This window comes from Pseudochaenichthys georgianus, chromosome 13 (assembly GCF_902827115.2).
Source record: "Pseudochaenichthys georgianus chromosome 13, fPseGeo1.2, whole genome shotgun sequence".
Taxonomy (NCBI): Eukaryota; Metazoa; Chordata; class Actinopteri; order Perciformes; family Channichthyidae; genus Pseudochaenichthys; species Pseudochaenichthys georgianus.
Window position 1 is genome coordinate 35,241,351 of NC_047515.1, and position 144,179 is coordinate 35,385,529.

Consider the following 144,179-nt stretch of genomic DNA (forward strand, 5'->3'; position numbering starts at 1 on the left):
TATGTTAGGTTAATTAGTAGGTCTGAGTAATTGCCGGAATAAATTAACAGGCCTCCCGACTCCAACAAACCCATTGGTCGATTTTGGTGATTGACACCTCTTTTTAACCGTTAGAGCCAATAGAATCGAGGGGGGTTCCAACCAGGGGTGCCCAACCTTTTTTGAACCGAGAGCTACTTTTAAAGTTGCCAGTCTGCCGAGATCTACCAGTCCAAATAAAGAGGCGTAGCCATTACTGACAGCCTACTACCAGGTAAATACACACTTCTACTTGTATAAAACTGACCTTTGTACGATTAATACTTCATAAAATACTGCAGATCCTTTATCTTACCCCTTTCTAATCTACATACATACAAGTATTTAACTGAAGCTACACAACAGTGTTGTTGATACAGAGTTTGAGTTTATTCACACGTCGCATACTACAGTGGGTAATGTTTTCAAGAAACATTGAACAGTGCTGCCACATATGACACAGGAAAAAAAGAAAATACTCTGAACCCTTTCTTTGCCATTATATAAAAATAGTGTTGCTACAAAAGTATAAATTAGGCTTACTAATAAGAAAACTCAGATCTGAAGCTACACAGGAATCTGCTGCCAAAGTGTAATCAAAAAGACAAAATTAATAGAATCAAACCCTTTTTTGTGTTGCATTTTAGTAGAGTATAAAAATAAATGCCTTTAAAATAGGATGCAAGCAGCACTAGTTTCTTAACCTGAATTGATAATAGACTAGGGCTGCACGATATTGAAAAAAACTGACATTGGGGTATTTTGTTCCCCTGCGATATATATATCGTTTTTTTTAACCTGTTAAGCCCCAAGGTCCCGGCGGGTACTTTACTTTTTTTTCACTACACTGTGTCTCAGGGGATCTTAATATTTAAGAACATATTAATGTGTTATACCAGATTAACAGAAATAATCTCAGCTAACTGACGATACAAACCATTTTTACCAAAACAAAACACAAGTCTCATAAGAAGCATCTAAATGACCCCTGAGTGAAAAATGCTAACGGACTTTGGCACAGAACTCAAGATAAAAGTACCCTTATTACTTATCGTAGCTGCACATACAAGATATCCGATTAAAGCTGAGGTTCCACAGATTATTTAGGTATATAGTATCATCACTGAGTCATCCGAACTCGCGACAGGGGAAGCAAACACAGACATCACAACACGTACCTTTTACGGAGCTTCTAGGGAGATCGTCTCACCGTAGCTGTCAATCTGATCAAAAGTCTTGTTCAATGGCATTAAAACGAGAAGAAACGCGGCTGAATCGGTTAATCCATAGGTTTTTAACGTCTCTGTATAAAGAAATTATTTCATTTATAATCCATAATTCCATTTGTATGTAAAAATCGCAGAGCAAAAGTTAGCTGCTAATGGTACACTGTAAAACTTAATAAGTTGTGGTAACTTAGAAAAAGTATGCAAACTCGTTGCCTCACAATAAGTAAGTTAACTTAACTTAGAATGGTGAGTATGAACAACTTGTGTATTCTAAGTGTGCTTCAATTAATTTTGAGAAGTACAGCTGACACAAACCTTTTACGTTATGTCAACTTATGTAAACTAAGTTATGTCAACTTATGTAAACTAAGTTATGTCAACTTAAAAGGCATGCTTTGCATTGACCTATTTTTTTTTATTTGTGTGAACTCAATGAATAAATTAACCCCTACTTAAACAAACTAATTCCTGCTAACTAAGATAATTGTACTACAACAAATCTCTAAACACGTTGTGTAAACTCAAACAATCTCCAAAAATAATGCATTAAAAACACAAATTGATTCAATTGCAATATAACGTTTATTTTCAAGTGCCAACAAACAGTGCTTTTTAAGTACTCAAAACCCATATCTTAATAAAAACAGCAGTGCACAACACACCAATTGTAAAAATAAAAAATATATAATGACCACTATGAAGAAGAGTACATTGTACTTTGCTCTCAACAATTGACAGAGTTATAACAGTTTCCCCAGAGTAACACACTTTTGTCATAACATTTAACGGTGCAACTTTTTTAAGTGCCAAGTTCTATCTGATAGCTGAGGACTATCTTGACTAAGGGCTTTTCTCAAAGTTAATAGTTTGGTGAGAGAGCTTTGGTTACCAGTCCAAGCATCACTGTTTGAACGAACCTCAGAGTATTTGCCATGCATTTTGGGTGATCTAAATGCAAAGCATATATCAGGCCAAATAACAGGCCTGTGGAAAGTTTTTGATCTCTTCCATGACAATACCTCCCTCAAGCACAATGTCAGTGGAGATGGGCTCGAGTTGCATTGTGCTCGGACCCTCCTGAGGACTGTCTTCGCTGAGAACAGCACACCAACAGTGACGGATGATAGGGCCTCATCTCTCGTTGTATCCTGCAAAGAAAAACACGTTATTTAGACTATCATCGCTACCTATTAGACTCGGTCTTCCGATGAAAGCATTCATGTTGCATTTGCATTAAAGTCTGTACACACTGCGTTGTAACATTATATCCAAAAAGGTTCTGTAAATGTGGTGTGAGGAAACTAATGCTATGGATGCAAATACAGCTAGGAACGTACATTTATTTTACACCTCTAATCTAGACTCCTGGTCATGGAATTTAGTGTACAGTATTTTGAAGACACCAAATTAAATCTTTTGGTTGCAAGTTTGTGTACATAGGGGATATGACTTTTCAATAAATGCAATCCAAACAGTTTTTTTGTGTTCAAGTACTTACAAAGCATGTCTTGAAGAAATCCTTGGAGTCGTCGCCAAGAACAATCGGAATGCCTTTGAGGACAACAGAGCGCTGTTCAGTCGCGTCCGGTGTCTAATGATAGAGATAAAGAAGATAAAGGTTAAATGACAAACTCACAAGATGAAACATTTTGGCCTTTTCCATCTTTTTGCGGGGTTGTTTTAATTATTTTAGAAGGCTTTTGAAGTAGAACCATATCGTCATCAATGTATCTGACAAAAGGTTGCTACGTTATATTACTTACCGACCAGTTGATGCTCTGAAGTTTCTGTCCCACCGATCCTTTTTTTGACTTGAACAGTTGGACGTGGGGTGTGCTGGTCCAGAGCCTCAAAGAAGTCTGCCTCGAGGTTCCGACTGGTAATCCGATTAAATTTGGCAAATACCTGAAAAAGTAGAGAAGGCGGTGGGGTAGGAGATGGAAAATCAGCACATTAGGAAGACATTAGTTTAAATCATAACAATTGTGCAAGCAGGCAACCACTATGGCTTAGATAGAAAGGCAGGGTACACGTCTAGCCCACAACAATATAATAATGTATGCTGAGATTTCAGGCCTCTATAATTAATATAATTGTTTTGATTTATTGCTGCAACGTTTTGTTTACTAATTGATTAGTCAATCAAAAAATTAGAACAATAATATTTGCCAAATGTTATGATAATGAAAAATGACCAGAACTTACAGGTCCACTCCATCGAAGGTTTTCGATCTGCTTGGCAAATCTGAAAATCAAGAACGACAAACCAATAAAAACAATCAAACATCACGTATACAGCAATTTAGAAACTACAGTGTTGTATTTACCTGATTCAGAATGCAAAACTTGTATTATGAAATAAGTGAAAGTGAGAAGAGGACTAAATTGCATCGATGCTATTGTTGTGATCAAATTCTAGTGATGTTAAAGGGCCCATGTCATGGCCATTTCCACAGATCATAATTCCATTGTTGAGGTATACTAAAATAGATTTATATTGTGCAATGTTCCAAAATCACATCTCACAGCATCTCTGTATACTACGTGTATTCACTGAATTTCACTCTGTCCTAAACGCCTTGTTGGAGCTCCCCCCCCTCCCTGTGAGCCCAGTGTGCTCTGATTGGTCGGGACGTTGAGAAGCTCCCAGCTGCAGTCTGAGCTGCAGTGTGCGCTCCGTGGCGGTTAGTGCTGCGTACCTGGACTCACATTCAGGTTCAGGTCCGGACTCAAGTCCAGAGGTTCAGGTTCAGGTCCGGACTTATAAGTCCGGACCTGAACCCATGGCTTGTGTCAAGTTGTGTGAGTAACTAAAGTGAACTTATTGTGAGCTAATTATCAATTGAAAATTAACTCATAATCAACTCAAATTCAAACTCATCAGGTTTATTGCGCTCCCTTCCAACTTGTGTCTACATTTCTCTACAAAGTACAAATGTGCCACTTAGTCTACAAATGACTTATGACAGCAACTACAGTGAACTACTACAAAGTTCAAACATTTATTTCATTTACCAAACTAAAGTAACCAAACAGTCCCTGAGCTGACTGAGCCTAAATCCCTAAAACGTTGCTGAAAGGTAGAGTGTAGAGTAGACTATACGCATCACACTGTTACACACCTAATATACAGTATAGGCTACATTCTAGTGACTGTACAGTCAGAGTGTACTGTACTGTCTGTGCACCATGTATTTTCTACAACTCTACAATACATACTGTTAGAAATTAAAATCAATGTTGATATGGCGTAATTTTGAATTAAAAACACTAATTTAAATCACTTTTATTCTGAAAAAACCGAAAATTCACACTATTAACTTAAAACTTTTATTCTGAAAATTCTTCACTTCCGGTTAGCATTAGCATGTGGCGAAATTCTACGTTTTCAAACCGTAAATCGAAGGTGAAATGACATGTGATGTTGTACACTGAGCACACTGGGATTAGCACTCATTTATTGACGCTGAATAACGTTTATCAGGGAATGTTTAAATAACCACAGACACCAGAATATACGTAAGTGCTAGTTTTTTTGCGAGTCCAAGTACCGGTTCCTGACGTTCCGGTTTTAACCGGACTTGAACCGAAACTTTTTACAAGTCCAGTACCGGTTCGGCGTACCGGTACGCAGCACTAGTGGCGGTGTGGTTTTCTGATTGGCGATACACACCTAAACACAGCCAAACTCATCCTGAGCACACACAAACACTCACAGCCGAAGTAAAAACAATAAGTGTGGCTTGATATTGAGTAAGAAAAAGGTTGATAAACGCTGTGAGATTCCAACTCGTCTGTCAGCGCTCACAGAGCTCTATGCACGTCAAGGCTCTGGGTGGGGCAACTGGGTGTTCACACGTCATAACGACCAGGAAGAAAAAATTGGAAAATTAGAAATCTCCAACGAGGCGTTTTGGGGAGGTATTTTCTGTGTTAGAGCTTTACTCGCTACAGGGTGTACTTTAAGGGTTTGTGACTCTGCAGACAGTTTACATGCAGAAAAACCTTCATAACACAAGGGGACGGGTAAGAACCGGAAAAGCATGACATGGGCCTTTAACATAAAGCTCTTACGCAGCTGCTTATAGAACAAATACAAACGATCAGAGAGGAATTGTGTAGTGTGTAAAAATACCTTTTACTGCTGTGATCATGGAATGTGTGGAGTTGCCATCATCTGTTAAAGCCTGAATGGGGAAGAATAAAACATTTGAAAGCAGATATTTCTAACAAAAACATAGACATTTAATCGATTATAGCAAAGATTGCAAACATGACAAATCATCACCACATTTTTTTAATATGGCATAGCCTTTAAATCACAAAGACCTGGATATTACAACCATCAAATCCATATTATTCAACTGAGAATGCCAGCCAACATCTTCACTATTATAACAGATTATGGTTACATTGAATGTAAACACTATACTCTTTTTAAATGTAGACTAATATCAGTTAGCTTTTAAACTATGCTAATTTAAATCAAGTTTCACCAAATGCACTTTAAACATATGCAGGAGTGAAACAACCATTTCAGTTGGTATCTCCATATGATTATTGTAAAATAAACTATTAAAAGGTAATAGACTACTATTACTGTGTAATACATGATTCAACTGTCACACATTGTTTGGGATTTTTTGTTTTTGTTTACAATTTCAGGATATATTTGAAAATTGAAATCCATTAATCTGATGCACTTTGAGAGCAACATAAATAGGATATAAATAGTTTGTGCTCATGTAACAATTGTGTGCATATGTAAACAATTAAAATAGAAAGAAACTGATTGTAAAATTATCAACAGTGACTTCAGACGGCAAGAATGTTACATCTACACCTCACGTTGGAACCTGACGACCCCCGCCACTCCCCGTTGCAGCGAATTGTAACGCCCACAGACATAGCCAAAAGAGCGAGTCGCGGTGATGCCCGGTATATGGCCAAGCCAGCTTCGCGGAGCTTGAGGTTGCACCCGCAGTCTCCACCCAGGCACGGCCGCCTGTAGCGGGAGGGTCTCTCCGCCAGCGCCGCAGTGACGGCTTGCAGCACCGCGGAGCTGGCGGAGGGACCCGCAGTCTGCACCCAGGAACGGCCGCCCCTAGTGGGAGAGTCCCTCCTCAAGCTCCCGATCCCGCACCGCAACCCACTTGGAGTATATACTGATTGGCGCTCACACGTTGTGAAGTGTAACTTTATACTTTGTTGTAGGCTAATATATATAAAACAGAACACAGCCACAAGTCACGGCATTAGGCTAAAACACTGACATTAATAATGAAGTTACTCACGTGCTAGTCTTTGTTCAATGCTTTCTAAACAGAACCTCAACTCATACAAAAACGTTTATGCAGATAAATCAAGTCAGCCCTTGTCTATCTCCGTATATTAAATGTTGACACTCTTAAGACTATCTCCTGGGCCAAGCTGCGACACGATTTCGCCACATTATGTCTGCAATAGTTAAGATAGCATTAGCTAACATTAGCTAACGTTAGCTAATGTTATCTTAACTAGCAAGCATATAAACCTTGAGATTAAATACAACAAGACAGCAAAACGGTTGGGATGTTAATATGTACTCACCAAAGCAGTGTGCAAAGCACAAGATTCACTGTAGTGCGACAATGACCATAGCGGCTAGCCATTGAGGAAACGTCCATCTGCTGCAGGGCATGTTCGGAAATGTTCCAGAAAGTTCCAGAACGTAACTTTGAGCGCCAAGTGGTCAAGGAGTGATCTGCGCATGTCATAATGTTCCCCATTTCCACTAACTTAGTTTTTCTAAATTAGCTGACATCAATTACATTGAGTTAGTTAGGTGTTTCGACCCCGCATTACAGCTTAATTATTTAAACTGAGTGTTGTTAACAAGTTAATAAAACATAAGTAAGGCTTACTTATTCATTCTTATTTAACACGATGTTAGGTTTTACAGTGTAGCCACCAGAGTGGCTGCTGCTTCCGGTCTTGGCTATGCAGCAGTCTAATGGCGCGTTTCCACTGCAGTGGGTAGCTCGCTTTAAGCGTGCCGAGCTGTGTGGGGCCCGTTTTTGGTTGCGTTTCCACTTGGCCTAGTTTTGGCCCGGGGCTACTTTTTCACCTTTTTTCTGGACCGACTAAATCGTGGTTCTCGGGCAGGAACAACCAGGCTGAGTCGGGCTGAGTATGCTAAACTAGAGAGAGAATCGCTGGCAAGGGGGCTACAACTACAACAAGATGAACATATTTGACCGTGATTTAATTGTAATACACGTTTCAAAATGATGCCGAAGTTACAACATACTGATACCGGTTAGTAAAAACCATGAATTAATGCTTTGACAAGTCTGCAGACAGACGGCAGGCAAAAAAACCCTTTTTAAAATGCGTGTTTTCTAAATGGAGCTTGGCTAAGCTAACGTTATATATGCTCCGACCGTCCACACTCACAACAACGGCCTATCCAGACATAAATAAACCAGCGACTGTATTCGCCATGACACAGGCAGTCTGTGGTTTGTACTTGTTTAACTTTTGTCTAGTTTCTGAACAGATATGAAGAGCTGTGAGCTCTGAGGGATAACAGCTAACGGCTGTGTTGTTTTTCTGGGGCTCTCAGTGAAGACGACGTCACGGCTCCGCCTACACTGCGTTACTATAGTAACTACCCCAGTTCCTAAACTGTAATGGAAGCGCAGCATTAAAGTGAGCCGGGCCTAATAAGGCCTAACCAAACCGAGCGAGGTCTGCAGTGGAAACGCGCCATAATACACACATTACCAAATAAGAAGTGAGAGTGACGCGTAGCCAAACCGGAAGCTGCATACACTCTGGTGGCTACCATTAGCAGCTAACTTTTGTGCTACGATTTTTAGATAAAAATGGAATTATGGATTATAAACAATTTATTCAAAGCCACAGATACATTATTAACCTATGGATCAACCGATTCAGCCGCGTTTTTTCTCGTTTTAATGCCATTGAACACGTCTTTTGATCAGATTGACAGCTACGGTGAGACAATCTCCCGTAAAAGCTCTGTAAAAGGTACGTGTTGTGATGTCTGTGTTTGCTTCCCCTGTGGCGAGATCGGATCGCTTAGATACTATACTTAAATAATCTGTGGAGCCTCAGCTTTAATCGGATATATTGTATGTGCAGTTTCGATAAGTAATAAGGGTATCTTTATTTTGAATTCTGTGCTAAAGTGCGTTAGCATTTTTTTTTAAAAATGAATAAAACCGCACGTCCCTGCGGTGTGAATATCGCGCATGCGCATATCGCGGTTATCGCCATGACACGGTATATCGTTCAGCCCTATAATAGCCTATAATCAATTTAAACAGAACAGATCTTAATGTTTGAATTCTACCATTTTGCGCAATAATCATAATGAATAAGTTCAAACAAACTAAAACTTACAGCTGATTAATAACGATATCTAACTTGAGTTTTTATTATATCAAAAACCTGTTGAAATGCTACTGGTATTTGTACTGTCCCCCAAAAGCGTGTCGGCAGCCTCCAGGAATGCTTCTTTCACAACTTTGCCGTCTTTGAAAGACTTCATGTGTTTCGCAAGAACGTGACTGACACGATAAGATGCTATGGTAGCAGCCTTGCTCTTGTTGTTGGGCCGGGTGAAAATGGACTGCTGTGCATTTAGCTGTCCTTTCAGGTCCCTCCCCTTTTGGGAGCGTAGGGCAGAATTAAGAGGGAATTCCGTCGCGTAGTGTTTGTGCACTGTTTTGAAATGCCGCTCCTAAATTACCCTTCTTCGACAAAGCCACGCTCACATTGCAGATGAGACAGATGGACTTTGAATTGGAATATATACAAAAATAATCATCCTCCCACTCGGAGTGAAAATGATATGTTTTGGGCTTTTTTGCTTCTGCCATAATTGCGGTGTACGGACTGTCACTGGTTGACACGGACAACTTCAGCAAAATAGTGCCCAGTTCCTACCAGCCACGCCCCGACACATGGGGTCACGCCGGCCAATCACAAAGCTTTGATGCGTTCAAGTGCATTATTCTGGCACAGGAAGATTATGTTATATAGGATATTAACGATAAAACAGAATATTGTTGTTCTATTTTTAGATACATCTCCCGATCGACTGGGAATCTCCCCGGTCGATCGCGATCGACTGGTTGGGCACCCCTGATCTAAATATTACCATTGAAGATTGAGAGTGATGCGCATGCAGTTTGCCCAAACCAAAATCTATGTTACACTCTATAGAAAACTACGTTTATTGCCATACATATGATGATGGATTAACCTCTGGATTAACCTTCAGCAGCGTTTTTCTCGTTTTAATGCCATTGAACACAACTTTTGATCAGAACAACAGCTAAGGTAAGACGTTTTTAGCCGTTTTGGCTCCGTAAAGCACATTTCTTTGTTGTTGTTTCTTGTCGTTTGGCCATGAGTTCTGATCGCTCAGTGATGATACTTATATGTCTGGAATCTGTGTAATCTCAGTTTGCTAATCGATATCTTTTTGGTGCAGATCCGATAAGTAATAAGGGTATTTTACCTTGAGTTCTGTGCTAAGTGCGTTAGAATTTTTTCGCTCAGGGCTAATTCAGAGCCTTTGTTATTGCCCTTTTGTTTTGTTTAGCTAAAAACGGTTAATAATGTCTGATAGCTGAGTTTCTTCCCGTTAAGTGGGTATGACACATTCATAGTTTGTTAAATATTAAGAAGCCCTCAGACGCTGTTTCTTGCAAGATGTTGCGTTTTGCACCCGCCCGCGGGGCCGTGGGGTTTAACTAGAATACATATTGACTTATTGGTGACTGTGACTTTCAATTTGAATATTAAAAGTGGGAGACACTTTATAATGTCTGCTCATTATTTAGGTTTTTGACTGGGCTTTTCATTGAAAGAGCTCCAATAAAATAGCTGCTGCCCAAAAAAGCCGACCGACAAAGCAACTAAGAAGACCAAAAGAAGAGACCAAAAGAAGGCGCATACAGTAAGAGATTTATTATGCTTACAATTTTTAAGTTGACAGAAACTCCAAATGTATGATAATATACTTTAGCTATGTGTCTAATAATAGATTTCAAACATTAACCTAAACGTGATAATATGTCAGTGTTTTTCACAACGTGTTTCTTCTGCCCCCAATTTGCCATAACATTTTAATTTCAGGTCTAATTTAGTTTCATTAAAATCAATGATATGTTTATAATAATGTAAGGGCACTTGGAGAACACATATAACCCCCCAAGCCGATTCCAACATTTAAAAAGTATTCTTAAATAGTATTGTAATGTGTTGTTTCTTGGCCCATGCAACAACTTTTTCAGTTTCAGGAAAATCAAGCCAGTGTTTTTCCAATGGTTGCTGAAAAACAGATCAACAAACAAACAAACACCCCAAGCCTAGAACAAAACCTCCTTGGCAGAGGTAATAACAGAGATTATAATAAATATATAAAGTTATTGTCTGGATTCGGTTCTTAACAAGTGGTGACTGTGATTGTTATCATTGTTTCAATTTGGTTTTAATTCTGGATCAGAATCAGAAATCTTTTATGAGTCCCACAGACGGGACTTGTACAGAGTTACAGGATAACCGTATCATTAGTAGAACAGTAAAAAACCATTCCATCACAGATACAGGGTTGTCTGAAGATTAAGATAAGAGTACATAGCATTCAACATAAAAATATGAGACAGATTCTCTTCTCCATTGTATCTTTTTTTAATCTTTCTTATTTCTGTACTTATCTCTTTACAGTGAAGGTGATCTCTTGACCCTAAAGCCGATTGTCAGAAACTGATATATACTTGAGTGATCCAATTGACGAAGGGAGAAACTACCATTGTTTGCAATCTTCGGGAACATCTAGCGCTCAAGGTGCTGATCCCTCAAACATGTTTTTCATGTGCTAATCAGCTTAGTGATTATAAAAGCACTGAATGGTTTAGGCCCAAAATAAAAGTCTGACCTCCTGCTAAATTATGAACCATCCAGATCTCTCAGGTCTTCAGCGACTGGTCCGCTTTCTGTCCCCAGAGTCAGAACTAAACATGGTAAAGCAGCGTTCAGTTATTATGCTCCAAATATCTGGTACAAACTCCCAGGAACCTGCAGGTCCGCTGCAACTCTGACTACTTTTAAATCCAGGATGAAGACTTTTCTTTTTTCGCTGCTTTTTATTGAACTATTCACATCTTAAACTGTATCCATGTATTTTTTCTTTTAATGTTTCTTTTATTAGCTTTTCTTTTTAATGACATTTTTCTTAATGTCTTTCATTTTTTGTAAAGCACTTTGAATTGCCTTGTGTTGAAAGGTGCTATATAGATAAACTTGCCTTGCCTTGCCTAGTGAAATTGCAAAAGTAAACATCTATTAACAGTCTCAGTTTATAACAAAAGTTGCAGCAGGCAGTAAAAACAGGTAGTGAACAGTAGGGTCTTTAATGTGTTCATATGTGGACAAATTGTTCCTGTTTGTACATTAATGCAGTGTATAATCGCTTCAATAATGCAATTTCTACCATTAAAACGGACCGATTCACCTTCACAGATTTGTATTGACAAATACAATTATTATATGTTACCTGTCATAAAATGTCATTAAATATTAGCTTGTTGTGTCATTATTAGTTGCTGGCAGTAATTTTCTCAGATTGCATTGCTGTCAATCAATGGCAGCCTCCACAGCTCTTAAGTTGCTAAACCTGCCCAGCAATCAGTGGAGCTATTTGGTGTGGTGGCTATTCGCAAACCTTTTGTGTGATATAAAAGAGATTACAATGACGGGGGTTGATTAACCAAACAGACAATTCATCTCTCGAATAAAAAAGTTTGATACAAAAGGCTTGTCTTCCTTTTACAATAGCATGTAATTACAAAAATAACCCAGAAGCCTGTTCTTGTTGTGTGTCAACAGTTATGTGTTGTGGCTGTCAATAGAATACACATTCTGCAGCATGTAAGGTAATACTGCAGCCACTTCTGTCACTTTCTTCTGGGAACAATAGAGTTGAAAAATGACTCCCATCACAATTCACAACTTTTGCCTCTCAGCTTTCAGAACATCTAGGATTCACAAACTGATTCAGCTCCTGCACAACCCTGAGGAGCAATCTGATTAGATATGGAGCATCTTCTTTTTGCATCTCTGCAGATTTGCTGTCTCACAGCATAACCTATTTACGGCCACTACAATTCATCACCATACAGCTCTGTGGTTCGGGGGGACGGTGGGAAATGTTTGTTGCTTGGAGGAAGACCATTGTGCCGCACTAGGCTGTGAAGCGCTGATTTTTGATTAATAAAGACAACACTGTGCCTGGGATGTGTTGCACGTGTTTTTATGATCATTCTCAGAGACGGGGAAAAAAACATGATTAAATGAATGTGAGTAGGCTCTTTTCTAACATGGGCACATACAGTAATCTAGGAACAATATGCAGTGTTGTACCCTCCTCCGGCTTTACAGCTTACATCTTTACTACTAAACAACAAGAAAAAATTATGTTATCCCAAAAACTTACCAATAAAGGTGGGTATGCCTATAGTAAATACAAACATAGTCTTTCATGCAGAGTATACAGAACATAATGGTTTTGCATTTAGATTGTAAACATTCCCTTTTTCTTGGAATGAGTGCAATTGTGAGAAAAAAGCTTACTTTCAAATATATCATAAAATAGGAACAACCAAAAGAAAATCCAGAGCAAAGCTCAGACTGGGAGTGTGGCGGATAAAGGTCAGCTTGGCCCTTGGTGCCAGGCGTATGTGGGGTAAACATCTTATTAGGAGCGGGGGAAGGATATGCGTGTGTGTTCTGGGGCGGAGGGATGCTTGATGTCTCTGTGGGCGTAAACATCACCTGGATGAACCCAGTACAACGGGACGTGACAGTATAAAACCCACAGGTGGTGGTGAACACGCATTATAGGAGGACACACCTTTACTGTCTCAATCAATTGTTAAGTAGAAACACACAGACGGAGACGGGGGAAGGTGGAGCTGTTTTTTGCTATTCAACAACCTTTGGATGTGCTGCAAACTACTTTCACTTCAAACTGAAGAGGTGAGTTTGAACTAGAGAAATGTGCTTTCAGGGTAAGATATTTGATTGTTTATGGTGATAGTGTGATGTCTTGTGTGAGAAGTTCAGTCGTAGTTCATTTGATTGTAAATCGGATAGCTACTGCGAATGTTTTTTAAATAAATAAAGGGAAATATTTTTCTACAACTTTTTCTTTTTTACTTAAGCTGTAATGCACTGACAAAAGAAAGCATTTAGTACAAATAAGGCGTTAAAGCTCATTAGTGATGTATTTCAAATAATCTCTTTTAAATCAAAAGTAGGCCAAATGTTCAATTATGTAACATATCCTGCACATAATTGTGGGTATTATTATATTAGAATGAGCCTTAAACATTTTTCAGAATTATAATGAAAATAATTAGGTAGTTTAAAAAAGGTAAGTCTAATATTGATTATCTTTTACATACTTTCTTGTCTGTTTTAATTTTTTTATTTAACTTTTGTATATTACAGTGGGAAATAAGTTCAACATTAAATGGGTCTGCAGTAAATAGATAGTAAAACAATATACAGGGTAAATCCAGATCTACAAAAGTTATAAGAGTCTCAAAGCTTTTAATCTAAGAGACATTTATTTGAATGCCGCAATGACTGCATTTAAGGCACATTCAAGAAGACTGCATCAAGTAAAGCTACAACAAAGTCTAGTACAACTAAAACAAAAATAACATAATGAACACAACATAATGCAACACATTTAAGTCTATAAATGCAGATGTTACATTAGGTCGACAGGCTAGAGTTGTCATGAGAGTAAAGTAGAGTGAGTTGTGTTTCCAGTATATTCTGTGGATGCTTTTCAAGAGTCCATTTCCATTCTTCGCCCAGTTGTTTTCCAATGCAAAGCAGTCGTTTCAAGTACATTGTCAAACATACAATTAAAATACTAAATAGCTGAAATGATTTAAGCATTTATCCGGTCACGGTATGAGAACATGCTGACCTAATGATTAGGTGTGTAATGACTAAGTGTGCTTCCAAAAGATTAAAGCTTGCAAACGAGCTACACTGAATAATCGTCAGGTTATTTTTTTTGGCAAAATGACTGGATGCGAGCTTTAAGGGTTGAAAACAAAACCATAAACTCACAGCACTGTTCGTGTTGTACTTCTTCACACTCACTAACAAGCACACCATGATCCAAATGGGCAGTTTGCTTGGCTTGGCAAGAACAGAGGCCATACTTGTTTGGAAACCTCTGTAAAGCCAATACTGCCAGTTACCATCCATCAAGCGCCAGAGTTATGAGAGCTTGAATAAATCAATGACTGTTATGTCTGTGAGCAGCTGGGCTCCTAAATTATTTTAATGCCACGTTTATTTTTTGCAGCATTACATTCTAGCAAACAAAGCAGATCCTTGTGTTGAGACACTTGCATGCGACCAACATCTTTTGGGTTTATTCGAGGCACTTATGTGTTACACTTCATTGGAAAGTTGTGTTTCCCATTAGCTTCAGGTCTTTACTTCAGTGCTGCCTCCACCCAGGATTATAGCCTTTCAGTTAGGATTAAAGCTGCAGTGGGACAGAGCGGCTTGGAAGCATGTGAGACTGCAAATACGCAGGGAGAGTCAGCAAAGTAACCAGTGGAGGGGAGTGACACATTTAGAGCAGGAAAACTATAGGTTACTTACGTAACCCCAGTTCTCAGAGTAACATGAAGTGAGATGTCTCACTATGGGATGCGCCTCAACGCGTATGCAAACAGAAGCATCAATCTCATTACGCCAATCCTGATTGGCTGGTGATCTTGACGTCTACGTCAGGGAATCCACCCACCCTTTAAGTAGCTTGCGCTACGACGCAGCGTCATTCAAAATAAGCACCTCTTCTCGCTTCGCCTTAGCAAGAAGGGCCGTCTGGTGAGACATCTCACTTCATGGTACTCTGAGCACTGGGGTTACGTAAGTAACCTATAGTTCTCATTCATAACACTCCGTTCGATGTCTCACTATGGGATATTGAAACTCCCGTATTGCTAGACATGCTTATCTCGAAAATCACCAAAACAATCAGAATTTAACAGGTAGAACTCTGTCTCAACACGGGGCCCAGCACTGCTCGGGCCACACTTGGAGAAGAGACATCTAGCCTGTAAAAGCGGACAAAAAAGAGCGGTGAGGACCAGCTCGCTGCTGCACAAATGTCCTGGATGGAAACACCCTTGAACAAAGCCCAGGATGTAGCCAGTCCACGAGTAGAATGAGCACGCAGGCCCGTTGGTGCCTGCAAACCCTGACTCGTATAAGCCAGGGCAATCGCTTCCAACATCCAGTGGGAGAGCCGTTGCCTGGTAACGGGCTTGCCCTTATGAGGGTTAGCCCAGGATACAAAGAGTTGGTCATTACAACAAAACTCTTTTGACCTGTCCATATAGGTGCGTAAAGCACGAACTGGACACAGCAAATTCCTCAGAGGAACACAGCGGCGGAGGAAATGCCTCAATGTTAATGGGGGTACATGAGCCAACCACCTTAGGTACAAAGGCAGGGTTGGGCTTCAGCAACACTCTTGTTTGTCCCGGGGCGAACTGAGTGCATGAATGTCACTGACTCGCTTGGCAGATGCCAGAGCCAGTAACAGCACTGTCTTCAGTGACAGGTGTTTCATGTCAGCTCCTTCCAGGGGTTCAAATGGAGGTCGAGTGAGCCCATCTAAAACCACTGCCAAGTCCCATAAGGGCACCAGTGACCTGCGAGCCCCTTTCATAAAACGGCAGACCAAGGGATGTTGGCTAGCCGTCTTTCCCTCAAAGCCCACATGGCATGCAGCAATAGCAGCCAGGTACACTTTGATTGTAGAGAAAGCTCTGTGTTTATTAATCAGGTCCTGTAGAAATGATAGAATCACCCCGACAGGACATTGAAAAGAGATGTGTCCTTTTTGAAGGCACCACACCCTCCACTTATGCCCCTTTCACACCAGCGCTTTTTCAGCTCCGGCTCGGAAAGCGCCGGGTTTTCCTGTTCACACCGCAGCGGCGCCGGCTCTTAGCTCCGGAATCGGGTTCACTTCCAGCTCCAAAAAATTGTCGGTCTAGAGGCAAGAGCTTCGGAGCTAAGAGGTGGCGTCGCTTACGTCTCTCTTACGTCGAGGTGTGCAGGAAACTAAACCCACCTCCCATGGGTCGACTGTTATGCCTGCCTACAAGCAGTAGTGCTTATAAACACACTTTATAAAGTCAGGCAACACTAACCAGGCTTCGTGTGATTCTGTTTATTTGTACCTTACTTTGACCGTCCGTTCACTGTTATCGATCATTGTGGAGAGAGGCAGACGTGTTGTTTTGTATTATTGCAGCTATCGGATGCAAGTAGTCAGTTTAGCTTCGGTTGCTATGCTAACATCACCCGTTTTATACCAGAGAAACTTTCATCACAGCGTTGTGATAACAAACAGTGTCAATTCAGACTGACACACATTCACTTAGGCTAAGGGGAACTGGGGATATGCATCAGCTGCTTGTGTGAGTCGGACAGTGAATACTTTAGAGCGGCCACTGCAGTGTGAGCTAACCGGGAGCTAACGGGAGAATAAACTCCTGTGGAAGAGCAGCACTGCAGCGGTCGGTAAATGCTGCAGAAACACATTAATAAACAATGAACCACGGCACTCTGGAGTATAAGGTTGGAGAAGTCGTTATTTATTCTGGCTTCGTGTGATTAAAAGCAACACGATCATCGACCCGACGCAGTTCCCCATTGTTGTTGTTGTGAGCGCCGTAATGGCTGCGGTTGGGGAGCAAATCAGCGATGTAAACGGTGACGTCATGACGCAGCAGGGGCAGCTCTGGGGCGCCAGTGGGCCATGTAAACAGAGCGGGAGCTGAAAAGGGAAACTGGAGCTGAATCAGAAAAGCTCCCGCTCGGAGCTAGAAAGCGAAAAGCGCTGGTGTGAAAGCCGCATTACAGTCATAGAGGGACCTGGTGGAGGAAGCTCTTATACTCTGAATAGTGTTTATCACCTTCTGAGGGAGTCCCACTGTATTCAGATTGTACCACTCACGGGCCAGGCCCATAGTGCCAAGCGCTCTGGGTGTGGGTGAAAGATCGTCCCCCCCGCCTGAGACAGTATGTCCCTGCGTAGTGGGAGCTGCCACGGCTGCCCGCACAGCAGCTGATATATCTCCGCCAGCCAGTACATTGCAGGCCAGTGTGGAGCTATTAGGATCAGTGTGTGGTGTTGTTCTCTCACTCTGGCCAGAGTTGGGGGTATCAGAGCCAGGGGTGGGAACGCGTACAGAAGGACCGGAGGCCATTCGTGCACGAGCGCGTCTACGCCTAACAGTGCGTTTAAATCGCGCATTGAAAAGAACAGCTGACATTGAGCGTTTTCTTTTGATGCGAACAGATCCACCGCGGCCCGAGAAAGCGTTTCAGAAAGCGTTTCAGGGTGAGGAACACCGCTAAAAGCTCCAGATAATTTATGTGTGACCGTAGGAGGTCTCTGCTCCAGAGACCCCTCACAGGTCGACCTTCGTATACCCCCTAGCCCGTCAGACATGCGTCTGTGGTGACCGCCTTCCGCGATAGGACAGCACCCATAGGCACGCCCCGTACTAGAAAAGTCGGGTACAGCCAGTCAGAAGTGCCATTACGCATTTCATAGTGACGGGGTCCAGTCTGAGGGCAGCTACCCAGCGCTGAAACTCCCTCATGTGTAAGCGTCCCAGTCGTACCACCAGGATGGCTTACGCCATGAGCCCCAGCAACCGCAGACATGATCTGAAGAGAACATATTTGCGTGGTTGGAAATGAGCGAGGCAAGCCCTGAAGGCTTTCACTCTCTCTGCTGACAGTCGGGCTGTAAAGGGCACCGAATTCAGGCGTAGGCCCAGGAAGAGTACAGTCTGGGCTGGGGACAACATGCTCTTTTCTGTGTTTATTACGAAACCCAGGTCGAGCAGGTGTTTTACGAGGACATTCGTCTGCGTAATAGCCTCTTGCTCCGACTGCGCGAGAAGGAGCCAATCGTCCAGATAAGTTGCCAGGCGAATACCCTGTTGTCTTAACTGTTGTTGTCGCGGCTTCCGTACACCGTACAAACACTCGTGGGCTGAGAGACAGACCGAAGGGAAGTACTCTGTACTCGTAACAGACACCCTGAAAGGCGAACCTCAGATATTTCCTGTGTGGAAATACGCGTCTTTCAGGTCGACTGATATGAACCAATCGTTTTGGCACACGAGACGCAACAGAGATGTGTGAGTGAGCATTCTGAATTTGTATCTTTTGAGATATTTGTTCAGAGCCCTCAAATCTAGTATAGGCCGAATCCCGTTCCCTCCCCGTTTGGGGACGAGGAAATACTTGGAATAAAAGCCGCTCTGACTCTGTTCGGAGTGTATTATAGTTATAGCCTTCTTGTCTAGTAGCAAGAGGATCTCTTGCTCTAGAATATGGGCCGACTCTCCCCGGGCTTGCGAATGCAGAATGCCCGAAAAGTGAGGGGGGGTGACAGCGAATTGGAGTCTGTAACCCTGTGTTATTGGTTTGAAAACCCAAGCAGAATCTGTGAGCATCCTCCACTTTTCGCTTCTCAAAGCGAGTGGAGATGTCACATATCTGCCGTCTGCCCTCTGTGTCTTTATTTGTTGTGTTATGGGGCCCTCTAGTGTCTGAACACGGTGGTACCCCAGGTTGACAACCCCGGTCGACACTGCGCATGCGCGTGGCGGTGATGCCTTCACAGCCCCGTCCATCGTCCGCCTTCTGAGAGAGGTAGCAGCCACTCTTAGAAGGGGGGGAGACGTCAGACTGTTTATTGTTTTTATTGTCTTTCTTTTCCTTTTTATTGACCGCCCTTGGCTTTAAGCCTGGAAACGACAGTGGAAAATGATTTATTAAAAGACAATAGTGATGACATGTGTTTGTGTGACTTAAACGAGCAGCGGAGCTTGCTGTCGTTGATGTTAAGTCCATTTCCCTCATGGCGCGAACTTCAGGATGACGTTCTGACATCACTCGAGGCGGCGGGAAGATGGGGGCATGGTTGCACCCCGAAAACACATGAGCATCTAACACTGGAACGTGTTCTGGAGCTGGAGAACAGGGAACTTCCAGCTCCTTTATCGAGGAGAGGAGAGGAGGCTGTCAGGCCGCCCTCTTCTTCTTCCTCGTCTGGTGGCTGAAAGTCTGGGCCGGCTGTGCCTGAGCGGCTGCTGCCGGAACCGGAGACTTTCTTGGCCAGCTCGTCCTCGCCTCGTGTCTTCTTCGAAGCTAGAGCGGAGCCAAATATGCCCTCAGGAACAATAGGCATGTCCAAGACGTCCTCTTTTTCCCGGTCTGGAAGATTCGTCAGGGTAAGCCACCTGGCTCTCTCCTGTACCACCATTATCCCCAGTGCTTTGCCCGTGGCTTGGACTGCACAGCGCTGCACACGGAGGCAAATGTCCGTGATCGCTGCGATTTCGTCCCACACGGCAGGCTCAGGTTTGATCGTCATGTCCTCGCAGAGCTCCGCCTGGTAGGCGGTCAGCAGCGAAGAGACGTTGAGCGTCCTGGCAGACAAAGCTGCGGCTTTATAGGCTCGTTCGGTCATTGCTGACTGGAAGCGGTCTGCCTTTGCCGGTAGCGTGGGGTTCCTGCTCGGTGCCGAAGCCAGCCGCGATTGGAGGTGGGCTGCCACCAGCGGTTCCATGGGCGGCATGCGGAACAGGCCGAGCTTCTCCATGTCGACACAGTCCAAAGAGGAGGCACCCTGGATTGGGGCCTTTCTGCTGAAAGGGCGGTCTCTCCAGGAGACCGACACCTCGTCCAGCATCTCTGGAGAGACTGGGAGAAGCTGCCTCTTCATCCTCGCTGCTTGGGGCAAGTTCTTCCCCTCATAGCGAGATCTGGAGGTCTCCTTGGCCACTTCAGGCCAGGGGATGTCCAGCCTGGACGCAGCGCGTTGGCACACGGTCTGCAAGTCCATAATGAGGCAGGGCAAAGCTGGTGTGCTTTTGCCCGGGGGAGCGGACATCGCCTCCGGCTTGGCAGCCTGGGCAAATGAAAGCGAAGATGTCATCTTCGTGCTCATCCGAGTCGGATAAGAGGAGCTCAGAGGCATCCTCTTCATCCTCCTCCATATAATCCAGCTGTAGGACATCCTCCGCGGGTGGAACCACGGTGAGGTCCAGTTGGGAGCCCCAGCTTGACACAGCGCGGGGCTCCGCTCTCGCGGCTCTTGCCGCCACCGGGCCCCAGCCTGACACGGCGCGGGGCTCCGATTCCGCGGCTACCGCCGTTGTTGAGCCCCAGCCTGACACAGCGCGGGGCTCAATCTCCGCGGCGGTCGCCACCATGTCCCGATTGCCGGCCGGCAAATCAACGGACATGAAGGGGTCCCGTCCCGACAGGCTAGCTTGGCGCGCTAGCCGTCAGCTGATGGTGAAGCAGGCACAATGCCTGCACGAACCGGGGGTATCAATAGCTTCCTGGGCGTGTTCCAGCCCAAGGTAGGACGAGCAGACCTGGTGTGAGTCCGTGCCCGAGATCCTAAACCCGCAGCCGCAGAGCCGAGCCTCCGACTCCTCTGGTGTGAGGGAGAGAAAGGTCCATCCTCATTTGCCGGGGTGTCGGTGCGGAGGGACAAGCTAGTAACAGGTATGTTACCGAAAAATATCCAACCTTATCGTTATTTCCGAAAGGAAAAAACTACGGGGTAGAGTTATCTTTAAAAAATATTAACTGGTGTGTTAATATCTTTCTTATCTCTGTCTCCTCGGGTGTGAGGGAGAGAAGAGTCCATCCCCGCTCGCCGTGGTGTCGGTGCGGAGGGATAAACTAGCAACAGGTATGTTACTGTTTGAAGAAAAAAATCAAACCTTACCGTTATTTCGAAAGAAAAAACGGCGGGGCAGATTACAATATTAACTGGTGTGTTAATATTTGTTCAATTCTTCTGCAAAGCAAAAAAAGTAACCGGCAAGCGCCCGTCGACCGAATCTTAGCTTGGGTTCAATCTGTGGACCGTTAAGCTAGCCCGGCTACTGATATTCGAGATGTGCTCCGAAGCGAGAAGAGGTGTTTGAATGACGCTGCGACGTAGCGCAAGCTACTTAAAGGGTGGGTGGATTCCCTGACGTAGACGTCAAGATCACCAGCCAATCAGGATTGGCGTAATGAGATTGATGCTTCTGTTTGCATACGCGTTGAGGCGCATCCCATAGTGAGACATCGAACGGAGTGTTATGAATGAGAACAGGACAGATACTGACATTATATGTATTATTCTCTCTGTACTCATGTACTGATGTACTTAAATTACTAATCTTGAAACTTGAAATACCCCAAGTTTTAATACTAAACCAATGTTCACATCAGCTGACTTAACTTGTTTGATTCCTTGTTTGATTCCTTTGTTGCTACCATAATTTTAACCTGCAAGTTTGCGAATGACCTGTATTGTACAATGTTATTAGGACATTTTGTCATTGTTCGCACAATGTTTTTGGGTTCCAGGTGTCTATTGTTATAGATTTCACATGTACTGAATAGTACATTTTTGTATTTTCATAACTGTTCAAGTGACAACTTGATGAAAGGTGCTCTACTTTGTACTCATTTGCTGTTTTCTGTTGTTTTTTAGGTCGTGGGCTTGTGAAAAATGTTCGGATCTCTGAACAAATATATCAATGGCTGCTTGGCGAGGCGAAAAATCCACAGGAACAGACTAGTGACCAAAGACGGTCGCTGCAACATTGAATATGGAAACATCAAGTACAGCAACCACTTATCCTTAATGGCTGACTTCTGGACCACCTTTGTTGAGATCAGGTGGCGTTTTGTCCTCCTGATTTTCATCGCCTCGTTCACCCTCAGCTGGTTCCTTTTCGGCCTGCTGTGGTACTGGATAGCCCGCAGTAATGGAGATCTACCGTGGCAAAACCCCAAACTAGACCACCCTCCATGTATTGAAAATATTTTAGGACTGACCACAGCGTTCCTCTACTCCCTAGAAACCCAGACAACCATTGGGTATGGAGGCCGATCGCTCACCCATAACTGCCCAGGTGCTGTGGCCCTTCTTATCATCCAGTCCCTCCTTGGAGCCATTATTAACTGCTTCATGTGTGGACTGATCCTGTCCAAAATCTCTTTACCCAAAAAGCGAGCAAAGACCATCTCATTCAGTGACATGGCCGTCATCAGCATCAAAAATGGTTCTCTTTGCCTGTCAATGAGAGTGGCCAACCTGCGCAAGACCCTAATGATTGGAAGCCAGATCTACGGCAAGCTGCTGAGGACAACAAACTCACCTGACGGGGAGACAATCATCATGGACCAGGTGAACATCGACTTCATAGTGGACGCCGGGAAGGACAACCTCTTCTTTGTGTGTCCCCTCATGCTCTACCACATGATTGACAAGAGCAGCCCATTCTTCGAGATGGCGGTGGACACGCTCCATAAACAAGATTTTGAGCTAGTAGTCTTCCTAGACGGCACAGCAGAGTCCACAAGCTCTGCCTGCCAAGTTCGGACCTCGTTTATTCCTCAGGAGATCATGTGGGGCTACAAATTCCTACCTATCATCTCCAGAAACAAGGAGGGCAAGTACAGAGTAGATTTCTCCAACTTTTCCAAGGTGGTGCCAGTGGCCACCGCACACTGTGCCTACTGTTACCACAACATCAAGGGTCATCATCACCACTCCAGAGATGGACATGACAACCAGGGCTTTGATGTGATCAATATCGATGATCCCCCCAGTGTCACTAAGATGTGAGACGCATTGCAATGAACAGTAGAAACTGTTAACCTCCCATTAACCTGCTTATTTGTTATTCTATTGTGTTAAACATAGATTAGAAAGCCGTCTGTGGGTCAGATGCAGAACACTTATTGTGAACTATTGGTATTTAAAAACCACATCTGTCACTGTCTGATGGCAAAAAAACCTGTCCTCGAAAGTGAGATCAGGCCATGGAAGATTGTGAAGCTACAATTCAACAACAGAAACAGAGAGTTCCCAAATACTCTCCTCGGGGATTATACATTGTGTGCATTTAATTTAAATGAAGATGATTGGTTCGTATTTACCTCTGGCTGCAGAACAGGTTTACTGAGTATAAAGAGGCTGAATAACTATGCAAATGTTTTGCACTGTGAATAAATCCTTCAATTACTTGAAGGACCAACATTGAAGGCCATGCTTTTGACGTGGGGGAAGAAAATATATGGTGGTTCTTTTAATAATGCATGCAGCCTGCTGTACACAGAGACACTTGGACTTGAACCATTAGAGTATGTTTAACTATTCAGACACCGAGGCACTAGTAAAGGGCCGGGCTCAGGGGCCACTCCTTTCAAACAGTGGGGTGATTTACTTGTGCTTTTCTACTTGAGTGAACACATTGCTAGAGAAAATCGCTGTCCGGAAACACTTAAAATATGCCTGCATGCAGCACTGACTTTAGTACGAAAATCAATTGTCTATGTTCTTGTTAAGTTTTTTTGTTTTATCTCAGGGGAAGTAAAGGCTATTTTTTTATAAAAAACGTTTGTGTTGTTGTATTAATTATTCTCTAGATAACTGAGCCTGAATGTCATATTAGGACTGTGATCAAAAAGGTGAAAGTGGCGTAATGACAGGTGCCAACCCCTATCGAGGCTTTTCATCTGTAAACAAAGCGAAGTTGTGACAGCAAACAGGGATCCAAACACAAACGAGTGGAAGTGTTTGGGAGACAAGAGCTTGCTGCCCATTATTTTGCCTGCAGGTCATGAACACGAAACCATATCTCTCCATTTAGAGAAATTACAGCACATGGTGTACGCAAGAATGAATTGAGATTTAGAAGCTTTTGTTGAATGCTAAGGTCTCACTAAAACCGCTCTAATGAACTGCGTGTGATGTGTGTGTGTCTGCACCCGGGGATGTTGCTGTAGCAAGTGACAGTATAATAAGTAGGACTCAGTAAAAGATTGTGAATATTATTGGCAATCATATGAAGAGACACAGCAGCTTAAAGATGATGCCTCATAGACAGATTTTTTATAAAAGCAAGTCTACAACAGTCTCTTGGCGGATGTTCTCTGGGTATGTGATTCATATGTTGTCTACATGGTTCACGGAAACTAACATATCATTTGGCAAGGCTGTAGCTGTCATCAAAGATACACACAGGTTGTTACATTCCCAATACATGATTTGAATCTGTGCTCAGAGTTACTTTGATAATGCAAAGAGAAAACACTCAGGAGAATTGACGTGCAGCGGCCTAAAGTGCTTTTACTGTACACCTACAATGTCCTCGTTTGCTTGTGGCCTTGAATGATCTGCTGATACAAACGAAGATAGGTGTAAACATGGTTTGTCACTGCTTTTGCGATGACAAAATGTAACTTGTAATTATCATGGCAAAAATATTGCGAAAAGAAAGGGAAAAGAAAGTTTGGGGCTCTCTGCTGGAACTGCTACCCCCGCGACCCGACCACGGATAAGCGGGAGAAGATGGATGGATGGAAAAAGGAAGCCTGTAATAATGCTGCATTATCCTTCCTATTTCTTGTCTAACAACCGGAAATGATTTATTTGAATTACATTTAAATACAACATTTAGCGCTAGTTTATTAATTTCTCCGAGCTAAAATTATCATAGCATATTATCATCATTACTACTTGTTGATTGGGGTGGACATTTTTATTTTAATATTTTAAACAATGTTAATCTAATTCAACAGCACTACAAATTCTACCCTACAATCATTACTAAGCTAAATCAAGAACAACAGTTACAAAAAGCTGAACGTTATAACCTTCATGAAGATATGCATTATTACAGTGCTGTTGTATTATACTGCATTAGGTGTACCTACTGTAATAAACCTGCAACATTTCAAACTTGTACCTTTTCATGGTTAGTTTGTGCATACGTACATTTGATTACATTTCAATCAGATAACAAGCCTGCAGGGATGATAAAGATAAAGTTGCATAACTACAAACTGTGATGGTCACTTTTTCTTTCCTAAAAACACAACTGAATCCAGTCTACAATTGTTATTTGTTCATTGTTATAAGCCGTTTTCTTTCTGCAGGTGTAAATAGTACATGTTCAGCTTCATAAAAAAGCACTGAAATGATGCAAAGACGCATATGTAAAGAAATATAAGGAGGCGAAGAAAGGCACTTTGAAAATATGTAATTAGTTGCTTTACTCACCAAATATTATATCATCATGTGAAGCCCAGGAAATGGAAGATAACTTGAGAGGTAAAAACATTTATTTTGTCACATTTCCCTATACAAAAGCCCTTTTTCAAAAGCTATTACTTCATACATTGCAGGAATGACAATAATAATAATACATTGGTTAATTGTAAAAATTATACACATTTATATATATATATATATTTATATATATTTGTTATCCAAAATACATTGCATATACGAAGTAGCACAGTTCCCTTTTCATTGATGATGCTTGTGAAACATGGAGGTTAAGGGTACATCAGAACCATTTCTTTATGCTACAAATTACAATTTCCCTTTTTTTTTTTTAAAGCTATAAACTTTCAGAAACTGGGTGTGGATAGTAACACTATTTGTATTGTTTTGCATAAAAATACCTGAATTAGTTAAATGAAAAGCTATTAATTCCAGGGCTATTTGGCTTAAGAAGTGATTCAAAATGGTGCATCCATCATAATCACGTAGAATAGAGAAGTTCCAGGCTGATTATGATTCAAGCAGGCATTTGTGGTTTTGGGAATACACGAAAATATCTTGTGCACATAAAGATACTTATGTTACAACCACATTTCAGAAATAATAACAGTAACAAGAAAACAAAAATGATACAATGTATTGCCCAAATGTACAGATATAAAACGTTTAACATGCTGAACAAACTACTTAGCAGAAATGGACTTAAAAGGTTTGCATTTTTGACCGAGGTCAACTCGTATTAATTCTCTTGACTTTTTATACTGTGTCACATATGAAAATAACTCTGCATAATTTATACAGTAAGTTGCTTTAATGCCTAGTTGACTGATGCTTATAAAATAATAAAAAATAGGTCTGACAAACGCACAGCGTTTGCGAATCTGAGGATTTCTTTGTTTCATCTCGTCATACTTTTTGGTTTTTGTTCTTAAACTACTCAGTCCCAAGTAATTTATGTTCAAGTGTCCATATTCAGTAACTCTGAAGGAATACTTTGGCTATTAACAGCTTTGAACACCTGAAGATGGATATGTATTTAGACATGATACTTTTACATGATGATGAAATCCTGACTTGAGATTCATGTGCATTTTGCTGGGCTTCAGATCAGTGAGAAACTAACATTCAAACACACATGCTGCTCTCAAACTAGGATCCAGCCCTGGTAAAATGCAACCTAAACTGTCTGCTAACATTACATAACGCTAGGCCACTCCTCTGAGCTGACATATGGAGGAAGGAGACACTGTGGCAGCCGTTATTGACAGAGTGCACTTCAAAATCAAAAATTGTCAGATCTCTGGTGAGACACGGATATAGATCATTATGAAACGTACTATTCATTAAAAGATTGAATGTTGTATTGTGTATAATGAATATATAGTATAAAACAGCAGTTAAGGCACTGTGAGGATAAAGTCTCTTATTATGCCATGTACTAAAGCTGGATTCACCGTAAGACACTTGGGATAAAAAAAACATACAGACTTGTTGTTTAGACAACATCTCCAAAAAAAGGCACTTTCATGTTTTGGATACAGAAATGTACAGCAAACATGGTGTTTAAAATTAAGGACTTTTTCATTAGACAGAATGAAAACATCTGACAAATTTTGATTTTGCTACAGGCGATCCCTTTCACGTGTGTTTCACAAACCAGAAAACATTCACATTAATACTGACATGGTCGAGCAACAGAACATCTGGAAATGGCATGGCTGAAGGGTTAACAGCATGGCAAACATTTAAAAGCCTAGTGTGTGGCCCCCTGAAAACATCTGACCTGGGTTGAATTATTGTTGCAAATTACTTCAATTAAATCTTGACTCAGCTTCCGCAGCACACTCGAGTCAACTGCACTCGTCGCCCATTTTGAACTCTGCACACAACACACAGAAAGATTTTAAAGTAAGTGAGTTCACCCAGGTCAGCAAAACATACAGCGCTTCCTTCTCTGGCGTTTAACTCTTCTCTAGCCTTCCAGTTTGGAGGATAAATAAATTTGTGAATGGCATATTCCAGTTGCCAAATTTCATTCAGTGCTGAGAAAAGTCCATCTCTTTGAGAGCTCCTCCTTGTCCAGCGAATTCCAGAAGACTCTCCACACACACATAAAACGATACAGATGGACAGGCGAGCAGACGGAGACAGTGGAAACAGAAGATGTGGTGGGAACAAGAAACCCCAACAAGGCCGTAGACAGGCAGAAAAGGCAGATGCTTAAAGCGTAACGTGCATAATGTACTGAGGAGGATGTAGATTGAGACCCATAAATAAAAGGCCCATGTCTGGTGCTGTAGCTTGGCGAGGAGGGAGACAGGCTCGAGTTGTTCTCCTGTCCTGCTTTGGCTCTGGGGAGGTTTTTTTAAAAGGTAAAAGCTTTAGGAAAGAGAAAGAAACTTCGACGCACATCCAAAAAGCATAAACAAACAGTTGCTAGTCCGGTAAGGGTAAGTAGTATTCCATTTTGGACCATAGCATCCAGTTGTTTATATTTTCTTACAAATATAAAAAAAAAAAAACTCTCCATCAATTTTCATCATCCTTCATTTAGGAGCATCACTTCTTCAGAGGACAGACGCCTCGATCAAGTCAGTCTTCATTGGTTCTGCGTCATTTGGGAGTGCAGGTCAGCAATTGTGGACTTTATTTTGAAAGGATTGGATGGTCAGAGTGGAAGGTTTAATAATAACTACCCAGGTGGGATGGCACGTGGGTGTTGGGGTGGCGGGGAACGTTTGGGTTGGGGTATATGCCCGCAGTGGGCGAGCTCCAGTAGGGAGCGGTGGGTCCAAAGAAATTGGAGGAGGTGACGGGCATGGATTGAGGGTGTGGCGATACAAAGTTGACCTTCTGCTGGTGGGCGTGGTAGGAAGGCACATAGGCTAGGTCCGAGGGGTACTTGTACATGGAGGATTCGGTGGGGTGCGGCTGCAGCGCCTGAGCAATGCCGTGGAAGTCGAACTTGTAGGCGTAGCGCTTGCCGTGCACTTTGGTCATGATATTTTTGTCGTAGTAGTAGCGCAGCGCACGGCTCAGCTTGTCGTAGTTCATGTTGGGCTTGCTCTTGCGCTCACCCCAGCGCCGCGCCACCTCATCAGGGTCCGTCATCTTGAACTCGCCATTGGTTCCCTCCCAGGTGATACAACCGGCGTTGGCGCTGTCAGACAGGAGCTCCAGGAGGAACTGCCACAGCTGGATCTGACCTGAACCTGATGGTGGACACACACAAACGGTGATCAAAGATGCAACACCATAGATGAGCATCATTATAAACCGGAACAACTCATTATCTAGCCTGCATCGAGGGATATACTGAGTTGGAGAAACGTCCATGATAACTGCCTATTCAGATGTATAGTAAAGACTTACCAGGGTTGGCTAGGCGACTACTGGTGGGGCCCAGAATCTGGTAAGGATCTGTGGACAAAAGGAGAGCGTGTTGGTCTACACACTGATTACTGTGGTGACACACAGTAATGAGGAGACTGAAGATACCATAAACACGTAACTGAGCAACAACTGATGACAACATGTAATGATGATAATTCAAAGGAGTGAGTTTGAAACATAACGTTGAGATTGTTAGGGTTACCTGGCTGAGGTCTGGGCTGCTCAGTGGACTTGGTCACATTCTGAGGAACCACGGGTGAACCTGCAGACAAAAGAAAAGCAATCAGTGGAAGACAACGGGGAGACGGAAAGTGAGAGGGAAGGAAGGGTGGTTACAGATACAGGCTACATATCTGAGGCCAAAATAAATAAGTGTACGGAAGCTGTAATCTTCCCACACGTCTCTGTGGATGTTGGAACTGCCTCTATGATACAGACAGGTCTTTGAACCTGAACATATGATAATGTTCATCATATTATGTGAGCCTACTTTCTAATCTGCATTGTACAGCACCTTGTAACTGAGTTTTTGCATTGGCCCTTTATAAAGAAAGTATCTTTACATTCTTACTACTACTCGTCGTCTAGATAAAAACACATAATGACTTTTGTGCCCTCACCTTTGACACTGTGCATGTTGTTTGACCAGCCTGTCCGCCGTACAGCATCATATGAAGGGTCTGACAAAGAGAGGAACGAAAGGAAGGCAAAGTTTGAGTATATTTAAAGAAAAAACATTTATTTCAAAGAGGCTAAGAAATTGTGTATTTACAATATGTAAATGTTGCTGTGTGGTTGGACTCCATCTCACTGTGTGCTAGCCTATTACAAGACTGCAACTTGGGGAAATTGGGAATGCAGTGCCAAATGGCATCCATAAATCTATCAAAACATCGTTCTCGATGCCCTTCACAGGATACCTGGACATGGCAATGTGGTTTTGTTGTATTAGATGACACAATCTTAACGGAGAACAGTTGGTTGAGCAGCTTGCAACACTCTGACCACAAATAAAGGGACTGATGCAAATGATCGTACAACAGAGACACACAGATAGACACTACTTGCACATGATACCCACTCTCACCCCTCTCCCCACAGGAGCAGCTTTTATGAAACCTTGACATTGGGCCAAACTGGCCCAGTTAGCATGAGTTCTAACTTCTGTATGTCTGCACTTCTGAGTGTTAAGCTGGACAGTATCCAGTAACAATCAATTACTCTGACACAAGCAGACAAAACGGTATTCTTCCCATGGCATTGTCTCAAAACACCTTGGTACACTCATAGTGCACCTGGGCAGCACCCTTGATGGTGTTTTTATGGCTGTGGGCTAAAACAGTTCTATCAGTTTCCAGAATACATGGAAATATGATGCGTTTTGTAGCTAGATGGGCTTTGCACTGTGTTTTATGCCACATGCTATTCACAGTTTTATCATGACCTGCAAATCTTTTTGTCAGCAGTTTCTCCCAGAGGGCAGAGACAATGTAATGGGGATGTTGCAGGGATACAAAAAGGTGTTAGAAAGCCAAGCGGCAATCCGTTTCCCATCAGTGTATGTAACCATGTTGAGAAGCTGGCTAATTGACAATGAGTTGGTTGTTCGACTCAATCCTGCTATAGCAACACCTAATTATCAATTGCTAATAACTACTCAGTGTAAAACCAGTGTGGATATCGAGCATTTCATGGCTGATAAATATCACCAGGTGTTTCTGTCTAGCATTGAAAAAGCGTGGCTTCCAGCATTGTTCTTTTACAAAACATGCACGATTAATTATCAACCAGAAGAGATCATTCCAGTATTTTTTTTTACAATTTCAAAGTGAGTGAGTGTGTTGAACCTTAATGCATGATCTGTGTGTATTTGTGTGAGTAGGTGTTTGTTTTCCAGACATGAATATGTATGTGTTTTTTAATTATTCTCAAAAGTGTTCCAACTAGTGCGTTCAACTCCCAGGCATGCTGATGAGCTACCACTAATCAAAAACTCTGAATTACTGTACCTGTATTTGTCTTAACTTTATAGATCTTATGTTTGTTATATTATCTGAACATTCCATCAATTTGGAAAGCAAAACACACTTCCAAAATGATGGACTGGAAAAACCGAGGGGCTTGTAGCTATTATGTCTCAAGAACAAATGAACATCTTCGCCACAACAACACAATAGAGCTGTGTTTGCTGTAATGACCAATATGACTTGATGCAACCACACCAGAGCAACAGCGTGTATCATCAGATTCCACCTCAACCCTCTCTAAACACTGTGCAACACTGCCCTCCGGTGGTTCTGGACATTATTGGTATTTCTAAAATAAACAATACATAATAAGATACATCAATTCAATCTCCTTATTCTTACTTAAGCACAACTGGTTTTAAGATTACAGTCTCTCTGCTATCATAAACGCATAGCTCGCCTGATATTCTGCTCCTTAAGTGTTTCATATGATATCCTCTGCTGCATAGGGACCGCTTCATCATCCCACTCATTTCAAAATGTTAAACTTTTAACTCTTTGGGGTTTCAGAAAATGCCTCACTCTTGTTTGGAGACCACAAGAGGGGTTCTAATCTCTGTGACTAAGAAAGAAGATATTCAAAATCAAGTTAAAAGTGACCGTACAATGTATGAGGTAAAGTTGAAGGATATGAGCTTGCAACGAAGCCAAAGAAACATGAATACATTATAATATGATCACAAGGAGAGTGTAATAGAGTGGAAGACAAAAAGAGGGAGAAGAGGGACGAATAGCAAGCGGGCTGCCGTGGCTCAGCGGCGCTGTCAGGTTCAATCTGGTGTGGGCCGGCAGGATAGCCAAGGAGCAGTGACTGGGGGAGAGTCCTGGGAGACTTGCGTTTCCTGCCTGCCTCGCCTGCAGACAACCTCTCTTTGTTTTACTGGCCCTTTTTTCCCCTCTACTCACCGCCAGCCTCCCCCCATTCCCCCTCCCCCCTCCATCCTACTCTTCACCACCCTGAAAAAAACACAACGGGGCTACCTCCATACGTGCAGAGAGGGGTTACAAACAGCAGGAGAGGACATGGTGGGGGAGAAGCGGGGAGATGGATGAAGAAGAGATGAGAGAGAAGGAGAACGAGTCACAGAAAGAGAGTGTTGAGAAGCAGACAGATGAGGATGGAGACAGAGAGCTTGAAAAAGGCTTGAACGGAACCAAGAGAAAAGAGAGAAAGAGTGAGAAAATGTCAGACGAAACACAACTGTGGAATTTGAAAAGAAAACAGTGGCGGCAAACCCGGCTACTGGGCTGGAAGGGATGTCCAGTACCACATTATCTTAATTGTGTTGTTGAAAACCAAATAAGTTAAACCTACAAAACTATTTTCAAGCAAGACCAGAAACAATTCAAGGGTTTTAACAACTCAATCAATCTGTTTCAGGGTTTAATGGAGTGAATGAAGGGTAGGGAAGTGGAAGACGGAAGCAGATTGTACAAAGCCCAAGAGGTCAGGGGTACTCGGGGCAAAAAAGCCACGCAGACACAGACCCAAATGTGCACACAGAGCCTCCTCTTGCCATCCCCCACCCCTTTCTCCTTCATTTTTCCAGGCCTCGCTCTGACAGCGACTTGAGCCAGTTTCCACTCTGGTCTGGGGTGTGGTGCATGCTCCTGGGAGACTTCGGCTGCAGGACCAGTTAGTCAAAACAAGGCCCGAGCGCTAGACAGAGGGCGAGAGAGGGAGAGAGAAAGACGGCGGGAGACAAGAGAAGGAGATAAAGGAGAACTGAGCAAAGAGGGTGAGACGGACTGAGATATAGAAGACGGGTAGATTGTCTAGTGGTAGACTGCTTTCAACCTGGAGTCTGAGCCAGGGAGAGGAACCCAGGCGGGGCACTCTTTTTTTTTAATACCAATAATACAGGTGCAGTAAAAGCCATCTGTACGAGGAAGAAGTCATAAGAGGAAGGAATGATGGCAGAGGACAGGCGTTCGGTTGGTGCATCAGAACAGAGAAGCATCAACGTCAAAAGATGCCACACTGCAGCACACAACCTATTCTCTAAGTTAGGGGCAACATTTTAAGTATTGTTTTCATATTAAAAAGAAAACTGCATTTTATTTTAATTTAAAGCCCAGGAAAGCTAATTAAAAGTCATAAGAGAAGAACAGCTTGTACACATAATGTCCCTCTCCAAGTTGGCTTGGCAGCAGAATAAATGCACTCACAGAGGTGAATCATCATCTTTCCTATGTCAGTGAGAAGCAGCGGAGAATGTGAGTGGCCTTGCTGCAAATGATACAATTCATACATTTCAAAGCAGCGACAAAACCAGAAGCTCGAACATGAAAACGGTACAAAGACTCTGGGAAAAATCTGTTTCATAACAGCCAGACAATACCACAAACAACACAGATACACACTGAAACACATGCTGTAACACATAGTGATACACACAGAAACCCACCACCCACACAGACAACAACTTATTCATATAGTGCTTGAAAACTTAAGGTACACACTGAGAGCCACACACACGCACACGCACGCACACACACACACACACACACACACACACACACACACACACACACACACACACACACACACACACACACACACACACACACACACACACACACACACACACACACACACACACACACCACACACACACACACACACACACACACACACACACACACACACACACACACACACACACACACACACACCCTTTCATAGCTGCTGCATTCCGTGTTTTATATGCTCTCTTTTATTCATAACATTGCATTTTACACCACAGTCTGGAGCAGATTAAGGATTGTCTCCTGCAGCATGCTCGTGCTTACTCTACCCCAAAGAGCCGCTGTGGTATTTGACTGTTCTCGAAAAGGCAATATGAACTGGAACATCTGGCAAAGCTGATCTGAGAACATTTTGATAAAGGCTTCCCTTGTAGGAAGGTTTCTTTTATTGTTGAGTCACCAACTCCAAACTCCAATTTTGATGTATTTCCTGACAGTAATGTTGCGTGAAAGTAACATTAATGTGGTTATGAAGTTGCAGAATGTCCGTATGAAACCAAATACGTCAAAACAAATGATAAATGTTTGAATTGGACGGTTAAATAATAATAATCTGATAAAATACTTCCAAATTCTTGAAAAGTCACCCTGTTTGAAACGTTCCTCTGTGAGAAACAGTTTGGTGTCCACGATCACGGGACACGACTGGAGCCAAAGTCAGGGTTTCAGAAGCCACCTCTTGTGAAAGGGAAATGCTGTTGAAGGGAGGGACCCTGTATTCCTGCCAGTCCAAATACCTGGCGCTGAGAACCAGGAAGACCGGGGTCAGGGGGTGACTGAGCAGAATCTTATCGGGCCTGCCCATTGGACTATTGGTACTGAAGCCGGGCGAGAACAAGCCTGCTAACGCTCACCACCGGGGCAGATAGAGAGCGGCAGAGGGAATTCTCGGACACTTATCAGACGTAGTGTTTCCTCTCCTGCTGCCTTGATAGGCCCCTCATCCTGCCAGCGAGCCTATCGCTGTTATTGCAGTCCTGTCTCCCGTCTCTAGTGGTGACACCATATAGTCGATGTAAAGGACGTGTAGATTTTCTTTATTTTCTTTTTTTTTTACAGATACGCTCTGTACCCTTCGTCTAGCTGGTAAGGTGTCAGCACAAAATAATGTTTGTAGAGTGAAAAGGTATCCAGAGGAAGGAGACAATCATTCAGCGCGGCTGTGGGCGTTGTTCTGAGAAACTCAGCTTGGCTTGTGAAAGAATGATTTTACTGGTGCTAAATTACCTACACTGCCATAGCTCTCATTTGACTGCTGGGAAAAACAATCACCACGCAGCTCACGTAACAAAAAGTCCATATTAATGTGTCTTTTACTTTTATGTTCACTCCTAAAATCGTATTTGTTTAACGCAATGTTCCTTTAGAGAAAGAAGTGTCAATTTTAACAGTTACAAACACTAATGTCAAAATTTTTTTTTATTCCAGAGTAAATTGGCATAATCTTATTCTACTTTCTTTTTGTATATTCATACTTTATATATATATTTTTTAAAGCTTTTAAATATTTGTTTATTTTTTACAAATTAATTCTTCTTATTGTGTTCATGTAGAAACCTGTTTCTCATTCTAAATCTGATTACTCTCCCTTTTACCTACCACCATCCCTTCAGGCATTAATACACTTATACACACAGCTGTAATGAAAGTAGTGAGTCCGGTCTGAAGCAACCAATCAGATCTCCCGCCCTGTTTACCTTATGAACACTTGCTTCAGCACCTGTCCCTGATGCCCGTCTCTCTAACAAACATCATTCACACGCCTTCTCTCGGATAATTGCCACATTCACCGTCTGTCCTCACCCCTGCTGCCGGAGACTGAACTCATCAGCCCACTTTTGTTAACACGCCTTTATCCTGACACGGCCTCGATGAGCCACTACGTATTGTCCCACCGTCCAGGTAGACGTGAATAGCACGGTCTGCAGTGGCAGCTTGGCTCGTATTATTTCAACAACACAAAAGGAGCACCTGCGCAGAGCTTTGTTTGTGGAAATCAGCAAATGCATGTGCTTTGGATCCGTGAGTCTCTATTCTCAAGTGGGCGCCGTGTATGTTTCTGTTTGTATGAAGCTGACACGTATCATTTCTTTTAACACTATGAATTCGTGGTTTAAGCCCTTTTTTTTCTTTCTCTTTTTTATCCAATCCAATCCAACTTTATTTATATAGCACTTTAAAACCTCCAGACCAAAGTGCTGCACAGAGAGATACAGCTCAGCTCACATCTTTCACTTTAGCTAGAAGACTATTCTCACTGTGACTGACAACTACCTCATCAGACCAAATACTACACACACACGGACATAATATTACAATAAAGCAAGATTATAAAAAATAGTAGTCCCTACCCTCTTTGGCAGCCAGACGTGGGGAAGGGTCTGTGTGAGATGGCGTATTGTAGGATAAGGATGAGCTACCTGTAATAAAGTGAGATAAAAGAGAGACAAAACAATATTTAGTAAAATACAATCCAAAAACAAGCATAAAACCCTTTAGAAAATATGGTCGTTTTCATAAATCCTTACATTTCAGGAAGCATGCAGTGAGTACACAGTTTAAATGTATAATTTCATTCGTTTTTGGTTTAAGTAATGAGTAATATGAGATGTGAATTTGTATATTCTTCTGATAAATAAGGCGTACGGTAAAATGTAATTACCCTGGTGTACCCTACCTTGAAGTGTGACAAAAAGTTTGAAAGGTATAACAAAAGCCAGCAGGTGGCAGTACAAGGCTCAGCTCAATTACTGCATTGACTTAGTTAAATTGTGTACCTGTATGTCTGTTTTGTCAGAGAGAAAATAATGTATGACACATAAAGCCAGTCCCAAAAGAGAAAATCCAGCAGACAGTCGCTCCTTTAACTGTAGGAAAACCCCAAAGCCTGTCAGCATTTTAACTGCAAACCTGATTCCTGAATAATAAAGTCAGAGTCTGCATATGGCTGCCTATTCATTTCACCTTATGGAGCAGAACTCTGCACTGCATTCCTCCACTTACACAGGCACCCTGGGCGGCACCAAAATGCTCTCTTAATTTTAGCTGCCCCCAGGCATAAATCAGCGAGTGGAAAAACAGAGTCAAAAATGCACAGAGAAAACACAAGAGCAGCTACTGCATGGGCAGTGTTAAGATTTAGCACCAAGACGGCTACAGAGCTGCTGAGTAAGGAAGACACCTTTTCTGAATGGGGGCAAAAATGAATTTATGATGTGCTTTTCCTTAAAATGTAATCCAGGATCCCTACTTCACTCGCTGGGCTGCTGGCGGTAAAGTTTGGGGGATGAAGGGGCCCATGATGGCAGACTAGGGGTCTGTTTTTTTAGGGGGTGGCCGGGGGGGGGGGGCTCCACAAATGTATTCTAACCTCCCAACACCCCACCCCTCTGAGCTCTAGCTACTCCATGGCACCCCCAAGGCTCTGGGTCTAGTTTAGAAACCTGGGGGCCTCAGAACAGGGGAGCCATTGTATGAGGCAGGGTCCCTGCACAGCAATCAAATGCAGCTCCCCGTACAAAAATAATTCCACACGCAGAGTGTAAGCGCACGGGGGCAAGCGAGCCACCAAAAGCTTTGGAATGGGGGAGAAAGATGTTCAGACAGACAGAAAATAGAGGGAGAGAAGGGAGAAGGAGGGGGTTGTTAACCCTTTTCCTGCCGCGTGCCACATATGTGGGCTGACCCAGACAGGCAAACAGGCAGCATTGCTGAGAAAACCTCAAAACCATCCCACAGAGAAATGCAGGGCTGCTGTACGAGAGAGAGAGTGAGAGTCAGCGAGGGGGAGAGAGACACCACAGCTGACAGTTTGGTGGAAGGAGTCTTGGCTATGCTGCCTATTTATTTGGATGGCTTCTTCCTCTCTCAGAAAACAAACACGTCCCGGTAATCTGACAGCACAGTGGGAGGACTGGCCAGCGTTCAGCCTTTAAGACCCTCACTCGCTATGGTTCCTTCTCCAGTCACATCTGCACAGTGACTGTTCGATTACATAACATCCACAAACAATTTTCTTTTCTCTCCTTCTTTTGACTGACGGCTCTTTCAAAAGGGCCTTGTCCTCCAGTTTGCGCACACCAAAAGAGATCTTTGAGGGCTCGGCATTGTGATTGACCACCAGGGGCCCCTGCTGTTTATTCTGTGGAGCTATGTGATACCATTGCCTCATACATGTGGTCTGAGCTTTGTCAACACACTGAGGGACCCAGTCGCCCAGTTTTGGCATGGTGTCACCTCAAAGCTGCAAAATAAGCTCAAGCCAGCAGAAAGGGATCCTTGTATCGCTATCTGATAACGCTACCACTTCATACGAGGCTTTCATAGTGCATAAGAAATGTTTTCAACGAGTCATCTGATCCAAAATAAAAAATGTTTAGTCATTGCCTTTCATAACAACTCATGAGTGTTTTATCAGATTACACTCCCAACTGTGAAAATGACAATGTTTGTTAGCGGTGTTGAGGAATTTGCCTACAAATTAAATGAATTGTTTTGTATTGATATAAATCTATTCCAGCCTTTCCGCAACAGCACACACACTTTGGCAGCAACTTTGGTTATTATACAGTACAGGAAACGATGCTCTCAGCCCAGACCGATAGTTAACACTTAAGAATTCATAAAAAATACCACAGAAGATGACGGATGACGGATAACAGGTATTAAGAAAGGTATTAAAAAGCACCAAGGTCACAAAGGGGCTTTTTACAACCCTGGGCAAAACTAAAAAATTCAAGAAATGTGGCTTAACAGTGCCCAACAAGACCACCTTACAAGCTGCAAGTCCAGTCAACTGAAGGGAAACCAAACTGATGTCAAACCTTTAATCCCCAAAATACAGCAACGTAAATTAATTTGCAATTTTTCTTTGTCAGTGACTTTTAGTCATATTCAAGAATTGCTACACTACTGAAGGTTTGGTATGGTTTAGCGACAAAACTTAAATGACGCACAAAAATGGAATTCAAATGCTCAACACCATATGTGTCTCTCACTCTTCTTTCTTGCTACATAAAGGAGCACGAATAGCGGCATTGGCACTGGATTTTGGCATCCGACATACATCTTCATTCTACATATTCTTATGAAATTATTCAACTGGAACGCTACGTAAAAACAGTTGGTTTACGGGATCCTCCTCTCATGAAAAGTATGTAATAGGATTGGATTCCTAAAAGTAGATTTATGTTGTTATAGCTATGAGAAAAGAACAAAAAGGAGTTCCAACAAAGTGTGTGAAATTGATACAGAGATTATTCTTCATATCATACCTTACCGTTGTTTTTGACAATATTTTGAGCATCCACATAAATCAAAATGTCCCTATTTTGACCAAGTGTTTTAGTTACCAAACCTGTAAGAATTTTGTATGCTGAGAAAATGCCAGGACCCCAACCCTAAACCTAACCCAGAATAAATTGCATAATAAATGTAATCAGTCAAACCCTGCTGACTTCTTTAACTCACCTCACCTGTCCAATTGAAAGTGGATATGGTCAACAGGAAGTTGCAGAAATATTCACATGACAGAAAGGTGTGTTGGGGGGAAATTAAAAACAATAAATGTTGGGATTACTGCTAAAAAACATCACTGACTGAAATCCTTGTTTTTGCAGAATTTCCCAAAAATAACATTCCAACAGAATCTGGCGACTGTTTTGTGAGCATAATTATTATGCACCTCTGAGCAGCTAGCTTCGATTACAGCTGAGCTCATCTCAGTGTTTACATGAATAGCAACCGCTTATTATCCACCCGCACTTATGCTAATGCAATATGTACATACATTCCTGTAATGCTAAGTGGCTGAACCCCAGCAGTCAAGTGAGCCGCCACAGACTGCTCTGTGAGGGTGGCTAGCAGCAGACTGCTAACAGTAAAGGGCGCAGAGCCAGGCTGTTGAGCCCCTGTGCACCAGTGATAATCTGCCAATAGAAGGAACTAATGCTATGGGAGCTCAATAAAAATGTTGTGAGGGGAGAAAGGGGAGAGAGAGAGAAAATAGCTCTCCAGACCTCCTTTTTCCCTACTCAGCCTTCGAGCCCAGATGTTTATGGTCTGTATAAACTATTGAGGGCTCGAGAATGTCCCCCACTCTTGAGTGAGCAGCAGCAGTGCAGAAGCCCAGACTTATCACTCTCTCCCTCTCCCTCTTTCTCTCTCTGTCTGTCTTGACTCCCTCACTGTAAATCCATCCAGACACACAAGCATGGGCGACAGCTGGGAAACAGAACTATTGCTATTCTCCAACGACACTCAATCATGACCCCTCGAACCGTTTCCACACAATTCCAAAAGAAAGTTCTCCCCCACATTGACTTATCATTCTACCTCACATAATTGTTCCTCTTGCTCACACAATCTTGCTCATGTCCTCAAATACTACTGTAAAATCTATCATCCAATATCACATTATCCACTTTCTTTAAATCCACAGTCATCTCTCTCTCTCTCTCTCTGCACTTTCCCTCCTCACGACCCTTTCATATTCCCCCGTCACTTCTCAGATCTCTGTGCGTCGGAGGATACGGTCTTTCATTGCCTGAGGTTTCTTTTTGCTCTGCTCCGTTTCCAGCACATGTGGTATCAAACCGACCTACATGGGTGCGATAAAGAAAACAGTCCGTGGTCCCTCCCTGACAGACTAATTTGAACAAATTCTCAAATTGCACCCCAAATTGAAAGCACATTGGGGTGCGGGCGGCCATTACTTATAAAAATCTGGATAAGTGACCAACAATGAGGCCAAAATAATGCATGGGCAACTACCCTTGTTACTGCAAGCAGCTGGGTAGCCAGACAGATGCTCAGATTGTGCCCGCGGTTGCCCCAGTGCGGCTGTCTGAGCCATATTTCTGACATATGACGTGGCAGGAATTGTTGTTATGGTATGGCTGTAGGGTGGGGAAGTGTGTCCCTGCCCCGTGCCGAGTGTACGTACAGGGCTTAATGACTCTGAGGAATGTTAATCTGAGGTTCAATAAACAGAACCAAAAACACACATAATGCGGACAGATGTGTATGGAAGATTGCAGTTGCCCTTTGGAAAATGTTGGATCAGAATGGGGGGTAATGTATTAGTACGAGAATGATTGGGGTTGGAGGAAGTCATCACATGACCTGTAATCACTAATACTTCCAGGGCTTGGCTCAGTATTTCCCTTCCCTCTCCTTTTTTCTGTATTCTGGAAGCTCGGCTCAGCTCCAACTCTCTTTTGTGAGTGAAGCCAGAGGTCTATTCTCTGGACGGGGTTACTCCTCGTCTATGATTGTGTTTGTTTGTGCTGCAGGGAAACGAGAGAGCGACTTCAGTTTCCAAATCATCAGCCCTGCAGGGTCTGCATAAAGCCTCAACCCTCCTCCTCCCCCTCCTCCTCCTCCTCAGCCTCCCTTAGACGTTCATTTACTAACATGGTTCCTCTTGCCCTTCGGCGCTCAGTGTCAATAATACACGCTGCTCGCTTCCCTGAACGGCCCCTAAACAGGTCAGTCAGTCCAGGCACGAGACGGCGGCATTCATCTTTTTGATTGTCGGGAACTGATCCAAAGCAATTTCTACTGGGCAAGTGGAGAGAATTCCCGAGACATCTCCTCTGTCTCGAAAACACACAAGGTCTGAATCATAAACAGGGCAGCGGCGGGCAGAGTCGCGGTGCAGCACGCCTAAGTCGTGGCTAAGTCGCACAGCCCATAATGAAAACGGCCCTGCAGAGGCTGCCCAGTGGCGGTCAGACAGATCCACCCGCCGCACAATGAGGCTGTTATACTCATGACAAGCATCTCTCTCTGCCCAGACCCTGTGCGCTGAGAAAACTGTTGACACCCACAAAATACAGTTCCCATTACATCACGCGGAGGCCCATCGCAATTTTTTGGGAGTAATGTTAAATATAGTTGAGCCATCAGTCACTCCACCCAGCGTGGTGTCATGATATCGTGCAGCCGCAGCAAAACCAGCACTTAAAATGTTTAGCACAAAATGCAAAGACTTCAAAGAAAGGACACGCTTTTCACACTGCTCCTTTATGGTTTTTTTAAATCGGAAACAGTGGACATACCTAATGTCTCAACTACACATCTCTGTGTATTCAAAGCGGCAGCCTTGCCAGATGTTACATCTTATATAAAAATGTAATTTGCACACCGCCTCAGAAAACTGGCTTTGTTTCCCAGCCGAAACATATGAAGCATGGATTGCTGCGAGGAACTCTTCAAAGGTTAGAAGCTCAAATGTAGTTGCCTCCATCGCGAATTGCAGATCAACTTTCTTTGCTGCGCTGAACACACGGGCCTAACGTGATTCCCGAGGCCATGCACCTGGGCTTCATCTCTCTGGACCATGTGGAATAAGGCGCAGCAAAGTCAAGTGGGGGATGTAGTTGATCTTGATAAGGGGGAAAACCCCCCTTAGTTTCCACAGCTCTGCTTAATACTTTGGAGCCCTTTTGGGTAAATTAGTTTCCAGTAAAGGCTATTTCGTTGTTTTGTCTTATGGTAATGTGAGTATAGTGCGGTGACAAAAAGAAAAGTGTCATGTTATTTGCTTGGGTTTGGCATTTTTTGGTCTCACTTCTCATCCAAAAGTAGAGACTGGCTTGTGGCTTGTGTCTTCACTGGAAGTTAATTTGTACTTGATTCCTTGGCAGAGATGGAAGCCAGTGCTGACGTTAACTTAAGGACAAACTGCAGAATGTACAACAGGAGTGTACTTCACCAAAATGACTGTTCAAAATCGAATTGTCTTCAATTTTCTGAACTTCTAATTGTTCTGTTTTTTATCATCAATCAAATGTCGAGTAACACAAGCTTATATCTACGTATTTGTTACTCTTAATCTTATATTTGTTGCACAGTGTACTTACTTTCCCTGAGGTAATTGAGATGAGAGAGAAGCACTTCGGCGTTGTACATGGTGGTGAGCCGAAGGAAGTCGTCCTTGCCCATCTTGCAGAGCTCTTTGCCATCTGTGTTCTGAAACATGGCCGTGTCGATCTCCACCAGGCCGTACTCCTTGATGGCCCACTCTAGCCACTGGCGCACATGATCCTGTGACCACAACGAGGGGTCTGCAGGGAGAAAAAAGAAGAGAGATGATGATAATTCACTCATAAGAATTGTTGGACAGTTGCGAGAGCCTCGTATCTGTCCGAGGTAAACGGAGGGGGGCAACGAACAAATTGGAAACAGAATGTATGTAGGATTTTGTATCAGTAGCAGACCTCGCTCAGAAAGCTGTAAATATTCTTTGTCTTGTTGTATCGACATGAACAGGATTCGCCAGATGACTCGTTTTATGTTCCAGGTAAATAATCTTCCACAGAGTACGCTCTGAAATCCCTTCCTGTGATTGTACACACGATGGAATATGTTTTCAATCACATTAGCAAGTACTATTTGACCCAAGTTTGATGTACTGCAGAGCCAATCTAGAAGCCAAACCCCAAACTCACCACTTATGGTTTCGGAGGGGCCTCCATGTGGAGATCGTATTGGGGTAATGGATGAGTGGACGTTTGCATCAGTTTAGCACTTACTTTTGTATCGCCTTAACAATGGAAAATTAACCAAGGCTCCATTCGATTTTAATGAAATTGTGCTGATTGTGCTCATTTTTGGTAAAGTACAGTCATTGTGTTTGGCTCTGGCTTACGTCTAGCAACCTAATTAGCTTACATGTTAAAATAACTTTTCTATAATCCAGAACATTTAAACTCCACTTATTACTTCTCAAACGATGTTGTTTCACTTTATAGAAGATCAAATGTGTGAAACTAGTGAAGTAATATATAGGTCTGGCGGACAAACAGACCTCACTACCTGCATGCATTCAGCCGTGCTCCCACGAGTGACGTAAAACATTAGAACAATGCTATGCCCCACAACCCAGCTAAATAGAAATAGGACTTGTAAAACATTTACAACATTGGCTAAATGATCCCCAAACAGAGGAGGGATTCTGTCTGTGAACGCAGCAGCAGCACTGAAAAACAGCTAGAACAATTAGCACCTGTATAAGTATGCAGCAAATACAGATTCACTGTTTTATGACACATATTCAACGGGTTCATGTTTTCTATACTAACATACCTGCAGGTACAATGACTCTCCGTTCATTGGTGGTCATGTTGGGGGGGGGGGCATTCTTCTCATCCATGTAGTTTCCATAGTTCATCTGAGATGCTTCGTTACCCCCGACAAGCTTATTGCATTTACCCACACTGCAGTCCACTGGAGACTCCCTGCTACAAAAACACACATACAAGAAAGTTGTAAAAATATTATCAGCAGATAAATTGGGTGTTGCTGGTTTTCTTTTCCAGTCATTGACTTTGGCAATGGTTACATAAGCCTCACACAGGCCAGGGCCCATTCTACTGAAGATTAGAGGCGAAAAAGCGAAGGTTAGTTGCAGAAAATAAATGGCTTGTTGAATGACAAAAAATAACATTTATAGCAGCGGCTGTATTAATGACAAACAACTGTCCATTGTGTCTATTTAAGATTGATAAAAACTCATATCTCACTGAACAAAAAGTAATGTAAGACCCAAGTGGTTGTCATGCCCTACCTGGATCCATTCATGTGCTCATATTCTCTCTTGACGTTGACCCGCACTGGCTGGTTGATCCACTCCTGCTGTGGGGGTAAGGGGTTGATTTTGTGGGTCTGGCCGTAGTCCTGTGTGCCAGATGCAGTCATGTCTGTCTTGGGGAGAGGGGCAGCAGCAGCGTATGGAGGCTCAAATAGGGACTGGTCTTCACTCACCACTGATAGCGCCTCCTGTAGGTAGAAGGAACAAATACTTGGTATGTCTTTCATGACTCATTTTACAATACTAGCACATTATTATTATTATGTGTTCAGTCATGCAAGCCGATTATATCCAAAATAAACAATATACACTCTTAGAGTACTTCAATAGTTTGGGAAATAGACTTGTATGCTTCAATGCAGTGTTAGATTAGAAGATCAACACCAATCTTAAATCTGTCTTTTTAATATAAGGTTACAGCCAGAAGCTATGCGCAGAATAAAAACGTGGCTTTGGGGAAAACAGCTAGCCTAGCTCCATCCAAACGTAAAACAACATCTAACACTTCTAATAAAAGTGAATCAACACATTTGAGGTGTTCTGGTTTTACGTGTTATAGTTTTATTTAAGTTGTTGCCTGGTAGAAGAAAAAAAACTTTTTGTGCTATCGGAAAAAAAAGATAAACAGTCAAATAAATTAAATTATTATCAATCATTAAATAAAGAGTTTAAAGGGTGCATGCAGCTGGTTTCTTTTACATTTGGAGAGAGTTGGCTAGCTTGGCTTCTTTATGCTAAGCTAACTCTCTCCTGGCTGCAGTAACATATTTAACAGACAGATGTGACAGCGGTATCAATCTTCTCATCTGACTCCGTGCAAGAAAGGAAATGTCTGAAGTTGGGAGATGTACTCATGTAATACAGATGATAAGAATAAACTCACAAACATGAACAGATACAACTGCAGGCGTTCATTTGACAGTACACAGAAACCTGTGATGTAAAATGTTCAATCTCTTGTGTATTTTTTGTTTACAGCAATTATGTGCAGTTATGAGTCATATCGCAGTCTGGCATCCCAAGTAGATTGTGTACACAGCCCAAGTACCATCTGTAACTTCCTGTTGATGTTACCATGACTTCAATCTTGCCCCCAATGGAGTAAGACACCTACCACCTACTGGTTTTCTGAGATCATCAGTCAATACGCTTTTCGAACAGTAATGACCCACTGGTTTACAAATAAACCAACATAATGGCTTCTTAAATGTTCACGTTGACAATTAAACATGTTCCATACAAAATGTCCCAGATTTGTGATAGTGTACTCATTTTTCGTTTCGAGCATTATCACACTTGGACTGAAAAAATCCCCTGTCATGCAATGCTGTGTCTGTCTTTTCTGAGCGTTGGGCTTCCCCCCACAGCTGAAGACTCAACAGAAGCAGGGGGGGGTCACGGATACACTGACCCCTCTGCTGTGGCTCAGCTGGAGCAATGTAAGTTTATTAAAGAAAACAAACGCAGACACTCGCGGCTGGCTAAGATATTACGTGCTTTCCAACATGCTCCTCGTGTAACGTCCTGGGAGTGAAACATGGGTTCTGTACTTGGTGGAATACATTTACCATTCAGAAGTCACTCAATACTGTGACAGTGAACAACGTCGGGCAATGTCACCAGCTCAGACGGGTGCCAGGCAACTTTAACTGGCACAGAATGGGGATACTGAGTCAGCAGTTGTTAAAATGGTTCCATCCATCATTGGGAACAATAATCAAAAAGAAAACAATAAGTCAGAATATCAAGTGAAATCATTACAGTCATATGCTTCTGCTATAAGGATTAGGCTCGGGTCTGATGCACATCTGGATCTGATAGGATCTGATGGCACAGCTTAGACCGAGACGTGTCTAATTCCAGAGGACTGAATTATTTCCTTCCAAAATGCCACATATCTGCTTCAGGGGGAAATATACTACTTGATATTCATTGATCAGTAGTTCCAATTTCTAGCCGTTTGCATTCTCTGAAATGTTGCTTTTATGAAAGCAAAATCCTCATGATTTCAGATGACTTCAGTTCGATTCCATTCTGAGAAATTGCATGCAAGTTAAAACCTTTTACTAAGATAAATATCTCTATTTTTGAGGGTGTGACTTTATAATTGTGTGCTGTATGGAAACACATGCCAAAACACTACAGCGACTATATGGCAGAGATGTTTTTTTGCCAAGTCCATTTTGACGCTCAGTTTTCCTTATCCAATAATCACCACCTCTGTGTCTTATGTCTGTTTGGTGGTTGTAAAAATGATCAAGACAACAATAAAACTCATTTACTTAAAATAAAAAATATGATGCTGTTGCATGAGTTCTCAAACTGAAAAAATAAGTATGACTAAACTGTCTTACTCAATGTATTATCGTCAACACATTTCATCAATAGTTGATCATATTCGCAGCATATACACTACACCATTAAATTGTGCTTTTCCTCAAGTTAAAATAATTTCAATCAACATTTGAAACCAATTAGTTTGGATAAAACTAATATAATAAAAGAAAGGGAGAGTTGAAGCATATTGCTCAAGTTATCTCAATGTGTGCACTATAGTGCCCTCTGTTGTAATGCCACTGACCCGCAACTGTCTACCTAAAGTAAGGATAGAGATATGCAAAGTGTTACAGCTAGACACAAGAGTAAAAGGAAGCAGACAAAATAAATGCTTTGTTAATGCCACATGTCAAAAAACAACTTTACTTTTTCAATAACATACTACTCAGGTTCAGGTTAGTGGGTGGATAAAACTCTCTGGAGTATTAATCTATCTCACCAAAATTAGATTTCCAGTGATTTCATCAGTGGATCCATCAAAGTCTGAACCCTGGCAGCAGGGCTCGCTATCTGAGCGGAGCACACCAGCTAGTCTGCGGATGATAAATTGTAAGAGTGAGGGAATGTCTCATTACGGTCTGATAAGGCCTCACTGAGCTATTATGACTGTTGCACGTTATATTTACTGTGACATATCAGCCTGTGCAATTGAAAGCATGATTGGCAAGTGGTGTGTGCCTATCAAGATTGCAGTGGGTTTTTTAAAAATAGAACAACACCACTCTTTTGTAGAGAAAGCTAAAAGGATGACAGATCAGTGTCCATGTTTTCCTTCCAGTATCTGCATGGAACACATTCAGTGAGAGGCAGTTTTCTGTCTGTCTCAAAATGTCCAAAGATAAGTCTCTACTCTAAGACAATCATGAATTTCTCCTGAGTACCATTCGTGAACATGATCCCAAAAACGTCAATACAGCTTTTGAGGATAAAAAGTTATTTTGTCCTTTTTTGAAGGCATACGTAAGATTTGTATTCTATTTTCGCAATATTTCGTATAAACATATCTGCAGCGCCACAGACAAAGAGAGGAAAACACCAAATAAATCATGGCTCAGTTGCTCCAGGCCCTATTAAAAGCATTGTGCGAGTGTGACACCTGCTGGGAGCCACGCCACCTCTATTCTGTTGACATCAACCAAGTCCATCTCCCCACATGCGTCACGACGCAGACTGGATATATGCAATTGCTCCACATCCAGACTACACGTGTGATTGTTTGGCGTTCACACACACAGCCATCTAACAGGAGCCACCCAGGGGAGTGGGGGGGCATTCCTGTCTTTTGTTTAAGGAGGAAAAGGAAACCTGTCAGGAAAAGATTGTGTGGAGCAGGAAGCTCTCATGGTTAGAGAGCCCTTCCTTTCTGTTAGTGTGCCTGCATGCAGCTAGCAGCCAGTCATTTACACCCAAGGATTCAATTATGATTACATTTGTCACAACTCCTTGCTTTGTTACAGGAATCCATGGCTGCGACTTGAATGTCCTTCTGCAGCATGGCTTTCTCCCCCGAAACAAACAATCCCAGCTCTGTGAGCGGTGAATGACGGGATTTAAGTGACTATATGCAGCCTGACATTTTTGTCTGGCCAACGTTTACACTCTCCCAAAGCTCACACCACACCCAGCCGCCACAAACCCGCTACTTTAAGAGATCCAAGAGAAAACACGTCGCATTACTTTTCAGTAACAAAACGAGTAGCCTAAATGCAAACGCTGCATTCTTGTGAGTTTACACTTGCTAACCGGAGGACACATACTGAACGCGTGCAGGATGAAATAACGGGGACTTGCCATTCAACATCTGGTGGCTGTTGCCATAATGCATCTGGAATTTAACTGTCGGGGGCCAGTAGAAAAAGTTAATATACACCACTTCTCTTGACTACAAACAAACCGTTTAAAAATAGTTGTGCAACTCTATAAGTAGCAGGCTAAGGTATTATTGTAATGCTTGTGGGTTTTAAGTGTTGCAAACTGCCGCATGAAGTTACCAAATGACAGCTTTGCTTACACTTTCACAAAACTCTCTCTGTGGCGGCGAGAGAGAAGTTACAGTTATCAACAAAAACACAGACAGAGGTGTTATTTCTTGTATAAATGTCAAATCATCACACTTTTTTGACCCACGACAGGATCTTCGGACCGAGTCGGGCGATGTGCCACACCGCTGTTGCGCAGCTCGACACATCGTATCCAGCGGTACATCCAGTCATGGCTATTGCTCAATCCCCGCTGCCCAGACTAAAATCGTGAATAACTTAAACATAAAAGTACATGATCACGTTGTCTTATATAAAGAGCCACTCCTTTTTGCCTTCCCAGACGTGCGTAATTGTGCGCTTGGTCCCCAAAATCCAAAGCGTGATATTCTGATTTATGAATCCAAACCGTAGCGTATCCTCACAACCACGAAGCATATTAAAAAAACAGAGTGGATACTTTCAAAGAAAAAGGAGGAAATCTGGTTACCGCTTTCAGACAGAGAGAAAAAAGCCGCTCATCGTCGTCAGATTTGAGGTCCCAGCTCACAGACCGACACAGAGGGGCATTTCAACCCATTGCTTTAAAAAAGGAGGCGCAACTCCGAAAAAGAAGTCTCCCACAAAGTCATACACCCCGTTCTCCACCCTTACCTTAATAGTTCCGTCCATTTTGCGCAATTTTCAGCGGACTCCGACAATATCCCAAACATGACACGCTCCTGGATTAATTCCAGCCCCCGGTATGTGGCAGAGAGAAAGAGACACTTTTACCGGATTGAGTTTTTTCTTTCCTCTAAATTTGGGAAGTGAAGTCACCACTGTTGAGAAGGTTGAGAAGGAAGCTGTGTGTCACCGAAAGCCCTGCCTTCAAAAAAGCAGGATACTGTCCCAGAGAGATAAGCAGGGAAAACAATTGAGTGTTCACTCCGCTGTTATGTTTTCTGCTCGGAAATATTTACAGGATGACTGCCTGCGTTGTGCATAGCCATTGCTGTTGTAGCCTGCTGTAGAATAGGCTTGTGTGTTTTGCTTTCCCAGTAGTGTCACAGATGGTGGAAGGGTTTACTATTTTGTCCGAGTTATGAAATATTTCTGCACACATTTAACTGAGGTTTTGGGGAATGACTTTTTACTGTCCCACTCTTAAATTATGTGATTCCATGTTTTAGAGCCCTTTTGGTTCCCGCCTACACATCAGACTTACATCTGGCCATGCCTCCATCCCTCTTTAAATCAGCATAGGCTCAATGTTACCCTATATTTCATAGTGAAAGTCATACATTAAAATAAAGTTTATCTTTCATTGTGGACAGATGTTTCTCTCCTTCTGCTGATGGAGCTCTAAATCAAAACAGGAGACAAACCTGAACACCTATGAACGGACTTGTTGCAACCTTGTCTTTTTTTGTTACAGCTCTCTGTGAAGTTTTCCTGAGACACCATTAATAAAACCAAGCATTCAGCTCCTAACCGCACTACAGTCTGAGGGTCTGCTCTACACGTGTGCGTCTGCTGTTCAGCGCAGGAGTGAATGGATGAAATACAGCCTGCTTCCACACAGGCGCATTTAAAAAGGGGTAAACGGGGTTTTAAATGTATTATTATTATTGTTGACTTTGCTATAGTTATCCAAAGGTCCCTCCCACTCCCCTAAAAAAAATCCCCACCCCCACATAGGTATTTTCTTTCCTCTTCGTCTGCCCTATGAAATTGCCCTCATCAATTCAAGCATAATTTTGGTGCAGATGCTAGACATGGAGCCAGCTCTGAACGTGACATAACACTGCAAGAAATCCTCATAGCACATTTAACATTTAAGTGATATATTATTTACAATAAATGAAACACATACAAGAAGTATAACTCAGATTTAGAGATAAAAAGGAAATTCACTCTAACCCAGATTGTATTTGATTTGTTTCATTGATCTTTAACAAGCTTTAGCAGATCACCAACCATTTATCCATATCAAGAAAATCACATTTGATTGGGGATAACTTTACTTTGGACCAAAGTCAATGTATCTCCTTACACTGTCATTTTTTATAGCCTGATGTTTAACAATATAAACCGATTTAGTTGATATGATAAATACTTTTTGCAGTGTTGGGGTTCTGCCAAACAGAGACTCGCTGGGCTGACAGCAGGGCCGGCCAGTCTGCTCTCGACTTGGGGGTCTGTTGGAGCTGAGGGCCCCCACCCTTGGGACCACCACATCTGGATCCTGCTAAGGGTCAAGGCTTCTCCTGCCTGAGGCCAGTTCAGACTCGGGTAATTAAGGGAGACACCTTGTTTAACTCTTCAGTGACTGCTACGGTTTCTTTTTTTTTGTTTTTCTTTACATTCCTAAGTCTGCGGTCTTATACTTATTTTATTTTAGGTAGGTGAGTGATAACGTGGCAAATGAAGGAGGTGCTTAAGACGTCACCCCCAATTGGTGAACGATAAAACCTCCTTTATGACCAGTAATATATTAACATCATTTTAGTTTTTTTACTTGGATGTGCGTCTTGTATGACACCAGGTTCCATTGATAAAAACACAAGCTCACCCTCCATTGAACTATAATCGTATAATTAATTTAGGTTTAGTAAATAATTCAAATGCGGTGTTAGGATATAATTCTATGTATGCTCTTCAAGGAACAAAACAAACCCCCGTTTTCCATAGGAAATCTGATGTTCTAATCAAAAACCATCAACAGCTTGCCTAACACACAATCTCTCTTTAAATACCTGCCATCCCAGTCATAGAACATTATCAGGAACAGTGGGGGTCCAGGACCTACCAAGACCATAATGAATACAGTGGTAACAAACATTTTGGAAGGCCAATAAACAGATGCAAGTTGGTTTACACAGTGAACCACAGAACATCTGGCTTGACGCTGGAACTAGACAGCCAGACATTTCTTCCTTACACCACGAGCCAGTAGCTCCTCAGTCTCTCTGCAGGGGAACCATGAGGTGGGCGGACACTTTACAGAGATTATGTTCAGCAACCTTTCAATTGTCATCCTATAGGGACTCATATTTTCTTTAAGGGTAATTTGGTTACAGTTTTTGAGAAAGTGAGTATCAGGAGTTTAATTTGTTGTACTGTGTGAAAGCAATCTGGCAAAAGGAAAATATAAAAGGGGAACATAAACTTTAAGTGGTTGCTTTAATCAGACAGTTTTTGTTAACAATGTGTTAACAAAAACTGCAGATTCATCAAAACAAGACAACATTCTCCTCCTCACCATTTCTAAAAATAAAAAAAACAGTTGAAAAATTGATTATAAAATATTTTACAGATTAAGGTACACAGATTAATGGGTATACTATATTATTTGATCAGTCCGGATGTGGGAAATTAAGAATCCAATACTGAGTTTTGAGAGAAACGTTTTTTAGCGGAGTGTTATTCCAAAGAAAAATAGTCACTGTCACATTAGCCTATAACCTTGCTCTTTATCAGACAGCAGACTTGTATTCTGATCATTCCTTCTCTCAAGCTAAAAGACAGCCCGAGTCAAAATACTGAGGGCAAAAAGTGGAGTAAAGCACGAACTGTCTGGCCCCTCGCTCTAGGCCATAATTAATTTGAGATTTATTTTTATTGGAGAGTTCCAGTCTCGCCTGGCCTTAACCAAACAAAACCAAATGTTGGGCCGTGGATTCGCTTGAATGAGGAATATTTCTTTAAATCTCCTATTGAGGCGTGCCACATTCTGACCAATATCTCCCTGAATGTGAGTGAGCCAGTCAGTGCAGCACTTGCACGCGAAAAATACACGCTAACCCTTGAATAAAAAAAATAACATTATTGGATTCAGAACAAGCAGAAATGATCCGGACTGCATCTCCACAGCAAATCAAAACAGCTATGCAAGATACATTGAAAGTTAACTCTTTCCATGGTCAAGTGAAGTCTCCGTTTGTCCTTCAAGGCCTCCTGTCTTTTTTTAAGGGAGCAGAAAGACTCATTTAATCGCGTATTTTCTCCTCAAATATTCTGTGCTATTCAACGCTCTCACAACACACCAGGAATTATTCTGGGCCCAGAAACGCGGAGCCTCTCTGCAGTGGCACAAACGCTGTGGCTGGATGAAAAGAGCCCTTATTCAAAGGGGAAATAAGTCTTCAAAACATTAACAGTCGCCCTTGGAAAAATACCTTGATTATGAAGATATTACCAAAGCAGCTCGCCTCTGCACAATGGCTCATTATAATGGCACAATCCGAGCAGTCACCCTCGGAAGATTATTAAAATGGATGTGAGCAAACGTCATTCGGCCAAATTAACTGATTTAGTAAATGCGAGCAAAGTGCACGTTGAACTTGACATTAATGGACTTATATACATGGTGATATATAAAACATGTAATGGTTTCAGTGCCTCAGATATGTAGCAGTTGCAGGTATTTACGCGGTGTGACGCGATGCCGCGTTTTATGTGAAAACCAGATGTGCACTGTTTGCTTTATTTACATTCACAGGACTGCGGTCGAGAGAGAGAGAGAGAGAGAGAGAGAGAGAGAGAGAGAGAGAGAGAGAGAGAGAGAGATGTATGACGTCAAACATAATAATGATCCATAACAACAGCGATTCGTAAGACTTTAAGATGTTTTCAAATCGACAAAATCAAACGTATCTTGGCACTCCACATAGACCACAACAGAGCCACATTTCAACAAGTGGCTTCACAGCGTAAACATGCAGCCATTCTCCACTACAAGGGGAAAAAATAGCAAGGTGGCAACCAAATGCAACAAGCAACAAGCCTGGCACCTGCGTAAAGCTTATGCACCCTTGGTAATTTTGAATGAAGAAAGTCTTTATTTGTCTCATATAAAACCAGTGTAAAAAATGCAGTGTAAACATTGCATTCTACTTGAAACACATCAATATAAAGAGACATATTTGAATATCAGAGCCTAAAAAACATAATAAAAAAAAGAAAGGTCCCCAGTTTGTTCCTCCTACATTACCTGAGCGAAGAGATGGTGGTGTCTTACCTTGACGTAAGACGACGTGTCAGGGACAGTTTGAAACATGTCTATTGGACAGACAGGCCCAAGGGTGTTCAGTGTCCAATGGGTCCTGAGGAAAGAAAAACATAATAATAACGTAATAATAAATTCTATTTTACCTGATGTGTTTTAATTATATGTACATGTCGTTTAATTGTTATTTGAAATGTTGGTACACTTTTAAACGTAAAATCCCTCGCAGAAAAGTGTTTGCTCGTTGTCATCAAGAGATCAGCTACACCTGAGGTGACAGCAAACATTCACGCAAATTACCGCAGGTTTTGTGAACTTCGACACATGGGTAACCACTTCCACCAAAATAAAGGGAAAGTCACATTTGCTTAACGTCCCCCTGTGTACGTCTGACTGCACACATCATCCTTTGATTCATTCAGCCTCCGTTTTCTTCTAAGTGGTCAGAGGTATTAGATACGGGGAGGTTTTAACTACCTGCTGTCCGTACATTAACAACACTAACTTATGCACCACTGGTAACATGGATGAATGACTCCAAGTCGCCCAATAGGAGCTGGGCAGCAAGATGAAGAAGAAGGGCCCCATCCCAACCCCCATCACGTTTTCCCCCTAAAGCTTACCACATATTGAAACACTTTTCGCTTTAATAAGTGCAGCTTACAAAGTCTAGGGTGAAAGGGCACTTGGAGGACGGTGTCTTTAGCCCTTCCCTCCCTGTGCAATTATTAGGAAAGCAGTGGCATATCCCAAATGCTTGTTATATGGACTGTGTGATAAAGCAAACCTATATGGACCTCTACATTGGCATTCAGGACTCACCACTAAAGTTAAACTTGTCTTAACAAGGCCTATGGGACATCATTCTCCTGTTCAGTAGCATGTGTGCTCTGACCTGCCAGCATTATAAATATACAATCACCAACCTTTTACCGACTCTGGAGTGGAGTATAATTAGTAGTGTGGATGCAAATTACGCGCACTTGTGATCTTAAGCCAATACTGACAGGGAAGAAATACACTAAAATAAAACGCTAACAAACACAGGGGAACTTAAACATTCCTACACACGATCAGAGGTTTAACAGTACTTCAATTATCCCTTTTTACTGCGTATAATTTCATGTTAAAGTTTTTTCATGAATTCCAGCCTCCTGATAAATAAGCCGAGACAGGAGAAGGGGGTGTATATGAACGTGGCACGATTTAAATAATACTTGTAGAGGACCAACGTTTTTGTTTTTGTCTTCTCTGCTCGTGCAGGCAAACGCAGGGCTCGCCTCATAAAGTTCCCCAAATGCATCCAATTTCTACGCGGTAAAAAGAGCATAGGATACGGCATCTGCAGCCAATTAGGCAGAGGAGGGCTGGTGAATAACGGCGTGAACCTCGCTCCGAGACAGCCCCGTGGGCCGGGACCCCTCTAGTGTTACATTTTAAGCATCTTACCTTGCTGTTATCCATCATATAAGAAAGCCAACTGATTTCCAGCTAATACGAATTACATTTTTTTTTTACATCGGTCTTTTGACTAAACCCCTTTGACTGAGAAGAGAGGTGAACAAAGGTGTATTTTTTTCGATTGCGAAATGGGTATTTAACGCAGACTTTTAATAAGGTAACACTCTGGAAACAACTCTGATGCGATAAGACACACTATAACAAACGTATTTGTAATATATGTCACAGTTTCTTTATCGGATTAATTTCTAAACATCCACCTTTTTCGGATCGATTGTGTTGCAATCGGTTTTTACAATGTGAATGCGCATCAGCAATAGGTTAATAAAACAAGTGGATTTATTGCTTCATGCACGCACACACACGCTGCAGAGTAAGTCTGAGCAGGACTTTTAGCACACACGAACTGTTGTTTTTCTCACTCACCTGTCGTGTTTCTGTCGATCGTTTGATCTGTTTCGATCTAATCACCCCGCAGCCAATTCTAAATAATTAGTCCCGTCCAGGCAAAGCCGTTTTCCAATGATGATGACAGTTGAGTTATTTTGAAAGGGGCTGAAAAGGAGCGCCGGGTGTATGAATGGAAATGTTGCTGAGATGGGAGAGCCGCGACCAATGAGCAGCGAGAGAAAACCTCCCCTTGCCTGCCGAGAGAGGCCACTGAACCATGAAATAAGGGAAAAGCAGACAGGGAAAGAGCTTCATAAATCTGCTTTATACAGTCTTTTAGTATGACAGCGTCGACAAATGCAATAGGCATTTTTTTGTTTTGATTTGTGATCAAATGCATACACAAAACTGCTGAAATGACATGTCCGTAAACTGCTCATGACAACTTTAGAGTATCATTGTCAAAACATTATTTTTCCAAACGAATTGTTTGTTTCCACCCTTCTTCGGCAAAAAAACAACGAAATTAGGCACCCATTGTAGATATTGACACATGTTTAATAATGCATCAATCATAAGTATCAAACAATTAGAAAACATTTGATTTTCACACCTCTTTGAAAAAAAAAAACATTAATTAAGGCATACGATTCATTCATTCATCTTGATTCAGTAACATGTAATGTAATAATCAGCATCCACTCAGGATTTTCAAGATATTCATTCATGTTCCTGTCTGTCCTCATGCTGACAGTTCCCGCAGGAATACAACCAGCAGCAGTTCCTTTGCAGTGCCTTTTCTCTTCCTGCTCAGTTGACCCCACTCAGTTCACTAACTTCATTTCCTTCACATTGCTGCCCTCATCTTAGACCAGGGGTCCCCCAAAGGATGTGGGGCAATTCACGGCGAGGAAAGTCACCCAACCATGGCATTTTATAGCCTCATCAAGGTCTCCATATTTCACGCGGAGCAACCAAAGTGCAACCAAGAAGTCGCCTTCCTGGAGTGCATTAGAGGGCCTTTAATAATGCGAAAAATGAGTGTGAGATGTGAGATTTAAGACTTATTTCATGTGCTCATTGTAACAAACTTCCATCATAAAAAAGGTGCGGTAATGAGGTAATGACGTGTCAAAAATTCTGGAAACGTTTTAAAGACATGACACTGCTTTATGTAAAACAATAACTTATAAAAACACTGCAATCTTACAACGAAACATTACACTGACTAACTTCTCTGATTTGTTACAGTGTTGGCGGTCATCTGGTAAAAAGTTCGTCTTTCATCACCGGCTAGACCGTCTGTTTGTGGCACCGCTTCCTAATGCAATGATTAAAAACAACAACACTGATAATAATGTTCCCAGAACGAAACAATGGACGGAAATCCCAACATCCGTTTTACTGAAAAATGGCATTCATGCGCCTGCTGTGTTGCCTTCCTCAGGATACAGTAGGAGAAGTTTTCTAACACATTTGAACAGCAACTATTATATTTTCAAGTAAAAAGAAAATGCATATGTTGTGGTCTGATATTAGCTGATATTAATGGTAACATTAATACAAGGTAGAGACATGTTTATATGGGACAGCAGACAAAGTAAAGGCTCCCAATTGAACCTAAAACAACTTTTGATGAACTTCAAAACTCACTCTTAAATGTGCCATCAGCTTTGAAAACATCACTGATTCAGTTAAATCCCATTTCAGTGGATTCAAATTAGAATAAAGGGACAGGTTGTTATCTGTATAGCATTGCGAAAGAAAAATAAATAGTCAAATTCCATAACTGTTTGAAAAATACTGTTTTTAGAAATGAGAACCAATCCAAGCTACTAGACACACTAAAAGCTATTTACTATTTGAGGTTAATCATTAGCATTTATCTAACCTTAAATGGCAAAAGCAAGCATAATGGTATAGTGCTTTTTCACTTGTCATAGGTTGCTGAATTGATCTACTGTAACCGTCTAAAGTTTCTGACACTGTCCTCTTTGTCCTATGTGGCCACACTCTTTCTTGGGTTCCTTTAAGGAGCTGAAGAAAAAAAATGTTATTTTTTCTTTTTCTTGCAAAGTGCCTCGGGTCCTCTGTCTGGTTGTTTCATCAAGCCTTAAACCATCCATGACTTCTTGTTTTCTGCCATGGTATTGACATTAAATGTGGAATGTGGCTGGGGTGATGGTGCCTCTTGTGGACTGCTCACACAAAAGTCCTTTCAGTTTCCCTTCCCTAATTATTTAGCATACATTCGCTTTGATATTGAAAACAAAATCTCCTTATGCACTTTTATTGCAAACTTAAATCCTACTGTGCAGGGGAGACCAAACAATCTACCATCAACAGTTTCATGTATACAGCTGAGTCCACACAGCCAGTCTTTCCTCACTTAACATTTCAGAGCTCCTTCTCCTGGGATTCTACCAAAAACACTTGTATTTGAGATGATGCCGGCTAAATCAGCGATTACATCTTCTCGAGTAAATGAAGCTCCTTACTCTGAACTGTAATGAGTTATTTATTTAGTTAAAGGGGCTACTGAGAGATGATCTGGAGATGGAGACTGGTCCCACTTTTTTTTTTGCTCCGTGGGGAAAGAGAAAATGACAGTGTGGCACCAGGGAAGGCAGGGCAGAGTATCACATCTTTTCTTACAAGCATCCAGGCCAGACATGGAGCAGCATGTAAGCTTGTGTTCAAGAGAGTGGAAGTTCTTAATATTAAAATGTGTTGTTATTACATTATAGTTTGAGAGATGCAATCGAGAGACAGAAGAGAAGAGAATGACTCCCATAACTTTGACACATATTTTACAGGAAAGCTTCTTCTGTCACAAGGAAAATATTTAGTTTTCCCAAATGTACAAGATATTATCCACCAACCAAAATACAAATCAAAACTCTTACCCGCTTGTCCGTTTGAAATATCTAACACAGAGCACAAGCTCAGGGTTCTTGTTCAAAAGAGTAGAAGTTATTTATATTTCTACTGCATTACAGTTTGTAAGATTTACCCTAAAGAAAAAGGAGAGAGGAGATGTATTTCAACAACTTTGACACCTCTCTTGACACACATTGGAATGGCTCCGGTATCTTTTGTCATGTGAAAAAGATTTGGAAAGATTTGTGATGATATTCCCAAATGTACAAGACTTTACCCAACAACAGAATTTAAAAAAACGTATCAAAACTCTCACACCGCCTGTCCGTTTCAAATATCTCTCATAAAAGAAGCTCAAAACAGTGGAAGTTCTTTATACTTCTATTGAATTAGGGTTTAATGAAACCTAATCGAGAAAAAGAAAATATGTATCACATCAATTTAAACACCTCCCTTGACACAAACTTCAGACGGCTTCTTTTGTCATGTGGAAAATATTTGAAATGCTATTCCCAAATTAACAACACATTACCCAAGAACAACATTCAAATAAACCTATCGAAACTCCTAAAATCTCTCACACAGAGCGCAGACTGCAGCCCATGGTGTGGGCGGTGATAATTAGCAACGGGAAGTATTAAATTAAAGCAAGCCAGTCATTTTATGAGGCAAGCATTTATGAAGGTAACAGCATCCCTATAAATTAACGACCTCCCAATGCCTCCTGATGTGTTGCCACTCATCAGGTCCAGAGCCAACCCCTGATAGGTCCACCATGTGACCTCACATGTTCAGTCTCGGTATTCTTGCCCCTGGGGGTTGTGCTGAGATGAGAGCTTGGGAGAGTGGATATTTGTGGAAGGACATGTGGTGTCGAGACAAAATGCATGTTATCATTGCATATAATATGTTCTGGTATGTACTTAATCAAAAGAAAAGAGGGTGTATTTAGGTCAGCGTCTGGCGTGTCTGTGCTTTATGCATCTACAGTGTAATACGTTTTTTACACACCACAAAATACTGTGTATCTCCATTTTGCTGAGGGTGTAGACATGTATTTCCCAGACTACTTATCTTGTGTCAATTCAGCTGTAAATGTGGACACACCCTGCCTCTTACTCCAGACTGGGCATGGGAAACAAGGTGCTCGCTTTACATTTTAAATCAATCTTGGTTGCCAGGGAGAGTCATCCCTACCTTAACAGCATAAGGCTGAAATAAAGCCTCTGAAAATGACTGCTTCTGTGGAAAAAAGCAGGGCGAGCAGGAGGAAGGCAGTGCCATTTAGAAAGCCTGAATCATCCCCTGAACTATAAATCCACTGACCGCTCATCATTCAGCAGCATTTTAAAAAGCCCTTAAAGAAAAACATGGAGTGAAATGAATATGCTGTCACCTCTCATTTGGGTCTGGCCCGCTGGCTCAATAAGAAAAGTGTTGTTCCCTGGAAGGCTGCTAGCCCGGGCTGAGCTCTCAGGTTTAGGGTTTACCCCTGTCCCGCATTCTCAAGGCTTTTGAGGCCCGCGTCTCTCTTTCCTCCCCCACGTCCCCCCAGACATGTCTGACAGGCTGAACTCGATGCGGGCTGCTCACCAGACTACAAAAATCATTCATCTGTGCCTTCAGACGGTCAAATCTGGATCTAATAAAGGGAGCTCGTCTATTGATCCTATTCATGGGGAAAGCTACTGCCAACTGCAACCACTGGAGGGCTCTCTGGCTCAAGCTAGAAGCAGCTCAATGAGCACTTTAGTACCCCTTTGTTCAGAATGGGATACATTATAAACCATCAGTGATTATTAACGGATTACTGCAAATTAGTTGATTCATTATTCAAATGATTTTTTTAGGTTACACGTAAAAATAAAATGTTCCAAAGAAAATATGTTTGCATTAATCATAAAGAAACTTTTACATTCGTTGTATCAAAAATGAACATAATGTGTGCAAATATCTACAAGATGGTATATGGAATGTTTTACTCTTCCATATGCCATGTGGGATTATTGAGTCCAAAGACAACAATGGCAACCTCCCTTTTCACCTGTGGCACAAACAAACAAGTGTAACAGGAAACAGACGCTGCAGTGCTCTGACAGAGGGCCAGATCAGGGCAGGGCAGGATTCCCTGTTTCTTACACTTTTAAATGAAGCCGAATGAAAGTACAGGCCGCAAAGCAAAGCCACAAAAAAAAATCATCCTCACACAGGGGCAAGGAGAAGGAGGCATCTGAGAATGAAGGAGGAAAGGGGACAGGGAGAAGGAGAGTGAATCACAGTCACTTTTAGGGTTGTGTTTATGTGTGGGTGAGGGCACTACCCCAAACGCCTAGGCAAAACCACAGCATTCCACGCCGGGTCTTAAAGAGACAGAGCGACGCTGTCATCATGGGTATTTGGGGAGTAAAGTGTTAACATATGGTGAGGGCTATTTGAGATGGCTGGTTAGACGCACAGAAGCTAGGTGGCCGTGCCAGCTCGCAACATGTTCAGGTAGTGTTTTTAGAAAAAAAGTAGCTGTATAGGTTTGTGTTTCCCTTAAGCAAAAGAGACAGAAATTGATTAAATGTACAACAAATAAATATCAACATTTAATATGAGAGATTTCTATTCAAAGCTAAAGAGACATCTATTCTTAACTTGTGTCATGATACTGGTAAAGATGATAGTTTATGATGTGCTGTGTCTGCAATGCAGAGATCCAGTGATAGAGGGCAGAGTTGAGCTGTGAAACGAGTAAGGCATGTCAGGCTTGTGCTAAAAAAAATTCTTAAGGAGTTACAAACCTTTTAGACAAACAATTCTGATAACTAGCACCATTAGCTACACATTACAGCATCATTTTCTCCCATACCTCTAGTTATGACAAGTCAAAGGAAATATGAAGAGAGCTAATTGTAAGTTAAAATCCCCTACAATAAAAAAAATAAAACAAATTCAAGTGACAAGTGTACAATACAAGAGTTAGATTGATTTTGTTGTATTGATCCATACATCACAAACACAAGCTGTATAAAGGATAGCTTGGTAGCACAGAACTCTGAGGTTCTCTACTGCAACATCTTCCATCCATAGACATACAGCAGATTGGGTAACAGTCTGAATGATGACAGGCCCAGATTGCAAGTAGAGGAAGAGAAACATCTCACTGATAGGAAGAGAGAGAAAGAAGACAAGACTGAGAGAGAAATGTGTAGGTGTGAGGTGTGAGTGGTGGTGGTGTTGTGTTGACAATCGGGTGGTTAGAGACAAGCTGAGGCTCGGGTATAGGAGAAATAGAAAGTGTGTAAGGGGGTTTTGAAGAGAGGTTTACTGAGAAGGAAGGAGAGGATGCAGAGAAGGAAATGAAATGGAGGTTAGGGGGCAACAAGAGAAACAGCCTGTTTCCTCTCTGAAAATCCATGGCACACTGTGGACTTAACATCCTTAAACCATCAATGGGGCTCTAAAAATAGCCCCCGTTTCTGCACAGTAAGAGGTGGGAGTAGGGGGGAGTAAGGTGTGGGTGGGGCGGCTGGTGGTTGGAAATGGGAATCAGCGCATGAGACTGGGAGTGAAAAGTTGAAGGGAAACAAAGAAACAGACAGTGGTGATGACTGATGAGAGATTGGACAGATATTTCCTGGCTGCATGTGTATGAGAGAGTGACTAAGATAGAGGAAGATAGGGAGTAAGAGTAAGATAGTGAAAGTGGGAGTAAGTAGTCACAGTAGTTTTCACTTAGTAAAAAGTCTTATGGAAGTACTATTTTTCTATCCTTGGGAAAGCACTTTGTTGCAGTTAGTTATGATGCAGATTTTTAATTCTCTGACACAATATATAATGAGCTGCAGCCTGCTCCCACACAACAGCAGATGTTAGCACACGCTAAAAAGGCCAGTGTTCCTCATTTAGCCCCCAGTATGGTCTTCAGGCCCTGAAAATCGATCGTCCACTTTCTTTTAAAGAATAAGGAACAAGTTTGTCTCGACAATTTGACGTTGGAGTCTATGACCTGAAGCAGAACATATCTACAGTAATGGCTTCCATCCTCCCACTTCACTAGCCGAGGATGCATAATTCTATTGGCATAGCCTCCTTCTTTAAACCCAGAGAGACTGTGATTTAGTGAAGGATTTACTCTGAGTAGATTTTGGGCCAAATTACTCTCTGCCATCCCAAAACTTAAGTGAATACTGGCTCTTGTAAAACAGGTGAAAGATTATAGAAAGAAAGACTTATGTTCTGCTCGAAGACTTTCCCAACATCGACCACAATGCACTCGGAGGCTTTGTTGCCTGCATGGACACAACCCTACAGTCAAACATTCATGGGATGGCTGCAAAGAACTTTAGGTAACCCTAAGCAACTATTTCTACACACACTCTACATTTTGGACAGTTAGCTATGATTTCTAGTGATGGCGAGATGAAGCCTTATGAAGCTTTGAAGCTTTCCAGCCAATTGGTTCGCAAAAGGGTTCATCTCATGAGGCTTCATCATGGGCTTCATTTGAACACAAAGTCAAAGTGTGTAAAACAGGCAGATTGGACATCTCAACAGTGTGCTCTATCTCATACCGAGTTCCCAATGAGTAAAGCATTAGAATAACTCTAAACAACCAACATTAAATCATATTTTCATCTTAACGATATTGTTTGTATTCCAGTTTAATGATTGTGATTGAAAAGCCTAAGGAGGCTGGTAAACATTGCAAAGAGGGATTTGTATTCCTTAATAATATTCATAAACGTAACCATGTTGTAGCCTGAGAAAGGCTAAACCATATCAAAGAATACATTTATTAACTACATTATCTCATTTAGCTGTAGCTTTTATAAACAACAAAAAAGACGTATTGTTCAGTCAGTCGTTGAACCAGGGACCCTGCGGTCATGAGTCAACTGCTTTCCAGCTGAGCCGCAGCACACACACTGAATCTCCCTGACAACACTGGAGCATATTTATTCCTGTATTTATTCCTGTTTTTATTCCTACATTTATTTATGCTTGTATCTATTTATAGCCTACTTATGACATGTTCCGACCTCTATATAAGTAAGGGTCTGAGCTCTCTTAATTCCATCGTGTCACCGGGCCCGGGTACAGGAGGAGTAATATGGTTCTTATTATACATTCATATGAGCGTTGTGGTTCAACGGTTCAACCATGGATGTATAATAAGAACTGGATACAGTGTGGGAGGCGGGGCCTCATTCATTCCTATGAGAGTTGCAAAATACAGAGTTTCTCATTAGCGCATGATGATAAAATGGCCCAACTTTTGAGAGAGCGAAACGTCACAGATTACCCGGCATGCCTGAGAAGTACCCGTATGTGCGCTCATAGCACATGCGCAACTTTAACCAAAATGCTTGTTCACATCAAGCACGTCAATATATATATATACTTAGGCCTATAATAATAAGTAATATTAACTATTTAATACAACATTTACGGTACAAGATTTAATCATACAGCCCATGTAGTATGATAATGAATTACAGCAAACATGTGCAATATATCCATTATTACAGCTCCGTGGGATGGCAGTAAGACCAGAGCCCTAGAGAGATTATCTCTCTAGGGCTCCGAGTAAGACGATATGGGTCCGTTCTCCATGGGTAAAGATAAATGCAACTCACATTGGTTTCTCATACAGCATCTCTGTAAACTATGTGTATTCACTGAATTGCACTCTCTGCCTTTAACAGCTCGTTGTAGCTCCAATAGCTCCAGCCCCCACCCTTCCTGTGAGCACGGTGTGCTCTGATTGGTCGGGACACGTAACATGAACGTGCCGGGCGGCGCGGTCCCGTGGGTTAGATGCGCGTTCATAATGCAGAGGGAAATAACTCTCAGAATAACGTTATTAGCACATTATTACAACTTGAAGAACGAATGTTTTTAATAAGGGCTATACAAGTGTTCATACTGGGTAGTTTATTTAGTTTAAAACAAATTATCCAACGATTTACAGACCACTCTTTCCCCATGTAAGTCAATGGGAAAAAGTGTTTCCGGGCCTGGCAACCAAACGGAAGTGTAGTACCGCCGTTTGGCCAGCATGAATATTTTCATCTGAGTCCGGCGCACTTCCTGGGGGCTTGGGTTCAACCATAGACTGTAAAACCGATCTGAATCGCTTCCTGAAGCAGTCACGTGGTATTGACAGGCAGCGAGGCTTCGTTTGTCATCGATGACGTCACTGGCCCAAAACGATACAAGCCTGATACATGCTTCATAAAAAGCTTCGGGGATTACTCGACACACGCTCCGAAGCCTCGGCGCAATACGTAACATCACTAATAATTTCTCCTCAACCAACTAATGTCTGAATTTCAAACTCAATACTTTGGCTCTGATGGCTCCATTGAAAGCCTCAATGTGTTCCTCTCAAGGCGCGTTTCCACTGCAGCGGGTAGCTCGCTTTAAGCGTGCCGAGCAGTGCGGGGCCCGTTTTTGGTTGCGTTTCCACTTGGCCTTGTTTTGGCCCGGGGCTACTTTTTCACCTTTTTTCTGGCCCGACTAAATCGTGGTTCTATGGCCAGGAACAAACAGGCTGAGTAGGGCTGAGTATGCTAAACTAGAGAGAGAATCGCTGACAAGGGGGCTACAACTACAACAAGATGAACATATTTGACCGTGATTTAATTGTAATACACGTTTCAAAATTATGCCGAAGTAACAACATACTGATACCGGTTAGTAAAATCCATGAATTAATGCTTTGACAAGTCTGCAGACAGACGGCAGGCGAAAAACCCTTTTAAAATGCTTGTTCTCTAAATGGAGCTTGGCTAAGCTAACGTTATATATGCTCCGACCGTCCACACTCACAACAACGGCCTATAGGCCTACAGACATAAATAAACCAGCGACTGTATTCGCCATGACACAGGCAGTCTGTGGTTTGTACTTGTTTAACTTTTGTCTAGTTTCTAAACAGATATGAGGAGCTGTGAGCTCTGAGTGCTAAGAGCTAATGGCTGTGTTGTTTTTCTGGGGCTCTCATTGAAGATGACGTCACGGTCCGGCTCCGCCTACACTGCGTTACTATAGTAACTACCCCAGTTCCTAAACTGTAATGGAAGCGCAGCATTAAAGTGAGCCGGGGCTAATAAGGCCTAACCAAACCGAGCGAGGCCGAGCGAGGCCTGCAGTGGAAACGCGCCATAAGTAAATGGTTCCTATAGGCTCCATTAGGGGAGCGCCAAAGCTACAGAGCTTGTGCAAAGATGTGTGAGTTTTTCAAATTTAGATCGGCACATGTATAACTCAATTCAGAATAACATACTTACTTGATATCTTCTACAAAACTCTGTATATAGATATATTTAAAAAGAGATGTCCTCCTCACCCAAAAACCGTAGCCTACGTAGGCCACATTTGTGCTCTCAATCACTTTCCTCAGATCAGCTAGCTAGCAGCTCATACATGTTTTTCCTGAAGACTATCTTGCACAGTTGACCAAGAAACATCAGTCAGCCTTTATAAACTGTACACAACCAGCAGTACAAACTGTATGTCAATCATCTTCAGCACACTCCTTGTAGTTCTGGTCACCAACAGGCCACTTACCATAAATCCAGTGGTGTAGGCCCCACAGGAACCCTTTCTCAATAGTTAAATGCCACTTGTTAGCTGTTTAACTTTATTTGTTTATGAGAGATATATCCAAGATAGGTTACCCTGGTTTTGATCTTAACATATATCCTCTGATCCCATGATTGTATGATGCATAGGTATGATGTTCCTCCTAATGAGAGAAAACAGCAGGATTGAGAAGGGATAACTTTCTTGAGTGGGCTCCATGCTTGATTAGATTCCCAACCAGAGCACTTTCTTGTTCCTGGTTTACATGTGATTGAGCCAACCAATCAGAATCTAGGTGGACTTAGACTGAGGTGAAAGTGAGACAACACACACAGGTAGATTCAGTTATGATCAGTGGTGTAGTGGGCGTTGGACGCGGGGGTACGCCGTACCCCCACTTATTTGGAGCATGATCTTTTTTGTAATAGTCTAATAAATATAAAATCATTGCCAGTCTTATCAGTTGCAAGTGTGTATTTGTTGTAATAATGACAAAAACATAATACATATCACAGTAATTATAATAAAAAATAAAAACGATTTCCTTAAAGAATTATGATTAGTCATCAGGCTCGTGACCCCGCGGCGAGCTGGGGGTGTGTCAGTGACACACCCCCAGCTTACCGCCCGCCGATTTTGCGGCAGCTCTTTCCCTCAAGAACGCTAACGAAAAAGCTCTATAATGGCAGGCAAACATTTTTTACTTGACTTCTTTTCTAAAAAGAATATAATTCACAAGAAGAAAGAGTCTAGCAGCACCGAAGCTACAAGTGAAGCTGCTACTAGTACTACAGTACATCATCACAAGAGCCGCCTAAAGACGTGGATAATGCTAGCTAACGTGCACGTTAGCTGCGCTAGCAACGTTCCCCTGGCTAGCTCAAGCTCACCTTTCCCAGTGTGTGTGTGTGAGAAAAAAGCAGCGCTGTCTGCTTATTTGCAATGTAGGCTAGGTTAATCAGAATAATTTCCAGTCCAGATTCAATGTTTGCATTAGTAGGCTATATATATTTTTCGTTTTGTTTATTTAATAAGTTCATTTCAGGACAACTTTGGGAATTTTGTTTGTTATGAGTTTTAAATAGATTTTGAAAGTGGAGATAGAGAGAGAGAAAAGCAGCGCTGTCTGCTTAGTTGCAATACTATAGTTTATGCAATTTAGGCCTATACATTGTTTATGTAACGTATGTGCCAGTGTGTCCATGGTTTAGAGTCTGTGTGTGTCTGTTGAGCACAGCGCCGTCTGCTTTTTGCAGTACAGTAAGTAAAGTAGGACTAAGCATACCGGTAGTTTCTGTGGACCTGTCTGCCCGTTTTGTGAGTGCACTGCGCGCGTGCGCACTTGTTTGGGATGACCTAATTTAAAATAGCGTCCCCCCAGTAAAAAAATCTCCACTACACCACTGGTTATGATTGTAACAGCATGTAAGCATGTACATGTGTTAATAAAGGAAACAAATGTATTTATTTTTTTAAATATCTTGATGTCACTTTTAAATCCTTGTTCTTATTTTCTCCTTTTATCACAAAAAACATGCTTGTTTCAGAAGCTGAGAGAAAGTAAAAAAATCATCCTATCTAAAGAAACATGGTGATATGCAAACATTATTTAAAAATGGTCTAGATCTTTGAGAAAGAGATGCATGTATGTGATCTTTTAGCCAGCAATGTTTAATGGGTGTGTGTCAAAGAAAGAAACCAAACTATATTACAGAAATGTACTATTACATTTACTATTATAATAATAATAATAATACATTTTATTTTTAGGCGCCTTTCATGACACCCAAGGACACCGTACAATTTAAAAAAAAAAAAAAAAAAACGAAATAAAAAAAAAATAAGTTAAAAGCTAATAGGCAACAGAACAAGATAAAAACACAAACAGGAAATCATGGAGGAGACAGTCAAGTGGACACAAATGAAACATATAATGGGGAGCACTACAGTGAGTAAGCAGATTTGAACAGGTGGGTTTTTAATTGGGATTTGAATAAGGTGATTGTGTCTGACTGTCGGATGTGCGGGGGGAGGGAGTTCCAGAGTCTGGGAGCAGTGCAGCTAAAAGCCCGAGCACCCATGGTGACGAGGCGTGGGGTGGGGATGGTCAGCAGACCAGCAGAGGAGGAGCGGAGGGACTACTATTAGTAGTAGTAGTAGTAGTAGTAGTAGTAGTAGAACCTTTATTTATCCAGGAAAATCAATTAAGAACAAATTCTCTATTAACTACTTACTTGTCACCTGGGTTGATAAAACAAAGTATATATAACCAATTGTTGTAATGACCCATGCCTGGTGGTAGAGAGGGGATGTTGAAACAGTAGTGAAGGAGACCAGACACAGGACACTACACAGACTCAGTTGAAAGCAGCCACTGACAAGCAGCTCCTTCTTCCCTCTCATCGCGCTGATAAGGCCTCCTCTGCTGCCTGAACCACACACCTCATCACCGGCTGTACGACCTGAACAAAGCCGACAGGTCTACCAGCGCGTTGATGTTGTTATCAGTGTGAACACACCAGGGATGTAGTGGAACTAATGATACCTCTTTCTCACAACAAGTGACCAGGAAAATACTGAAACACTGTGGCACAACCATGACCTTAATTATGTCTCACATAGTGTGAAATCAGATTGACAAACTGAAATAATTCCTGGTTTTGTATATAAAAGGTTTGTGCCACCAAAATGTATGTGTCTGAAATGCTCTGTCAGGATTGTTTATTTTCAAAACCATCGTACCTGATGCAATGTATTATCTTTTCAATTTACACACGGCATCTATTGCACGTCTGTCCGTCCTGGGAGAGGGCAGTCTCCTCTGTTGCTCTCCCTGAGGTGTTCCATTTCCCCCCAGTTTTTCCTTGTACGATGTGAGGGTCCAAGGACAGTGGGTGTCGTATTGTCATATTGATATTCTGTACAAACTGTGCACTGAGACAAATGTAACATGTTGGGCTATATAAATAAACATTGATTGATTGATTTATATATAGTATTACAGTATACGATTATTCTATTCAACATTATTTAATTGTATACTCAATTGTATGTATGTATATTTTATCTTATTCTATTTTATTTATCTACATAGTTTTCTTATTTCTGCAACTTACTTGAACCATGTGTCTAATGCACGATTGTATTGCACTTGTTTATGTCTTGTATTTTTACGTTTTGACCTATTTATTCTATGTTGCAGCTGTTGTTGGTAATGCTCTTAGCCTCTCTCCTCCCCCAACCACTCCCCTCATTAGAGCTGTGTATGACAGGCACCTGGCATTTTGTTCTTCCCTTTAGCGCTGTCTGTCGTGGTCGGTGGTACAGGTAGGCTGCCTATTTCAATAGATTGATACATTGGTCTCTTGTTCTGCTTGTTGTGCTCACTTGCTGCTTCCTTACATTGTGTCTAGCCACCTATCGCCCTGCACATCAGTAGTTTGCTGAAACCTCATTCCTGTGGTAAGTATGGCCAGAACACACATTGTTTGTATGTCACATGGTGAGCCATTTGTAACCTACATTTTACTTGTTTTCAGGTTTACCTGCTGCTGTTTTGGCCTTTAATATATTGTCTATTTTGTTGTTGTGTTTTTGTTTACATTTTGATTGTATTAATTAGTTATGCTTATTTTGCATTTGTCTTATAGTTTTTGCTCAGTTTGTTTGTGTGTATACCTGTTTTGCCTTTTAGTTATTGGCCTTTAGCCTCAGTCTGCTGTGGTGAAGAGCACTGGGGAGTGAGTGACCCGCTTGCTGTGTGTGTGGCTTGACTGCACCTGGTGAGTATTTGGTAGCACCCTAGTTTCACTCAACGTAGCCTGCCAGCCTTTTTACTGCCTCACCTTTTTAGTTTATACATACTTTTAATATCACATTTGAAACATTACATTACATTCTGTAATAAAGATCATTTTAACTGAATATTTCTTTGCAGCAACATGTCACGAGTTTCCTCTGTTTTGATTACAATTAATAAAAACGGCCTTATTTTGAAACGCGTCTCTGCCTCTCAGTAAACAAACCTGTGTTTCCTGATTGCTTTTGAAGTCAAGGGTTTTGGTAAAAGGTAAAGCATTGACTTGTCTACTACCTTGGGTGATTCCATATTTTTTTTTACAATCCAAAGTTAGGGTTCGGAATATGGATGAATACACATTTCAGGATTACATATTTTGAGTGTAAGCAGAGTTGCTAGAGAGATATTAGTTGGTCCTACTGGGGAGTTTTAATGGCCGCCCGACAGTTTACATTTTCTTTTTTTAACATCATTTAATAAGGAAAGTTGATTTAAATGCATGTTGCTGATTTTATTAACACAAATTAAGGGCTAATTGACTGTTAATCCTTATTAATTAGTCCACACCAAGTGGTTGTTAGTAGTTTACTCACTCAAGTCAAAAAGTCTCGTGTCAGTTTCCATTTCTCTTGGTGCTATCAACACTTCTTTCTGGCATGCTCCCTCTGTCCCCCTGTCTATCTCTCCCCACATCTTTCTCACTGATTGCTCTCCCTCTAGTTGCCTCCCAGGCCTGCACCTCTCCTCTCTCACTCCTCTAATGAGAGCGTGTGTTACACAGGCATTCAGAGAACCTCCTCTGCTAATTACATGACAAGCATCTCGTTCTGGAACGCTAATGAAGAGGAATAGTGTGTGTGTGTGTGTGTGTGTGTGTGTGTGTGTGTGTGTGTGTGTGTGTGTGTGTGTGTGTGTGTGTGTGTGTGTGTGTGTGTGTGTGTGTGTGTGTGTGTGTGTGTGTGTGTGTGTGTGTGTGTGTGTGTGTGTGTGTGTGTGTGTGTGTGTGTGTGTGTGTGTGTGTGTGTGTGTGTGTGTGTGTGTGTGTGTGTGTGTGTGTGTGTGTGTGTGTGTGTGTGTGTGTGTGTGTGTGTGTGTGTGTGTGTGTGTGTGTGTGTGTGTGTGTGTGTGTGTGTGTGTGTGTGTGTGTGTGTGTGTGTGTGTGTGTGTGTGTGTGTGTGTGTGTGTGTGTGTGTGTGTGTGTGTGTGTGTGTGTCAAACTGGCCACTGGTGTGTGTGTTGGGTGGGAGTATTCTGGCACCAGTCCAGAAGCTTATCAACCGGGGCATGTTGGACTCGGCATCTCGTTCTCTCCCTCCCTCCTGATTTTTCCTTTCATCTAACTACACACGTCATTTTTTTCCCTCATAAAAGATCAGCATAAAGGCGTTATTTTGTCAAGCAACATTAATGTTGCGCTTATTTAAGATGGTTTAAAGAGAACACTTGTTCTCTCCGTCTTTGAAGAAATAAATAAATTCCCTGATCTGGTGTGTTGTGTTGGCTTTTTGCATCAAAAGCTAAATGTGAAGTGTTGGTTTCAATAGCCTAAATCAGTTGGTCATGGGCAGGCTGTTAATTAAACTCAACATTTACTTACAAAGGCTACAGTATATGCGCACACAGAGCCTACAGATAAACCCACAGACGGAGAAAAGAAAAGAAAGACGGCGACCTAGGCAGAAATCCAACAACTCAGCGTGTGGTTCGGAGGAACTCGTTCTGTCAATAGGAACACTCTGAACAGAAGATTGCTGTCCCGTACCATCCCTTGTGAAAGGCTTGAGAAACACAGACCATCTGGAGGCTATAGTGCACACTCTCGACCCATCAAATATTGAGGATGTTTGTCTGACTTACAGGGCCTATTTAGGACTGTTTGGACAACTTGGCTGAGGGATTGCTGCTTTAATTAAAGATAATATAAAAACTAATATTGCCCCCAAGACCTTTGCCTCACAGTCAACAGTGCAACAAAGTCACGGTGCTGTGGGGTGAGGGTGAGCGTCTTAACCACTTCTAAATGAATATAGTCAGTCTTGACACATGGGCCTCTCCATGTTCTTTATTTCACTGAGGTTCCTGCCCCATATTCCCCCCTTTCTCTCTGCCGATGCCAATAGCAACACAGGCTGTTTGAGGGCCAAGCCCACTGAGGTGATGGCATATTGATACTGTCATAAAATATGACATCCTCATTTTATTCATTAGGACTTGTCTTTAATCTAAAAATATCACGGGCAGGGAATAAAACAGAGTTTTCAGCGGCACATATTAGGCCTGTGCGTCTCTCACTGAGCGCCACAGCTCGGAAACACTGAGGCCCAAAATAGATGTTCTTCTCATAAAGGGCTCCTTCTTTGTAGTCAGCATACAGCAACAACATCTGCAGGGCAGTTTCTATGGGGGGAACAGATTCGGGCAGGCTATCAAAGAGAGAGGCGATCTCCTGTGAGAAGCGGTGGGCGGAGGACTTCCATATTCTCCCTCTCTTTTCTTTTTTTGTTCTATCTCTTGCTCTTTCTTTCTTCCAAAAATCTGTAGCAATCAGAATGATGCTAATAAAAGACCATTAATATCACCTGTCAGCGCTATCTTTGGAAGATCCAAAAGGAGAACATGGGATTCACAGTCTGGAGCTGCTCACTAAAACACAGGACACCAGTGGAAGACAGTGTGGTTCGGTGTTGACAGAAATCAATCAATGTGCTGAATATGAGAGATACAGGACTGTCCCATTTATGATTACTGATGTCTCAAATACAAAACATTTGGGTTGTTGAATTAATGTCTCAATGTATCCTTTTTTTCTGAGAGATGATCCAGTTGATGTTCCGCAGACTATAGTGAGATTGTCACTTCTGAACAGATGGTAATGGTAAGTTATATGACCTCTACTTGACTCCAGACACTGTATCTTTCAAGGATGAACGTGTCACGAGAACCTTTCTTTCACATTTTAGAGTTTAACTATATGGTCAAGACTCTCAAACGTTTATGTGAGGAATGTGGCATTGAGGGCTGTACTTCATGTTACAATAGAAGTTTAGAGGATATTTTTTGTTTGAACATTATTTGAATTAGTTGGAAATTCAGTTGGAAATGGACCCACATTGGTTTAATCAAAATCTGATCTAGATTCAAGAACACTGTAAAACTTTACTAAGCGCATGATGTTGAGGTCCATAAACCCCTGCAGGTCTTTTGACTAATGGCTTTTACTCTCCGGTGATGGCAGGGCGTTCACTATCTGTTTAATGCAAAACATGAGCACAAACCGGAGCATAGATAGAGGCTCTGATCGGAAAAAGGTGGTATCATAATGGGGAGGTGAAAGGCGAGGGGGCAACACGATGATAGTGGCTTCATGCGCAGCAGAAGTGCATCGGGAGCCTCGCCTTTGAACTGGTGAGCCAGCTAATTGAAACAGCATTGGCGGGGCACCGGCTGAAGATCTGGATCGCATTCATCCTCGCTTTTATTCCATTTTAGTCCCATCGCAGGGCCGAGGCTCCGTGCTTTTCTCTCCACATGGCAATAAGTCATACCCCTCGCCTTTTGCCCTCGACGTGTTGCCCATCTGTGTCCCCTGGGGGCCCGGGGCTCTGAGGCCCACAGAAAAGCAGAGGGATACAGCCGAGCTCTTGAGAAAATGCAGGCTGCCTGCCACTGAGCCCCTTATGGTACTTCTCCACGCCTCTCACCTTGGACTTGACCCCCCCATCCTCAACCTCAACTCTTCACACACACACACACACACACACACACACACACACACACACACACACACACACACACACACACACACACACACACACACACACACACACACACACACACACACACACACACACACACACACACACACCTTCTTACCACAATACTTTTAAGATTTACTGTTAAGAGCAGTGGCTGTCAGGACCGTGCACTTTCAAATTCAAACAAATGCTGCTCTTGGGTCACGGAATTATCGTGGAGTCACAAGGTGTTTCAGATGACTCGCAAGTGTTGAGTGTTAAGCTGATAGAAGGAGCGGGGGACTGCACTTGGGTTGCAATGCAGCGGAGAGCTTGCAACCTCGCAGCATGGAAAAAAATAAACAAATATAGCGATAAATAAGCAAATAGATAAATCCTTCACTATCACCAACCTCTATCAGAGCAGGTGGATGTAGATCTTCTGTTGTACAGGAGAAACTTCTCATTTCGCAGAAGACTGGTCAACAGTTCTGCTCCAGCTTTAATCAGTGTCCCACATGCACTGGCTGATGGTCTGGCTCAGGAACGAGCTGGAGGATGATGTGATAGTCAGTGATGTACAGAAAATAAATATTCAAGAAGCAGATGCTTCTCAGATGCACTCTGGCAAGACCTGAAACAAATTGATTTGACGGCAACACATCTTCAAATGGTTCTTTTAGCCTGGTTTGATGCCAGATTTGAAAGATTCACCATGCAGGGACAATATGCCAGGAGAAATGTAGCAACATACTGATGTCTAAAAATGGCTAAATGGTGTTTAAAATAAACCTCTAGCTGATGTGACACATATAGGTGACACACATGCAGTACTGTACATGCAGATGTTGTTTTTTTAGTTTTTTTAAGATGACAACATGACAGGAAGATCAGCCATTGTCGTTATCATCGCACCCCCTTCTCTGTGTGATGTGTTCCTGCCTCTTTCCTGCTATTTTCCCCAGGACGACTATGTGAGAGGAAAACAATCAACCAAGTAAACACACGTAATTCATATTTAGCTGCAACGAAAATAAGCCACAGGAATGGATGAGAGATTATAAATCTGCTGATAGTCAGTTGTAGGGACTTTAAAGCCTGACTTGATATTGGATACATATTCACCCACAGGATAGACAGGGGAAGTCACACTACATTGACCATCAGAGACTCTCTACAAGTGTACACCTGTACTGTGAAGTCCAAAGACAACACACAGAGGGGAAGAGAATTTGGAGAGGATCACCGTGCGAATGAGGGAGGGACTAAAAGTGTGTATAATATTCCTTCCTCTGCAGGACTCGCTGCGAGCAGGTACAGCATCTCTGCAGTCCACCGCTCAGCTGTCACACTCAGCTGCCCGCGCGTCCACTCCACAGGAAACTTCTCACACCGCAGTCGGTAAGTGCAAAGTTTTATATTACCGCAATTAACTGCACATGAGCAGGAAGCTTACATCGGTGCTCGAAGCTGCTTTTCACGCATTAGGGTGAAAGTGTGTGGGGCTTTAAAGTTTCTGTTTCTCCCGATAGGAATTCTCTTGCACCGCGTCTTCTTAATTAAGATGCGCTCTTTAATCTCGGTTTATTATTGTAGCACTCAAAACGCAAAGTAAAGTTGCATGAACATTTTTGTATGTTTTTAAAAACAACTTTTCGCCATTTTCCTCTTATTTCCTACACTTTGTGGGCTTTCAAAAATCGTTAAAAACATACACTGTATCTATTTATATAGCCTATACAAAAATGGAGATTCGGTTAATATGAATGCTTACTCTTATAGCATTGGTTTTTATGTTTTTGTACATGCCAATTCAATGAAATGTAAGGAAAGCCTAAAGGTGGTGCATGCATTTGAATGACACAACTGATTTGCACATTATTCACTTTTTGTATGGGTACTTTTTTTCTGAAACAAGCGCATCTGAGTCTTTTTGAGCTGATGAACATCTGCAAGCATTGAGCAGTGGCACATCTTGCCTCAGTCTGTCAGCAGCTGCCTCAAACTAAATATGCCAAATTGCTTAACATATGAATGTGAGGAGGATGGGACCTGCCACTGCCCATGTACACCATTCCTCCTCTAATGTAATCCCTCAGCTCAATTTCCAGTCTCTTTTGTTGATGCTGCTTCAAGTCAACAATGTTAAGTGATAAGCAAAGTGTGTGGGAGGGGAGGAAGGAGAGGAAGAGGAAGGAGAAGAGGAGGAGGGAGAGGTGGAGGAGGAAGAGGCAGATCAGGGGAGAAGAGAGTGATAGAGAAGAGATGGATTAAGTTAACAAGCCTCTGCAATGGTGGATTTGTTTCAGCTGAAATACCTTCTTATTTGATTATAAATAAATACAAACATGATACTCCTTAACCATTTAAACTAAATTAGATAAATATTGGATGGGATGACTTGTTTTAAGAAAAAGCCCATAACCTTCCTAACTTTGGAACTGATGTTACAGGCACTTGAATCCCAGCTCAAATGTCTCACTCTTTCCTTTATTTCTTTTTTTGCCCCTCTTTCCTCTCTCACACACCTCCATACACACACACACACACACACACACACACACACACACACACACACACGCACGCACGCACGCACGCACGCACGCACACACACACACACACACACACACACACACACACACACACACACACACACACACAATCTTGCACACCAAGTGTAAACAGCTTGTGATAGATAGGAGGACTCCACACGGCCCCGTCTGTTTGCGTGTTGATCCCTTCAGCAGGCCCTGCTTCTCCTGTCCGCAGCGTCCACCATGAGTTACTACATGGATCCAGTTTCTTCCTACCCGGCCCTTCACCCCTGTGACCGTCTGGGCGCAATGGTAAGACCCCCCCCCCCTCATAAATTACCTCTGTGTTAAGGCTTCCTCAGCTACCTGCCACGCAGCCGGCTGGGAGTGTGTGAGGGAATGAGCATGTGTGTGTGTTAGCTGGAATGTGTGCAGCAGCAGATGAGCACCGTTTGCAACTCTGGATTCCATCACCTCACAGGAACACAGTCGATCTGAGAATGTTCCCTGTTGAGTGGAGTCCTGCAGAGTTGCGCTAATAGTGCCTGTAGGTGTACATGCTGTTCTTTATCTTGTTGTCAAAAGTTAGGAAACAGAGCTGTTGAACAACACGAGGCTGGGAAATCGCCCTTATGTACTCCTCTGTGTTGCACAACCACCCTGCGGCAAGATGCACTTCTGCTTTAGCGAGTATTGTAAATATTGAGAACTGTAGGCCTCCAACCTTGCCACTAACAAATCAAATTGGAGTCAGACCATCCCCAATGAATAACACTTTTCTCAGCCACCCGCACAGCGCTGTGCGGCAGTCTGTTTGCAAGAACACCAAGGATGTTAACGCTTTCCAAATGAGAGAGCTGAAGACAGAGTCAGAGACGATGCTAGCCGGGAACATTGGGATTCCTGTCAGATGAGCATTTGAAGGGTGAAGGCCAAGGAGCGTCAAAATAAATGCCTCCATTTGTATGCAGAGCGCCGGCACATTAGGATAAGAGACTGAGGTTATATGCAAATGGCAACCCCACCCTGGCCTGATAGAGAGAAGGATACAGCTCCCCGGATCCTAATTGGCTCAGGTGGTGGGGCTTGCCTTTGAAATTGAGACTATGTATACCGGGGCAGACTTGGCTAAAAGGTGAACCAGGATCACCTCGGTAGCTCTATTTTGTTGAATTTACATGAATTATCAGCAAACAGCAGCAGGGCATGGTGTGTTTTATTTGTTATGTTTACACTTTAGTGATTTACTGTGTCTGATATGTTTCAAAAAGATTGTATGCAGAGGGCGGTAAAGGGAAAATAGGGCTTTCAAGCAGCCAGTTAAAATACTAGAAGCTGCTTGACTGTAAAGGATATATTTGAAATCATATAACACAGATTTAGGCTACATGTAAAATAAGCAGAACAGCTTCGGCAGGGCAGTGTACACCAGACGCTGAGGAAGTAGTACATTAAGATTTCAGGCATTTATGAATCAGCATTGTTTTGCGTCATTACCGACTGGTGTTGCGTAAACGGTCAAGCAATCATAAAATGTGAAACGGGTACTTAAACTAATTTATGTTTTTTTGGTAATGCCTCATAATGTCATACCAAACATATTGCAACGGGTTTACCAATATATACTAGATGATAAATATGAAGTGATTTTCAGTCAGCCTAGGACTTTTTCATGGCAGATATATACATGTGTAATTTAAGTAGAAGGGCAGAACATTAGAGACAGAACAGTTCCATAAAGATTATTGTAAATTAGCAGACTTGTGCATCCTCCTCAAACAGTAGCCTATTGGTTTTGTTATTTATTACACCTGTGTTTTTCCTTTAACATAAAAGAGCATTAAATCACATGTGACTGTGGACAGTGCAATTCCTTCTAGAACCACTAGAGGTGCAGAGAAACCAAACACATGAATTCATTAGTCATAGTTCCCATTCACATTCATAAACATGTTGTTTCTACTTGATTTTTATTTTTTGTAATTATTTATTTTCCCATATTGCAAAACTGCTCATACCTTCCTTCTTTATTTACTCTGTTTTCAGTTTTCAAATATCGTGTCTGTTTTATACGCTCCCATACTAATCATTGTGTTTGTATGTAAAATTGCTTAAAGCTGAGTTAAGAACCACGCTGGTGTCTGTGCTTTGCTTTTTTCCCATATAAACTATTACTATTACTATAGTATAAACAAATAACATCAAATAAAGCGAGCCAATAAAATCAATACATAACAATGCCAGATATATGTCTTCAAAAATGTAAATGTTTATTTGTGGACTGGAACTACATATCAAAAAATAATGTTTATAGAATGTGTTAAGTATTATTTATACTTTGACACATGTCAGATTGATCTCTGCACTTGTGTTGATGTTATCTTCACTCTTATCTGTATCAGTCTCTCTGTCAAATCCATAAATCTTCCATCTGGCTCCCTACACGCCTATCTAACTTTCCCCCCCTTGCTGACTGCACTGATAGGAGAAGGCTGCGTCCCACGCAAACATCTGAAGAGAACCTCGTAAACTGCCCCCCCCCCAACCCGATCATCTGCTCATGTTTGCCATCCATAAAGCTGGCCGACTACTGATAAATGCCACAGTGCTTAAACTGGGTCGCATATCTGATCAGCAGTCACTCTGTCAGACAGACTGTCAGTTCTACTTATGATGTGTAGAATATGACAGTCAAACACCATCTTATTGTAGGCTATATTTGGCAAGCTGAACCATCTTTTACTGTCTTTTTTGCAAATAACAAATTATAATTGTTTTTGTCTTTGAAACTCTTTGAATAAAAAAGCTGATGGCGAATGTGAAGAATATAACAAAGACTTTAAACCCTTAAAACATGGTTTAAAAAAGCTAGTTAGACTTGTGAGAAAACTGTTAGTCCCCTGTTCCCATCAAACAGAAAGGTCCAACAATATCTATTGAGTTTTTAGTTTGTTGTCAAATAAGGGCTGCTAAAAATGGCCAAGTGGCTATCTTCTACCCCGCTATCTCTTGTATACACATAGAAGTTCATATCCCTTCTTGCTCCTGTGTTAAGTGCTGACTTTAGATTTCCCTTTTGGTGCAACCTCTTACGTGAACAGTTCTATGATAAGCACGATAAATCAACACGGCAAAAGATAAACTAAGTCAAATTTAGCAGCGAGGGCTATCTGTACAGGAAAACAATGTTTTCAAAATCCAAGGTTACGCTGACGGTCAAAGCCACTGGGTAGTTTGATCAGTTGTTTTTAGCTTAATCTTTTTCTATACATCCCGCTGCCTTTTTTTCATTGGTTAAGAGATAAAAACTAAACATTTCTTTCATAAAAACACAATGATTTATTTTCAGCGAAGTAAAACACTGGTATGTTTCACACGCATACTGTCAGGTATGATTGATGTGCTTGGAATTTAGATTAAACTTTATTTAACTTTATTTAAGCTTTTCATGCTATAGTTTATTTTATAGCTTGGATTCTATCCAAAGCTCAAATGTTTGATTGAAGTTGAGCTGGATCCTTGTCATAACTAAAGTAAGAGTTAGGAAGAGACCATCAGTTCCAGTCAAAAGCACTTACTGAGCTCATATAACATACTCTGTACCATAAATGTACCTTGTGTTTGTTTTTATTGAGCTAAGAGATGTGCATACTATAACTCTCATTCATTCATGGCATAAGAGTTTAAGAATTCAAACAAAAATAACAATATAACCTATTGTGACTTTCATATGAGCCGTGGAGAATCGCCCTTCAGCTGCATGTTGATTTAAACAAACAAGCAGTATTATGCATCTATTTTGGTTTATTAAAGGGGACCTATTATCCAAAATCCACCTTTTCATGTCTTTCATACATCAACATGTGTCCCCTCTGTGGAAAGAGATTCTGAACATTTCAGGAAAAAGATTTGCACACTTTTTGTCCTGATCCATTTATATAAAAACCTGTCTGAAAATGAGCTGATCAGATTTTGGCCACTTTATGATGTCATAACGATGTGTTGGCTTGTGTAACCATTAGCCAATCACCAATCAAGGTAACCCCCCCACCTGATCACCTGAATCTCCTCCTAGAGCACCATTGTGTTCTTTTTAACCAAATGTCTCTCAGAGGGGCGTGGGGAGGGGCTCCTTATTTTCATCTAAAGTAACAGACAGAGAATCAGCACTTTTGAAACAGGGCTGAAACAGAGGGGATTATGGGTAATGCTGCAATGATCATGTTTTGTATCTTTAAGGCTTATGCATACTTGGTGTTGTTTGTTGCAGAGGCACAGTGGTGGGATGGCAGTGGGCCTTCAGTACCACCCCCCAGGTGTGGTTCATCCCCAGCACCAGTACCACCCATCACAGCCCCTTTACATCCAGGACATCCCCCTGCAGGAGGTGCCCAACGGACACGATATGGGTCCTACAGGTAAGAGATGCACAGCGACAGCCTGACCTCCACTATGGTAACATCTAACATTTAACATCTTTAAAAAATAACCTTTACTTTTACTCATAATACACATTTGAATATATAATGATCAACAGTTAACTGTGAGTAAACACAATAAAATAACCTTTAAATGAACATTAACACAAAGTCTCTTCTCAAACGACTTCATGTGGCTGTTATGTTGACACCCACATATCAACTTCAGCATTGAGTTTTAGAAGAGACACACACACAGTCTCAACTTGGCCTGCTGTTCTGCGTCTGCTGCGGGGGGGGGGGGGGGGTGTTGGTGATGCTGACCCTGAGGGCAATGCCTTTACCAGATACCCCCTCTCCCTTGTTTTCTCTCTGCCCCCCCCCCGCTATATTTTCTACCGAGGACAACTACATGCCGCGCATATTTTTTATTCAATCCTTTATTTTTTCTTTCATTTTTTTCATATGTGTTTTATTTTAAACTGGAACATTCCTTCTAGTGCATTGCCTGTGTTTGACTTTGGCCCCTTCTGTTCCTCAAAAGTGATTGATGATAGCGGTCTGGGACGCACGCCACGGGAGTGGGGTGGGGGTGCTGGGGGGCACAAGCTTTCTTCCGTCACCTCCCTGAGCTGGACGCAGGGGGCAAGACAGGGGGCCAAAGGGCGGCCATCTTTTTCCCAAGCTTCTGGTTTGGTCTCTGGAGAGATGGAGGGGGCCTGAGTGTGCATGTGTGTGTGTGTGTGTGTGTGTGTGTGTGTGTGTGTGTGTGTGTGTGTGTGTGTGTGTGTGTGTGTGTGTGTGTGTGTGTGTGTGTGTGTGTGTGTGTGTGTGTGTGTGTGTGTGTGTGTGTGTGTGTGTGTGTGTGAGAGGGAGTCAGGATTTGATGGGATTTGCTGATGTTTGTTGCCAGAGACACACTCCTTTGGAGCCCTCTCTTCACTGCTCCCAGCGCTAAACCGTTGACATAAACATTGCTGAGTGGAAAAAAATGACCGAGCACTGACCTTTTTTTCTTCTTTCTCATCCTTTTCCTAAATCCTACACTATGCAGACAACAGGTCTAAGATCGTTTCAGCCACCTGGCGATGTTGTTAGTCATTTAGCTCCTGTTGGTAGTGTCACGAAGGTCTGTTGAGTTTTTTGTGTGGTATATGCCGCTATGAGTCTGAGCTAACGTTAAAAGCAGCCACATAACCTCTGACACAGTCCTCACACGCTGCAGCCGTTGCTTTGACTCATATCTCTCAAACTGAAACACGGCTTCACCTCAAATGTTCTGCAATTGCAATTTGTGCACAGCCATTCATTGTGTATAATGCTAGAATATGGGGCTCCAACTATTTGAGCTTTTCTCCTGCTGTGAAAGTCATTGGGCCCGTCTGAAATCTCTACTTAGAAGTTACAAGTGTAAACCATTTATTAATTAACCAAAGAGGTTGTGCCGGTTTTTAATTATAAGTTTGCTCATTAAGCAACTGCTTCATTTAAAATAAAAATAAAACTGGAAACATCTTAGCCAATCAACCTAAGATTTGCTATAATATATCATTCATTTCAAACTTATCACATCGTATTCATTAAACCTTCTTACCTGATTTCTCTGGCCTGATTTGGGGCAGCATAACAGCACAGATTGGCACCTGATGAATCTGCAAACTTTTGTTGACACATTTAGTAGTTATCTTTCAAATGGAGTCATTTTTGTGGCCACCTGATGAATGCAAGACAGAATAATATTTTCTCGATGTTGTTCTTTTTGAATGAAACCAAACTGAAATAAAAATATTTTACTAGAACAAAAGTTCATTACATAAGTTCAGTAAAATGTATGAAAGATATTCTAAACATAAAACCCATAATGTGTTGTATATAGCACCATACGGTATATCTTTAGTTGACATGTCGACTTTCTCACACACTAAATCACTAAATCAACTGTCATCGGTATACGAGTTGATATATGTTATTTAACTTCTAAACTGGGAAGGTTACATAGGATTTTACAGCTCCAGTCACTTCTTGGAGAATGGATTGGGTGTTGTTAAAATGAAATGTGTTAGTGTGAGAAAGAAAGAGTACCGAGCAGATGTGAGGCGGGGATGTTGGATGTTAAAGGACCATCGCATGTTTGGCCCTGAGCCCAATGTCACACACACTGCTTCCTGACAACAGCCATGCCACGGTGATGTTTACACTATCCCCGCTTACTCTTCACTATCCAACACTCACACGGCGTGGCCTGTTGTAAACTCCCATTGTGGAGATCCATGTGTATATGTGTGGGAAAAAACGGTATTGGGGTGTGTTTCTGTGCAATGTCATTGAAAGCCAGGCGCAGGTAACACACACATTCATACACACTCCGCAAACATCCTGCAGTGATGCACACTCCACATATTCATTCATTAAATTCACACCCTGCACTCTGGTGTGTATTGTGTTACAGCATCCTCCCATTCAGAGTGAAGCAGGCACACACACACACACACACACACACACACACACACACACACACACACACACACACACACACACACACACACACACACACACACACACACACACACACACACACACACACACACACACACACACACACACACTCCCAGGCACTCATGAGTTCACTGTACATTTAAACATGCCCTCCCTTTCAGTGCACGCAGACACAGCTGTGATCTGGCACTCAGGGACCATTGGCCTGTGTTTTATTTGATGTGATTTGACAGCTGGACAGTTGGAAGAGGAGGGGAACGGGGTGGAAAGCAGCGAGGAGTGGGCGGAATACAGTTTGAGGAGAGAAGACGAATAAGTCACAGGACTGGGGTTGGTGGGAGGAGAGGAGACGAGGGGAGGGAGGGAGGATCTGGGATGTGGAGCCTTAAGGGGTGGGAGACGGGGGGCTTCGCCTCTGATGAGGGGCACGTCCTCACGGGCGCAGGCCCATTTTTTATTTCTAAAAGTAAACAGGCAGCCTGCGGGGGTCTGGGGGGTTATGGGAAAGGAGGAAATAGTGATGCTAATCAGGCCGGCGCACACTTCCCCCTCCAACAATAAAACAAAACAAGAGGGAAACACGGAAAAGCGACAGACAACTATGGAGGAATGGGCTTCAACGCTGCCATGGTCCTAGATTTGAACTGCATAGTGTGATGACAGTCCTGTAGCAAGGGGTGTTAGTCAATAAACAGAGGAAAGAAGCAATCTGTTACTACTACCTCGTGCATTTGGTCATGTTGAAGTCATTTTAAGCATCTGAACTTTGAGTTTCCACATTAGACTTCTGAGAAGTGGTTGCAGTGAAATCGGCAATTACAGTTGAGTCACTCTGGCATTTCTACTCCAAAATGGTAATACTCCTGACCTTAAGACATATTTAAGTGTTTTCCTTTGCTAAGAGTTGTACCATGCTTCAAGAAAGACAGCTCACTTTCATGCTGCCATTATTAACGATCTAATAAGATGCTCTGCTCCAAAGCATCATCCAAAATTTCCGACGGTTAAACTTCCCTTTCCCAGAGTTCACAGAGTTTTATTTCGAGCAAGTGATAATGTGTGGTAAGTTCCTCTTGATAGCTTGGTGACTAATTACAAACCGCTTCAGTTTGAGAACAAATCCTTCTAAAACACATGCAATCACTGACGGGTGATGATGCAACAGATGCCAGCTCATCAGGAAAGGTGGCGCTTTAATGAATCCTAAGAGAGGTCTCCCATTGTTTTAATGTGTATATCATGAGTATAGCAGTAGTCACAGACTGTTAGCTGTAATGAGTGCACCGGTGATGGGAAGAGAAGACCTCTCACTGTGTGTGAAGTTCATCGCTGAATTCATGAACATAGTTGAGTCCATCCTATTGTAGGTAAAGGTCAATATCTCCCTAAAAGCACTCAACATAATGGACATGTATTCACCGAAACACAACAAACTGCAGCTGTATAATCACATCTGTATCATTACAGTACTGTTCTAATTATTATGATGTACAACCATTATATTCAACGACAAATTAATCTAAACTGCAGACAGATGTGTTTTCCCCTCAGTCTTAGTATTAGCTTTATCTGAGAGTGTGGTGGTAACAGAGAGGAGGGAGGGCAAGATGAGAAGAGGGAGGTCTGGGAGGCAGAGAGACTCGGAGGGGGGTGGGGATAATTGAATTATCTGCACAATGGAGTGATGGGGGGCACGTGGTGCCGCTAATGGAGGAAGAGATGTCCTTTTTAGCGGAGCTAATTGTTCAGAAAAGAGCTGAGCCTTTGTTCAGGGAGGCCCTGCTACTTTCCCAGTGCACTTACATGCACACAATTTAAAGAGCGTGCACACAAAGACACTTGCACTCACTGATACACACACACACACACTCACACACGCATGCATGCACACACACACACACACACACACACACACACACACACACACACACACACACACACACACACACGCTCTCAGAAGAGACTTTGGAATGTGAGGGGAAAGAGAAAGATGAACATGAGCACAGTACACACATGCATGAGCACACACATACTTAGAGATACTCCTGTCCCAGCTTACTCTCTGATCTCAGCAGGAGTGCATCCAGCCTGTGGCACCTTCAGGCTGCTTCCACCACAGATAGAGCTGACACCGAGCTACTAGACAGGGGCCGCATTGGACCCCACTGTTTTACTGTGTTACTGTCTGCTCTCTCTGTCTCACTTTCAGTGTGTGTGTGTGTGTGTGCGTGTGTGTGTGAGCGTGTCAATCAGCCATCTGAGCATCTGTAAATAAGTGACTGAGAGATTACATGCTGAATTCACACATACCAAACCCACCATATCTACTTTGTGAGATGTTTTGTAGTTTATGTCAGCTAGGTCATCATTTCAGCTTTTAGGTTTGTAAATGACAATGAAAGCATCAGGCTGAAATGGAAATGCTCTTGTGACTTGCTGCGAGGGCACAAGCATCAAAGACCGATATCGCTTGACAGCTGTATGGATTGCTCTAAATCGAATAACCTTTCAGTTAACTCTGTGAAAAGTAGCAGGTGCAACGGTTACATCTAGGGATTATAGACAGGCAGACAACACAGATGTGCCAGCGAGACACAGACAGCGAGCAGGAGAGAGAAAGCTGCTTTAGAAAAGGGTGCTATTTTGCAACACAAAATGAGTGAAGCCAGCTAACTGTCAAAACCATGGCAACAGCATTTGCCAGGTGAAGAAAAGACACATTGAAACCAAAAAGTGTTTGATCTGGGACATGTCTCAAGTGTACTTACAATGACTGCTACTGGTTGTATTATCAGTGTGAGATAAGTAATAATCCCTTTGTGTAAATAGTATATTATTTATATTTTGTATTAAAAAAAATGTATGTGCACAACTTTGACACAAATTCCAACACTTATTATTGAGGTGATAAACTATTGATAACACATTTCTTTCCTCACAACAGTGTTGTGTTAATGAAAATGTGTTTGTATTCAAGGTCATTGTACACCAAGCTGTCTAGAAATGGTCATTGCTCTGAGAGACATTTAACACACTGTTTTGATATAGAAAAACACAAATATATTAAGAACCTTTCCTGCAACAGGAATGTAATCAACTTCGTTTATCCTCATACACCCCATTTACAATTCAAATTTCACTTCAATAGCTTAGTTTCGGTATGCATTCTGAGAATAATCAGTACAAAAAATGCTTTTCGTGTAATACTCAAATAGTCTGAGGTAAAGTAGTGAAGACAGACAGAAGACAACCCATACTCAAATGGGCTACAGTGACGCCAGCCCAGATATTAGTCAGCAACACCATTAAACCCCTAATGGCTGCCCCGAGGCACAAAAGGACTCGGGCTGTCCTTTTAAGAACAGATACGAGGGAGTTCATTAACAGAAAACAAAGAGGTCCAGTCAGAGAGGGTGAGAGACTGACTGAGATGAAGTGAGAGGTACTGTTCCTCCCTCCATTCTTATCCTCCATCACCCCTTCTACTTTGCCCCTGGTGAGGCAGCCCCTCTCACCACAGAACCCACCAGCACTCTTCCCAGACGAGGCTCCTATCAGGCCAATGAAACCCGATCCAGGGCTGCTAATGGAGCTGGCCAAGTACCACCGGTTGAAAAATCCATGTGTGATCAATATTCCTGGCTCCCCAGCCTCCATACATACATGCATACAGTTCATACAGATGTATCACATTGGCGTGCATCATAGGTGGTGCCATTTGACTTACTCTAACAGGATCGCTTATCATGTAGTTGGATTTACAGGAAAAGGGGGCTGAAGCTTTGGAGAAAACCATTTACATTTTCTTTGTAATGAACAACAGACTATCACTGCAGTTATCATGCTGCTTTCAGAGGAATGTACGTGATGTTAACTATTATAATTTGTTATTATGGTTATCTGTTGCCAACGGAGGTGTTCCCTATTGGCAGTGGTTTGCTCCGAGTGGAGCCTTATTGTGGCTAAAACTCCCAGTACTTCTACTGTCTTTGTTCTTTTCCAGTGACGGAACAAATTTATGATTCAATTTCCAGTAAGGCATGGTCATTGTTCCTGATTATTGAAGATAAGAAAGAACAAAAGTAAAAAGCAAAGCAAAGCAAACTGAGGACAGACAGTTTGCCCTGTTCAAACTCAATTTGTATTGATTGCTTTAGTGACAGACCCACTTCGATTGATTTTAATAACAGTACGACGAACCTATTTTTAACCTGCCTAATTTTCATTGAACAATACTTGTGACATAACAATTGTAAAGATGTACTTTACTTAACTGATGCAGCTGCGTAAAGAAAAAAGACATGTTTTGTATTGATCAGTACAAGGTGAACAGGAAATACTCCGAGGTGTTTATGAGGGTGACTTACAAGTTATGAGGAAGCCTGGACCGGCAGAATCTAGGACACAGACAGGCCGGACTTTCCTTTTATCTCCTTTTTGTTAAAGGTCGTCCACGCATACAAATCAGCTAAACTGTTTGTATGTAGCTATTTTAGGATCTAAAAACATCTCCAAATACGTATTCCTTTTAAACTCACCCTCATATATCACAATACTTAAAAAACACATTCCTATAGGCTATAATATTGCATTCTCCATTCGCTTTTTTGATTGTACTATTCCAGTATCACAATCACAATCAGGCATATTGCCAAGGAGGTTCACATAGGACATTTATTAAGTGTAACATGGAAAATACATACATATAGTGAGAGGAATTAGGTTGGAAAAAAGGAGCAAACAAATAACTTTATAAAATAAACAGATAGATAAGTAAAGAAAAAAAAATACTTATATTTGTATATACATACAAAATATACAAACAAGTACAATAAGGAAAGAAAACAAGAACAAAATCAAATGTGCAGTAAATCAGAACGTTATAATAACGTGGATAATTAATTTAGGAACCTATGGTGTTATAATAATAATTATATGTGTTAGAACTTGATTGTTTTCTTGTCATGTGAGGTGGTATGATGGAGTGTTTTAATAAACCGCTCGCTGTTGTATTTGGGAAGAAATGTGGTTAAGCAATACTTCAGTTAGTTCCCATGATTCTGAGGAGACCTCACATCTCCAGGGTGTTTTCTCATCCCTGTAAAACGCGAGTAATTTGCGGGAACATGTAGACTCTTAACTGCGTGTGATGACGTGAAGGGATCTTGGTACAAGAAGGTTCACAGACACACGGGGGAGGTGGTAATAATGTGTGTGTGTGTGTGTGTGTGTGTTTGAAGGAGGGGTGTGGGGGGCTTTGTAATTGAATTGTGAATCAACTGGCAAGTCAGCCCCAAACACCGCCCCCTTCAGCTGTCGTCGCTCTCTGGCTCTCAGCAATGCAACGCCCATAGAGATAGAGAAGAAGAAGTGAGTGAGTGTGTAAGAAAGAACGAGGAAAAGAGGGAGTGTGTGTACAAGTACCGGAGAGAGGGAAAGAGAAGTTAGGACTTAAAGAAACTGAATCGTTGTTTTTTTTTGTGTGAGAGAAAAGGTAAAACAACCAGCCAGTAGAATTGACCGGGGCGCCAAAGGAAGAGAAGATTTTTCCTTATATTGTGTTTTTTGGAGCTGTTAGAATAAAAAAGGGACGCGGCGTTATTAAATCACACTGAACTGATGGTCATGACGGCAGCTGTCGATATGAAACCGACGTTAACAATCATAAAGACTGAAAGAATGGACGGTGAGTACTACAACTCTTCTGTGAGAGCTTGACAGTTAACACGAGACTAACATGACTCCTGGATGTTTCCTTGTAACGTAGCCGGCTGCTGGAACATTACGTTGATGTTGATAATTCTCGCTAATAGATGCGCTCAGAGGGACACAACGTCCTGGACGTATTTCATTGTGAAGACGATGTTGGTTGCTCAATATCGGACAATACGCAACACTTGAGCAATTGCAATCACGCCGGAGGCTCTACAGTCATGCACAAGGCTATACAACAAGCTTGTGTGTTTCTTATTGAATGAATCAGACTCTGACCGGCGTGCCTTTATAATTAAATCTGATGATGTGTGTGAAACGAGGGCTTTCATTTACTACATGTGGACACATCACAGAAGTAGACTTAATGTTGTCTTGTAGGCTAAATGAATTGTCACACATTATAGTTCCAACAATGTTTAATTTAATTCTAAAACATTACTTATCCAATGTGTTTGCTTTCATGTCGCTGATACTTTCTAACACTCTTAATGTTTTAATTACGGTTGACTTATACATGTTTGTTTTTTAATAAATTATATTGTATGCAGTTGCTCAAATTGACGCTTTGTAGTTTTGATGTACTCTCTTCCTGCTTTGATCTCACTGGCAATTTGTCTCCATCTCCCTTTCTCCCATCTTAACACCTACAGTATCTCTGACACTATATTCAGTGCCATACTTGGAGAGCCAGGGCATTTTGCCCTGCCGGCATTGGAGACAGGCCGTCACTGCCCTCCCCACCATTCCCACTATCTCCTCTCCCTCCCTCCCTCCCTCCCTCCTTATCCACCTCCTCCTCCTGCTCTGTGGTGGTTGAAACTGATTTTCCAGAGGGAAGGAGAGGCAGGCTGAGGTGATGAATCTGCAGGGCTGAGGCTTGCCTCTCTGACCCTGCTGCCTGGAAGACTTGGCTTGCTCCAGGGATAGTCCAGGGCACATGCAAGGAAGCCCACAACTGTGAGCAGTGTTTGGGTTCAATCCATTGTGTGGTTTCACTTCTCTTTTCTTTTTTGCGAGTGATGTTACACATGGTGGCATGTTTGTGTGATTTGCATTTAGCAGCTTTCTTTACATTAACAAATCCCCTGTGTTTTTGCAGCTCAGGTGGCCTTAAGCCTTTCAGTAGGGCAGTAATCAGCAATGGTGCATCATGGAAATTTGACACTAATTGCTTGTGTTGACCCACTAAGGGGGCTGTGACTCACCACATTAACCATGATCTCTTTTCTGGCAATACCTGCAGAGAGTAGTCTTGCACATACACTTCTCACAAACTCACATACAAAGTGCTGACAGCCGCAGTTAAGTTGCCAAACGCGTCGTGCTATCTTGAAAAACCATTTCGCAATGCTCGCTCCATGCTCTTACTTGGGTCAGGCTGAGGCTGCCAAGGAGCAGATCACAACTTCACACAAACACTTCTTCTCCTCCCCACCTCTCTCTCACACACAGACACACGCTGTTCGGTTCACTCCTTGGTAGTTCCATGCTCACTAGATAAGTGTTCTACCAATGTCCAAGGCTGTTCCTGATCTTAATAATACAAAACAGGGATGTTCAGTGTTGCAGGCTTGTTAAGGACCATGACAGGCTCTTTGCCTAAAACCTGCTGAGAGCGATACGTGCTCCACAGAAGGCCAGAATGCATTTGTTGGATTTGTGATATCAGCATTGGACATGGCCGTTTTGGGAACTTCAAATGCTGTCTTTTCTCTCTCTAAACACCTGCAACCACATACTGTACATACACACATACCCCACTACAGGCTTAAGTAGCTTAACCCACCTTACTATTTTGTTTGTTTTCTTTTGCGACGGAAGTGAAGTCAGTGTCAGCTTACCCAAGGCCTGTCCTCTCTCCATGCAGCGGAGGTAATTCCTTTTAAAGCGCTCACACTGTGCCAGGGTCATAGGTGCCCCCTAACAAGCCATCTTAAGTTCCACAAAGCTTGTGTTCCTCTGTTCAGTTATAGCAGTCAATTCCTGACACAGCACACTTGCTTCAATGTAACCCAGACCATGGTAGCCTTTTTTTTATTATTATTGAAAGCATCATGTAGCCATAACAAAACGCTCAGCTCTACAGAGACAAGGTTTACAGATAGGAGAGGGTATTGCTTAACAGGGAAGGTGTTGGATTGTGAACAACGACTGACAGGAAAGTACAAGTGCTCTTGTATTGCTGAAGTTCTTATGAGTGTTAAAGTATACTCGAGTAACGTTGTTCTGGCGTTAACTGATGATAGATGTATTATTCAAGAGAGTTGTCAATCATTTACAATACAAGGAGTTGTCCGCTTTAAACTTGAGTGAGTCGTCCATCTTTTACTTTCTTTCTCTGTTGGTCAGGCCTGAAGGTCGAGGTTCAGTGACTGACAGGAATGTTTGTGAGCATGCCCCGCTGGGTGGCATGCATGGAGGCATAGCAGGAGCTTGAGTGGGAGTCTCACTTTTATCTGATCAAAACGCTGATGTTTGTTATGGCATGCCTGATGCTTCTTCTGAGAGCCCTTATAAGGCATCTTGTTCCACGCCCGCCACATACACTATGCACACAAGCACATACATGCCACACGAAAAACCCTCAGAAAAGGTTCACTGATTTTATTTTCCAAGGTGCCTCCTATGTTTGGCAGGGTTGTGCAGAGTGGTACGTAGCTTGTGTCAGAACAGAGGCTGTTACATAAGATCAGGTTTTTGCTTTGGTGTGTTTGTGTCAGCACTCCTTCAGTAGCGCTGTGTAATGTATGCCGATGTTTGAGTGTGTGTGGCTGCCTGGCAGCTGTGCAAACACTGTTTGGGTGATCCAGGTTCCTCTTGATGTGGTCTGTCAATGAATCGGGCCAAACGGAGCAAAACCGGTCGGTTTCTCGTCTAATGTGCACCATGTCAAAATGAGGACGATATGATTGGCCGGATCAAAACTCAATTAGTCAGCCCAATGTTCAGTACATCACCCAAATGTCACTGGGTAGTGTTTGACCAGGCCATGAATATGCCTAGAGGGCAACTGATACCAGCTTCCTCAATGGGCCTTCCTGTGCTGGTCAGACTTGTCAACAGACTGGGCGAATAGAAGTAAAGGAGCTATCTGTGAGTTTCCACAATGACCCTGTCTTTTTTCCGTCCCCATGTTGTTCAGTAAGCCACTGTGTTACATCAAATGGGTTATCCCTCCATTCAGTCGGTGTTTCATTCATTGGTCTGTCATACAGCCCGTCATTTTCCGTGTTGCCCATATAAACATAAAACCATTATACCGCGTGTGTCCTATCTCGGTGCTTCCCCGGTGACTACACGCCTTAATCTTTGCTTATAAAGCTTAGTCATAAAGCAAGGCGTGTTAGTACCAGATACAGCAGGCTGCTAAATAGTAAGCATATGGTGTGAGTGAGAGAGGGGGTTGGGTGTTTGAGGGATGGAGAAAGAAAGGCCTTCCAAGGTGTGGCCGATTTGATGGTAGTGAACAGTATAGTTAGAAAATAACAAGAATTCAAAACAATTTGTCGCTTAACAGCTTCTCTTTTTAGTCCCATTTCACAAAAAGCCAACAACAAAAACATAGTAAAATATGTTCCTTGGCTGGGGAAATAAAGCATTAACAAGCTTTGTTGGTACCAGACAAGTCTTTTTCAATCATTCACCCACCCACTCACACAATTCCTTCTCAAGTGTTCCTCCCCCTCCTTTCCCTTTCTTCCTCTGTTCACAAAGTCTCTCTGTTGGCCACATGGGTTCCTCTAACTTCACCTTGATGTGGTGTATAGTGTAGTGAGTTCCTGGTGTCCAATCCCCAGTCATTCCTTGCTTGTAATCCCTGAGTCATCCACTAGACGCCTGCTGCACCACACGCCATTGGCCATCCGTATGTGTGTCTGCTTGGCCCGCTAACTAGTTTTTGCTACCACAGCCCCTCCCCCCCCCCCCCCCCCCATACTTTACCACTCTGACTGAGAGCCCTGACTGGCCTGACACTCCACCCAAATGGCTCCACAACTTCCCACACATCTCAACAAGCGAACTTTTTTTGTCCTCGATTTTGTTTTATGATTCCTTATTTAGTACATGTGTTTCTTATACTGGGGTGGAAATTAGGCTAGTTTTGTTGAGTTAATGTTCAAGATTTTCTTCGTTTTCTGCACACCACCTGTTTTTGGAGTCAGAATGCTGCTTTTGTAATCAAAAGCATACATGGGGCTTAGCAACTTACTTGATGTGTACCTCCAGCATCAGACTTGTGTTGGTTGATTGGCCTAAGCAAATGAAGATGAAAAGGGATGCGTTTGTGTGGGTTGCTGGCTCTGCTATCACTGTGGCGCTCATGATGCGCTGGGCCTCAGTGACGCAGTCAAATGGGAGGTACGTGTTCTGGCAGCCATGGAGGAGGTCGAGGAATGGGACTTGTGTATGATTTGAGACTGCCTCTGGAGTTTAGCTATGAGTGTAAAAAAAAGTTGGATTCCATTGTCTGCCTAGCCTGACCTCCCTAGTATCTGCATGTTTTACTTATTGAAATGAGTTGCCTTTACTACTACTACTACTACTACTACTGTAGTACACTACTACGCTGTAGGCCTGACAAGCCGAAACATTATAAGAACTTGACTTTGACATTATTCGGTTTCACTAAGGCCATTGTCCAAGCGGAAATTACAATTCTGACTATTCACAAATGCATATTAGATATGCTCTGTTTTGCTTCCTAAAACATGTGTAACTGTGACACAGTTTGAGTCATTGAGCAGGAACTTTACACGATATGGTCAATGCTTTCATCATGACCAGTCACATTTCAGATGAAGCAGCACGGTATCCCTTGAAGTCCAGTTATTCTTTGATAGAATGAGTCACAGTCTGCCTGTGCATGCTTATGTTTATGAGTGTGTGTGTGTGTGTGTGTGTGTGTGTGTGTGTGTGTGTGTGTGTGTGTGTGTGAAAGGCAGAACAAGAGAAACAGAGATAGAAAGAGAGAGAGTTAGATGGATGACAAGGTGATCATGAGTTTCCACATCTGCAAAGAAATGCGCATGTTATTGCAAAACACTAAGTTGTAACTTTCCAGTTGTCAAATCGCAGTTCACATCTTTTCTCGGCAGCAAAGTCAGCCAAAGCTTGGATGTTTCAAAGCGTCATAAATAAAAAAACACACATACTTTTAAATAAGATAAGGAAAATGAGATATGGTCATACGCTTGATGTGTAATGCTCCTTAGCCACGGAGCCTACACTAGGCTTAAAATAGAAGGACAAGTTATCATCCTGAGCTGAAACCATTTAGCCAATTAGACCACAAGTCATTTTTGGTCGCATTAGAGGAAAACAAGAAAGCTGTGAGAAGCACATTAGTGATTGTAAAACAGAGGTGGAATGTAAGGCACGCAACATGAAAACACTTTGGTCTGGGGGGAATTTATTTATCAAGAATCCATCTTCGCCCACAACTTGCCTTCAAACAAGTAACAAGCTCTTATATATGTGTGATGTATAATTAGAGCCAGCCACTGCAAGACTTATATGTGTTGGTTGAGTAGGGCGAACAATTCATCAATGTGTGCTGCCAGCATGTGTGCCAGCATGTCGTCCCACATAATTTACACTTATATCAGGAACCTGGTTGTGGAATGTATCAGTTTGGACAAAAAAGGGACAGGCACCATGTTTTGTGGAAGAAATGCAACACAGAGAGTAAACTGTTTGTCAGATATGCTGTGTGTTTGGTTTAACGCCTAAACAGTTCCCCCAGAGCATCCCCTGTCTGTTTACACAGCAACGGAGCCTGGGAGGGCAGCTAGCCTGGATACAGCTAGGCTAACACCACCTGCACTCTCCAGTATAACGCTCCTCTGTCAGATCCCCTATCTCACTGCTATACCAAGTATATATTAAGTAGTGCTTTCATTCTAAATATTGAACATATGAGGAGGTCATTGAAAACCATCAAGTTGTGTGAATTTGTCAGGTCTCGGTGTAAGCCAGCTTTTAGCTTTTTCCCATTGAGTTTTCCTTCTATACTGTAAGTAATAGAGAAGTTGAAGGTTGTGCAATAAGCTGTTGAGAGAAGTACGGTACTGTTGCTCAACCAAATACTTGAGGCATACCTTAAACATGCCTTTTGACACCATTAAAGATTACAGAAAAACAAAGCTTGTAGGCAATTTTATAAGTAAGAAGGAGCCTTAATCCTACTGAAAGCGCCTCTGAATGACTCGTTCTTCTGGAAAAAGGCTTTCCATCAAGCTTTTAGCAAAAACATGTTTAGCGTCTGTTGCCGATGGCGTATCATATCAAGTGCTGAGACTTTGGCATAAACAGTAGAGGTAATGCACTTTCAAATCATCAGCTAATATGATTTCAGAGATGGACAGAGTGGAAGAGAGAAAGACAGCAAAGCAGCTTCAGGGTATCAGTCTGGATTATTGTCTGCTCCAGTAGCCGGTATGTCTGTGGTGTTGATGATCCCGGACAACTCTATAGTTTCATGGTCAAAGACAGATGTCAGCAGTAGTGGCCTCGCTGCGTACAGCTGTTGAACACCACCACAGGCTTGAGCTTTAAGAGTGCAGCCAGAAGCCAGCGGTGACCTAAAAATACAACTAGTGTTTCAGCAGGGTTTTCTGTGATGGTGGGTTGGACCTGGGTTGGACCTGGGTTGTCTGTACGATCTGTTCTGGTCAACATTGTCCTGTGCTTGAGCAGACTTGGGTTTAGGCTTGGTTTTGTTTCTCAACGTTGGCTTGAGCCAGGCCGAAATATCTATTCCTGGACCTTGGCATTGAGATGGAAATCAAAACAGCGGAGCGGCTGGCTGAACAAGTGGTCCTCTCAAAGTCAGACTGCCACCCCGTCCTCCTCCTCATGCTCCACTGCAACCCTCAGCCACCACTTTATCACCCTGTAGCGCTGAATGGGACCCTTCATGTTGGTCGGGTTTATGACCCCGGGTTTTCAGATCAGGGGTCCAGATACAAATCTCCATCAAAGGCTCTCTCAGATACCAGTGCCACCTCTGGTCTGCTGTGGTCAGACTGGTCTGCCTTAAAGAGTCGTTTATGAACCCTTGGCAAGTATCCAAGACCTCCTCTCGTTTTCCCTGCAGTGTGCTGACATATACCTGCATGCATGTAGGGATATGACCCTCAACTGAACCCACAACTCACCTCACTTCCCACAGGAAGTGGCAACTTAGCCACAGGAAATTGACTTTTTTGCAGATTTAAATAAACCCCACCATTCACTACAGATGGGCATAGAAATAGAGGCATGAATTACCACATGCTTTGACACCATTATAAACAAATGACTATTGGACCTTAACATTCTCCATGACCCTAACATCTCTGAATGGCCTTTCAGATGTCATCCTCATTGTAATTTGTTTGAATTTCTCTCACAGCCGACTCTCGTTCCTCACGCCAACACACTCCCACTCTTTGGATAAACTCAATAGGGCTATTTATAGCTCAATCGCATGACAGAAACCATATTGTCCCTCATTCTTTGGGTCTGGTAGCCTGCTCTGCTTGTATCGTTGCATCATTCTGAGTGGAGGCAGTAGTCCAGGCTTTATGAATGAACTGCGTCTCCGCCAGAGGCTGGGAGATGGCATTGATCCCACTGTGATGTCACTCCAGAGACAAGGAGAAGAGAGAGAGCATTATGAGACCTCCCATTCATTCTCCTGCCTCTCTCTCTCCCCACCGTGCCCACCCCCGGTTTTCTTGTCCTGTGATGGGCTCATATTACAGGCCGGTGAGTCATCCCCCTTGCTCATTCACCCCTCACCCACCCGGGATGCTCCCTTGCTATCTTCCCCAGCCCGGCCCTACCCTGCCCTGCCCAGCCATGTCTGTTCCAGCCCCATAGACTTTGGCCCCAGTCGCAAACATTCCCAATTTCACGCCCACGCTCTTGCGCACAGGCGAAGAAGGCTGCTAATTTGGTTCATGTGTGTGTATGTGTGTATCAATGTGTGTCAGTTTAACAGCATATAGAGACGTACAGAACCTACGCTGGGCTTGAGTTAGGGCTTGGTCACAGAGGCACATGGAGAATCCCTTGGAGAAGTATGGCTGTCGCACTGAGCAGCCTGAACATTACTGATATCATGGGAAGATGGGAGTGGCTAATCAATAACTTTAACTGTGAATTCCAGACTCAACTTCAGTCTCATTATATCAGCAATTATTAGAATAGATGTACTTATTATTATTCCTTCTACATCATTCAGAGAAATTGGTTTCATTGCATACTTTTCATTCAAGATGTTCTTTTTACTTTCGTTAGCTGTTAGTGAACCGCCATAATGTTCCCTGTGATTTACACCCACTCCTACATTTCGTGAGCTAAGTGGATGGGACTCATTTTGCGGACAGACCCACACCGTCTAATGTGGAAAGTGATGACTTGTGGATGCTCTAACCCTCGGTATACTGACCATTCTGCATCTAATGGGACTCACAGGCATTGAAATCCTATCAGGACTTCATCATTTACTAGAGATCGTCTAGATCCAAGCTCGCCTCTCTCGCTAATGGATGCACACTGTACATTAGCTCTGCCGCAGATAACTTTCCTATGGATCACTCGCCATGGAGGCTGCTCTATTATCCTTGCACTTTTATGTCTTTTGTTTGCCTCTCAGCCTTGTTGTCTGTGTCTTGTTTTAGGGATAGACAACAACACAGCAAAGCAATGCACCTTTAGTCGTATAATGTGCTATTAAAATGATTTAGTTGAAGGAGGAATGTGTCTTTAAGAGACTGTTGTAGTATCACAACCTAAAACAAATGTGTTGTGCTTTGAATATGTTCAAGATTTAAACTAATAATAACTAAAGAAATCACACACATTGCAGTTCACATGTTGCTCTATAATCATGGTTCACATATTTCCCTCTGGAGGGTCTAATGGTAGTCCTCGTGCACGGTGGTGTTGAGTTTCTTCTATGGAGGATTTCGTGTTAAAGTGGACTCAAGTCTGTGTGGGCAAGCACACTGGGGCTAGGGTGATAAAAGCGATGAAGAAGGGAGGGGGAAATCGGTTCGAAAGTGCAGACAAACTCCTCTGGATCCAGCTTAAATAAACTGCCACATTTCGGCCCTGCCTTCACTTCAAAGCGCAGACTGTCTGAGCCCCAGTCCCATCTCAGTTTGCAGCCGTTAGCAGTGCCCTCCTTTTTACACTTCCAACACTACTTAAAAGAAAAATGAGCTCAGCAGAAGCCGAGACAACCTTCCTACGAGGGGAAACTTGTCCACAAAGACTAGCTCTGGGCTTATTTTCATTGTGAAACTGCACCATTTATTTTGATGTGCAAACTGACAATAGTTTACAATGTGAGATTGTTGTTCTCAGCTTTTAGGCTTTGCTTTTACTTCTGACTTGAATGAATAACGTTCTGTTTTCATCAGTGTACCAGAGAGCAGTATATTAAAACAAGCCCTAATTAAATTACATGAAATAGCTAAGAGCTCTTGTCGGTCTTCTGTCTCTGACCTCTTGTGAGGCTTTGTTCTTTGGGGAGAGAAAATAGACAGAAAAAAGAAACTAGGAGTCTTTATTTAACAAACAGCCAGACAGACATTGGTTACATGGGCGAAGCAGCTGCTGTGCATTCCAGACGAGGTCGAGACGTCAACGAGTGGCGAAAACAAGCATGAACTGTATGTTGCCCCAGTGTGCGACTGGCAGATAAAACCACCAGCCAGTGGAGAGGCCAGAACATCTGGGTTCGAAGAGAGGAGTTGCACAACTCATCATGATGTCGCCTTCAGGCTAAGCCTTTTTGATCTGGTTGTTAATGATTGTAATTGATGCACAATGGAGACGGATGGAAAGGGATGAGCTAAGGAGAAAGACATGCTGCACAAATCAAAGCCTGCTGAACCCTTCATTTTGCCTGCACCTTAACCCTGCTGAAGATGTGCTTCACACGCTTTACTTTCACAAGTTGATTCGACAAGATGATTATATTTTTTTCTGCAGACTTGATCACGATATATGTCTTTCTTTGTTGTGTAAATGAGGGTGGGTGCTTTGATAAACACATGTCAGTTAATTGGAACTCTATGAGGCCTTTATTGTCTATTTACAAGTCGCTCGTGGAGTCTTGGCCAGATTATTCTATTCTTGTGTTGGTGCCCCGGGGGTCTTTCCCCTTCTCCCCTTATCATCTCCCCTGCTTTGCCCCCTCACCCCACACTTCTGCAGCCTAGTCAATCTAATTAGATGAGTGCGAGTCATCAGGCACTGTTTAAAGCCATCAAAGGGGGCTCTGTTCCACAAAGGGTGCCCACTGGCTGTGATCAGAGAACAGTAACCCTAGTGTGTGTGCCCAAGACCCTTGAGACAGCCCACCCCCAAACTTTATAAGCCACCCGCCAGCAGCCACGGTGACATCATCACCTCATCCCTCGACCTTTGAACTCTCAGAATGTTTGACCCCATGCTTGGTCGGGTGACAGTAGGCCCACTGTGTCAGGGCCACATGGTAGGAGGGCTAGCAGGGGTCAGGGTGTCACTTGTGGGCACCACGCACTGCTCCCCCACCCTGAATGTGCGGCTGGGAGAGAGGTTAATGTTTGTAGTACTTGTAAATAAACGTGTGTGTTTATACTAATGCAGCATGCCAGGTGAGTGGGAGTTGCCTCAGGAATCTGCCTGGAAAAGCAGAAACTGTAGACAAGAGTCAAAGAGAAAAGTGGTAGAAAGACTTCCTGTGAACTATCCAAAATGACCATGCACTAAAGGGATTTGTACTATTTATCCTGAAAAAGATGCACAAGTGTAACATTAAGAAAACAAATTGACACATGCAGTTTTACCTCCGTTGGTAGACAGCTCTTGTTTAAAATAGATTGGATCAGATATGTAGACGGTTTCTGTCTAGACGAAATATAATTGTTGAGCCTTGCTGTTCATCACGGTCCGATACAACTGTGTCTATTTTGTGTGTGTGTGTGTGTGTGTGTGTGTGAACATGTAACTGAACTACATTCACAAGTCACTCTTTCCCGCCCTCTTCTCTGATTCAATTGTATTTTTCATTCAGGAAACCTATTGGCATGACATACAATACAGGATGCATTCTCCTATCTTGGGTTGTCAATTATAATTAAAGCATATGTTAACATATTAGTAATTGCAATCTCAAATAAAGGAAATATAAAATTCGAATGATATCATAATCAATTTTCTTTGTGAATTGCAGATTCGGAGTGTGGAGATGTTCCCCTTCTCACTCCAGGAAGTAAAGAGATGATGTCCCAGGCTCTGAAGGCCACCTTCAGCGGCTTCACAAAGGAGCAGCAGCGGCTTGGTATTCCCAAAGGTAAGACTGTCAGCTTTTTTTATAATTGCCTCATAACATTTTCAAAGAATCTCAACGTGTCACATGTCAGGCAATGAAGCCCGCTTTAGATAATTTAGATAATAAGGCATCTCTTAAGGACTGAACATAAGGAGACACCCAGTTATTCTAGAAATGGCCGTACATTACATATATTTCAGTACAGGCAGACTGTCTGACTGCAGCTTCCAGAGAATCTCGAGACAGACATTAAAATAATGACTTAGTTTCTTTAAAGGAAGTCAACCACAGAGCCTCTTCAAGCTGTTTGGAAGCGGCAGGACTCTCAGCATGTAATCGTCCTATATGTGCAAACTTTGGTTTTAGCTAGTCATTACCACTTCTGTTTACATCCACCCCTGCCTCCCTGTTTGTTTTCGATTGACTTGTCATGGTTAGTTACATTGACCACAGAGGCGGTGTGAAAGTTGGTTGCATAATCTTTGATGGCATGAAGAATAAAACAGAATGGTCTGTAGTTCAGAGAGAATATGTGGTTTGCGCCATACTCTGGATGGCCATGAGGATTAGGATTCAATGAATTGCACATGTACTTCTAATTGTGTATAATCTAACAATTATTATGTGTGCTCGTCTTCAGATCCCAGACAGTGGACAGACAACCATGTGGCTGAGTGGCTAACATGGACAGTGAACGAGTTCAGTCTGAAGAATGTCGACTTTGAAAAATTCTGCATGAACGGAGCCAGCCTGTGTGCGATGGGGAAGGATCGCTTCCTAGACTTAGCACCTGACTTTGTGGGTGACATCCTTTGGGAACATTTAGAAATGCTTCAGAAAGGTAATGCCACATTTGTCATAATGCTGTTATTTTTTAATTGTCCACGCCACCTTTATTAGACAGTTTTAAGACAGCAACTTTATAAATTACATATAGTATGTGAGGAAACATATCCCAACGCAGGGTGATACCACTTCTCTTACCAATTTAAAGTAGGACAGTGTTGACATTTGCTATAGTAACAGGAGCCAAACGGGAAGACACAATTTAGCTCGGGTCATTAATTTTTGATAATGCTGGATGCAGTTACACAATACATGAAATCAATGGTGAGGTCACTGACGCTCTTTCTCCATCTATTTTTCATGAAGAGGATGCAAAGCATTACCCCATCAATGGACTGACCTCCAACTTCCAGGAATCCCGTTATACCTCAGACTACTTTGTCAGTAAGTACTAAAATCACTCTGCGTAATAGCACAAGACGTGAGCCTCCTTGAATAGAAAAAGAGGTGTGGTTTTGCGTAGTGAATAAAAGAGTTTGGGGATTTAGTGTTAGGAAGACATTTGGATTTAGATCCAAGTAAAAAGCCTGTTTAGGTTTGTTGATGACATATCATAGGAAGCAATATGGCATGAATGTAAGTTCTGCTAAAGATGGGTGCATGACAAATCAATAATCTTTCCTCAAATGGACAAGGCTCATCGTGTGCACTCAGGGCTGTTTCTGTGATGGGCTTTCCGAACACTAAGCAATCGGGCAGCAGTTGAGCACAATACATATAATGACTCCACTCTATGATTGATCTTCCTCCTCTGCTCTGCTCCTTGCTCCCATCTCTGCTTTCTATCCACACTCATTTCCCTTTGTGTCTCCAGGCTACGGAATTGAACATGCCCAATGTGTCCCTCCTTCTGAATACTCAGAGCCCGGCTTCATCACAGAGTCCTACCAGACACTTCATCCCATCAGCTCGGAGGAATTGCTGACGCTCAAGTACGAGAGTGAATATCCTGCCGTCATCCTACGGGACACGCCCCTCAACCCGCTGCAGGGGGACTACTTCACTGTCAAACAGGAGGTGGTATCCCATGACAACATGTGTGTGGGACGACTCAGCCGAGGTGAGGGGTCACAAACCAGACACGTAGTATAGTTGAGATTTAAGCGGTGGAAATGTGTTGCATTTCAGCGTTTTCAACCGATGTGTTGCGATAAATATGTCCGACAAAAGTGCGGGTACATGTTTTCGTGTAGGTTTGTCAGTGCGTGTGATTGTGCTGAGGCCACCAGAATCGTGTCATGCCACATCAGCTTGCAAGTATTAGAAGAGAAGAAAAGCAGGCCCTCTGGTTGGTTTGTGGTTCGAGCAAACCCGCCTCACACAATCTAGACTTGGTTGGGAGAAAAAAAGAAAACTCTATTGTTTCTGTCGGTGTGATACACGAACCAAAGCCACAACGTGTTCTCTTCTTGCCGCCCGTCCTTTATGTAAAACAGTTCAAGAGGTGTAACCTTCAAGACGCTTTTTTTTTCTTTTCTTGTTTCTGTTGGCCTCTTTTCCTCGACTTCTGAGTAAGGAGATAGAGGTGTCATCCTCAGCAAGCAAGCGTGGGGTTTTCTCATGCAACTGTTTGCTTTTTCTCTCTCCCAGTGATAGTTTACAGAAGAATTAGTAGCATGGTTTACATTGAAAGCCATAAACCTAGGATTTTTCTTTCTCACAAATCCCCAGCTGTATAATTGAATAGCATCAGCTTTGTACACCACGCATGCAAGCCTCCCGCTAGTGCTCTAAGCATTTGCCTGCAAGGTATGTGGTCTGATCCTTACGCGTCACACATGCAAAGCTTTTGAGCGTTGAATGGTGCTCTCCAAACGTGGGAAAGTATTTCGTAGCACAACTGATATCCACATGTGGCTTCAATTTGAGCAGTAGAACATTTCAGCATCAATCGAGTTGCATTATCTGTCATTTGGTAATAGCTCGCCGTTCAAAGGCTCCTCTTATCTTCCCCAAGGCCAAAAATAGCAAGGCAATTTGTGTGATTGTCTTCAATTTAAAATCAAACCCAAATGGTGGTTGTAAAAGTGAAATGAGGTGTGAAATGGACAGAGATGTTGAACTGTACAGAATACTATACGTACTATACTATACGTTACTAAGTTACTTCTAAGGTGTTGACTTGAAAAGTAGAGTAGGAAAGCCATACATAATACACATTCCGGTTTAATCAAATGTTACTATTATCTTTATAACGCCTTTATTCCTCTCTCCCAGGTAAACTCGGAGGCCAGGACTCCTTTGAGAGCATCGAGAGCTTTGAGAGCTGCGACCGGTTGACCCAGTCATGGAGCAGCCAGTCCTCGTTCAGCAGCCTGCAGCGGGTACCTTCGTACGACAGCTTCGACTCAGAAGACTACCCCACTGCCCTGCATAGCCACAAGCCCAAGGGCACTTTCAAAGACTATGTGAGGGAGCGCTCGGACCTCAGCAAGGATAAACCCGTCATCCCCGCGGCAGCGCTGGCAGGATACACAGGTGAGATGTCCACAGGTCCACCTTTAGATTTTTAGAAAGCCCTGCCTTGATCACAGGGCTGGCACTAGTACAAATGGAGAGTGTATAATATGTATTTTATTGTATAATATGCTCATTTCTGATGGTATCTGAATGCCATCTGAATTTCAAGTCCTACTCTCGTTACTGTAGCTTTAGAAGATCCCATTGTTGACGTTCACATTTAAATGTTGTATTCATTGTACATAACCATGAAGATAAACAACATGTTATTCGCGTGAAATGTTCACAGAAGTTGCAGACTGTTGTTACTTCCATCGGTGATATGAGGAGGCTCTAAAAGATGTTGTGCAGCTGTAACACACTTTGTTGTGTTGCTCTGCAAAAGCCCCAAATGTGGGGGTGCCTACATGCACCACTTTTAGACCAAAGAGAACACCTTGGTAACCCGAGTCATGCACATTACAGGAAGCAAAATAGATGTTGCTTCTACCTTCTTCTTTTTTTTCTCTCTCTCTCTCTCACTCTGTCTCACACTCTTGTGTTCTGTCTTCACTTCTCATCTACCTCCTTGTTATCTGCAGCCCGCATCTCAACCTATTTTTCCGAGGTCGTCCTGGCAACGCTAGTGAAACATAAAAAGGATGCCTGCCCCTGCACATAGCACCGGAGTAATATTATCTCTTCATCAGAGAGGCATTTTCATACTCGTACATGCTCTAAGAGCAGGCATATATGTTCTCCAACTTCAGTCAGATGTGAAGATAACTGCACACTTCTCGAGCAACTGCACTATTTTAGCATCTGTCAGGGTTTTTGGTCTCACAAGGTGCAAAGAAAAAAAACACTGTTACTATATATTTGTAAGAAAATGTATTTTTAATCTTTTAGGAGGGTCAAGTTAACCTTATTATGACATACACTGCTGTTTTAAAAATACATTTTGAGGATCATATCTTAGGGTCAAAGTGTTTGGGACTTTTTCAGACGGTTGTGTTTAAATGATAGTCACACAGCATTCAAAAAGGGGAAGTCCGAGCACATTCTTCAACGACGCCAACAATGCATACATCAGATCTCAACTGACTGTCCTAAAGTTGGTATGCACAAGTGAATTGGTCATCTGTATGGCTATTAGTTCAAAAGCTTCTTATAGAACAGTGAGTCATTCATTCATAATGATGTCGGAAAGATGTCGTAATGCACATATAATGAAATAATAAAGCTTTAGACACTGTCTAAAAGCCCCTCTAGTGCCCATTAGGCGGAGTTGCTGCATGAACCCTATACAGTATGAGCCAAGGAACTAAATATACATTTTGTTGAATCAGCTGAAACCAGATAAGCTTTTTGGAAGTTTCTTTTGTATTCAACAATATGACATCTGGCTTTATGAAATAAGCTTTGACCGAAATCTGTAATAGATCAGAATGTAAACACTAGCATGTGGAAATATCGTCTTTCTAAACCTTTTTCAAATGTTCACCACAGCTTTCTCACTCCATTTACGTTTGGTTTTGACGTCTTACATGTATCAGTTGTTACGACAGGATAAATGTCTCCGAAGAGCACATGTGTGAACGACTGGTGAGTGCTTCCAGCCTAATGCATAGTAGTGTACTCCGCTGAGGAGAAGGTGCTTCCTCTAAGCTTTTAAACCAAGAAAAATTGGAAAGATGAAAACAAATCATTTTAATATACCCCAATTGTTCTGAAAGGGAAAAATGTGGAGCAGCCTGCAGTCCAAGCTGTTATTAAGAGCACTGAAGGGCGAGTGTAGTCCTTCAAAGATGGAAGAAGTATGTATGTTTGTTTGCCCATGTGCAACTGTGTGGGTTGATGAACAAGTATAAGGATGAGCAAGAGAGAAACCTCAAATATGACTTTTTCTAAGATTCCAAATGGATGTTTATGACAGATTGCTCTGTCCGGCTTCCTGTCGCAGTCACAGGGTGACAGGTGACACTTTACAGGAGTCCGATAAGCTTGAGAGAGATAAGTGAAGCTCGAGTCGTCATCTCAGTGGTTTCCTGTGACAATTTGCCATTTACACCTTTCTCTAAAGTCACATTGCACACGCTAAACTCTGAATCTGTGACATGATACGTGCCTTTTCATTTGCATTGCCTGTCGGTTTAGTGAAGTGGAAAATATCGTAACTGTTATTATGTCTATTATTAAACAAGGATCAAGCATAACAATACATTCATCTAAAAAAAGAAGAGATGGTTTATGCCAGATCAGCTATCCCCGGGCATGTACACGTATACCTTCAACATACACTTACTAACATGACTGAGTCTCTCTATCCAATTAACACATATGAAGAAACATCAACGTACGTATCTATCAAACCTATACCAGCACATAATCATGACAACTATAATATTACAATTAATTTCAACTAAAAAGTTAAAAGTTGTCAAGTGTATTACATTTTTTTTTAAGTTAAGATTAAAAAGTGTTTTAGTTAAGATAAAACACTAAAATACATACAGGTTCTTTCTTTTTGAATTTGGAATCCATGATTTGTTTTTCTTTGAATTTTTACCTTTTTTCTACATTCAGTAAAATGTGGCCTACGTTGCAGCCCACTCCCCACCCAGCGTTCTTGCCGTAGCCATATACTCCAGACTCATTTAGCAAACCATGGGTCAGATACTTAACTCTGCTGTGAATTCAAGCCCCCCCCCCCCCCCCCCCCCACCTTCCCTTTTGCCACACTGTGAGGCCCATTGTGCATGGAGACTTGTAAAATATTTTTGGAAACTTTCTTTTTTTGTCAAAGGGTCGTCTAGTACATTCTGGCGTGAGAGCTCATAGGGCTGGTAAACGGGCACTATATCACCCCTATGAGGGCTCGCTATTTTACAGTAGCAGACTTTTGGAATGTGAGTGAAAGCCCCCAGTGTTTCACAGCCGCTCATTTTCCAAAGTCTTGGTGGCTGTTGTCATGCACCTTCTTCCAATCCTTTCAGGAGCTCACAAGCACCATTTCAAGTCTTCAACCCACACGTCTGTTTCCCTGAAAGCTCTTGTTTGTGTTGCATAAAGGGACATTTGGTTTTCTTAGGCACTCGAGAGAGAGGTGACTTTTGCGTAGCTTCAGTTTTGCTGAGGCCGTGTGCTGCAGAGGCAGGTGTGATTTCAGCATGCAAGCCTCAAAAGTAGGTGGGTGAGTGTATGTGCTGAAAAAAACCACAAGATCAAAATGTGCTGCAGTGAATCTAGTTCAGAGATCAGACCTTTTTGGTTATCTTCTTTCTGCTTTCTCTCCATTTTCCACGAGATGTAATAAGCAGTGTTTCTAGCGCTGTATTGACAGGTTACTATATTCTTTATCCATCATTATTATAGATGACCTAGGAAACCCTTTCTTTCGCTCACGCACAGTCTGCATTAACGTCTAAATACACCCCTTCTTTTTTTAAACTAGTGATTTCATCAGTATGGAACTCATACAGACACAGACTCTATATTCACATGCTGCATAGGGCAACTGCCAGACAAGGAGATACATGAAGAATGGGACTGTTGTATTTATGAAGACATTTGCTGTACTTCAGTCTGACCCACATTAGAAGGTTTACTTTGTCCCTCTTCAGACATAAGTGAATAATCGGCCTTGCATATTTAACACGGTCATACATAGCACAGAAGTATAGGCTGGAGAGACATACTAAATTCCTCCTTTTCATCTCGAGATGACTTCACTTTTCGAGGGGTTTTGTACTTATCCACGCTATGCATTAACACGATATAGATTTTGCATAGTACAATTCTCTTTTGTAAACTCCAATACTGGATTTTTTCTTTTGTGTTTTGCCACTTTTGAGTTCAGGTTAAGGGTAAGGATCAACATACTGTGTATATTATATGCAATATAATTAAAAGAAACAGTACTTCAAGAATTGATAAAATAAGACTACAGAGTTCGAGATTATACCCAGAGTCTGGATCTTGATATCTTTCCCGAACCTCACACTTATCTAATTCTAAAACCACACACCAACGAGTTTCTCCACAACCACAATATGTCTCCTCAGTGTACATATTTTTTTTTAAACAAACACCTTCTCTCCCCCTCTCTTATCTGTTGTGCAGGCAGCGGCCCTATCCAGCTGTGGCAGTTTCTCCTGGAGCTGCTGACCGACAAGTCTTGCCAGTCCTTCATCAGCTGGACAGGCGACGGCTGGGAGTTCAAGCTTTCTGACCCAGATGAGGTGAGAGGCTGTGACCCTGCTGGCCACTGGCACACCTACTGGGAGGTCCTAAGCAGTTAGCCAGATGAACAAGATGTCTTCTGCCTTTGTGAAAATGTTTGCATGCCTTGTTGGGCTCCATCAATCTTTTTTTTGGACGGGTGTCTGGTTTTGCATCTGTAGTATTTCATTGCAACAAGACCACAAACAAAAGAACTGTTTATTTTTTTTAATGTAGATTATTACATTCTCAGAGCTAACCATATTTCAGAAAACAAACAACTGTGGCTTTCACTTGAAGTCATTTGGTATGACACATCTTGACACGCTTATGTTCTGCATTCTTTTAGGTTGCTCGGAGGTGGGGCAAGAGGAAAAACAAGCCCAAGATGAACTACGAGAAGCTGAGCCGTGGCCTGCGCTACTACTATGACAAGAACATCATCCACAAGACATCGGGGAAACGCTACGTCTACCGCTTTGTCTGTGACTTAAAAAGCTTGCTGGGATACACTCCTGAGGAGCTCCATGCAATGTTGGACGTAAAGCCCGATACGGACGAGTGAAAGCAAAGAAGAAACAGGAAGTGAAGACAAAAGTTCAGGAGACACAAGGACTGGGGCTCATAAAGTGGTCTTAACTTTTTTGATAGAGTTGGTAAACCGTTTTTTGGGGACCAAAAATGTTTTAAACAACTTACCGTGGCTTTGTTCATTTCAACCTCCTGCCTCTCAGACCATGTTTTAAAAGAAGGCACAAGCCAAACGCCTGTATTCATACCCTGTTGCATTTGAGATGTGTGTGCGCATGTGTGTGTGAGCGTATGTGTAATTATGTACCGGAATTATTTAGCAGCTCAAGGCAGAGGGAGCGCTTTCGGGTATAGTTCAGGTTCCCTCCAGCCTAAGTAGAACAGTGTTGGAGACGGAAGTAGAAAGACAGAAAGTCAGAGAAAACCAAGAGAGGAAAAGCAGAATAATTAAATATTGGAAGAGCAGGCAGAAGGTTCCTGTTGCCAAAACATGAATACCAAACTACGGAAGGTATAATGACAGTTACATAAATGCCCAATGTTCTCTTTGACAACGAGAGGATTTTCAGCTTGGACCAAAAAGTGTTGTTTCTAATTTGTGGTTTGAGGAGCGTATGCGTGTGCCAGTATTATATTATTGATGTTGAGAACACCCAATGTAAACCAGGCATATATTGGAGAGTTGTTTTCATTTTTGTTGTCAATTAAGGTATTACAGTGGAACCAAACATTAGATGCCAAGTTTGTTTGTTTAGTTCTCGAGGTGAGCCTTTAACTGAAATGTGCTGATTTGTGATCAGACAACACTAGACACTGGCCCTGTGCTTTGTAGGGTGCGAGGACCCGATGAGATTACTCATAGCAAGAGTGTCTGACAGACAGACATATGAAAGTAGCCGTTGCTTTTGGAACTGACGCTTTCGCCTTTACATTCATGTTTGTCACCTCGTTGGAGACACATATTATGACTGAAACTTATGCATTTTTGCATATACCACCAGTATTAGCAAACTGTAGACAATCTATGTGGGGAAATCCAGGAGTCTTTAGTAAAAAGAGTTGTTTAATGTGCAGATTAGATGCATACTTTGTCGGTTCACTGTCCATGTTAGTGTTGCTTTTGAAGTGTTTAAATAGTCTTCTGACTGTCCTATAAAATGAAATCACAAGTGAAATATTTGAGTGATTTTTCAAATCCTAAGTAAGTCAGATTCTTTTTTCTTTTTCTTTTGTTATGCAATACATTTTGTCCATTAGGAAGCGGCTGCAGTATGTGAAGGTAAAGTGTAGGAAAAAGGGATAGGCAATAGAAACATGGCGACCAGAAAGGTTCTGAAGTTGTGCGGGATAGATGAAGGTGTTTGAAAGGAAACTGTGGATACTGCAGTTGATGATCACTTGTAAGATCTGATAGAGAAAGACTGACAGAGAAAGACTGACAGAGAAAGACTGACAGACATGACGCAAGTTGGTGGATGCTTGGAAGTTGGCATTACATTGGTAGAGTACTTACTTTCCACTGTCATTGAGGTTGGATGCATGAATGCAGCTTGAACTTCATTGCAAATAGGGCTAGGGTTACAGCTAGTGGCAGACATTTGCATTTCATTTGTAGATCTGTGCCTACTTATTATGTATGAGCAAAACAATACATACTGAATATGAACTGGTTATATTTGAGCAACAAGGCAGTCGTTTCCGACCAACAGTGGGAACAGTGGCTGCACACTGGCCTTGTGGGAAATGCCAAAGTGGAATATCATCCTAGAATACAATGTTATTGTTTACAGTGGCTGAATGTTACCCATATGGATGGAAATATCTTTTGAGATGTCTATTTGTACAGATTGTATTTCATAATGCTTTATTGAGACCCAGATTACACAAATAAGCAAGATGCAAAGCAGGACAAATAACCAAAACCCTTGTGAGGTCTTTGGTCACGGTGCTTCGGGTATCCTCCACAATGTCGGAAGACAGGGACCAGAGTTCTCTCACACTTTTGGAAAGTGTTGACTTTTGTTTTATCTTTTGTTAATATGATGGAAAGCACACGAGCTTTAGGACAAAGAGAAATGCCTTTGCTGATATGGGTTTCCCACTGAGTGTAGAACACAGATTTTGGATATGTGCTAATGTTTAATTGGTAACACGCTTGTCCGCCATTATCAAGCACTGACTCGTAAAACTGTCCCATGCACATCACCTGACGTGAGTAATTCAACAATTAGTAACGAGCTGCACTGCGCTTTCATTGTTCTCTGCATGTTGATGTCAAGGTTTCAAAAGACTGTTTTGTTCAGAATAGTTTTCCAATGTCAGTGTTTTATGTCTGAAAGCTCTACACATTTTCAAACATAATTGTACTGTTTGTCAGTGCCCTTGAGATAACTCCTCTTTCCCCCCACTAAAGGTCATAATATCAGTTTGGTCGGCGACAAAATACTGTGCTTAAAGAATTCCTTCCGTTACCTTAAATGTTAGTATTTTAAAGAATAATTTTGTCGGGAAATATACTATTGTTAAATGTCACAGATTACAATCTACTGCAGGTCTTATGTATTAATGAACCTTTGTTGTGCAAGTGAATACACACCATTAGTTTGTGGCATAGGCATATCTCAGAATGGATTCAGAAGGAACATTTTTTTTGTTGGATGTTATTGTTTTTTGTATATTTTATAGTGTCTTTGTATTTTTGTTATGAGATCATTTTTATTGTATTTAGTTCACAAACATTTGAATATTTTTCAATAATTTATATTTTATAAAAGACAAGAGATGCAGACAGCTGGTGCTTTCATGGGAATTTAAAGGTAGCGCAGGACAAAATAATGTAGCGTTTTCTTTTGTTTTTATTTTTTATAATTTTTTTATATATAGAAAACAGACCTGTCTGCTAGAGAAAAAAAGGCTGATGCTGGCCCATCAATGATTTCTGCTGGAAAGGTTTTATAAACTGTAGCTTCTATTTCTAAAATGTACTTAATGTACTTCAAAATGTTATAAAATATATGTGAACAAAGACTTCCTACTTGTGTGTGTGGTGTTACTGTTTCGACTCCTGAACGCACATTATTACTATACTATGCTATTTAACATTACCACATATCTGAGGTCCTTAGCATATACAATACTATAAATACAGTATTATGAACATTTAGCAATGACTTAAATGTTACCGTTTTGTAACATTGAGCTACTGTATACTTTCTGCAGACAATCATGTTGCATGACATGTGATTTGACTCCTCAAACTTAGCGTTCTGGAAAGCATTTGCTGTTTGATGCAGTTCAACATTGTCAAGTTCAGAATTGTCAAGAGTACAAGAATATCTCTGGGCAGATGCAAAACATATATTGATAATAATAATAATAGCGATACATGGTTAAAATGAACAGGGGATTCTGGAATGTTCTTTACCTAAAAGTGGCACAAACAAATCTGTCTATTGTTCAAATCACCACACTGGCCCTTCAAAGGGGGCCAAGTTCTCTTTGAAATACACGCTAGCCATGGAGTGTCCCAGTTTTAACGAGTGTATCACATGCGCACTGATGAGGTGACGTCAAAACAGCCAACACACTGGGGCCCATTCATGTGCTTGTAACCCTGGGCTCATATAAATTCCACCGTAGATAGAAAACATACAGGGCTGCCCCGAACAGCACAGCTGCTTGGCCCCGCTGCAGGAGTCGAGCAATAAGGCCAAGAGACAGGTCCAATAGGCTGTGTTCCAGTTATACAGTATCTGAATGAAGCAAATCAAAATAATGTTCAAGATGATATACATTCAGTTTTCAGTAGTGTCCGTTTGCAATATGCTGAACCACAAATGGCTCCGAATAGAATGTGAATACATGTGAATGTTAGTCTGAACTGATTAGCAGGTGGCAACCTCAGAAGACAATGTTTGCACATGCTCATGACTGGTTAAATGCTGTCGATGTAAAAGCTTTCCAAACTCGGAAAGTGCTTATGCAATCCATTTTATTTGGGATTCATATATTTCCATGAATGACACTTTTGCAATGTAGAAACGACAATCATGCTGATAAAATAAGACACACATACTTGCATGGAACAGTATGTACATACACTTTCTTTTAGAACCCAAAGCAAACAGGATAGATCCCTCCCTCCCTGTCTAAATCAGACCCATATTCTCCTGTTGGACCTGTGGGTGGTGTTCTTGGCAGAGGGCAGGCGAAGGTTACACAGGTGGTTCTTCTCCTGTTCCACCTCCCTTTGCTCCGACTGGGCTGATGATCCAGACCAGACTTGATCGCTAGGCAGGTTTTTAAATACTTGCCAGGTCGGTGCATGTTACAACAGACCTGGAACAAAATCCAAACCATTATGATACCACTCATGCCGAATCCCAGACACAAAGCTCCTGCAGACACACTTTACCCCCTTTTCATTCCTCTGTGCCTCCTTCAAAGACAGCTTCCACTGATTTAAAGAGGTGTTTAAAAGTAAAAGACAGCAGAGAGACATAAAGAGAAGAGGAAGTCTATGCAGAAAGTGAACTGTCACACCTGGCAGTCGCAAGAGAGATGTCAGACGATTTCTGCCTCCTGAAAAAAAGTATCACCAGCAGCTTACAGCTCTCTTGACACTGGAATGCAGCCCGTTTGTCAGATTTCAAATCTAAATATTTATCTAAGGGGTCTTACCAAGCTACATCTGTCTCCTGCATGTAGTCTTAACATGACGGAGAAAGATGAAGTACTAAATGATACTTGTGTAGCAATGAAGATTTGAAATACTGGCTGTATCGCTATTATAAAAACATTTGGAGTGAATTTATGAGGTGAAATCGACAAGTCTTCATATCTGCCCTCTGGATTCAACATATCAGTCTGTTGGATGGAGGATGTGTGTTGCCTGGCACTTCATGTGTTCAAGTAAATGCTACTGGTAGGGTTACTGGCGTTGTAAGATTCTCCACGCTGGCAACCAACCCATTTTTGGCAGTAGTAATAATCATATTTACACTTCATGCAAGTAATTTACTGTATAGCGTTAACTTTTCCACACCTACTTCTCTGTTGCAACTCTAAACAACCCACTCTCAAATCAATATAGATGTATATCGTTTATTGTAAGGAGAGATTTGGGTTTGCAATGTCAAGTATACTTTGAAATGACTTATGTGCTATTGGGGTTTAGGAAACACAAATCAATTATGGGGTTCCCTAGTAAGCACTTTTGATATGATAATGAGTCATAGCACTAGGCTTGGATTTTCATCATTTTAGGGGCAAGGCCATTTGGCCTTTGGTGTCACACATTTTTTCAGGGCGGAAAAGCCACATGCCAGGGCACAAAGGCCATTGAGGGGAAAATTAGGATTTGGAGCTTAAAAATAAATAACTTCACTTTCTAATGACAAAAAACAAATCACTTTTTTAATATCAATAATCGTATCATCATATAGGCCTATTATCTCAAATGAAATACTTTACTTTTAATAATTAGTGTTTGTTTGGTATGTTTTCCATCTACTACTACTCACAAATCCGAAATTAAATCTAAAAATCAAAAATTCTATTAATATGTAACAAATATATTCAATTTCAGAGCAGAAGAAACAGCCTTCAAGGGTCAAACTCTGCACATACATCATTCAGCAGTGCACAGTGAAGCTCCAACATCCAACTGTATGAACAAGCAATACTTTGAAATGCAAAAGTGTGTGCTTGTGTGTGTGTGTGCGCGCGTGTGCGTGCGTGCGTGTGTCTCTTTAATCAACTCCTCACAGCTCCTCATATCTGTTCAGAAACTGGACAAAAGTTAAAGATGTACAAACCACAGACTGTCTGTGTCATGAGTCATGACGAATACAGTCGCTGCTTTAATTCTGTCTTTTGGACGTTGTTGTGAGTGTGGACGGAGCAGCTACAACGTTAGTCTAGCCCAGTGGTTCTCAAACTTTTTCTGTCATTCCCCACTTTGAACAGGTGGGCCTTTTCAAGCCCCACCTGTTCCTCATCGCTCCAATAAAATGGTAGGCCAAGCTTAAAATTGTCAAATGTATCGTTCTATAACAGGGGTCTCCAACTATTTTTAGGATGAGGGTTACTTTAAAAAAATAAAACAAGTCGTGAGCTACTTTTACGCCTCTTTTTTGTTTTTTTGCAGTGTATATATTTAGCACATTTTAACATTATTATATGCTACCTTTAACCTTTGAGTACTGTTTGGGTCTGTGGGACCCGTTTTCAGTGTTTACTAAAATAAAATGTATGCAATTTAATTATTTTAACCTGCTTTATTTGGTGGTGGACGTCACATCCTCTAGGGGGGTCCGGGGGCATGCACCCCCAGGAAGATTTTTTTTAAATGTTGAAGTTGAATGCATCAATCTGGTGCACTTTGAGCTAGGGCTGCTCAATTAAATCGTATTTTAATCGCAATTACGATTTTGGCTTGCAACGATTATGAAAACAACATAATCGAAATAAAACGATTTTATTTATTTTTTAAATAGGTTTTTCAGTTGAATTATACTTAAAGTTCAGGGTAATCAACTGTTAAAAACATACTTTTCAAATTATTTTCTTCAATAAATTGATGTTTTTCAAAGTAAATGGTTAATCGTTTTTAATAATCGTGATATCAATTATTGACCCAAATAATCGAGATTATGATTTTTGCCATAATCGAGCAGCCCTACTTTGAGCCTAACATGAATTTATGGATACAGCTCTCAACACTCAGATGAAAGGGAGCTGTATACTTTTCAATAATCCAAACATCTTTAGAATATGATCACAACAAATCATTTAAACTTGTTTATTCTATCTTATGTTACCTAGTTAGCATTCTTTCTTTTTATTTATGCATATTTGACTAATCACTCCCCTTTTAAACTTTTTACTGTCCTATAATACACATTGGAATGATTTCTTACTTTATTTTGTACAACTTTATTAAATAGATAAAGGTGTGCTCTCTCTCTTGCTCTCTCGCTCTCTCGCTCCACATTGCTTTTCTTCCCGACTGCAACGCTGTTGTGTGTGTCTGTGAGAGCGTTTCACACGTGTGTATGAGAGATTTTTACCAGTGGCGAGCCTGTCTCTGAGGGCCTAAGATATTCTACAAAATAATATTTAAAAACATTAAAACAAATTATATTTTTCTTTATATATTTTTTTTTAAATACGTTTTTAGTAATATTTGTCAATAGTTTTACCAAAATAACTTGATTAAATTGTATTTAAAATAACATTTCCAAAGAAATAAATCCTTTGAATCTGCCTATTCAGTTTCTGTTTGAATGTGAAGGGTTAAATGAAAGAAGCTCCTCTCTGCGAGTCTGTGAAGACAGGAGCTGATTGGACGTCCAGCTATGAATTTACAGAGGGCCAGCTATAGTAACTGAACGAGAGTAATGTCAAATGACAGTACAATTGACCAATCATATCTTCCCTCTAAATGGGTGGGCTTTATTATCGCAGACTTTATGACAAGTTCCGCCCGCTGTGAAACGTTTCTTGTTTCCATAGCAACAACAACTGTCAACAGCGTAAACGTGCCTTCAAAATAAAAGAATGCCAAATTACACTTAAGACATACAACTGCAACGAAAGTAACAAACACAATGCAATATCCTTTTCAATTTCAAAGAACACAAATTGGGTTATCTACAGGTGTTGTTTTGTGTGGTAGAGGGTCGCTTTTCATTGATACGTTTTGCACCCCGGGCGGGCCGTTGTTTTGATATTCCAACAGTGTATAAATAATAAATAAATGTGAAAAACAAATGTACATTTTTTTTTTTTCGCGACCCACCTATCACATCTCTGCGCCCCACCAGTGGGGCGCGCCCCACACTTTGAGAAACGCTGGTCTAGCCTGATCGATCCAATCTCCATTCACAAAACACGCATTTTAAAAGGTTTTTCGCATGCTGTCTTGTCTGCACACTTGTCAAAGCATTAAAGCATGGTTTTTACTAATCCTTATCAGTATTTAGTTACTTCGGCATCATTTTGAAACGTGTATTACAATGAAATCACGGTAAAATAGGTTAATTTGGTCGTAGTTGGTTTCCACCACAGTATTTACATGGATATAAGCCCCGCCCCCGCGTCTTGTTTGAATGACAGGACTAAACACAGCTGACAGCCGCAGTGAAACTCCAGCGGTTAGAGCAATGCGAGTATTCGCATCGCGTCCGTTGTGAACGCAGCATAATGCAGTCAGAAACCACTGTTCTTACGCTTTTAAAGCAACTTTTAACAGTGTGAGGGGCCCAAAGGCCATGGTGGCCGTAGCACGTACAATTATTTGTAGTTCTGATTCATCACATACTATGAGTCCAAAATACAAAAAGGGATGAAAACACCAGTAATTAGGCAAGGCAAGGCAAGGCAAGGCAAGGCAAGGCAAGGCAAGGCAAGGCAAGGCAAGGCAAGGCAAGGCAAGGCAAGGCAAGGCAAGGCAAGGCAAGGCAAGTTTATTTATATAGCACTTTTCAACGCAAGGCAATTCAAAGTGCTTTACAAAAAATGAAAGACATTAAGCATTAAAAAAGAAAAGCTAATAAAATAAACATTAAAAGGAAAAATACATGGATAAAAGTTACAGTGCAGTCTAAAATATGAATAGTTCAATTAAACATTAAAAGAAAAAGTTACATGGATAAAAGTTACAGTGCAGTTTAAGATATGAATAGTTCAATTAAAAGCAGCGACAAAAATTCTTCAGCCTGGATTTAAAAGTAGTCAGAGTTGCAATTAGATATTATTTTCTTAAATAACTTATTTTGTATAATTCTTTCAGTTGCGCTCCACTGCTTTCAGAAAAGCACTTTACCTTGGATCAAGTCTTAATTAGCAGCCTTACATTTAAAGATATAATAGACACTGACGCTATGTAAAAATACAGAATCAACAAACAAGGTACACAGCTAGCAGCACAATGTTTTGTAGTACATTGTGTGGTAACCATCTCCAGAGAAAGATCTGGATTCAAATGTAACAGAACATTGAAGTTAATTGTGTAGATTAGCAAACAACAGACCTGGTATTTTAGCGACAATGATTAAAGCCTGATCTCCCTCTAGCTCCAAAGGAAATATTGTATTAAACTGTCGATTTGAAGGACATTTAAATATACCATTCTATTATGCAGTATAGAGACTATTACAGAAACATTATGATCAGCTTTAGCTGTATTTGTAGCCATGTCAACATTATTCAGATTTAAGACCGAGTGGACCTTCTGCTCTGAATAGGAACAACTATTCTCATTGCCCTGAATAAAGAGAATCCCTGTGACGCACAAGAGGCCAACTCAGTGGTTCCATTACGCAGAGAAGTTGTAAAATATGACCAATGTGTCCCCAAAGGCCTTGGTGGGCCGACTTAAGACCCAGTTGTCTTGGGATGTATTTGTGTCTTACTGTCCTTCATGGTCGGGCTGATCAGGATTGTCCAGGGACGAACATAAACAGAGTTAGATCTACCGTGTCCTCTCAAACATGACCCTTCTCATGGATTTCGGGGACAGAGAAACAAACAGATAAGCAGAGAGTTTATAGTTGGTAGAGGTCTTCTGCTGCTTTGGTCTATTTTCATAACTCTGGGGACTTTAATGCATTGGGCTTAAAGGGCCCTATTATGCTTTTGGGGGGGGGGTTCCCTTTCCTTTACTCTGTGGTAAGCATGCATAAAGGCTAAAATCCCTGAGGCCACACTAGAGGGAGTTTCTCTTCCACCTGCATGACATGCCTCGATTGGACTCCTTTGTTTATACTTATCATAATGACATCACTGTAACACTCATGCTTTTATTGGCTAGCGCTCCAAAACATTGAATGTGAAATCACAACAGAGCCGGCCAGCTAACCAATCGGAGCAGACTGGGCTCTGGTTTCAGACAGAGGGTGAAAAGAGGTGTTGCAGCACAGGCAGTATGAGAAAAATAAAGAGCTTTTTGCACACATGGCGCGAAATACAAATATTAACCTGAAAATTAGGATAATAAGGGCCCTTTAATATTAATATTTCATGACTGAAATGACTACTGCGACATGAGGGTTGGCTCACTGAAAGAAATTGTAGGATTAACTGTATGGATGTAAAATAGATTACACAGTGTGGTTGTATTCCAGTTTTTCTTTAATCAGAAATGTGGATTGTGTGCATGTCTAGCTTACACCCTCAAGCAAAGGTTTTTTTTTTTATAAGGACCTCGTAGGTTGAAATGATGCATCAGTTTATTTGTTAGGAGTAGTATCAACATAGGCACATCCAAATACTGTTTGGTAACTTGACTGATATTGTACCTTCTTTCAGAGCCTTTTTAGTTGACTGTGAAACAAATTAAATGCTTAAAAAAACGATGTAAAAATCATTAAAAGCTGCTAATGTCTTTAGTAATGTTTGTGTTATAACATCAGTGGCTGTAGTTTGTCCTTGGCTTTTGCTTCATAACACTTTGGTTCTGCTTGTTTGTTATCACGAAACACCAGCACGACTGAGAAGCTCGACAATGGTTTTAAACTTCAAATACTGGTTGGTTTGAGAATTCTGCTTCAGGAAAATTACAGCATATATTCTTCCTCCTTATTAAATAGAATGCAAATTAAACATTTGATTAACCAATAATGGCTGTCACAGATCAAATGGAACCCCCCTTAGCACCTATGGTTTCAATGTCACTCACTCAGTCCCCCTCCCGTTCCTCCCTCCTTTCATGCGTTGTATTGTTGTGTCTGAGATGTGTTGAACCGCATGTCTTGGCAGGTGTGGTGACTGTATTATCTCGGCTTATGAAGGGCAGATCCAGGCCATCCCCTGCTTTGGCTTGTCATTTGCATTTTTATTGCCATTGTCGCATCCTCAGTTAATACACCATTGACTTCCAGAGCCACCCCTGGACCCCACGGCATCACCCTGCTATCCCACCTGAAATGAGAGTGCCTCCTGGCCCTCGGTTCTGCATTGGCTGAAGCTCAGGTACCAGTCGACCTGGCATTCTGGGACGGAAATGGAGTGTCCTCTCATGTTAATGTGGACTTTCCATTAGGAAAGATGATTGATTTGTGCTGTGCTGTTGCTGTGAATAGGCAATAGACCTGCACAATAAAAGAGTGAGATGGGGCTTTGTGTGCAGGTGAGGCCTTGTGTGAACTAGAGTGTGACTGAATCATGGTGCTGATGATGGGGGAGAGGAGAGGTGAGAGGAGAGAAGAGGGGGGTTAACGGATGGAGATGAAGATATATAAGAAAGGGAATGGAAGCTTGAAAAAAGGAGGGTGAAGGTTAGGAGGAGTGGAGTTTCTTGAGGTACAAAGGCATGGGGAGATGAGTGGTGGGAGACGGCAAAGGTGTGGAAACTCTCAACTGCATTTATTTCAAACATCGCCTCGAAACCAAACAAAAGAAAGGAGCAGAAAAGAAAGAGGTCTTTGAGTCAGCTTTCTATTATGACGAAAGATTATGCTTAGTTTTTCTTTTGTGCGGGAATTGAATAACTGATCATTTGAAAGCTGATTCATTTGAAATGTGTAGGTCTAAATACATATCTGTGGCATACTGAGACATTGTAATAGTGTTTGCTCAAGCACCACAAGAGAGAAAGAGAGGGAAAGCTGGCCAGAAACAGGTTTTGGTCGTCGTCCAGTTGAACAAGCAAATGTTTTCCCTTTTCTTTCACTGTGAGCCGACTGGGATTCAGCAACTTTCCCAGGACATCTGCTCCCAACACCCACGTTTCAATCCTCATCCAATAGGAGTGCTTTTTTCACCCCTAAGACCAGCGGTTACTGCACAGTGATTGGCTGCCCGGGCCAGGGCCCAGAAAGAGAAGGCTGAGCCCTGAGAATTTTCCGAAACATTTTCTCCTCTGTCTTCGCTTTAGCCAACATCTGCTTCCAATCAACGCTAGTGAAAAGGCCGCTTCTCTTTCTCCCTGCTGTCTGGTGGGTGACACACACACACACACACACACACACACACACACACACACACACACACACACACACACACACACACACACACACACACACACACACACACACACACACACTAGCCACTTTTTGTTGTAACTGTCAGGTATATCTTTAAGCACCATGTATTATGTGTGTTATCTTACTGTATAGAAAGAAGTTTATTAAATTGTTTTACTATGTGCGGTCTTTACATCATATATTTATTTCTGTCTGATATAAACACCTTTAGAAACATTTAACTGGAAATCATGATGCATCTTTATTCATGAATAATGGCATGACTCAGACCTGACAGAACTGATTAGGAGCCAAAGAGCAAACATTGGCAAAGAGAAACACTATTTTCACAGGCACTTAGTCAAACACACACTGAACACCCTTTTATCGGCTGCCCACAGCACTCCATCCCACCCTTTCATGAGAAAATAGCAGTAAGGGTCAACTGACCACACGAGTCAGCTTCTGCTGTTCTTTCTCTTCTCTCTTTCTTTCATTCACAGCTCTCCCCTCCTGTGTGGTCATTACTGTTACCCATATTGCGTGACTTTCAACTACAACATGTCAACAAACTGCTCAAAACCTTGCTTATTATAGCAGGTACTTTCCACAGATATTCAGAAATAAGCGCTGTGATTCACTTTAGCCAAAGGGAAACACACGATGTAAGCAGCTCCAGCTTTTAGCAATAGCTCGCTATTATCAGTAAGGCTGACTGTGTTGTTTCTGCCTGTGAACTGCTTAATAGGCTTTGGCCCTCATGGCTAAACAATAATAAGAGACAAAACTTGGGGCTATGGGGTAGGTCAAGGGACATTTAGAAGTTATTACTTACAGTTCTGTTGGGGCTATACCTCGACAAATCTACACATATCTAACCAGACAGCAAAAGGAAAACTAATGGCTACATACCATTGTTACCTAATACAACCAAAATACTTAACCATACTGAGCTTCCTGGATCTTTTAAAATGCACAAAACCCATAAGAGCTATGACACTTTCATTTAAAACTACTCATCAGTAAAGTCTAAAGCCAAACCACTAACCTGTTGCTTTTGAAAAAAACTGCAGGCTCCAGAGTAGATGAAGATATCACCAGTAGCTTCCTGATTTTAAACTTCCTTCCCATTCAACTTTGACCCTTATCACCGTGGGTTTAGTGGTCCTGCTCCTGCTGGGCCTGATTTACAGCTCAGTAATGCTAACTGGTCTTCAAGAGTAATCCTGGGTCAGACCGTGCTCATAACTCTGCAGTGTGCCACTCCAGGAGAGGCTCAAACTGCTGCGGTTATGGGTTCCTGAAATGGGTTTTTGTATCTCTTTCATTCTTTTTGTACGTTTCTTGCTTGCATTTTCTGCTTTTAAAGTGTTTGTTGCGCTTAACAACCACCCTCTTTTGACATTCAACATGTTATATAAAATATAACAGAGTCCAAGATGTATTTGATGTTTAGCAGAAATATGTATTAGATAATTGTCAATCAAGGCCAATCCAACCTTGTGACACTGCCTGAGTGCTTTATAGAATAGCATAATCACACCAATTACACATCATGTTTCACCCAGCCTTTATATAACTCTGTCACTCTTTCTGTGCATTACACATACGCACTTGAAATGACATTTTGATTGTGCCAGGCTTTTTCTAAATTACCTCAAAATCAAAAGGATTGATGATGGAGGATAAATGGATAAAAAAAGTAATATTGGCTTTTACTGTTTAAGTTTCTCACTTCTTATTTTACAATGTTGAGTCGAAGTCAAGTTTCTGATGCCATTGTTATGGATATTTTAGTTGTATACTCACCTGACATGGCATATGGTTTGCAACACAGAACCATGTACGATTATTTTATTGGAAACTGTTTCGAAAAGGGTGGGCCCTTTTAATAAAATCTGTCAATCAACGTCTTTAACAGACTGACTCTATCAAATCAGATCAACGACCCATCAATGCAATCCAATTTTTGGCAAAGTTAGTCGGGAGAAGAGCGAAAGCATGATGTCCACCTCAGGGGCGGTTCTAGGGGGGGCAGGGGGGGCCAGTGCCCCCCTAACACTGACCTCTGACCCCCCTGTGGCCCCCCTAACAATGAAAAGCTTTTTGTTTTTTTTAAATGTATATTTTCTGGTACTCGGTTTGCCAAAAACCGCAGGATTTTGTTGCTGTAATGTGAGATTGTGCAGACACCCTTATGTAAAGTAGAGATGTAACTGTTCATTGCCTTTATTTTTATATAAATATGGTGTTAGTGCAAATATTGCACTATAACTTAAGCTGAAGCTAACAGTAATAACTATAGGTTACTTACGTAACCCCAGTTCTCAGAGTAACATGAAGTGAGATGTCTCACTATGGGATGCGCCTCATCGCGGAGCAAACAGAAGCATCAATCTCATTACGCCAATCCTGATTGGCTGGTGATCTTGACGTCAACATCAGGGGAAATCACCCCCTATAAGTAGCCTGCGCCACGACGCATGCGTCATTCAAAAATAAGCACCTCTTCTCGCTTCACCATAGCAAGGAGGGCCGTCTGGTGAGACATCTCACTTCATGTTACTCTGAGGTCTGGGGTTACGTAAGTAACCTAGAGTTCTCATTCATAACACTCCGTTCGATGTCTCACTATGGGATATTGTAGCTCCCGTATTGCCAGACGAGCTTATCTCGAAGATCACCGATCAATTTCTTTGAGCTGCGCCCTCGGCCTGAAGCCTGGATGCGTCAGCGGCAAATGTTTAATGACAGAGGAATCAACCAACGTGTGACATGTGTTTGTGCGGACTTGAGGATGGTGTTTAGGCATCTCTCGAGGTGGCGGGAACACATTCACAGAGGGGAGAAGGAGGGGCTGTCACGCCGCTCGATTCTTCTTCCTCGACTGCTGGCCGAAATTCTGGGTTGGCTGAGCCTGAGCTGCAGCCGGAACCGGAGATTTTCTCGGCCAACTTGTCTAGTCTGGCCGCAGCGCGCTGACACACGGCTTGCAGGTCCATGCTTAGACAGGGCGAAGCTGGTGTGCTATCGCCCGGGAGAGCAGCCATCGCTCCCGGCTTTGCAGCCTGAGCTGGTGACACGAAGATGTCGTCTTCTTGCTCGTCCGAATCAGACAGGAGGAACTCAGAGGCATCCTCTTCGTCCTCCATGTAATCCAATTCTAGGACATCCTCCGCGGGTGAAACCATGGTGAGGTCCAGCCGGGAGCCCCAGCTTGGTATAGCGTGGGGCCCCGTTCCCGCGTCCTTTGCCGCCACCGGGTCCCGGCCTGATATGGCGCGGGATTCCGGTTCTGCGGTTGCCGCTGTCGATGAGCCCCAGACCGACCCAGTGAGGGGCTCCATCTCTGCGGCGGACGCCCCCGTGTCTTGATTGCCAGCCGGCAAACCAGTGGACATGAGGGGGTCCTGTCCCGACAGGCTAGCTTGTTGTGCTAACCTTCGGCGGAGGCTCTTCATAGTGAAGCGGGCACAGATCTGGTGTGAGTCTGTGTCTGACACTTTCAACCCGCAGCCGCAGAGCCGAGCCTCCGAGTTCCTGACTCCTCTGGTGTGAGGGAGAGAGGCGTCCATCTCGTTCACCGCGAGGCGTGGAGAGGACCCGCTCTTAACAGGTACGTCGAGAAAAAAGGTGTTACCAATCTGTCTTTAATCCGGAGAAAAAAAGGACAGTGTGGGTCTTTTTCCTCAAAGAATATTACCTGGTGTGGTAATATTCTTTTAATCATTTTCTCCTCCGTGAGAAGAGAAAAGAAAAAACGTCCTCGCTACCGTGGTGTCGGCAGTGAGGGAAAAAAACACAAGCTGGCAACGGGTGTGTTGCTAGCTTGAGAATCAAAACCTTACTTTAATTCCAGAGGAAGAACGGCGAGGTTGATTATAATACTAACTGGTGTGTTAGTACTATACTCTTCTGCAAGGCAGAATAGGGTAGCCGGCTAACGCCCGTCGACCGAAATTAGCTTTTGGTTCAGTCTGTGGACTGTTAAGCTAGCCCGGCTACCATTAGAGATGTGCTCTGAAGCGAGAAGAGGTGTTTGAATGACGCATGCGTCGTGGCGCAGGCTACTTATAGGGGGTGATTTCCCCTGACGTTGACGTCAAGATCACCAGCCAATCAGGATTGGCGTAATGAGATTGATGCTTCTGTTTGCTCCGCGATGAGGCGCATCCCATAGTGAGACATCGAACGGAGTGTTATGAATGAGAACTATAAGATCAATCTGAAATAAATAAGTGTACTGAAACAAATACCAATAACTGTATTGCATTGTTTTCTTATGCGCAATTACTTCATACTGTCTAGTAGTCTTTTTCGTCCTGCATTTATTGTGCCCCCCTCAGAAAATAACTGGCCCCCCAGTGGCCCCCCCAGTCAAATTGGTCTAGAACCGCCACTGGTCCACCTTAACCACGCTTGTAGCTGCCAAAAGCTTCTATCAAGAACATGATTTATCCTAACCACCGGCCCGAAAATATGGACTTTTGTGTAATCTCACGATGCTGCGATTCTCTCGTGATATGGCGAGAATCCAGCTGCTGCAGCTGCGCAAGGTTTTTCAACCCTGGCACTGCCTGCTTGTGCCCTTTTTACGCTGCAGGCTGGCTACTCACTGGCACTCGGGTTAACTCTCTGTTTTACTTGCTTATTCTGAAAAAACGTAAAACACGTTCAGGGCAAAATGGTTCACTGAGATGCACAAGGAGGCTGTGAAAAGCCAAATCTCCACACCTGCTCTCCCACTGTTTGCAGTGAGTCATGAGAACTGGCTGATGATGTGCTTCTTGACATGTTGCATACTCTCTTTTGGCTTACCTTAGAGTGATGAATTGCCTTCTACAGATGAGCTGAGATGATGATTTTTCAAAATAAATTTGGAAATGATGAAATAATAGTTTGGATTTTAACCAAAATTCCTTGTTCATTGAGTGATTTGGTAAAATTCCAGTTAAATTCTTTCTGAATAAAATGACTTGAGAATGACTATATCTTGTCCCCATGGGGAATTTACGCGCGGCCCCTTCTACAAAGACCACAGTGAGTGGAGTAAGCTGTTCCGACCTTCACTTCAGAGGTTAAAGTTTTGTGGGAAAGGACAGAAACACCCAGGGTTTGTGTGAAGGCATATGTATACAACATGAATGAACTATTTGTGTAGCAATAACACAGTAAGTACATTTGCTCGATTTTGAACTATGAGCTACGAGTATAGGGGACAGAGGAGTGAGGAGGCCAGCTCCCTTCTCCCAGGGAGGAGGCCTCTGAGACCGGAGGAGTCACCAGAGGTATGGGACGGTCAGGAGAGGTTAACTTGACAGAATAATGACTGACAGAACATGTGAAATGTATATTAAAGTGTCTCCTAGTTATTAAACAATAGTTAAATACATCCAAGCAACTAAAAGAACGACTTGGGTGCTTCTGTCTGCTGCTCGATCTCCTAACTTTGGTACACACTGAAATACTTTAATAAGGTAAAATATTATGTGAAAATGCTGTGAAGTATTTGCATTACAGATTGGTGAAAAGTGCAAAAAAGTACACGGTGAAAAGTCGAACAACCCTAAGCCTGACCCTTAATCAAATACAATTCAAAAATCAGGTTAACATTAACTATTGGTTGTGTAGCCATACCTTTGTATTCCTTTATGCTAAGTAATTAGCATATTTGTGACCCGCTCTATCGAAATCAGTCGGAAGTCGCAACGGCTCATTTCAGAATAAACGTGGATTTACGTAAAAAACTATTTTTTCAGGGTTCGGGTGTTTTGTTTGATTTTAAACAAACCAAGTCTTGGCTTTCAGAATATGATACTTTTATTTCCAAAATCACACGATAAGTACATTTTTGAAGCTTGTGAAGGGACGAAGACAGGCACCTCTCACTCGCACTCTGCTCTTCCAGCAGCGCCGCCCCCCTCCCTCCGGCTGACATTATGAACGTAAGAGTAAAGTAATCATAGATAACACGGCAGGATCCTTTACAGTTTGTTTTCATCTGATTTAAATTAAACAGAGTCTTGGCTTTCAGAATATTAAACTTGTTTCGGCAAATTCAGATGATAAATATAACTTTGAAGCTTGTAACGGCATAATTACAAGCGGGGAACGGAGTCATTTAACGCCACAGCAGGCACAACAACAGCCGGTGTTTCTTGTGAGGGTTTTCCCCGGGAAACAAACACAATACACACAAACGCAAAAATACACAAACACACACACGCACACACGTATACACACACACTCGCGAGCTTCCCCTCCAAACGAAAATATCTTCCCTCCGTAGTATTTTGATCATTTGCTCCACTAATAATCAATCAGATCGATGGATTCCAGAGAAGAGGAAACTTTAAAGGCCTTTTTCTCAAAATGAGGACTCTGTGACAGTCATTATATAATGTGACATATTTCGCTTAATATTTGGAGTACAAAAACAATCCTGATATCATTAGAAAGCTAGGAATCTCCTCTTTCCAACCGTGTATACAACTCAAAATGTGTCTTCGGGTCAATGCGACTGATTTCGATGGAGCAGGTCACATTTTGACAAGCATGTTGAACTGGTGATTATGGCAAACAATTAACGTGTTCAATATCAGCATGTCCTTCCATATTCCTCACGTTATTGTAAGCATGTTAGCATGCTGATGTTAGCATTTAGCTATACTGTGCAAAACAGCCTCAGGGAATGGCTTGCATGGACTTAGACCCTCAGTATTTGATCTTAATGTTTATTGGTTGAGCTTTTCATAGATAGTCATATTTGCAATAATAAGGAGATTAAATCATTCAGATCCTGTTAAAAGAATAAATAAAAAACGTTCCCAAGCTGATAATATCTCTGTTAAATTCTATATATAATTGTCTCTTTGTTAAACATTAAGCTGTCTTTGGCTCTTTTCTGCTGTAACAAATGTAAATGTCTCCCCTGTGGGACTAATAAAGGTATTCTGATTCTGATTCTGTATTATCCAGAATCAGTCTGATCCTGTTCCAGTGGACGATATCCTACGTTTATTTAAAAAAAAAACTTCATTTATAAGCTTAGTTTTGTGTCACCAAGGCGTTGGAGCTGGGATAGAGCCTGCAGGTGTGTCCTAGAGGTTACCTGTGCAGCACCAAAGTCAGCCCCATACAGGTCAGTGAACCTTTGTCTGCAGTGGTACAGTTGCTTAGATATGTGTTTCTGCTGGGCAGCCGAACGGGACAGAAAGAGCTGGAGGATATAGGAACTCTGTGAATTTAAAGGGAAGCTGAGTTCCCAGAGGAGTCTTGGTTATGAGATATTTTTTAATTGAGTTTGAACTTTTCTTGGAAAAGCCAGAGTTGAGTTAGTTTGTTTGTTGAATCTGTGACGTTGTGTCTTTGCTTTTAAATGCCAACAATTATCAGCCTCAAGATTTAATTGCATATATTGTTTCAGCTTATGACATGATATATTGTTTAAAAGTCTGATTACACACCAATTGTGGGGTAAAAGCCTTTCAATGTTTTCAAATAACTTTCCCTAAAGTAGTCCTACTTTTGTACCCTTAGTAGTTGTATGGAGTTCTTGTGTAATTATTATATAATTGATATATAATTCCGTTTTATTTTAAAGCAATCTTTGATGTTCACCTGCATGCCTGTTTTAAAAGATGTTACAACGTTTAAAGCATGCACCGGAGAGGGTCTTCGTGTTTTGTCTTATTTCTTGAATAATACATTTGAAAATAAAAATCCATCTAAGATTCTAAATGTACACTGGGACACTTTGTTTGTCTTTCAGGTGTCCATAAGCAGTATCAGCAGAATATGTGTTGCACAATCATGACCACAAGACAACATCATCACTATATTTTTAAATGAAAAGTACATATCCTATATATGGAAGGGTATAAAAGCATCTCAAATATTGTATTGGCTCAGAACCTTCTGTGGTGACTAGGTAAACACGTGTTTGCTATGACTCTGCAACTGTAATCTTTTTCTGCAATGAAACACTCCATGAGTTTGTATTCCCTTGAGTCTCACCGTGAGAGACTATAAAGTATTATTATAATGCGCCAAGAAGATCTTGCTCACAAAACCACAAACTATTCCTCTATGCCCCACCCCACATCCACTCTGACGGTGATGAAACTTTGAGGCCGATAACGGAGGACAAAGAAAACAAGACATATTTAGTATATAAATAAGTTATATCTTGGCTACCTTTTCGAGTGTCCTTGTTCGCAAAGGCAAACATCTCCTCGGGACTTAAAGCTAATGTAAAACAACACATGGTGGTAATGTGCCAACGTTACTCGGCTTCACAGAGATAAATAAAACCCCAAAACGCCAAGAGATACAAAATAAAGCCATGTTTAGCAAGAGGTGGTGGAGGGTTGGAAGGTGGGGGCGTGGGGGAAAAGGAGGGAGGATAGTGGCTGTTCACACGCTGCGGAGGAGATGACTGCTCCTCAGGTCAGAGAGTTTCCCATACAAAGATCTGCTTCCTCACTTATGGACGCTGAATCAGTACACAAGTCTCCACTCAGAGAGGGGTGTGCATGTGAACCTATAACAGTCATGATTTATGCCTTTTTGTGTATTCTGTGAAGAGAAAAAAAACACTGGACATTCCGAGCAGTTTTGCTTTTCTTGAGCTCCTCTTAAAAAGCATTGTGATGATGGAGGTGGAACAATGCACATTCTCATGGTAGGAACTGATGCTGGAGACATGCAAGGATCCTAGAATGATGATGCTCTCCAAGCCTAGATGAAGGTCAATGATCTCTCTTTATTCCTCTCCTTCTTCGTGCTTTGGCACTCTTGTCCTTTTGCAAAGTTGTTTTATCCGCGCATGTGTGTGCGCGAGCGTGTGTTCGGCTTGTTATAGGATTTGACACTGCACAGATCCCCCTGCTCTTTATCAGTTTGACACACAAGGACCAGCCAGAGATTACTCACCAAGCCATCATGCAGTCCCTTTTCTCTCAGCATTGACGTTGTGTAATTCTCAGATTCTACCAACGCAGCTGGATACATTCATAACACTTTTAGGTTGTTTTGTTATAGTTGTTTCAACACTTGCTTATTGAAAAAAGCAGTTAAAAAAAAAATAAAGTGACAAGTTTGAAAAAGTAAGAAAGCCAATATTCAAGCTGGAACTGTCAAAGCTATGTCAATCAAGAGAACCTCTCGTGACTGTTCCAGGCAAACCAAACAAACAGATGTTGACATAGATCTTTTTAAGTGGTAAGAAGAAGTCACGACTTACTGGCGCATTTCACCCTCTCCGAACCCCACTGCAACTTGTGTGGCACTTTCTGTTTGGTCTGAGGCAAGGTGAAACAACAACGTTAAAGAAAACAACTCATGAAGCAAGGCGACTTTAACAAGCTCGGCCTGGGCCTGAATGCCGACCGAGAGTGATAGGTTTGGAGCCTGGGACGAGCGCCTGAGCGTGCTCAGTGGGACACCCTCCCAGGCTTTTCCCACCACACTGGGGGCCGCGGGGCCAGGGGCTGAGGCAAGAGGTGGGCTCCTCGCACCACAGCAATCTTCTGGGCTGTGGCTGGGAAAGGCTACGGCCCACTGTTCTCACCATCTCCCCCTATAGTCAGTAGCGCAGCAGAGAGAGGGAGAGAGAGAAAGAAACACAAGGACATTCTGTAGTAGGGAAATCAGCTCTTAGTAATGAGTGTGTGGTGACAAGGGACTGGCTGTCAGGTGATAACATGTTGCAACAAAGCAGAGCAGAAAGTTGGCAAAAGTGACACCGCTCTTTGGGCTCTTTGAGATTTGGGCTCTTTGTTTTGATCTTGGATGGATAGTAATACAATTAGATTAACATCAATGTTTTCCTGCCGTAGAAGTTGTGTTTATGTCTGTTCCCATATCCAGAGCTAAACTGTGGTCATCCTTTTCCAACGACTCATCAGACAACTGCATAACATTAACAACTCAGAGTGCCTACGCAACATGTGGACCTCATGCTTACATTTCTGCACGCATTCGTAGAGAAGTGATTTTCTTCATTTCGTTTAGCACTTATTCATCTCAAGTTATTGGCTGTGAGAGCATGTGATGACTGAAGTATAAATAGATGTAATCAATTCATTACTTGAAGGTTGAAACTGATTATGTGGCAATTAACTGAATGAGAAAAAAAGCGAGTTACTTAAATCTACTTATAAGTGTATTTCTAAAAATATGACTGGTCTGGTGCATGTCTTTATATACTGTAGTATGGGTGCCTTAGCTCAGCAATCGTTCCTTAGTTTACAATTGCAAAACAATACTGTAGTGGGAACTTTTGCAACTGGTGGAGTTAAGTAAACCAATGTATAAGTTGCCCTAATTTTGACTTTAGTCAAAGTGAAGGCAGATGTGCATTAAGGTCACACATCTGTATAAGAGCAACTGCATTTGGTCTCAAATAGACATTGCCAATGTTCAGGAATAGATTTATTTGAGCAGTTTCCTGTGATGATCAAAAGGCCGTCAGAATGTCTCGAGTACATCTTGATGGTGTAGCGTGATTCAATTCTAAAAATACTCAAGCTAAATACTTCTGAAAATTCACAAGGAGAACACGTTTACCATTTCAAATCTTGAAGTGAAGCTCATTGGGTGTGCAAAGTAACTAAAGCAGCGACAGCAGAGTTTACCCTCCCTGTCAGCAGATGAGAATGGGGGGGGGGCGGGGTGGCAGCAGAGATAAGGCCTCATGAGCAGGAGGAGAGAGGGGGGAGGGGGCTGGTGAGGGTCAGTGGCCAAGCAACCATTAGTAACTTGCTTTACAGTTGTTAACAGTGCATTTGAAGTACAGCAGTCACACATGCATATCAACAAGCATATGCCCCTCCATTCACACACACACACACACACACACACACACACACACACACACACACACACACACACACACACACACACACACACACACGCACACACACGCACGCACGGACGCACGCACACACACACCCACACACACACACACACACACACACACACACACACACACACACACACACACACACACACACACACACACACACACACACACCATATGACAAATTGCTGATTTGACAATCTTCTACTGCTTGTCCCAAAATTACTCTTGCTTTCTTTCTAACATGAACTCACACAAACACACGTACACAAACATACTCTCTCGCTCACAGAAGCAAATTCAGGAAACCACCTTTATCAGTAACTCCACCCAAGAAGATGTTTTTAGCTGCACCCGCAAAGCCGAATGCATTCAACTCGCTTGAACTACAATGTCAGCAGTTTCCGCAGAAAAGAAATAGAAACCACAATCCAAGACCTGTTTTGATTTAACCGATTTGACTGATCAAAACTCACCATAAGTCACCCTATGATGGCCTAGTGATGGTGATTATTTACTGACTTGTCCTTTTCTCATGATATGGTTGCACGTTAAACAAAATAGTTGGGAACATAACAATTTAAAGAGCTGCATATTCATGAGTAACTTTAACAGCATTGTAGACTGCTATAGCTGCCAAACATCTATTACGAAAGCTGCAGCCATTAATCAAGCTATTTTTTTCTTCAAAATAACTCTGACATAACAATTACGTTTTTAATTGTAATCTCTTTCAGTACTTGTTACCAGCAGCAGTGACAGTGGTATTTTGTCACGTTGTGAGTTTGTATATGTAATTTTGGCAACATGTGACTGTCACATGCAGCGGGAACAACCACAGGGGCATTTTTGAGTACTTGGGCCCTTTCTCATTTCTCTAACTCCCCTCCTCGACTCCTATCCTCGAGACTTAGTCCCGCCCACAGGAGATGCGAGCGGAGGAGCCGAGGAGGGGAACCGAGGAGAGAGGAGGGGAAGCAGCAGGCGGTTAGAAGAATGAGAACTCCTCTCCTCTGAGCGGTCATTTTAAAGAGACGTCCATTAATGATGACAGGAGGCAGCAGCCCTCTGTCTGATGGACAGATGTGTTCATGACGACTTATATATTTACTTAATTCGGATTTGATTAAATGAGAAAGGGCCTTGGTGTACTACTTGGTATTTATATAGAGGCTTCTCAATATTCAAATGTCCCCTCCTCGACTCCTCGGTCCTCCGGTAGTGACCCGGAAATGAATTTCAGAGTGCCATTTTGAAGGACATCTCATTTCTCTAAATGCACACCGAGGACCGAGCATCGAGCGTCGAGGAGGCTCTCTGGAGGAGCTATAACCGAGGATACACTGATGGTTCCTCCACGGCTCCTCCGCGGATGCATTTCCGGGAACGGTGGAGGCGTGATGCACAACACACTCTCACTCCCTAAGCGTTCAATAGCGACGTTTGGTCAGTGTCCGTGGCGTCCAATTGTGACGCTCCTAGGCTCCTTCAGCGTCATAAAGGGACGCAAATAGCTTTCAACTGATTGCAATGTATTCCCATCTGCGTCGGGATTTGACGCTCATGGAAGCACGGCATTTGTTTATGCCGGCTGCCCTTAAAGCCAATGTGAGCGTCCATTCCCATTGGATAACGGAGAATTGTACACCCGGAAGTAAGTATTCCTCTTACTGTCGATTGATTTTACAGTGATATCTGCACTACTCATCGACTACAAAACACCGGATTATCCTTGTTAATTACACAACATTGATTGGTTTAAATTGTGTGCAATGCTTTTGTATTTTTCCCCTTCGATTCGGAGAAACAAATATTTTTTCTGAGTAAAGGATGGCAGAAGACACTACACTACCCAGAATCCCCAGCTATCGTTTGGACTACACCTTGTGCTCTGTTTAACAAACCCCGTTTTTTTCACCATTCATTCCGATGGCTGGCGTCTATGTCACATGATCTTCAAATTTCTCCCTGCAGAAAAAGAAAACATGGTCGAAATTCGTTTTATTCTCGGTAGAAAATGCCTATTTTAAAGTTAGTTTGGCCATTAAAATGCGTTTTGATGTCATTTGATGCGAGAAATATGAGTTGTTATTTCAGATTATGTGTGCAGTGGATGTACATGATCTTTAGTTTGCTAGTTATTACGAAGATTACTTCAGGAAATCGCGACGTTTTCATTGTTACCAAGGTGGTTGCTAGGGACGCTGCTATCGATATTATTTCTGTTATGTTGTGTAACTGTTTAATGGTGTTATCTTTATTGCTACCCCCTTCCAATGTATAGTGTTGGTCCACAGCCTAAACATATTAGTTTAACAAAATCCGCATCTAAAGATAGCCTACGTTATTTTCCCCCTGTGCAATTCCAGTCTCACATCTCACAGCACATCGTCATTAACAAATAGGCCTACCGGAAACAGACCGAAAACATTTAAAAAAAATAATAATAATACTTTTTCTGAGTGTGCTTGCTTTTCTCTTTGAAAGTCATCACATAACGGCATTGTAATACACGGTTCGGTTGCATTACATATTACATATCTGCCGTAGTTCTGTATTTATAGAGCCCTGATGAGAAGACAAACATGAGGAACTGAAAACGTGACGTGGATCATAAATATATCAGCCATTAAACAACATCTTACATTTCTTTTCACACAATACGTCTCCTTGCAGTATCAACACTAATTCGGCTCACTTTTATATTTGATCCAATTGGTAGATAGGCTGTATTTACACCATAAAGGTGCACAGCTGATATAAAGGGACACCTGGTGGTTAAAGCATGTTATTGAATTTAATTATTTTTATTATTAGATATTAATACGATCCCTATAAAGTATATTCATTACTCGTTATTCTCTACTAATAGTTAATTAAAGACTGTATGTAATGACTATTTTGCACATCCCTTTCAAGATTTCATGATTTTCTAAGGTTTATTGACATGTCATATAGGCCTACACAACTGTGGTGTAGTTCTGCACTGAATGAAAAACTTGGGTTGCAGGTTCCTCAATAGTGCATTACAAGACATCTATCAATATTTGGGCCTACCTCCAGCAATGTTAACTATGTTGAAGCACTTATTTTAACTGATATTATACATAATGTATTATACTCTTATAAGATCTATGTAGATATTTCATCTCCGGCCTTGTCAGGTATTGAACAATAAATAAATAAAGAACACAGAATTGTTGAATATAAAACACAGAATTTGTGTGATTATACTAAATGATTTTCAAATAAACACAACTGCATATTTAACTGTTACACATGCTGATGTAACGCAAATGTTCCAACTTGGGATCAATAAAGTATATCTTATCTTAAGCTGATCGATGGCTACTGCCATATTTTCAAAATGTGCCTCTGAACCTTGACAAGTGCATGTTTCAGGCTTATCAATTAATGTAATGTAATGTTATCACAGGGGTCACACACACAAGACCAGCTGTTAAATAAAGCTCTTCTGACCTTAGCTGGCATGTGGGTATATATATTAATACTGCCCATAATGGGCACAAGCAATTTTCACCCATTTATTAATTATATGTTTTAAATGTGAGTGTTTCCTGTCCCCTAAACCTCCAGGGATGTACACAGTTTAATACTGGCAACTTCTTATTATGGGAAATACGAAAATGTCTTTTAAAACTACAACTCCCAGTAGAGACGTGCCATAGAGAACATGTTGCGAAACAGAATAGCCAGCATGTGTAGTTCTGGGGACGGGGTGGGGGAGGGGGGACGCGGTGGACCCGTTCAAATCCAGTTTTGGACAGTCTGCCGTGGTTCCATCCCATTTCAAGTGCTGTTCGAGAATCGGTTTAACCCTCGGAGCACACTCTCCAATCACAGAGCTTGAGGACTATCAGGGGTTTGTCAAACAGAGCACATGGTGTAGTCCAAACGATAGCTGGGGATTCTGGGTAGTGTAGTGTCTTCTGCCATCCTTTACTCCTGGGAATGGACACTCACATGACCTTTAAGGGCAGCCGGCATAAACGAATGCCGTGCTTCAATGAGCGTCAAATCCCGACGCAGATGGGAATACATTGCAATCAGTTGAAAGCTATTTGCGTCCCTTTATGACGCTGAAGGAGCCTATGAGCGTCACAATTGGACGCCACGGACACTGACCAAACGTCGCTATTGGACGCTTAGGGAGTGAGAGTGTGTTGTGATGCACGGCCGGATTTATCTCAGCCAATGACAGCTCTGCATGCATCCTCTGGATATTATTTTAGAAACTGCTTTCATCGCGTCGCGATGTTTACAGTGAGAACAGCTGTGAGGTCCGTGCAGAAAGCAGAGCAGTGTGTAAAATATATATCACCCAGTATAACAGGCCTACATTACTCTCTGTATTTACTGTAGTTTAGTAGATATCTACAAACAAAGAGTCGATATTTTTCTAAGACCATGTAGTGCTTCACATAATAAAATACACAACGGCTGTAGCCTTATGCTTTAGGAGCTGTAGGTGTGTGTGGTAGGCCTACAGTGTGTATGTAGGTGTGTGTTGTACAGTGCGTAGATGCGGCGAACAGACGGGTCTCAGTTGGTTTGGTGTCCTCTGCTTAGGCTACTTGTAATACTTGTAAATACAACTTTTGGCCCGTAATTTCAATTCCCCATATCAGCGACCAGAGAGAGGGGGGGGGGGGGGATATATCCAGTCTCTGATTGTGTTACGTTACTATGAGAGTGCTCTCATACTTTAAATTGTATATATTTATATAAATATATTTGTGTGTGTGTCCGCATCTGTAGCCTGTTATTGTCTCATTATACCGCACTCTCAATGAATTCAAAGTAAATATGTGGGGGAACAATGTTCAGCTGATCTAACAGAGATTATAAAATACAGCGCTATGACAAAACACTCGACAGCTGATGCAGCTGTTGCCACGTAATAATGAACGGACGTCGCTTTTCGCTCAGAGGAGAGGAGTTCTCATTTCTTTAAACGTCTGCTGCTTCCCCTCCTCGGTCCTCCGCTTGCATCTCCTGTGGGCGGGACTAAGTCTCGAGGAGGGGAGTCGAGGAGGGGACATTTAAGAATTGAGAAGCCTTTTATGTCTGTCTATGTGGTGGGTAGTGTGACATCAACACAGCATGGTCTTCAATTAGTGTGTAAAAACAATCATATTACTGACAAACTGGCTTTTTTACATTACATTGTATGTCACTTGTTAGACGCTTTTATCCAAAGCGACTTACATACTCAATAGTGTGGGCAATCCCCACAGGAACAATTTGGGGTGAAGTTTCTTGCCCAGGCACAACGACATGCTGACTGCAGTGGGGTTTGGACCTGTGCTCCCCTGATCCGAACACCAACGCACTAGTCCACTGCATCATAGCCTCCCTGGCTTGTTGTCTTATTGTCTTGCATATACTGTATATACAAAATACATATAGTTCCCAATATTTGTGCAAATATGTGTTTGAGTAAAAGGGTGAAGTGAGAGATGGATAGAAATAATGAACATTCCAGGGTAAAAAGATAGAGCAGGTGTTGGGAATAAAAAACATTGATTGAAAAAACCCAAATTCTCACTTTGTTGCATGTATTTTTACATTGTTATAAATAATAAAAAATCACTTAGAGAAAAAATATGCAGGAAATGCATTCAAACCTTGTCAAGTTAATGTAAACAAAAATGTTGATGATTATTATTTAATGTGTTCATAGCAGTATACACAAGGGGTTTCTGTGTTGAAGAGCTGGGTCTCTGTGAGCAGTTATACAGTATATCTTTCATTAGGTTAAAGGTCACCTATTATGAAAATCCACTTGTTATACATAAACATGTGTCCCCTCTGTGTAAAGAGATTCGGAAAGTTTCAGGAAAAAAGATTGGCTCACTTTTTGTCCTGATCCATTTATATAAAAACCTGTCTGAAAATGAGCTGATCAGATTCTGGCCACTTTATGATGTCATAACGATTTCTTCCCCCCCACCTTATCCGCTGAATCTCCTCCTAGAGCACCATTGTGTTCTTTTTAACCAAATATCTCTCAGAGGGGCGTGGGGAGTGGCTCCTTATTTTCATCTAAAGTAAAAGACAATAGGCGCTTTCACACCGGAATACTTTTACCCGTATTTTTCCCGTTTAGTTCTGATAGTGTCTGGAATTTTGCGTCCACAACTAAAAGAGAACTTAGTTCAGAGAACTTTTACCCCCATTTGTATTGCCTGCTAGAGAGGTAGTACTAGCCTGGGGAGAAAAAAGTACCAATTTCTGATTAGCATTCGCCCCACGCACCAACGGAGAGAGAATAACTTAAGGCAACACATGCATGTTGTAAAATGTATTATCTCTTCGATTTACACACGGCATCTATTGCACGTCTGTCCGTCCTGGGAGAGGGATTCCTCCTCTGTTGCTCTGCCTGAGGTTTCTCCCATGTTCCCTTTAAACTGTGGGTTTTCTCTGGAAGTTTTTCCTTGTACGATGTGAGGGTCAAATGACAGAGGGTGTCGTATTGTCATACTGATATTCTGTCCAAACTGTGAAGAGACAAAATGTAACATTTGTGATATTGGGCTATATAAATAAACATTGATTGATGAGGAGGTGTCGGCGTTCTGGCGATTTACTCGGAAGGCTTCAGTCCCAGCAGCTTCTACTGAAGCCAGTCCCCAACGCCGGGGACTTCCTGCCGGGGAATTTGGGTGGCAGTATACGCCGTGAAGTGGTTTGCGGCCTACCAGTAAACCCAAAGCAGAAGAAGAAGAAGTGACGTCAGCGGCTTCATTTGCGTAATCTTCCCTCAGGGAACTTATTCCGGTGTGAACGCGATCTGTACTTAGTTCCATGGGGGTACTAAGTGCTGGGCACTAAGTACGGCAAAGTACTTGGTGTGAAAGCGGCTATAGAATCAGCACTTTTGAAACAGGGCTGAAACAGAGGGGTTTATGGGATGCTACAATGCACGATTTGTTTGGTATTTAGAGCCAAACACTTCAGAGACATGTTTGTATATATCGAAGACCTATAATATATCTATGAAAACAGTATAAAAGGGGACCTTTAATACATGTTGATACTTGATTGAAGGGAAAGTTACTTGAATGTAAAAAACCCATTGTCAAAAACACTGATTCTGATTCTACCTAAGTTAAAACACATGCAAATATATTTGTACTCAATTTTTTTGTTAAGGTCTGAAGGGATCTCCCTATTGCCATCATGCTTGTGGCCATGTACCTTAGGCCTACTATTCATACATCCATGTTAAAATTAGATGATTCTCTTAAAGCACACAGTCCCTCTTGATGCAACTAGAGACACATGCATAAGACAGCAGCTGAGATAAGAGCCATCCCTGGCGTTTGCATCTAAAAGCAGTTTATAAAATACAACATTGAGGCCAGGAAGACATTAATGCAGAGCATCTGTGGGTGTCAGGGGGCAGATATGTTTTGAACACGACCATGCTTTTTTATTTACCTGTGGATGAATAAAGAGATGATTTATCAATTCACCTCTTGTGTTCCCTGCTCTCTTTCACCACCTCCTCCCCCCTCATCTCATCTGGGGAATTAATCAGTTGTCTGACACATGCACCAAGGCAGACAGGGAGGCAGACAGGGGGAGGGAGATAGGAAGAAAGATGATGGTGGGGGGAGGCTGGGAAGGATAAGGTTGGCACGAGCCAAATTGGAAACATATCCTTTCAGCATGTCCTACCTTAGCATTTTATCTGTGAAAAGAGGCACAAGGGGGATGACCCCCACGGTTCAAGGGCCTAACTCAATTCTGTGATGAAACTGTGGCTAACTCCTCAACTGCCGAACGGACAGAAACGTCGGCTGAGAAATGGGAGTGTGGTGCGGGGTCCCCTCCCAACACCTGCAACCCATTGAAAGGACGGAGATGAAGTGTGAGAAAACCAAGAGGGAGACATTTAGAAGGTATTTTACAGCCTCACTACAACATTAGTTTTTTATTTGAGCGTTTATGTAAGATAACATTAACTTGATTATTTAAAAAGGATGAGAACATTGTGAGTCATCATCTAGAACAAAAATGGATCCACACTGCACTCTTTCCCCTAACACCTTTGAAGAAAAAGGAGTGGTATGCCAATGGCCCATAACCCAGGCTCTATTTTTATCTGGGCCCAGGTGGGATTGGATCCAGATGGGGCACCTGATCGCCTCTCTTTCCCTCTTTCTCTCTGCTCTTGGCTGGAGTTTCCTTGCGCTCCCGATTTAACCCTTGCATTGCTGGTCACACTTTATTCCCTAGAGACTGAGTGAAGAGCTGGGAATTGAATTAGGGGGTGAAGAAGTGTCTGCATGTGTGCACCTGACTGAGTGTGATTCCTACAATTGTATGGAAATTAAATAAAGTTTGACATGTTTTTATTATTATTTACCATGCAAACAAGACATAATCTGATACAGCTCTGAATAAGGTCCTCCAATTCTAATCATGGCATTACATGTGCTTGCGGTTTGGTGGTTTATGTTTCAATAAAAAGCACAGCACAAAAATAAATTACAAACAAATATTCAGTGGTGACTTTGCAGCTTGACTGCATTATGGGCCCATTCATTTTTAAGTGTTAGGGCAAGAGGGGGTCATGTCTCATGATCCAATGGCAGGCCAGAATACCCCAGACCCAATGGGTTAACCTAACAGGAAACCTGGAGGATACACCCTATTAGGCCTGTACTTCCTGCTACTTTGAGGCATGTACAATTTATGAGCCCAGAGGTACGGTGCACCACTGCAGATCTGATGGATTTCCGCTTTCGTTCTCCAAAAAAGACTGAGCCAGAGCATTTTATGAAAGAAAATGTGAAAAAAAAGGCAGATAAGGTGAATAAAAGAACCATCTGCAGGGCACTCTAAGCTTTGTGCCAAACGGTCTGGAAAGAATCACACATTCTGGCAGTACATCCTATAAATATGCTCTGATCCTTATAATTCAAATGAAACGTAGGAGGATATTAAATAGATCCCATTGCCTGAAAGCCAGTTGATATCAGTGCCAGTGGTGTGAGTACAGTTCTTCACCAGGAATAGATGCCTACTAGAAATATCCCAAAATTGATAACAGATTTACATAGAGAGCTTCAGACAGGCTACAATTTCCCTTTCTAAATCCATACTGTAGTGGATCTCACATCTTTGTCGCATTACATCGACAGACACAGTACATACAGGATACTTGTCTGTTTGGTAAATGTGCTGTATTTGTCAGTACATTTCCAGGTGGTTGACCTTTGTTGTTGAAGTCTCTGTTCTCTGGAAATAGCTTCAAATGAACAAGCGGGAACAATGACATAACTGACGCTTCACAGTGACGCAGGAATGAAAAACCACAGAGCCATTTACAGCAACAAAGTGTGAAACCCTTTTGGATTATAACATTATTTAACACATTTGAGTAAAACATGTTGTGCCAAGATGGTCAGCTGCCAATGTTGATTCACTAGAAAACAGCATGTAGTCTTCTACTTCTTCTCATGACAATCATTCATTCCCAAAAGTGTTTATGATCTGCAACAGCAGAAAGAAACATCACCATGAACCGCCGTGTCTCTGAGGTTTTCGGTATGTTTGTATGTGTGGGTGAAAAGAAGTAGCGCTTACGCATTTGCCAAACCTTCAAACAATGTCTCTCTGATCTGTCCGCAGGCTTCAGATACGCATTTCATGATGTAATATGCACTACAGCTTCTCGTCTTCAGACTATGTCTCGCTCGCAGCGCTGCAGCCGAGCGTGACAGACACCTTGTTCCCTGCATGTCAGCAGATGTTATTTTCCAAACATAGAACAAGTTGTAGAGTTTTTTTGTGTTTTACATTCAAAAATTGCATGGGTGTAGGAATTCAAGAGAATGTCCTTGTACGTGTTTGTTTTTTGGGGCAACACAAATCACATGTAATTCAAAGCTAATAAAACATGTATCATTTGTAATTAGCTACAAACATTACATTTAGTTTATGTGCACAATATAATGTTATAAACTATGTAACATTTCCAACTTAATTATAGCTTTTTTCCTATCGCTACACTTGCATGGCTACATGTTGGTTCAGGCAGCAGGAGGATGAGGAAAGATAGAGAAAAGAGGGGTAACAGGAAGTAGGAAGTACAGGAGGAATGGGGGTTGGGGTGGGGATAAAGATAATGGGTGGTTTAGCAAGTAAGACTATAGGACTGGACATTTGTAGAAGAAGGATGTCAGGAAGAAAAGGATGAGACAAAAGATAGGCAAACAGTCTCCACTGCTGTCAAAGATGATAGAGTAACTCAGCATCTTTTAAGACACTGTCTCCAATAATTATCATGCTGCAGTAAAACACTGATCCCCGGATTGCTCAGAAACAGACCAAGTGGATTTGAGCGTCTCCGCTGAAGCAGAAGATCAAAGACCCTACATACAAAAAACGTCATGAACATCTCCCTAACATAGGGCATGCAATAATCGTAATGAATCTAAATGTATTGTCGGACTACCAACTGATCCACTAATAAATCTATAGGCTTTCCTCATTGGCTAAAGATACATTTAGTTTTATCCCAAGGGCAATTTCCACCATGCACACGTACTTGTCTGGGGTCTCAAACAAGACAATGCGAAAACCTGAACATCTAATTTACAGTCTCGACCATGTTATTTTCTCACTGCCCTTAAAGCTCCTTACACACCAAACTGACACCAAAGAACACGTCCCGACGGAACGTCGCCTTGCGTCGCCTTGCGTCACCTTGCGTCTCTGCGTCTTGGCCATGTGTCGCACTGGAACACACTGCAAAGACTTCAGCCGACGGCCAAGTTGCACTTACGAACTGCGCATGCGTGAGTGGCAATAACTCTCCTTACCAGCAGGCGTCGGTAGTGTGTATTCATCATTCAAAAGAGGCAACAAGACAGACTGCGTGATACACAGAGAGAAGAATAACAGACTGCGTGATATAAACAAACAACAAATAGCGTGTGCGTTCTATTTTCACTCTACAACGAGAAGCTCATGGGGTTTTCCCGAACCTGTGTCGAGAGCTGGAGTTAAATGAAATCTCAGATTTGCCATCTTAATAGTTGGGTCCCTCACTTCCGTTTTGCTTCTCATGCATTGATTCGCTAGCTGAACAGCCAATCAGAGTGAGTTATTTGGCCGACAGCCTACCGATTCAACATGTCGAATCGGCGGCGAAAGGTGTCGGCACGGCCGAAAAGAGACGACGGTGCAGTACACACCAATCTGAGTAGGGCGACACAACGCTCATCGAAGGCCCGACATCTATCGACGCCGAAAATCGGCTCGGTTTGTAAGGACCTTAAGGTGTGGAAAATATCTCATTCGAAAAAAGAAACGCTCAAGACATTATTCTATATTGGCTCATGCTTCGATGCTGTGTACGTGTCTAGAATCCTGAATGTTAATCAAATATTACAGCAGATATTAAGGTAACGATAAAGTGATTGTTCAACTTTCACTCTGGAAATGTATTTAGCGGAAAGGTGACCTTGGCTGTCATCCAAACAGTCTTTTAGACAAAACAAAGGGAGTTATTAGGTACTGAATTGAGCAGTCAATAGAGGCACGTAGGCCTAAATGACTTAAACGCAGTTGGCCGATTGTCACATTTGATTGACTAAATTAACATTGCCTTTGCTTGGCATATGGAAAGAGTACAGTTACATAATGTCCTTTGGATAAGAAAGAATTCCTCCCATGTTGTTGCTCTTGAAGGCCAAAGCACTTGCACTGTATCAAAAATAACTTGCCTCTCCCACATATGATGATATTTGGAATATGATTTAGCCTTGTCGCCAAGTTACTATCAACGAGGGGCCTAAGATAAACACATGTTATGGGACCCAAAGGTCTAGCACCAACACTGGGCTGGGAGGACAGGCAAGTGCGCAGGCCCTTGGCCCCGCAAAAAATCAGCAGAAGCCAAGCAGGAAACATCTGGAAGACCCAGTGCAAACAGATGTCGGAATGAGATAAGGGCCTATGAGTTGGAGTTCAGCCTCCCATCTCTGTATGATGAGACTTTGTAACATCCAGGTGGGCTGTAGCCTTGGCTCCAACAGCTCAAAGGTCCAAATAATCAAACTACAGGTTTTTTTTTTCTCACACTCGCATCTGGTCGAGGCTGTGAATGTTGTCAGTAACTTGTGTTCCATTGTTCCTCGTCTCATTTTGATCCATTGTCAGCCAGACTCTCATGAGACTCCCGTTATACAATGTTTTTGCCTCTCCAGGTCACCATTTACATCATTTCCTGCCATAGTTTCAACTTCGGCTGGGCAACAAATGGAGTATGCATCAATGGTAGGCCATTCACTCGTATTGCCAACGATTCAGCTCATTGTTGTACTGGAAATTGTTTGATATTGAATTGCAGCGTCAACTGTATTGTTTATTTTCAATTGCTCATCTAAACACTTGAGGCCATAGTCAATGAAAAACAAAAGACCGGCACAACACTGGTACAACTGTGTATGCATGTGATTGGAATTTGGAATTTAAACTGTTAAGTATCATTGTGTCCTAGTTTTAACCCTTTGTCTCTCCATTGCCACAAAGAAACATACTCAGTTTTCCCTCATGACAGCTGATTACTTTGCGTGAGGAACATAAAACAGAGGAGAAAATAACAGAGATAAATTCTGAAGAAAACTATGTCATTCGCGCAGATGAGTAGAAGCCACATGGGAGGGTTGGTTCCTGTTAAACTATAAAAAGGTCTCTCTTGGGACATGAGATCTGAAGTGGAACTCACAGATTGTTCTGCAATCAGAGGCGACTGCACACCACCAGCCTGGATCTTCATAAATTGATAAATAATGGGTCCTTGGTGGCAGGGAAAAGTTAGAGAAAAGTTGGTTGGAGTGAGAATGGAAATACAATTGTATATGGAGAATTTAAGCAGATGCCAGTGGTTAATCCTTGTCTACATAACAACAACGGAAATGTTAAAAAAAAGGACTTCACAATTCTCAATTTGCCATTTTAAGTTTGGGAGGGTTGATTGGAAAAGTAGATTGCCGTACATGCTGGTGAATTTGTTATTGTTCTAAATACTTCTATATATATATAAATAATTCTACTCCCAAATTACATTTCAATTAAAGAAGTTATGCATTTGGTTAGAGTTGGGGTTAGGGTTAGGGTAAGGGATAGTGTATGTCAATTGTAGATTTCACCCTTTTACCCATTGAATTATTCTTAGTAAATAATGTTACATTTCTTAAGTTAGAGAAAAAAGAATGGATGGATTAATTTCACATTTAATTAAATGTAATGTACCGACACTACTTCATTTGGTCCAACAGGATAATGTGACCATATTTGGACACATCTTGCAGACATGACTCGGATTTCCCCCACTTTATGCTGCCTTAACCACACCCTTTCAAGTAGTAATTACAAAGATTTACCAAAGTACCCTTGGGATGACCAAGAGTCCGCCGCACAAACAGGAAGTTGAGAAGAGGTCAGAGAATGAGAGGAGGAAGTGCTGGCAAACAGCAACAATACAACAGGAGGAAACCCCCCCATTATAAATAGGAACAGACCCCTGTAGTGGGGTGTTCGGGGTCACGATTGCAGGGATGAAAGACAATAGGGGAGCAAGGCCGCTGGCCGACCAGCGTAGGTGTGATGTGTCTGCGTGACCAAGATAGTAGATTA

At 42.1% G+C, this 144,179-nt stretch overlaps 3 protein-coding genes and 2 long non-coding RNA genes across 12 annotated transcripts; 2 read left to right on the top strand and 3 right to left on the bottom strand.

Annotated features, from left to right (window-relative positions):
• Positions 1-1,976: 1,976 nt before the first annotated feature.
• Positions 1,977-3,027, bottom strand: LOC117457904 (uncharacterized). The gene is made up of 3 exons (XR_004553373.2): positions 3,011-3,027; positions 2,746-2,838; positions 1,977-2,395 (listed from the first exon to the last, which is right to left on the bottom strand). It is a non-coding gene; the product is annotated as an uncharacterized lncRNA (long non-coding RNA).
• A 46-nt stretch (positions 3,028-3,073) lies between these two features.
• Positions 3,074-6,924, bottom strand: LOC117457905 (uncharacterized). Its single transcript, XR_004553374.2, has 4 exons — positions 6,837-6,924; positions 5,383-5,434; positions 3,453-3,492; positions 3,074-3,152 (listed from the first exon to the last, which is right to left on the bottom strand). It is a non-coding gene; the product is annotated as an uncharacterized lncRNA (long non-coding RNA).
• A 14,985-nt stretch (positions 6,925-21,909) lies between these two features.
• kcnj1a.1 (potassium inwardly rectifying channel subfamily J member 1a, tandem duplicate 1) lies at positions 21,910-23,031 on the top strand. Its single transcript, XM_034096680.1, has one exon. It carries the CDS (start codon positions 21,910-21,912, stop codon positions 23,029-23,031), a length of 1,122 nt encoding a protein of 373 aa, XP_033952571.1.
• A 2,483-nt stretch (positions 23,032-25,514) lies between these two features.
• On the bottom strand, positions 25,515-55,388 carry fli1 (Fli-1 proto-oncogene, ETS transcription factor). Of its 5 annotated transcripts, none has more exons than XM_034096997.2 (10): positions 55,213-55,388; positions 53,311-53,422; positions 43,996-44,207; positions 43,515-43,669; positions 42,290-42,493; positions 35,777-35,845; positions 29,490-29,549; positions 29,072-29,131; positions 28,849-28,896; positions 25,515-28,688 (listed from the first exon to the last, which is right to left on the bottom strand). In XM_034096997.2, exons 2-10 carry the CDS (start codon positions 53,374-53,376, stop codon positions 28,159-28,161), a joined length of 1,404 nt encoding a protein of 467 aa, XP_033952888.1. In that variant the 5' UTR covers positions 53,377-53,422; positions 55,213-55,388; the 3' UTR covers positions 25,515-28,158. The 5 variants fall into 5 exon arrangements, with proteins under 5 accessions (XP_033952888.1, XP_033952889.1, XP_033952890.1 ...); XM_034096998.2 differs by having other exon boundaries at positions 53,338-53,422; positions 55,213-55,387; XM_034096999.2 differs by lacking the exons at positions 53,311-53,422; positions 55,213-55,388 and adding an exon at positions 48,990-49,140.
• Positions 55,389-74,467: 19,079 nt separating this feature from the next.
• On the top strand, positions 74,468-110,699 carry ets1 (v-ets avian erythroblastosis virus E26 oncogene homolog 1). 4 transcript variants are annotated; one of them, XM_034097044.2, is made up of 10 exons: positions 74,468-74,565; positions 75,841-76,010; positions 79,969-80,116; positions 99,537-99,656; positions 100,276-100,476; positions 100,788-100,865; positions 101,296-101,541; positions 102,699-102,959; positions 107,043-107,161; positions 107,491-110,699. In XM_034097044.2, exons 2-10 carry the CDS (start codon positions 75,942-75,944, stop codon positions 107,704-107,706), a joined length of 1,458 nt encoding a protein of 485 aa, XP_033952935.1. In that variant the 5' UTR covers positions 74,468-74,565; positions 75,841-75,941; the 3' UTR covers positions 107,707-110,699. The 4 variants fall into 4 exon arrangements, with proteins under 4 accessions (XP_033952935.1, XP_033952936.1, XP_033952937.1 ...); XM_034097045.2 differs by having other exon boundaries at positions 101,344-101,541; XM_034097046.2 differs by lacking the exon at positions 100,788-100,865.
• The last annotated feature ends 33,480 nt before the right edge of the window (positions 110,700-144,179 follow it).

Excerpts from the sequence above, each read along its gene's own strand:
- kcnj1a.1 (XM_034096680.1), top strand. The coding sequence starts at position 21,910 with ATGTTCGGATCTCTGAACAAATATATCAATGGCTGCTTGGCGAGGCGA.
- fli1 (XM_034096996.2), bottom strand. The coding sequence starts at position 48,569 with ATGACTGGATGTACCGCTGGATACGATGTGTCGAGCTGCGCAACAGCG. Across the intron at positions 42,494-43,514 it reads GAGAGTCATTGTACCTGCAG|ACCCCTCGTTGTGGTCACAG; the intron begins GTATGTTAGTAT and ends TTCTCCCTGCAG. Across the intron at positions 29,550-35,776 it reads ACGTCTGGCTGCCAAAGAGG|ACCCTTCATATGATGCTGTA; the intron begins GTAGGGACTACT and ends TCTCTTTGTCAG.
- ets1 (XM_034097044.2), top strand. The coding sequence starts at position 75,942 with ATGAGTTACTACATGGATCCAGTTTCTTCCTACCCGGCCCTTCACCCC. Across the intron at positions 99,657-100,275 it reads GCGGCTTGGTATTCCCAAAG|ATCCCAGACAGTGGACAGAC; the intron begins GTAAGACTGTCA and ends GCTCGTCTTCAG. Across the intron at positions 102,960-107,042 it reads AGCGCTGGCAGGATACACAG|GCAGCGGCCCTATCCAGCTG; the intron begins GTGAGATGTCCA and ends TCTGTTGTGCAG.